Source organism: Myotis yumanensis, unplaced genomic scaffold (genome assembly GCF_028538775.1).
Source record: "Myotis yumanensis isolate MYYU_CA2020_CCGP unplaced genomic scaffold, mMyoYum1.0.hap1 SCAF_16, whole genome shotgun sequence".
In the NCBI taxonomy this organism is placed as follows: domain Eukaryota; kingdom Metazoa; phylum Chordata; class Mammalia; order Chiroptera; family Vespertilionidae; genus Myotis; species Myotis yumanensis.
Window position 1 is genome coordinate 41,221,820 of NW_027223767.1, and position 108,119 is coordinate 41,329,938.

Genomic DNA, 108,119 nt, shown 5'->3' on the forward strand with positions numbered 1-108,119 from the left:
CCTTGACCGGAATCGAACCTGGGGCCCTTGAGTCCGCAGGCTGATGCTCTATCCACTGAGCCAAACCGGTTAGGGCACACTACTCTTTCATATGTGGTCCTTTGTGAGTAGTTTGTTACTTAGCATAATATTTTCAAGGTTCATACATATTGTAGCATGTACATCATTTCTTCTTATTGTTGAATAATAAATATTCCATTACATGCATAAACTGTATTTTATTTATCTGTTCAACAGTTGATGGGTATTTGGCTGAACTTTTATTTTTGTAATGATTTTAGAGAGGGAGAAAGGGGATGGGAGAGAGAAACATCAATGTGAGAAGCTGATTGGCTACCTCCTAAACTGCCCCGACCAGGATCAAACTGCAACTTAGGTATGTGCCCTGACTGGGAATAGTAGCCACAAACTTCTGTGCACAGGATGACACTCCAAACAACTGAGCCACACCAGCCAGGGCTGAATTTTATTTTAAAACAAATGTGCTCTGCATGACTGGTGTTGCTCAGTGGTTGAGCGTCAACCCATGAACCAAGAGAGCACAGTTCAATTCCTGCCAGGGCACATGCCTGGGTTGCCAGTTCCATCCCCAGTAAGAGGCAACCCATTGATGATTCTCTCTCATCATTGATGTTTTAATTTCTCTCTTGCTTCCTCTCTCTGAAATCAAAAACATAAAAAGAAGAAACGTGATCTCTGATAGCCAGCAGGAGCTTAAAATCTAGATATAAGTGTATGTCTCATATCTTTCTATATTGAATTTATACTAAAAGAAGCATAGTTAGTACGACGATCTATAATAATAAAAGGGTAATATGCTAATTAGGCTGGACATCCTTCTGGGAAGCCGCTGCGGCAGGGCTGAGGCAGAGGCCCCCAGCCGCCACTGCGGGCAGGGGCACGAACCCCGTGCACAAATTTCGTGCATTGGGCATTTCTTTTCTCTAAATTTTCTGATGTGTATGATAACATTATGAAAAGACAAGTAAAGTCTTGCCCTGTTTTCCTGCTCCTCTGACTCCCAGGAAAATAGAGGCTATGTAGACGGCATGGGCGACAACCCTCTGGAAGAGAAAAAAAGACTAAAGATCCAGAGCAAGACTGTTTGTTTCTGGTTTCAAATGGGAGATTTAAAGAAAAAGGGCATTTGGGGCTCACACCCAGCAATCTGATCAGCCTTACTAAGACCCAAACATAGAAATAATATATGATGTGGGTGAAGGTGAGAAAGGCGGACAGTACAGACCACAAGTTCAGTCCAGTCTGACCTCATAAGGTTTAGTATGTTCGTCTTTGTCCTGTGTTTAGAGATTGGCCCTCGTTTAACCTCCATATGTTTTTGTGGGTCTCCAGAAGAGTGCAGACTGAGAGACTTTGGGGGACTAGGGCGTGCTTGGTAGGAAGAACTTGAATTTGTAAATACCAAGTTGAGGATATTTATGATCCTGGGAGGTGGATGCTTCCCCCACTAAACCCTTGTTTATCCAAGTCCTGCCTCTCCCAGCCCCCGTTGTAATTACAGTCGGACCGGACCGCAGGGCTCCTGAGTCACCTGCTTGGAGAGGAGGGGTTTTGGGAGTGCCTTCCGTTCCATTTGCAGGAACTAAAGAACACCAGGAAGCGACCCTTGACTCAGCCCGCCTGAGGCTTGAGTGTTGTGTCATTCCCCACACGTGACGCTCTCCCAGGCGATGGAGACTCGCTATCATGGGACTTTTTCACCCCAGTGACTCCCCCCCTTTTCTTTACCCGCAACCCTCGCACTTCCCCGCCCCGCCCCCTCTTGAGACTAGAGGAAGGGAGGGTAGCTGGAGCCAGGAAATGCCACTCTCCCAAGTTGGCCAGGAGAAGCAAGAAACTCAGTGTTTGGGAAAGTGCCAAGACGTGACGTTACGCTCTGACCCTTCTCCAGAATGCTGTGCCCTTCCTCCGTTCTGGGCTATCCTTGCTCTCATTCCCCATATGGGACCTCTTATTGATCTCTCCTGTTCGAGACCCCCTATCACTCAGACCGCGTCCCGCTTAAGGTTGCGTTCCCTCTCCCTCCGTCTCCCACTTTCCTGAGCCTGGAATTCTCCACCAGAACTGGTTTGAGTCTCCGATCAGCCTCCTTCCCGATCTCGCTGCGTGACCTTGAGTGAACCACAACTTTTCTGGGCCTATTTTCCTTGCCTGGAAAACGGGGGCGAAACGTCTACCTCGCCACGCCGGTGGTGAGGAGCAAACGAGAAAGCCTTCGGAGCGTGAGGAGCAACAGGAATGTCAGCTATGCGGACTCTGGAGCGCCAGTGGCTTCAGGACCCCTCCCTTCCCTCGGGGACCGCCCCGCCAACCCCGCCCGCGCGGACAGACCGCCCCGCCTCCTCCCGCAGGCCGCCCTATTGGCGAACGCACGGCCGCGCGGCGCCGGGTGCTGACGCCTGGCCCCGCCCCCCCGGCGCACGAGGACGCAGAGCCCCGCCCCGGCCTCCCACGGGGCCCCGCCCTGCGGGCCGTCGGCTTGGGTCCCGCCGCCCGGGCAGTTGGTGCAGCGGCGGCTGGGATGAGGGTGCTCACCGCCCGCATCCCCTGCTCCGGCCCGGGTCCCCGGCCTGCCCGACCCAGTCCCAGTCCCAGTCCTAGCCCGGCCGGTCCCGTGCGGGGCCGCACCGACCACCCCGCGGGCGACGCCCGCCCCCGCCCCGGCACGAAGACGCAGAGGCCCCGCCCCTGGCCGCGCCCGGCTCCCGCGGGGCCCCGCCCTTTCAGGCCGACGCGGCGCCGGTTCCGCCCCGCGGGTGACGTGTGGTGCGCGCGGCCCCGCCGCTCAGGCAGTTGGTGCAGCGGCGGTTGGACTGAGTGCGCTCACCCCACCCCTCCGGCCCGGGCCCCCACCCCGCCGGGCCCAGCCCCAGCCCCAGCCCCAGCCCTCGCCCGCGCCCGGCCGGAGTGCGGGCCCTGCCGGCCCCCAGTCCGCGACGCCGGGCCGCCCGCCCGCCCGCCACCATGGAACTGGAGGACGGGGTGGTGTACCAGGAGGAGCCCGGCGGCTCGGGCGCCGTCATGTCGGAGCGGGTGTCCGGCCTGGCCGGCTCCATCTACCGCGAGTTCGAGCGGCTGATCGGGCGCTACGACGAGGAGGTGGTGAAGGAGCTGATGCCGCTGGTGGTGGCGGTGCTGGAGAACCTGGACTCGGTGTTCGCGCAGGACCAGGAGCACCAGGTGGAGCTGGAGCTGCTGCGGGACGACAACGAGCAGCTCATCACCCAGTACGAGCGGGAGAAGGCGCTGCGCAAGCACGCCGAGGAGGTGAGGCCGCCGGCGGGAGGGCGGGGCGGGCCGGGCCGCCGGGGGTCGCCGCCCGGCCCGGTAGCGTGGGCGCCGCGTCCGGCCTCGTGGGGGCGGGTCTGAGGCCGAGGCTCCGGGACCCAGCCCGGTGGCGCGAGGTCCCCGGGACCCCCGCAGGCGAGGGAAACCGAGACAGGCCAGGCCCGGGAGGAAGCGCCGCAGGCTGAGGGCACCTGGGGTGGCGGAGGGCGGAGATGTAGGGCGTCGGGCGGCGGCCTTCTGCACTTTGGGGAAGTTTCCGACCACGGTGGGCAGTCAGGTGGCGGCGCAGACATTCGCCACGGGGGCGGGTGCCTGTCAGCACTTCCCTCCTGCAGGTGTACCTCGCTGGTGCCAGTGCCTTTCCAGGGGGGACAGCTCGGGAAGTTCGAGGTCTCCCTCTTTCGGCCAGTTTCTTTTTGACGTTCTGAGCCTGTTGAGGAAGAGGCTTCATTTTCTGTTTTACGTGCTTTGGTGGCACTTTGTCAGCACCGGGCTATTGCATGGCAGTGCTCTGTCAGTGTAGAGTGTGCAGTTCTCTGTCACCGGAACCCCACACCAGAGCAGTCCTCCCCAGCAGGTGGTAACCTTGGACAGTTCCCTCTGAAAACCCTCCGTTTGTAGAGGACTGGGGGGCGGGGCTGAGGGGGTGTGAGCGCTGACAACCTCAGACTGCAGTTTCCAGGTGCGCCAGGTGATTGCTAACCACGCTCACACCGCCCGGTGACCTCAGCACCTCGCCAGGCTCTGGACCCTGTGGAGGTCGGAGTGCAAGTGCTGGGTCTGTGCTTTCTGAGACAGGCAAGGATTTTAGCTTTCGGGCTGGGGCTGTGTTGGCGTTGTTTCTGTGGGACTAATGCAGGCTAAGTGTCCTATTCATCTTTGTCCCCTGAGGGTCTAGCAACACCTGGCCAAATACGTGGTGATTGAAGGAAGCTAAAGAACTCATTATTGAAGGAATCTCATGTTATCTTTCAAAAAATACTTGAAAAGTTTTTAGGATATGAGATTGGTTTAAAGTAGTACCACGATTTAAACTTTTGTTTTGTCATGGATACCTTGGTACCAGATCAAATAGTTCTTTTTCTTTGTTAAGCTTGACTTTAGTGATGATTTTTAGTTCTGATACTGTGGTCCATTTGCCTCAAAGGAAGGCCATTAAATTTGCCAAACAAAATTGACTTTATTTCAGGAGAAAGCTTATAGGGAAGGGGGGTTGCAAAAAATCTGAGGATGGGATCACAACTTCCACTAGTTTATTAGCGCTGTTCATAGAACAGAGGTCATGTACTACTTCTGAGATGGCATGCTCTGTCTTCATGCTCAGACAGGCCATTGCCTGTGTGTGGATGTACTGGGAAGAGACTGGGAAATTAACTACATATACACAGGTGAGGAGCAGGCTCAGCATGACCTAAAACCTTGGATGAAAGAAATGCTTTCTTCAGCCTTCAACTCTTGTCAGTCCATGCAAACATGGACGAAATGCCAGGATCACACCGGCCAAGAAAACCATCTGCCACAGGTTGCAAAATCAGAAAATAAAACGAACTGTTAGGCTCTAGATTGTGTTTTATTTTTTAAAAGTAAATGGCTTTGAAAAAATTGCTTATTCAGTGACTCTTGTAATTTATACTTTTTCAAACACATCTGTAAATTCTCTATGAAACCTTTGGGCAAAGGGCCATGACCTGAGAATAGAGAACATTGATGAAATGCTAGATGAGCCAACTCCCAGACCACAAACATAAAACCACCTTGTTATCAGTCTCTATAAGACCATAAATCAAGTATTACTGTGTACCCAGAAATTCAGTCTCTTTTAGGTCAGTATGCAGAAGAGAATTCTGTGTTTAATTTTCTGTGAGTGCTATGTTTGTGGCCTCAACATGGAGACTAAGAGACTGCTATTATAGCAAAAGTGCCTCAGGGTATTTACAGCAAAAGTATTTGAAAACATGGAAATTGTCCATCACCAGAAAGTGTCAAGTAAATTCTGAGCACCTATGTGAAAATGTAGGAGGGTATGTAAATGGTGAGAATGTCTTAGGGGGTATGAAGTGCTGTAATCATCTTTTGTTTGCAGGAATTCCATCAAGGAGTCAGAAATTTCATCTTTATCATATTGATATTACTTAATTTGAACATCTTCTATCTTTTTCTTTGCATTTTTTTGTGTGGACTTAGCTGCTGTTTTTGTGAGTCTTTAAAAACAACGTAAAGGAGGGTTGATATTTTGTGTGTGTGACCAGTTTCAAATATGAATCAAGAAATCTACCTTAGCCAAAACCGGTTTGGCTCGGTGGATAGATGTCGGCCTGCGGACTGAAGGGTCCCAGGTTCCATTCCTGTCAGGGGCATGTACCTTGGTTACGGGCACATCCCCAGTGGGAGGTGTGCAGGAGGCAGCTGGTTGATGTTTCTCTCTCATCGATGTTTCTAACTCTCTATCCCTCTCTCTTCCTCTCTGTAAAAAATCAATAAAATATATTTAAAAAAAAAATCAATAAAAATATATTTTAAAAAAGAAAAAAGAAATCTTCCTTATTTCTCATCACTTGCCCCTTTGGGTTTCCTGTTCATGCCTTAACCAAGTCCTGTCTGATGCCTTCGCCCATACTGTTCCCTCAGAGCTCAGCTTAAATTTCACTTGCCCTGGCAGGTAGCTCAGCTGTTAGACCATTGGCCCCATACACCAAGGTTGCAGGATAGATCCCTGGTCAGGGCACATACAAGAATCAACCGATGAATGCATAAATTAATGGAACAACAAATTGATGTCTCTCACCGTCTCTCTCTTTTTCTGTCTCTCTCCCTCCCTTGTCTCTCCCCGTCCTTCTCTCCCTCAATCTTCCTTCCTGTGTCTAAAACCAATAATTAAAGAAATTAAAAAATATAATCTAAAAATTTGTTTTCACTTCAGTTAGAACTTGCTTGTCTATCTAGAGTAAGCCTTGTGAATCTATGAACAACTTATTGGTAAATCGGTGATTTTTGTTTTATTGATTCTTTTAGAGAGACAGGGTAAGGGAGAGGGAGAGATTGAACACCAATTTCTTTAGTAACTTTTTTTTCAGTCTTATATATTTTCCAGGATGTCTTATTTCTGACTGCTTCACTTGCTCCACTAGGGTGATAGAGCCTGAAAACATTTTTAACTTGTAATCTGAGGTCCTACTGATTGGATTCCCTATCAGGGATAGGTCTAGGATTTTTATGATTTTGGATTCTGTTATTGTCCTTTAAAATGTTTTTTCACTTGCTTTTTCTGCAGTTATTTTTTTTAAGGGCTAGAAGGAAACTCCATGATCTTTTACCTAGTTCTACCCCATTACTATAGGTTGATAGAAAGATAGGAAGACCATAGATGATTAGAAGAAACAAATATTTATTGAGCCAGGCACTGCTCTAGGCTTTGGGAATGTAGCCACAAGCAAAACAGATGAGGAAGGTAGCCCATGTTTTATTGACATGTGTATTGTAATAAAGAATAAATAAACCAGTTAATTATAGATTGTGATAGATGATATACATATAAAAAAGATAGTGTGATAGAGGGGGAGGTACTTTAGATGGAACAAACAAGTTTATAAAAGGGTGAGCTGCCCATGAAGGAAATAATTCTTCTCATAAGAGTAGTTACTTAGACCTAAACTTTAGGCACATGTAGTCAGAGTTTCTCCTCCTTGTTCTTGAAAATTCCAAAGCGTAACTAGCTCTCATAAATGCATGTCTTCTATTTTCTGTTTTATTCCTTCTCATACTTGAATTCTCAGCAACATTTGACTCTTTCAGTAACTGCTTCTTTAAGAAACATTATATTCTGGTTCTGTGACTTTGGCATCTCTTGGTTTTCCTTTTACTTTTCTGACTTCTCTGGATTCCTCTTACATTACTTTTGGTGTTACTTGGCATTCTTTCTAAGATCCACTTTAGTTCTCATTCTGCACACTGCCTAGCTTATATTATCCATTCCAGTGAGTTCAGTTACCATTTGTTGACTGTTCCAAAATGTATATCTCATTCATTCAACAGATATTTATTTAAAATGTTTTTTTGTTGATTTCAGAGAGGGGAAGGAGAGGGAGAGAAAGAACCCGGGCATGTGTCCTGACCGGGACTTGAACTATGATCTCCTGGTTCATAGGTCAAGGCTCAGCCACTTAGCCGCACAGGCTGGTTGGTATTTATTGTCAACTATGTCCTGTGTCTGTTGAGGATATAGTGTTGAGTAAAACACACAAGATTCTTTCTTCATGGAGCTGATTGACAGCTTAAGAACTTTATTAGCCCTAACCAGTTTGGCTCAGTGGATAGAGCATCAGCCTGTGGACTGAAGGGTCCCAGGTTCAATTCCGGTCAAGGGCATGTACCTTGGTTGCGGGCACATCCCCAGTAGGGGGTGTGCAGGAGGCAGCTGATGGATGTTTCTCTCTCATCGATGCTTCTAACTCTCTATCCCTCTCCCTCTCTGTAAAATATCAATAAAATATATATTTTTAAAAAAACAACTTTAAGATTAGATCTCTTTCTGGAGTTTCTGATCCATATTGTTTATTGGAAATGAAAGTCTGAGAGTGAACTTATCTCCCAAGCCTGCTCCTCCTCTGTTGTCTATCTTCCTGAGGGATGATACCACTATCCACCTGGCTAGATACCTGGTCACCATCCTTAACTCTTTTTTTTTTTTTCAGATAAAAAAGATTTTTATTCAGAATATATAAAGAACTTTCAAAACTAAGAAGAAAACAGACACCCAACAAGAAAATGGGAAAAATATTTGAATAGACACTTCATTAAAGGAAATAATACAAATGGCAAACAAATACATGAAAAGATGCTTAACACTATGATCATTAGGAGAGGTAAATCAAAACCACAGTGTAGTACATTACATACCATTAGAATGGCTAACAGTGAAAACAAAAACAAAAGCCGATAACACCAAGTGTTAGCAAGGGATGTGGGGCTTCTGGAAGTCTCATGCATTGCCCATGGCAAAACAATGTGTCAGTTTCTTAAGAAGTTAAGCATAGCCTTACCATACAATTTAGCAATCTCACTCCTAGATGTCTATTCAAGTGAAATAAAATATAAAGACCTCCAGGGAACCTGCATGCAACATTTATAGCTGCGTTACTTTAATTCAGCGGTTCTCAACCTGTGGGTCGCGACCCCTTTGGGGGTCGCCTAAGACCATCGGGAAACACATTATTGTTTTTGTGATTAATCACTATGCTTTAATTATGTTCAATTTGTAACATTTGAAAATACATCCTGCATATCAGATATTTACATTACGATTCATAACAGTAGCAAAATTACAGTTATGAAGTAGCAACGAAAATAATTTTATGGCCCTGACCGGTTTTGCTTAGTGGATAGAGCATCTGCCTGCAGACTGAAGGGTCCCAGGTTCGATTCCGATCAAGGGCATGTACCTTGGTTGCGGGCACATCCCCAATAGGGAGTGTGCAAGAGGCAGCTGAATCGATGTTTCTCTCTCATCAATGTTTCTAACTCTCTATCTCCTTCTCTCTTCCTCTCTATAAAAAATCAATAACATTTATTTTTAAAAAAAGAAAAGAAAATAATTTTATGGTTGGGGGGTCACCACAACATGAGGAGCCTGTATTAAAGGGTTGCGGCATTAGGAAGGTTGAGAACCACCGCTTTATTTTATTTTTTTCATCCTTAACTCTTTTTTTCTCCTTCATCCCTATTGTGCTTTCTTTTGTTTCCATCTTTTAAATATTTTTGGAATCTCTATCTTTCCAAATCCATTTCTTCTACTCTGTTTCAGGCCACCCACATCTCCTGCCCAGAATTCAAGAAGTTTGTGTCATTCTGACTGTGTATCAATGTCTGGCACGTAGGAAGTACCTAATGAATATTTCTGAATAAATGAATGGACAACTAAAACTGTCCCATAACTGATCTATCTGCTTTCAGTATTGCCAACCTATAAATTGGCCATCACACTGTAGCCACATCTCTCCAAAATGGAAATCTGATCAGATCATTTCCATACTTAAAGCCTTTAGAGGCTCTATCTAAAGTTCTTAAAGTGACTGAAGTACCTAACACACAAGGCCTTGTAATCAGCTGCTCCTTTTCTTACAAGCCTCACCTTTTCCTTTTTGAGCCATACTGAACGCTGCGTTTGTTTTGCGAAACGTACTCTTTCCAGGCCTTCTTACAAGCTGCCTTATGCTTGGCGCTCTTTCTCTTCTGCTGCCTTGCTAACATCATTCATCTTTCAGGTTTTAATTCTGGGGTGCTTTTTATGAGCACCAGGTGTGGGTTGTGTCCATCTTCTATTTTCCCACAGCATACTGTTCTTTCCCTCTCATAGAACTCCAGTGTTACATCAAACTAACCTATTGCTTTAATTCCCCTACTAAACTACTGGGATCCAGTAGATACTATTTTTTTGGTTTGTTGGATGAATGGATAATTATACTAAAGGTCAAATTGCTAAGCCTAACTATTTAAAGTTCTCTTTTGTGCACTCAAGATATTGTCCTTACTGTTGGTGCCAAGTTATGCAAAAACTTCCAAAAAGTTCTTCGATCAGTAAGTCCTTTGACTTTTACATATACAGAAAAACCATGACTTCTCCTGAGTATAGTTAGTGCAGACACTTCACCTACATTGTCCTATGCATAGTAGATATTCTATAAATATGTATGCATTATAAAAACTGAAATATGGCCCAGCCGCGTGTGGCTGAGTGGTTGAGCATTGACCTATGAACCAGGAGGTCACGGTTTGATTCCTGATCAGGGCATATGCCCAGGTTTCGGGCTCGATCCCTGGTGTGGGGCATGCAGGAGGCAGCCAATCGATGATTCTCTCTCATCATTGATGTTTCTATCTCCCTCCCTTCCTCTCCCTCTCCCTCTCTGAAATCAATAAAAATATATACATATAAAAAATGAAATAAAAACTGAAATATGAAGATCATTGGAACTACTGTCATAAGTATTATAGGGATTACTTCTCATTTGCAAAGGTTGGGCTAGGTCAGCGGTTGGCAAACTGCGGCTCGCGAGCCACATGTGGCTCTTTGGCCCCTTGAGTGTGGCTCTTCCACAAAATACCACGTGCGGGTGTGCATGTACAGCGCGATTGAAACTTCTTGGCCCGTGTGCAGAAGTCGGTATTTTATGGAAGAGCCACACTCAAGGGGCCAAAGAGCCGCATGTGCCTTGCAAGCCGCAGTTTGCCGACCACTGGTAGGTGATCTAGCACCATGATTCTTATAATATTTTAAACGTAATTGTGGCTTTCTGTTGTATTCTTATTCCTTTTAGCCACAGATATTTGCTTCTAAGTTACTGGATGAGAAAGAAGTTGGTCTGTCTGAATAAATTTTTCATACAAATGAAGATTAAGTGCCAAAACGTAATTTTAACTATTTGCTTATAATCTTTTTTTAAAATATATTTTTATTGATTTCAGAGAGGAAGGGAGAGGGAGAGAGAGATAGAAACATCAATGATGAGAGAGAATCATTGATCAGCTGCCTCCTGCACGCCTCCCACTGAGGATTGAGACTGCAACCTGGGCATGTGCCCTTGACCAGAATTGAACCCAGGACCCTTCAGTCCCCAGGCCAACGCTCTATCCACTGAACAAAACCAGCTAGGGCCTTACAATATTTTTTAATATATATTTTTATTGATTGGAGAGAGAGAAAGGGAGAAGAAGGGAGAAACATGGATTGGTCACTTCCCCCATGCACCACAACCGGGGACCAAACCTGAAACCTGGGCATGTGCCCTGACGGAATCAAACTGGCTACCTTTCGGTGCATGGGATGACGCTCAACCAACTGAGCCACACCAGCCAGGGCTGTTTAGAATCTTTTGACAGGGATTTCTAATTGGATACAAAAGTAGAACCCTATAGTAACAAATAAAATAGTTATTAAAACAGCATTTATATTTGAAGAAAAATTTCCTCTGAAGAATAATAAACTTTTATTTCTTGGGCACTGAAATCTATATTGGTTAAAAGCCTCTGCTAGGCTATTATGGTATAATTTTTATTGATTGATTTATAGAGAGAGAGAAGAAGGGGGGGGAGAGAGAGAGAGAAAGAAACATTGATTTGTTGTTCCATTTATTTATGCATTCATTGGATGATTCTTATCTGTGCCCTGACCAGGGGTTGAAGCCCCAACCTTGGTGTATGTATCCAGATGATGCTCTAACCAACAGAGTTACCCAGCCAGGGCTAAAATTTCTTATTTTTAAAAATATATATATTTTATTGATTTTTTTTACAGAGAGGAAGGGAGAGGGATAGAGAGAAACATCGATGAGAGAGAAATATCCATCAGCTGCCTCCTGCACACCCCCTACTGGGGATGTGCCTGCAACCAAGGTACATGCTCTTGACCGAAATCGAACCTGGGACCCTTCAAGTCTGCAGGCCGATGCTCTATCTCCACTGAGCCAAACCAGTTAGGGCTAAAATTTCTAATGTTAATGATCAAATTCTCAATTTAAATTTAATTTTAGTTACCTGTTGTCCTATCATTATCATTATTGTTATTGTTATTATTATTTGGTTATTGCTGCCTATTCAAAAACAAATACCTTTGAAAAAGTTAAACAGTTTACTCGGAAGTGTGGAGTCAAACAGGCTTTTGTAAAACCAGAAGGGTGTAATTTCTTTCTGAGGAAGGAAGAGGGAGAGAGAGAAACATCAATGATGGGAATCATAGATTGGCTGCCTCCTGCACTCCCCCTACTGGGGATGGAGCCCACAGGCCTGGCAACCTCTTGTTTTAATTTCCTTTCTCAGATCACTGGTATGATTGAGCATATGATGATTCTACTTTCCTTTTCTGTGAATTGCCTGTTGAGTTTCATTTACTCATAACAAGCAACAACCTGTATCTGGCTCGATCTAAATTATATTTTTACAATGGCTTTATAGTATTCCCTAATGATCATCAATGGCTGCTACAACCTCTCTGTGAAAAGGACTTGGGAATCTGTAGTTTAAAAGAGACCTGAGAGATGTATCATCTAAATGCAACATATGGACTTTGTTTGGAACCTGACTATAAAAGCGTTTATGAGACAGCCAGGAAAATCTGAACAGTGACTGGATATTCCCTGCTATTTCATTAAGGATTGGGGGAAATGGCACTAGTCTAACTCAGTCCTTCAGCATTGATTAGCTAAATTTTCTTATAAAGGAGAGCTTCCTTTATAAACTGTTTGGTTTACCCCCAAAGTATAGTTTGTACAAGAAAAACAGAATAAGTGCTAGATTCTTTAATTTTCATACTTTTATGTTCCAAGCGCTCTTCCTTGTTCTTACTCGCCCTCCAAATCCCCAGTTTTAAAAAATAGCATACTGTTCTGGTTTCATGGATGAAATGACTTTTCTTTGGTCTCTGAGTATATTAATTATAGTTTTCATTTGTTTCCTGTTTTATCTGTTTCCTCAGAGTCCCTTTCTGGTCTCTCTCTTCCAGGTTGGAGCTTCAAATACCAGACCACCCTTAATTATCCCTTCATGTTTTTGTAGGCGTGAGGTACTAAAAAAAGAAGGCGGAAGCTTTGTGTGGCTGGATGCAGCTTATTGCCTATTGGGAGCCCAGATTTTGTACCCCAGACATTTGAGTTTTTCCAAATAAAGATAGTCTTTTTGGAGGTGGAGGAGGGAGTGGTAGATAGGCCTAGTTATCAGAGGAATCTGGGTGAGGGACGGAAGGGAAAGAGGGCTGTCAGAATTACTGTTTGGTGTGTAGATTTTCACTTCATTCTCTCTATTTGGCTGTGCCTGGTATCCGCTAGTGTAGAGTCTCTCTTCGTGTCTTCAGGAAACACACTTCCTACCTTTTGTGTGGGTAGGCAACGAGGGCTACCTGGCTGCTCTGGGATGGCTCTGGGGACCTGTTAGGGAGATGACTAACTAGTGCATTTAGACTTCCATTCAGCCTACCCTCACCCCAATTCCCTAATTAATTAAGTAGTTTTCAAGATACGGATTAATCGTATTTACTTATTCACTATCTATTGATGGACATTTAAGTTATCTTCCAGTATAAACTGTTACAAATAGCCCTTCAATGAATATCCTTGTACATGTATATTTGTGCATGTATATTTGACTTTTAATGATAGGTAAATTGTATTACAATATTTTGTCATTTTATTTTTTTAAAATATCTTTTTATTGATTTTTTTTAAAAGAGAGAGAGGAAGGGAAAGGGAAAGGTAAAAACATTGATATGGGAGAGACACATCTATCGGCTGCCTCCTGTATACCTCCCGATAGAGGATTGAGCCAGAAACCCAGTCATGTGCCTGACCAGGAATCTAACCAGTGACCTTATGGTGCATGGGATTTGTCATTTTATTTTAAACTAGTGGCCTTGTGCACGGATTTGTGCACATTGAAAGGAAATTAATTAGAAGTATTTTAATATCGCTATTCGCCCTTTCTCTATAATAGAAGTGTTAGAGATGAAAGAAAATTAGTAAAATGTATATGAAAATAATATATAAATTGATTGATAAACAATAACAACAACAAAGACATGATATAAAGACAAACAACAAAAACATGATATAAAAACATTGATAAAAACAATGACTGATAAATTGATTAAACTTACTGTATTCTAATATCTCCCTGTATACCACATTAAGAGTAAAAACACTTTGAGTGCTTGACAAGTTTCCCTTGTGATGAAGTATTTACAACTTTTACTTTAATGTCACACGCTCTTCGAACTCGAGAAAGCAACATATAACTGACCATGTCCGAAAATGGGTTCAGGTAGGAATATTCCTACTCTGTCTAGAGTTTGTCCTTGTGATTTATTAATAGTCATCGCAAATGCTGGCATCACGGAAAACTGGTCAATGTCATCTTCCGTTCGTAATTTGGATTCACTGCAGCGGTTCTCAACCTGTGGGTCGAGACCCCTTTGGCAGTCGAACAACCCTTTCACAGGGGTCGCCTAAGACCATCCTGCATATCAGATATTTACATTACAATTCATAACAGTAGCGACATTACAGTTATGAAGTAGCAACGAAAATAATTTTATGGTTGGGTCACAACATGAGGAGCTGTATTTAAAGGGCCAGAAGGTTGAGAACCACTGGTAATATCAATAGTATGTGAGCGTGAGGCAGTCCGTGTTTCTGAAATTCAATGACATACATGAATTTTAGCTGTTACTTTGCCAAATTGAATTTACATATATAATTTAAAAGTATTCATCTTAATATTAAAAACCTTGGCTATCGCCCTGACTGGTTTGGCTCAGTGGATAGAGCGTCGGCCTGCGGACTGAAGGGTCCCAGGTTCGATTCCAGTCAAGGGCATGTACCTTGGTTGCGGGCACATCCCCAGTGGGGAGTGTGCAGGAGGCAGCTGATCGATGTTTCTAACTCTCTCTCCCTCTCCCTTCTTCTCTGTAAAAAATCAATAAAATATATTTTAAAAAAACCAAAAAACCTTGGCTATCAAGTCAGGTCTGTTTTCAACTTATTGCCAGCGTTTTAAATTATTTACAATATCTGCCCATTTTGGGTTGCACATCGTGGTTACAAATAAATCGGGCTTGCGATACTTCGTTACAATTGCTGTAGCATCTTGATATCACTGCTGCATATTTCTGGGACTACCCTCAAAAGACAATGGAAATATTATCATTTTACCAATCGGCACATTGTCACTTTCAGATCTAGATGTGAGATAATCCATCAAACCACTATATTTTTAACTCTCAACTTAGACTGGTTTGCTTTAATGAAATTTATCCAGTTGGCTTCCATTTTTTAATATGAATCAACAATATACTGTTGAATTAATTTTCCTGCATTTAAAATAGGATTGAATGTGTCCCGGACAGAGAGATGAAATCCATAATACTGCATTTGGGTGACTTGCGTCCTTACATTTTGTCTAGTGTTATTGTCGATTACACTGTTGTCTCTGAGTCTTAATGCAATATCCGTTCCCCAGCCTTTTTCACCATGTGGAAAAAGAATAGGATATGTCATTGGTATCTAAAGTAGGAAGCAGGATACTAATTTGTTTCATTTTAGTGGCATTTGGATTCTTGGGATCTGGTTTACAATGAATGAGCAAGTCCCTTTCAAAAGGAGGTTCTCCTTCTTCATTTCTGAATATGACGGCAACTTTAGTTACACGGGATATCTACCCGGATCACTATTACGATCATATTTAATCGCCATTGTTACTTCCGTGGGAGCAATACCTTTCACTGCTGCTTCAGATTGGGCTTCCTTTTCTACCTAATGTAGCATCTTGTATGATTTTGTTAATTCGTTTATTTCATTCATGGTTTTGATATTGATTATGAGTCTTTCTGAGCAGCCCTGGTTTTCTGGCCTTGCTAATCTTTTACTCGCCACTTCAGCCATGCCTAAAATGTAGCGTTGAGCAAACTTCCGAGAAACACCATCCGAAGGATGTAAAGTTCCAGTACGGTGATAAACTTGACCGTGTATTCTAAAACAGTATGGCCCATATCCTGGTGGTAATGTGATATTTGCACTCATTGATGCAAAAGCAAAAGAACTATTTATAGAACGAATATTTTCCATGAAATTTTTACTGTCAGAAGCTTCATTTATCATGAATTTAAAAAAAATATACCGGGTATTCTGGAAAATTTATATCATTTGGACAAACTTTGCCTTTGCTAAAACATCGAGTAAATTTTCCATCAGATGGTTTTTCATCGGAGAAATTTAGTGATAGGTAAAATTGACATGTAACAATCATTCCACCACAACTACGTTCGATAATTGCATCCTCATTTACTTCATTTTCACTATGAAGGCAGTTCCTACCAGCATTGGTAGTACTTGTCGATGACTGTTCTTCAGACATGTTCTGTCGAAGATGCCGCTTTCTTTCAGCTTCAGAATGTCAACAAAAACAACCAAATTCACGATTGACAATGACAGATCGAAACATACGCATATGATTGGCGCCAGCGAGAGCTTTATCATGCACAAGCCAACATTTTTTATTTTATTTATTTATTTATTTATTTTTATTTTTTTTTTAAAGTTTTTATTTTTATTTTTATTTTATTTTATTTTTTTTATATATTTTATTGATTTTTTACAGAGAGGAAGGGACAGAGATAGAGAGCTAGAAACATCGATGAGAGAGAAACATCGACCAGCTGCCTCCTGCACATCTCCCACTGGGGATGTGCCCGCAACCCAGGCACACGCCCTTGACCGGAATCGAACCTGGGACCCCTCAGTCCGCAGGCCGACGCTCTATCCATTGAGCCAAACCGGTTTCGGCCATTTTTTATTTTTTAAAGTTAACTATATTATATATATATATTTAAATACAAAGCTTTTTCTTTTTAAAAAAATATATTTTATTGATTTTTTACAGAGAGGAGGGGAGAGGGATAGAGAGTCAGAAACATAGATGAGAGAGAAATTTAGTTTTGAAGAAACAATCATTTGTATTAGGAATTTTTCCAGATTTTGGATTTGGAGGTATGGGGAAACCACATCCCTTGGGCATGATTAATATGGTCTGTCCTTTAGTTTCTTAAAAGATGCTACACTGATAAACAATTAAATTGAACTGAACTTAACTAAATTGAACAATAATTGTTAAATATTTTCCTTCTCCAACTCTGCAGAGGAACTGAGAGGAGGATACTATCTTGGTGGTTACATAGCAATAAATCAGCCATTTATTTGGTGGTATTACTTTTTAGACAGCTACTGTAGTCAAATTTTCTACTTTGAAGGGCTTTTCTTCTTTTTTTGTCTCTTGCATCTTACCACAATAAGCAACAACCTCTAGGGATCTTTTTGTTAAACTTCGGGAGCTTGCCTTTTCAAAGTATTCATTTGTTTTTCTCCAGAACAGTGGGGCAAAGCAGTCCCTATAAGCCATCTGGACTTGAAACCATTTTGCTTCATCACAAAGCTTATTCTTTTTAGATCCTGACATAAATCTGCATTGTCTCCTGCCTTTTTTTTTTTTTTTTTAATAGTGTCTGGTTGCTCCCAGGAGAGTTCTATCTGAAGTTACCTCAATGTTGTTGTTGGCTGATTAGTTATTAAGAGGAAAAAGGGGTATCTAGTTAAAATCTGTTTATCATACATGCTAATAAGTCCATTGATGGGCTCACCCCCTGCCCAATACTTTTTTAAAAAGTGTGTGTGTGTGAGAGAGACATAAAGACAGAGAGAAAGAGACAGAGGGCTGGAGGCTGGGAAGAGATGTGCACCTTACACCCACATACCAGAGGGATCTGACAAACTCGCATGCTGGGGGGCAGTAACCAGAAATTTCCAGGGGAAGGATGGTTTTATAGTTTGAAAAACCTTGATTTTTATAGTACACTAATATCATCATTTGCCAAATGTAATAGAGGGTGTCCAACTTTATAAAGTTAAGCTACTAGCCAGAAGTTAAGACACATTAAGCAATTATGAATAGGCTGCTTATCGGTATTCATTTACTTTTTTTCTTATTCATCATGTCTCTGGCTAGGGCAAAGCCTCCAAAATCCTATTCCCTTTGCCTAAAAATACTGTTATATGCAAATTATAGTAACCAAAAGAAACCTCATTGTACTGAAAACTCTTTTGTAAGTACCTTTAAAATATAGTGTAAAATGAACCTATTTTTTTAAAAATATGTTTTATTGATTTTTTACAGAGAGGAAGGGAGAGGGATAGAGAGTTAGAAACAGCCATGAGAGAGAAACATCCATCAGCTGCCTCCTGCACACCCCCTACTGGGGATGTGCCCGCAACCAAGGTACATGCCCTTGACCGGAATCAAACCTGGGACTCTTCAGTCCACAGGCCGACGCTCTAGCCACTGAGCCAGACTGGTCAGGGCTGAACCTATTTTTTAAAATAAGATATGTTTTTATTGATTTCAGAGAGGAAGGGAGAGGGAAAGAGAGATAGAAACATTAATGATGAGAGAGAATCAGTGATCGGCTGCTTCCTGCACACTCTCTACTGGGGGTTGAGCCCACAATCTGGGCATGTGCCCTTGACCGGAATTGAACCCGGGACCCTTTAGTCTGCAGGCTAACACTCTATCCACTGAGGCAAACCAGCTAGGGCACTATGTGGTTTTTAAAAGTCTTATTTCGTATTCAGAGTTTAAAATGCTAACTCCTTATTTCATAATGTCTTGCAAGAATCATGTCATGTACTAGCCTGAGACTGAGTCATAAACCAAGGTTGTGCTGTTATCCCAGTTGGTGTCATTAGGCAATAATAGAAATACTAGCCATCCTGTATTAGTTTTAACCTCAAATTAGGTGACAAATTGTTTGAGATCTTTGCAAATCCATCTTTTGTCAATCACCCATATTTAATGTTTGTTTTCTTCTGCTAAATCTCAAGCAATGAAACACAGGACCAAGGCTGTTTTGTAACTTACTACCTTCCCACCACCTTAGGGTACTTAGAACAGTAGGGACTTAAGTTGTGTGCAGAAAGGATGGATGAATAGAATCTTATTTCCCCACTTAACTCCCTTTGTGAATCAGAGGAGAGATTCCCAAGATTCCCAACTTATTCTTGAGCTAATGATTTACCCTTTGCATCAACTATGAAAATTTTAATCTTGAATTATATTTACCCCTGCATACCATGACCTTTATGCCTCTGTCCCTTTGCTTACACTGTTACCTCTTCCTGAAATGGCTTCTTCTTTTTTAAAAAATTCTCATTTGAGGATATTTTTCCATTGATTTTTAGTGAGAGGGAACTGAGGAATATTTATTTTTGTTGTGCAATAGTGATTAGCTCGCAGCTGTACATTTTAAAACCAAGATGTAGTACACATTTAAAATTGGGATTTTTAAGAGCAGAGAGAATTTTAAAATTATATTGGAAAAAAAACAACATTTACAGTTTTTATAAATGGGAGGGAATATTGCACGCACTCTGACCAAGGCCTGGGCCAGGGAGGAGCCTGCAACTGAGGCACATGTCCTTGATGGGAATCGAACCCGGGATTTTTCAGTCTGCAGGGAGACACGCTATCCACTGAGCCAGACTGGTTAGGGCCTGGCTTCTGTTCTTAAAAGTAGATTTAGTCACTTATTCTGTTTCTGTTGCCTCTTATACTTGCTTCCATTATAGTACTTTTAGCCTGGTGTATTGTTGACTGTTTACTGTGTTTTTTAATGGCTATCATGAAGTAAGTGCTTGGATTAGATGGTGGATAAAGAGTTTTAGTTTTATATTTAATATGTTATTTAACTTAACAGTAAATCTGTGAATGCTATTCCTTAGTAGTTTGTAATAAATGTCTTTATATATTGCCTAACTGCCTGTTCTGTACTTCCGCTGACATCTGGAGAACAGTCATTGTGAATAGGTATGTGGCTTTATTTAATTGTGACAACAATTTTTTCTTTGAGTAGAAAGTGACAGAATGGGATATGTTCCTATTTTTATGTTATATCAGTTTGTATGTTAAAGTGGAATTACAGGAGCAGAAAGCAGATGTGTTTCTTTGAGGTAAATTAAGAAGACTTTAAAACGAGTCGCTCATGTTTGTCGTCTACAAAGCTAGTAATGAGGTTCAGCAGTACTCACACATGCTACTAGCCCATCTGCGATCTCTCAGCATAGAAGTGGAAAGCCTTGTTGGAGAAATTTTTTAGTGTAACCATTGACACCTATTGTCTAATTATTTTATCTGTAATTATAAGGGAGTTAGGTATAGAAAAAAGAAGCAGCCCTGCCGGTGTGGCTCAGTTGGTTGGAGTGCCCTGTACACCAAAAGGTGGTGGGTTTGGTTTCCGGTCAGGGCACATACCTAAGCTTGGGGTTCAAGCCTTTGTCAGGGTGCGTCTGAGAGGCAGCCAATCAATGTTTCTCTTTCACATCAATGTTTCTCTTTTTCCCTTCCACTCTCTAAAAAACATCAATAATAATTTAAAATATTTTTTAAATCATTAAAAGAAAAGAGCAAGGCAAATTAACTTTTTCATTTGTGCAATAAACATATCTCTGAAAAGTTTCATATAAACTCATTTTTGTATACCAACCATACTTTAAAGGCACCACAGGAATTTTTCATTCAAATCGATCTTATAGGAACCTTCCCTTTAAAAAGAATCATATTTAGAAAGTAAATAACCTATTAATCTGTCTTCTGTGTAAACTTGCATTCTTACGTACTTAAGCAAGGTTCATATGTTTCATAAAAGATCATCTGACAAAGGCCAGCATAGTACTATGAGTTTATTTACCCTGAAGGTCTAATTACATTTCCCATGAACAGATACTTCTGCTATAAATCTCCTCAAAATAATAATATAAATATTCCAAAGTACTGGAAAAAGCACAGGACTCAGAACAATAATAAAATAATAACTCATTTAAAAAAAGAAAAAGAAAAGGAAAAACAGTTCTCGTTATTTCCCTTATAGTCTGTCCCCGGCCCCACCCAGGAAAAGGGACTCTCCTTTTAGGGCCATGGATCCAAACCTTTTTCTGCCAAGAGCCCTATTTTGGTGTCTGATTGAATTTCATGGCACCTTCTCTATTTTTATTTTTATTTTTTCCCTAAATTCTTATATCAGTGTTTTTTACTTTCACATTATTGTTAAGTACCATATAAAGCTAGGTCATTTTCTGAAGTTTTTTGTAGTTATCATCAGTGTTCTGTTTCCTGAGCTGTTCTATCCTATAGCAACTTCTGTTCCCAAGGTGATTATATTATCAGGGATATTTCTCAAAACCATGCCCCTGAACTAGTCTTCTTGATAGGTATTTTTCTTGGGTAACAATTTAGAAAATTTCAGTTACTTGTTACTTTTTCTTGGTTATTCTTTGAAAGTTATAAGGAGTGTTCATTTAACTAGGCTTCCAATGCCCTATAAGATCTATTAACATGCCTTATCAGAACTGAGGAATGTTTATTTTTGTTGTGTAATAGTGATTAGCTCGCAGCAGTACATTTTTAAACCAAGATGTAGTACACATTTAAAATTGGGATTTTTATGAGCAGAGAGAATTTAAAAAATACATTGGAAAAAACACAACATTTACAGTTTTTATAAATGGGGGGAATTATTCTTGATTTCTTGTAGAACTTGAAGATGCATTGAAATGGAATGCTTATGCCTGGTAAAAGAATGATTCTCAAAGGAGTTTATGATGCCAAAGAAAACCTGAAAATCCACCACTTAGAATAAGAAAGGAAAAAACATATCCTTATGAGAATAGCAATTTGTTTTATAGTCTCTAAGTTTATGTTTTAATTTGCTGGAAGGAAAGTCCTGGGATTATGCATTTGCTATGGAATACTTTTGTTATTGATAGTCCTTTCCTGTGAAGGGTAACTGCAGAAGCAAGAGATTTCCATTTGGTGATAAATAGCTCTGCCTGTCCAAGAACTATCACACAATTTTGAAAAAAAGAAATCTCTCTTCCTTTTGCCATATATACTTAAGGTAATCAATATAGATATGAGGCCTCGATAGTCATAATAAAATACAAAAATTTTTGAAGCCTGAATCATCTAGATAGGCCTAAGTCATTCTTGTAGAGTAAATGTATAGTAGTGACCGCTCCACAGTTATGGATTATTCATGACCTTCTGTAGCCAAACTGGGTCGCCAAGAAACAAAGCAGATACGAAACTGTGACCGTGTGATATTTCTTCACTCCGTCAGAAAAGTCTGAATAGGCAGAATAGTGGTAAAATTGTTTTTCCCCCAGCTTTATTGAGAAATAATTGACTATAACATTGTGTAAATTTAGGGTATACAGTGTACAATGTAATAATTTGGTTACATATATAGTAAAATGATTACCACATAAGGTTAGTTAACACATTTATCACTTCCCATAGTTACAGATCTTTTTGTGTGGTGAGAACTTTTATGTCTACTTTCTTAGCAACTTTAACATATACAATATAGTCGTATTGTTAATTATAGTCTTGGTGCCGCTATACGTTACATCCCAGACCTACTCATATTCTAACTGGAAATTTGTGCCCTTTGACCACATTTACCCATTCCTCCCACCCCAACTCCCTACCCCTATTAGTGGTCAAGTTTTTTTTTTTATCAGGAGTTTAGTAGCACAGCATTTTAAGTGTTACTTGTAAACATCTCTATGTTCTTTAAAACAACATTTTATTAATAGCACAAAAGAAACCTAAAATAAGAATTTCTAGTTACCCAGATGAAGCAGTTTAGTTAGTTTAAGGGAGCATCCTTTTCAAAGCATGCCAAGAATAATTACATTTTCTTTTTTTAATATATTTTATTGATTTTTTACAGAGAGGAAGGTAGAGAGATAGAGAGTTAGAAACATCGATCAGCCGCCTCCTGTACATCTCCTACTGGGGATGTGCCCGCAACCCAGGTACATGCCCTTGACCGGAATCGAACCTGGGACCTTTCAGTCCGCAGGCCGACGCTCTATCCACTGAGCCAAACCGGTTTCGGCACATTTTCTTATTAATACTTTATCTTTGCTTATATTCCCAGGTAAAAGTGTTGAAATAACTTACTCATACTTTATTAGTAGCATATAGTTGCTGCTTTTCTGTTCATATACCTTTTTTATTGATTTCAGAGAGGAAGAGAGACAGACAGAGAGAGAGAAACATCAATGATGAGAGAGAATCATTGATTGGCTGCTTCCTGCACACCCCCTCTGGGGAACACATGGGAGCCATGACCTCCTGGTTCATAGTTGGACGCTTAGCCACTGAGTAACACCAGCCGGGCCATCTGGTGTACTTTAGAGAGAAAGGAAGGGAGAGGGAGTGAGAGAGAGAAACTGTGGTTGGATCTAAAGGTAGATTTGCTGATGGATTAGATATTAAGGTATTAGAGAAAGAGAAAAGTCAAAGCTGACTGCAAAGAGTAAACAGCAAAGAGAAAAAGTTGAGCAAGACTGAGCTTGCCAATGTCAAGAAGTTGGGGAGAAGAGGAAGAACCAACAAAGAAAATCAAGAATGACAGCCAGTGCCCTAACTGGTTTGGCTCAGTGGTTAGAGCGTCGGCCTGCAGACTTGAAGGGTCCCAGGTTTGATTCCAGTCAAGGGCATGTACCTTAGTTGCGGGCACATCCCCAGTAGGGGGTGTGCAGGAGGCAGCTGATCCATGTTTCTAACTCTCTATCCCTCTCCCTTCCTCTCTGTAAAAAAATCAATAAAATATATCTTTAAAAAATAAAATAAAAAAGAATGGCAGCCAGTAAAGTAGAGGAAAAGTCCTGGAAGTCAAATTTTAAAAAAGTATTTTAAAGAGGAATCAGTGATGAGCTGTCAAATGATGCTGGTTAAGATGAGGATTGAGATTTGATTCTTATATTCTGTGATAATCTCCTGATGAGAACAGTTTTAGTAAATTAAATTTGGTAGAGATATTTCTAGAACATGCTCTTTTTCTTAGGAATTTAAATTTCATGGTTCAGCCCTGGCCAGTGTGGCTCAGTTGGTTGAACATTGTCTCATGCTCCAAGAGGTCTCCAGTTCAATTCCCTGTCAAGGCACATGCCCGAGTTGCCAGCTCCATCCACAGTAGGGGGTGTGCAGGAGGCAGCCAATCAGTGTTACTCTCCCTTCCTCTTTCTCTAAAGTCAATAAAAAACTCCCTCTGGCCCAGCTGGTGTGGCTCAGTGGTTGAGCGTTCACAGTTCGTTCACAGTTCGATTCCCGGTCAGGGCACATGCCCAGTGTGGGGCGTGCAGGAGGCAGCCAATCAACAATTCTCGCTTATCATTGATGTTTCTATCTCTCTCTCCCTCTCCCTTCCTCTCTGAAATCAATAAAAATATATTAAAACAAAACAAAACAAAAACACCTGCCATAAAAACAAACAAAAAAAACCTGCCTCTCCCTCTCTCTCTCTATTTAAAAAATATAAATTCTATGGTTCAGGAATCTAGAAGACTGTCAATTAATCAAATTAGCATTTAACAAATATTTATTGCTATTTCGTCATCCTTTGGTTCTCTGCTTGTACATGTTATGTGCAAAATTATGTAAAAATTGTTTCTTGAACTGAGATGAATATGCAAATATACTAGTAAAGCCATTTATATATGTGGGGGGTAGGATATATGTATTTCCTTTTGAATGTCTATTCTATAATGTGAAAACAATCATAAACAGATTATTTTGTCAGCTTTTCTATATTTGGAGGTTTTAAAACTTATTTTTTTTATAGAGAATCTAAAAAAAATCAACTTAAGTTCATGATTCTGGTATCTTTTTGAGTAGCTAATGCCTAATTGTGCTACTTGATATCAAGAAACACAGGAGTTGAAAATGTTAAAAAATTTTTCATTTCTCTAATGAAAATATTTCTTTTATTAGAAATTCATTGAATTTGAAGACTCTCAAGAACAGGAAAAAAAGGATTTACAGACCCGAGTGGAATCTTTAGAATCTCAAACAAGACAACTTGAACTCAAAGCAAAAAACTATGCTGACCAGAGTAAGTAAAAATACCTCTCTTCATAAGTGCACTTCAAAGAGCGGATTGCAATAGGGCCGTGACTCATCCTGACATTTGACGAAGGTTCCAGATACATGCTTGGGATTGTTATCCCAGACTCAAGAGTGAGACCTGGGAGCTAGGTTTTAGTTCTCTTTTGTTCACATTTTCATGTGGCACCCATGTCTGCAGAAATGACTAAATAAAAAATACCTACAAGACTCTCTTCTTCAATTTATCTCTCAGCCTTTGTTGTAGTTAATATTATGCTAGATCCACTATCCAGGATTCTGTGGTGTGTGCTTGCAGATCTTCTAATAATCAACTACACAAAGTTTCATTGTTTTCTGTATTGTTTTGGGATTTATAAATGTAAGAGAAACTCTAGCTTTGAAGTATGTATAAAAAATTACTGAATTCTTTTTTTTGTTCCTTTGTAGTGGAAAACTGAGGGCAGTTAGAGGGACAGATAGTCATTTTTCACAATCATTTTATTTTTAATGTAATTTTATATTTTATTATTTTTTAAAATATATTTTTATTGATTTTCAGAGAGGAAGGGAGAGGGAAAGAGATAGAAACATCAATGATTAGAGAGAATCATTGATCAGCTGCCTCCAGCATGCCCCCTACTGGGGATCGAGCCAGCAACCTGGGCATGTACCTTTGACCGGAATCGAACCCTGGTTCACTCTGCAGGCCGATGCTCTATCCGCTGAGCCAAACTGGCTAGGGCAGTGGTTGGCAAACCGCGGCTCGCGAGCCACATGTGGCTCTTTGGCCCCTTGAGTGTGGCTCTTTCACAAAATACCACGTGCGGGTGCGCACGTACAGTGCGATTGAAACTTCGTGGCCCATGCGCAGAAGTCGGTATTTTGTGAAAGAGCCACACTTAAGGGGCCAAAGAGCGAGCCGCAGTTTGCCGACCACTGGGCTAGGGCTATATATTATTCTTGATTTTAAAATAATTACTGTTTCAAATCCCAAGGATGATTTCCCTTTTTTTTTTTTTTTAATATATTTTATTGATTTTTTACAGAGAGGAAGGGAGAGAGATAGAGAGTTAGAAACATCGATGAGAGAGAAACATCGATCAGCTGCCTCCTGCACATCTCCCACTGGGGATGTGCCCGCAACCCAGGCACACGCCCTTGACCGGAATCGAACCTGGGACCTTTCAGTCTGCAGGCTGACACTCTATCCACTGAGCCAAACCGGTTTGGCTGATTTCCCTTTTTGGCTAATCAAAGTGGTCCTAGTTGAGACAAAATTAGAAAGAAATGGAGAGAGGCTTCATGGCCTGTTTTCAGGTTTGATTCAGGCAGGCAGAGTGCTCTCCAGTTTTCCCTCAACAAGAGATGGCCAGCAGTGACCCTTCCCACATCACCCATTGAAGATGCACAGTGACACCTGCTGTTAAGGGCCTGGCATTCAGGAGGGGTGATCCTCACTACAGGCTTGGATAACAGTGATAACTGAGGGCTCCCTAGGACTCTGGAAGAGCCTCGTAGGTAATCGGAGAATCCCTGGGAATCCGGAGTTCAGGCAGTGTAGAAGTCAAGGAGAACGCACATGGCTGTTGAGCAAATGTCATAGAAGGGAGCCAAAGGATATTTGGTAACAGAAGCCAACTAGAGTGATAGAGAACAAGCCATGTGTCATGTCTTTGTATTTTTAGGCTTATAGATTCCTAGACTGCTGTACCCTTCCTTTGTTAACACTGAATACATCGAATGACTTCTGTGATTTTACTATAGAAATTTGAGGTGGTAGAGAGCTGTATGATGGACTGCACAGTGCACACACTAACAAATACTCTCCTGGAGTCACATTACTGTGAGTACCACTCATCTAGTGGCAATTAGAAGCTTTTGGTATATTTTAAGAATTGAGCATTTTCTAGTCAAAGAAGAAGAAAAATTAGCTATTGGAGATATTTTAATCCTACCTTGATTGTATTTTCATAGTAGGTATTATGTAGTATTTTAGAACCAAACACTACTGGCACAGTTGATAGAACCAACCTCTCATTAGTGGACCTATTACATTTTCCTCTTGGTTTCTGAAGATTACCAAGTTTTGGATAAGGAACTGTTTAGTTAGAAAGGAAGGCACCCCTAGTCTAGAATTCTTTTATAGTTTAATTAATCAGATTCTATGATTAGGGAGTTACTAAAGAATTACTTTACATTTGAAATTCTGATTTTGATGAAAGTATGTTAAAATATCTCTCTTCTATTCAAAGGAAGTGCTGCTTTTTTCACAAAAGGAACCTAATGAAATGAGCTAGTAATTTTTTTCACATATACTTTATCTTTTTTATTACTAAACATTTAAAAACCTACTTCCTGTTCCTTTCTAGTAAATGTAAACAAAATGTAGTAGTCTCAATTAAGATGTGTTATCCATTGCAGTGAATCATATCTACCTTTTCTGGAACTGTCATGTTCTGTGGTATCCAGTCTCTCATTTCTCTCTCAAAAGTACGGATCCCTGGCCCTAACCGGTTTGTCTCAGTGGATAGAGCGTCAGCCCGCAGACTGAAGGGTCCCAGGTTAGATTTCGGTCAAGGGCATGTACCTTGGTTGCGGGCACATTCCCAGTAGGAGGCAGCTGATCGATGTTTCTAACTCTCTGTCCCTCTCCCTTCCTCTCTGTAAAAAATCAATAAAATATATTTTTTAAAAAAGTATGGATCCCTGTTTTTTTTTAAAGATTGATTTCTTCTGAAGATACCTTTTTTTAAAAATATGTTTTATTGACTTTTTACAGAGAGAAAGGGAGAGGGCTAGAGAGTTGGTTAGAAACATCGATGAGAGAGAACCATCGATCAGCTGCCTCCTGCACACCTCCTACTGAGGGTGTGCCCGCAACCAAGGTACATGCCTTTGACCAGAATCGAACCTGGGACCCTTCAGTCCACAGGCCGACGCTCACTGAGCCAAATGGGTTAGGACCAGATCCCTGTTTTTTATTTTAATTCAAAATAATTTTTAAAAATAAGATACCTTTTAAAATTAGTTGATAGTTTTCTAGGGAAGGGGTGAGGAAATTCTTCGTCAAGTATTGGATATGGTCTTGAACTAAATTTTTCTGAAAACATTATTTTTGTTTTTTTTTTTTTTTTTGATGATTAGAATGACCATTTTATTTTTTTTATTTTTTTTATTTTTTTTTTTATTGCTTAAAGCATTACAAAGGGTATTACATATGTGTCCTTTTTTCCCCCCCACCCTTATTTTTGTTATTAGTATATCCCCCTGGGAGTCGGATATCTCATTTTGAAGTAAATTTTGGTGTCTAAATAACAGTTAAAGAACTTAAAACTGTGGTTAATAAAAACAGACCATTCAGCTGCCCAAAATTGACAACACTAAATTTCTTGGTTCATGAGCTGAAGCTATAAGGAGCCTTCTTTTATGACTGCTTTGGGATTTATTCCCTTCTCCTTTGATACCTTGGAGTCTGCACGCATCCTGACCTGGTGGGGCCAGGTTGGAGCCTGCAACCAAGGTACATACCCTTGACCGGAATCGAACCCAAGACTTTTCGGTCTGAAGGCCAACACTCTATCCACTGAGCCAAACCGGCAAGGGCTAAATGTATTTTTTAGTGTGCCTAACGTGGTTTTATTTTTTCATACTCTTTTTTAAATTCTTTATTGTTGAAAGTATTATACATGTCCCCTTTTCCCTCCCATTGACCTCTTCCAGCCCAAGCACCCCCCTCCCCACCCCTCACCCTCTAATCCCGCTCCTCACCCACGCCTTCACCACCCTATTGTCTGTGTCCATGGGTTATGCATATATGCATACAAGGTCTTTGGTTGATTACCTCCCTAATTAAATAAGCACTTATTTGCCCTGGTCCATGTAGCTCAGTTGGTTGGGCTTTGTCCCATTGGGCTTTGTTCCATGGACTCAAAGGTTGTCGGTTCAATTCTGGTCAAGGGCATGTGTTCAGATTTTGGGCTCGATCCCTGGTTGGGGGCGTGCAGGAGGCAGCTGATCCATATTGCGCTCGCACAACAGGGTTTCTCCCTCTCCCTCTCCCCCACTCTTCCCCTTCCCTTCCCCCTTCCTCTCTGTTAAAAATCAATAAAAACTATTCTTTAAAAAAGAAAGAAATAAAAATAAATAAGCTTTTTAAGGCTACAGAAATAACTGATGATGATACCTGTAGTAAAGGAGGAATAGATTTTTCTGATTAGTGCCATATTTTTAGTACCATATAATGGTATCTTATCCAAGTTCCATGTTTATCCTATATAATAAAAGGCTAATATACTAAGTCTCTGATCGTTCGACCATTTGACCAGTCACTATGATGTGCATTGACCACCAGGGGGCAGATGCTCCAGCCATAGGTTAGCTTGCTGCTGGGGTCCACCCTCTCGCAATCCGGGACCCCTCGGGGGATGTCAGAGAGCCGGTTTCAACTGATACCTCCAGGCCAGGCCGAGAGACCCCACTGGTGCACGAATCCATGCACTGGGCCTCTAGTATTTATATAACATGGTAGAGTCTTGAGTTTTAAAAGACTGTCAATTCTGGCTTATGTGTGTTAGGGTACATATCCCTTTTAAAAAATAGCCACAATAAAAGTCCAAGTTCTGCTTTGAAGACCACTTCCTATAGTAACAGGGGAAATTTGGTTGTAGTTACTTGCTATTTGAGAAGCAAGAAAATGTCAAAAAATAGGAACTGAATTAAAGGATACACTTTATAGCCTGTGATAATATGGAATCTGTCATATCGGGTTGTCATGATTTCACAGTGTTGAGAAGTTGAGTCCATAAAGTTTTTGTGGTCACATTTGATTTCGGAGATTTCTGATTGCTGTCTTTTCAAAATTTGAACTACGTAAGAAATATTTTTGTTTTTTCCAAAAAATGCTGTGTATTATTTCTTATCTGAGAGTATCAGTAACATTTTTTGGTAGTTAATATCTTGTTAGCCTTGAGGAAAAATCTGAACTATATATGGAATAGAATAAGGAAGTTGTGGATTGAGAAAGACCTGTTGGTACTTTTCAACTCTGTAAGGAGCCTACATTCAGCCTTGCCATTCACAGTGTGACAGTAATGAGTTGTTCATCAGAAACTACTTTATGTTCATTAGTTCTGTTGTATATTGAGTATTTCTGTCTTATAAGCCAAATTTCTTAAATGAATCAAGTAAATATAGACATTTTGATACATCAAAAAATATTAAACTACTGCTGTATGCCTGATATTCAGCCTAGGTATGGTTGTGGTATAGAAGAATATGATATGATCATTGCAGTCAAATAATTATAGTTTTTGTGTGTTTTTTTTTGGCGGGGAGGGCGGGGAATGTTTATGACCTTCTAGTCTTTTTTCCAAATGCACCATGCTTTTATATCACTGCAGTTGGAGTGAATGTACATATAATTTTGTATCTTTTCCTTAACATTATCGTATTTTCTTTGTTGTATAATCTTTATTACTATTATTTTTTAAATTTACTTTTCAATTACAGTTGACATACAATATTATATTAGTTATAGGTGTTTAACATAGTAGACATTTATATAACTTAAGAAGTGATTGCACCAATAAGTCTAGTACCCATCTGACACCATTTATAGTTATTACAGTATAATGACTATGTAGTCAATAATTAATTTTTTTAAATGTCTGTTTATACCTATCATTTAGAAGCTGTGCCATCTATTAACAATTCTGTTTTCCCTGAGAGACTATGTTTTCTTCTTTCCTCTAATGAGAATTACTTAATGGCCACTTTGTTTTGTTTTGTTCTTGGCTACTCATAAACCCAGAACAGACTTAGAAGTGCAGCCATAATGTCTGGTGTGGATCTTACCCAATTCGTGTATTTAATTGTTTTTTCCTTGATCCACATTTTATAAATGTATGATGAATTGTTATATGTTCTTGAAAGCTATCTCAAAGTCTTTGTGGATTGGAGGAATGAGTCAGAGTAAAAATAAATATTAGTAAATTAAAAACATACAAAAAACTTCTGTTGGTGTTTGGACATTTTTCCAGTGTAGTGAATCATATTTTTCACACCTATAGATTTCCCTCTCTCACTAATTTTCGTAGAATATATTTAAGGAAGTAGGTCAAGGAATTACGGAATAGTTTAGTGGTTCTTGGTATATAATAGTGTATGGTCATTTTTAACGTGAACAGAATTGGAGAAGTAAAATTTGGTAGCATATTTTATTTCTTTATTGTAACATGAATTTAAATCATTATTTATAACATTAGCACTCAGAGCTGATATAAAACCACTTATTATTGATTCCTTTGGGAAAAATATTTTTCCCTCAAGCTTCTTGAGTTTCTATTAGATGTCTTTTCCCTTGAATTGTGGGAGAAGATGACAACATTTAGATGGCAGTGATTTTAAGCTATTTATAGATTCTTCTCTGATTCTGTCCTTCCTTTGAATGAAAAATCCCATTTAAAAAAATTAAATGGAAAAATGTTTTTGACAGCTAAAGATATTTGGGATAGAGCCTTGTATTCTGATCTTTCTACCCTTTACGTTTCCCATGCAACATCCATTTGCTTTTTAAATTTGGTGTTAGATCTTAGTCTAATAAGATAACGTCAAGCCTTTACCTTGAAACTTATTATTGTAAGGGAGACACTTCTTATTTCTTGGTTATAAGAACTTATACACTACTAGATGGACAGTATGGGGAAGTCATATAATCAACATTTTTTTATTTTAAAGGAATAAATGGCTTAAAATAGACTGCACATTTGGGAATTATTTACAAGCAAGTTCTGTCTGTTAATGATGTGACTGGTACATTGAGACCTTTCACAACACAGAAGAAAATCCATTTTTAGGTATACTTTATATTAAAGTTAATAGTTGAGAGGGCTTAAATATTTCTGTCACTAATTTTCAAATCACTTTAAAAAAAACCAAAAAACCCACCAAAACCTCCAGACCAGTAAAATGCCTTATCAGCCTCTTTACTATGCTTTGTAGTTGACAATTCATGTTAATATTCTCAAAATTTGAGAGTTTTAAATTTTATATTGCTAATAGGCAGTCTATATTATTTTTGGATGATCAAAGTAGATAACTGATTCTATTCTCATTGAAAGGCAGCTTTAAGGCAGCTTTAGGAGTTTTAGATTTATATCTTCTGATTTAAAAAAAATAAAATTCATTATATAGAAACTTGCTTTTTTAGTCCATTTAACTTAAATCTAGTTCTTTGCAATATATAAAGAATATTTTTATATTTAAAACACTTAATTTAAGTGTTGTTGTTTTTTTTTAGAGTCTATATATGAGAGGGAAAACAGAAAATTAGGCACAAGATAATTTATACAAACCCTAACATTTTATTACTATTTCATTAGGTAATATTCCATGTGGCCTTCAGATGTGCTTTATGTTTTATAATCTGTATTTAGATTCTTTTCTGTAGTCTTGTGCTATTTATTAAGAATCTTAAGGTTGTAATTTATAATATCTAGAACTAAAGATTTCATAGAAAGTGATTTTCTAAGTAAGGGTTAAAGAACTTATGCTGATTTAACTTAGAGAACAGAATAAATATGATTTGACTAACCCTGCAAACATGTAAAGGAATAGATAAGGAAGATACCAAGTTGTTTTTCTGTAATCTTGGCAGATTAAGTTAGAGAAAATGGTTGGTTTTGGTTGATCATAAAGAAGTATTTTTTGACCATGGAAGTGATACAGAGGAATCTGTGTTGAGGGATTCGCCTTACACAGAGATTAGGAGAGAAGTCACCTTTTTGTCATGTATGGCAAGGTAGCATCTTCAAGACAGTGACCAGATCAGATTGCTAGAAACCCCTACCACTGGGATTCTTTGAAGTTATCCTACTCTCTTTTGATTCATGAGGATACTGTAGCATTTCACATTGTGCCATTGGTTAATAACATAATATCCGTGGGAAAATCTCTTGAAGTTTAGAGACACCGTGAAGGACTTAGTTGGCAGAGGAGAGGGTTTTATTACTGTTCTTTTGTGGTTGTCTGAGATCTGTTTGCTTGTAAGTCAGCACTTGATTCTTGCTTACCTGTTGAGACTTTTGATGCTAAATTCTTCAAGGAAAAGCTTCTGAAAGACCAATGTCAGTCTCCTGAGGCCAAGTAACAGCTGGATTATCTGCCTTCCATGACTAGTAAGAACTGAAGATGCCTTTTGAGAAGGCAAATCATGAGTTGGATATGGCAATCTAGCAGGTCTGTTTCTCTTTCTTCCCCCCGTAGGCCTATCAGCAGTCTGATGGGGCAGAAGACATCAGAGATGGAAGGTGTTCCAAACTTGGCAAAGGCCATCATTCTAAGGAGGTAAGCTCTGATTTTGAGCAGGTAGAGCAGGCAGCTCTTCCTGCCTTAATCATATCCTCTTGCTCTTTGGAAAGAGGGATAGAGAGAAAGAGCATTTAAAATGAGGCTGAAGTATCTCCATTAGCTATTTTAGGGGAACATTTTTATTAGTCTTTTGATTCTTATTTTTTCTTAGTCCCTCCCCCCTTTTTAAGATTCCTTGATTTTTAAAAAATTTTCTCCACAGAATATTTGCAGTTTAAAAATATGGCCGATTAGTTATCTGTTGTTTTGGGATAGAAAGGATGAAGAGAATTTTGTTTATTTCTAGTTAATCTCATGTTGTGGCTATTTTGATGAGTAAAATGATAAAGGTTTTTTGGATTTGTCCTGAGATGATTTTGAGGTTTGGGTTCACATGGGAACTATTAAACAAGAAACTGTCTCCTACTGCACTTCAGATGCAATGCAACAGTGTAGGCAGAGGTGAATTTTATAGTGCTTGAGGTTTTTAGGGATGTGCACCATTCTTGCTCAGATGGGATGTCTTTCCCTCTTTTTCCTCCTTTCTTCTTTCCTTCGCTTTTCTATTTACTTAGTGGCATTCAGGACTTTGAAGGTATTTCTCATAGCGGTAAACACTATAACATCTCATGTGAGCTAGGCCTTGAGAAAATGAAGTCCTTTGACTATGTTGTTGTGCTGAGTTATGTAAGTATTGTCAGAAATACTTACAAGACCACAATGATCTTGGTGGTTAACTCATAGTTTAAAGGATTAAATACTAGTGTTTAGAACCACAGAACAGATAAAGAAAACATGAAATATGTTATATCATAGACAGTTTTTTGACAAGGTACTTGCTGGAGGGGTTAGGTTGCAGAGAAAAATAATAGTCAGAAAAACATTCAGAAAATCATCTAGAATAACAGACACAAACTAAACTACAAAAAACATATATAATGACTCAAATGTTATGTTACTTTTTGTTCATGTGATGTTTAGAATGGATGTTTCCCATAGATGAGTGGCTCCTTTGGAGACACAGGTTCTTTTCAACTTACATCTGCAAAAGTTGGAGGAAAGGGGAAAGGAAATGGAGGATTCTATGTGGATGGTTTTCCTGGGCCAGGCCCAGGAGTGGTGCCTATAGATTGATCTATCTATCTATCTATCTGTCTATCTATCTATCTATCTATATCATTGTAAGGATTTCTTTTAATGTGACAGGGTTTTGTGCAATCACTATCTGACTTTACTCAGGTTACTATTCTGAGAATATAAAGGAACAAAGGCTAGAGCAGAGACACTGGTCAGGAGGTAATTGTAATAATTCAGACAAGAGATGGATGTGATGGGGGTGGTAAAAAGTGGTCAGATTTTAGGTTTATTTTGAAGGTAAAACAGACAGTTTGCTGATAGACTGGATATGTTATGTGAGGGAAAGAGAAGAGCTAAAGGATAGCTGAAGATTTTTGCCTGAGTAAGAAGATTGTGGGAAAGAACAGGTTTGGGAGAGACAATCAGTTCAGTTTCGGCTTTGTTGACGTGTTAGCAGCATCACATTGTAAGTGCTTTTGTATTTTCTATTTTCAGATACAGCAATATTTAGCACCCTTCCATTCAGTTCCAGGCACCATCCCATGTCAGTATATAGATATAATGCATTCCTTTTAACATTACCTTTTGTGGTTGTATTTGAAAAACGTGTGTTCAGGTACTATTTTATACTCTTTACAAGTAATAACTCATTTAATCCTAATATCATCTCTGATATGCTGCCATTATTTGTCAGTTATAAATAAGTAAATTGAGGCCCAGAGAGGTTACTATACCTGAGGTAATATAACTTGGATGTAACAAAGTCACTGCATTGTGGTCCATTGTATGACTATCATAATTCACTTCACCAACCAACTATTGACAAATTTGGGGCTAGTTCCAATTTGGGAGTTATTATATAAGAACATCCATTTTCATGTCTTTGGGCATTGGTGTGTTTCTGTAGGATAAATAAGAATGGTAGTATTGAGTCAAAGGATATATACATTGCTTATTTTAACAGATATCACCAACATGACCTTCATAAGAGTATCAATTTATCCTCCCAGGATGCCTATCTTTTTTTTCTTATTTTAAATCTCTAATCTAGTAACATTTTTGCTCATCTCCCTGTACATTTTAATGATGAATCAGTACACCTTGTTTGTAATAGTTCTAAGTAGTTTGATTAAATCCTGTGCTATATATTGAACTTATAGCAGTTGCCAGAGGACATAAAGAGTAATGAGTATTCAAGCCAAGGAAAGTGCCTATGTGAATGGGAACACATTGTGTTTGGACTGGGGTGGAGTGGGATTGTGCACACAGTAAATTCAGGTCACTGACTTCTCCCCAAAGCTAACCAATATCCTGACTTCTAACACATTAGTTTTAGATTTGCTTTTTTTTGCTTGTTTCTTTCCCTTAATATCCTGTTTGTGAGATTAGTCCATGATGTTGTGTATAGCAATAATTTGTTCATCTCTGTTGTGTAGTCGTCTAGTACATGAGTATTTATCCATTCTGCTGTTGATGGGTTGTTTCCAGGTTTGGATTATTACAAATAGTACTACTTTGAGCATTGTTTTAAATGTCCTTTGGTGGACACATGTGTGCACTTCTTAGCAATGAACTTGTTGTCAGAGGGTTTGCACACATTTAAGTTTATGAAATCTTGCCAGTTTTCAAATTGGGTGTACCCGTTTATGCTCCCACCAGCAGTATATTCGTGTCCCAATTGCCCCACATCCTTATCTGATGTATTGTGTTTTTCATTTAAGCTATTCGGATGGGTATGTAATGGTGTTACATTTGGTTTTAAAATGCATTTCCATGATGAATAAAGTTGGGTACATATTTTATTTGGCATTTTGATACCTTTGAGTTGAAGTAACTGTCTGTGACTAGGTTCTTTCCATAAGTAGTCTATATATCTGTTTGTTTGTTTGTTTCACATGTAAAAATTTAAGTTATACTCCAGTATATAAAACAGATTAAAAAGAGTATTTCTTGAGAGTCAGTATTATCACCTGGTAAATAAAAACAGAGTCTGGACCCAGACTCCTCCATTAGGAATCCTAGTTTTGCCACTTATTAGCTGTGTGACTTTAGACAAGTTACTTAACTCCTGTTTGCTTCAGTTACCTCATTTCTAAAATGAATGTAATAATACTTTCATCATAAGATTAATGTCAGGCTCAAATAAGTTAGTTAATATAAAATACATAGAACAGTGCATGGCACATAATATAATGAGTACTAATAATGTTAGCTGTTAGTGATGACAAATTTATTTTATGAATTGATATGAAGTTAAATGACAAGAACAATGAAGGTTTACTGTAGGACACAAATTTGAAATTGAGGGTTTTAGGTGATAGTTGTGGTTTTATTTTAGCCTCAGCCTCCAGGGTTTTTTTGTTTGTTGTTTTTGTTGTTGCTGCATAATACCAAGAAAATCTTAAATATGCTCAATTAAAAATAGATAAGGTTTACCCGGTAGTTTTAGGATTAAGCTTTCAGATAAATTTAATTGACAAGTAGTAGAAAATATTTATTTTGAAATTGTTAGTGAATATCTCAATTTGTTGGATTTCCTGTTTTTAAATAAAAAGCGGAGAAGTTGTACTAAAAATAATGGATTCAGTACATATTGTGCTATCACAGCACATCTGCATTACAAGTTTGCTTTTTATTGCTTGCAGCCGCAGGATGAGTAGCACATGTTCTCAACCCTTGCCTGGCACAATAAAGTGTGCACCATGGGAACTAAAGTGTGTGTTTATTCGCAGGTGTAAATTTAATGAGCCAACATAGAGGCTTCATTAGAAACAAAAGTCAGAGCTACAGTTTTCCAAATTAGTGACATATTTTCAAAATATTCAAACAAAGGTGGCAAGTAAAGCCATACAAACCAACACGAGTTTAGCGACAGCACACACTATGTGTTGTTTGGTCTCTGATGTGTTAACATTAGGCATATGAAAACATCTGTATGTGTGCTGTGATAGTTCACAGTAGTTAATTCTACAACCCTCTGATGCAGCCTTGCCTGTTTGTAGGTGGCCGACCCTTACACGAAGAGAGCATGTCCAATTAATATCAGGCTTTCAAACAGACTTAAATGAGTATCTACCTTTTTAAAAAATACATTTTTATTGCTTTCAGAGAGGAAGGGGAAGAGAGAGAGAGAGAGAGAGTTAGAAACATCAATGATGAGAGAGAATCATTGATCGGCTGCCTCCTGCACGCCCCCTCCTGAGGATCTAGCCCACAACCTGGGCATGTGCCCTTGACTGGAATCAAACCCGGGACCCTTCAGTCCCCAGGCCAACGTTGTATCTACTGAGCCAAACCAGCTAGGACTGAGTATCTACCTTTACAAGCTCTGTTAGCACCAGTTTTATTTCTCCCAGCAGACTATCTCCCACTGCTTCTTAGTCAGTGTGGCCTCCACCAGGCTGGCCAGTCTCCCCTCTGTCTTACCACCAGCACGATTCGTGTTCCCGTCTCTGTGGTAACAGTGCCCAGTACTCTCCTCACCATCTGTCTTTAGTGCTGTAGTTTCTTTGTGGTCCTGCCTGAGCTCCACCTCCTATCAGAATCAGTCCTCTCTGTTACCACCCTTTCCTGTGAAATCCTGTCCCAACATTCTAAAACTTTTTCAAAGACTTTTTTTCTAGTAAAAAATGTAAATATATACATACATACGTATGTATGTATGTATGTATATGTATGTATATGTATATCATAAAGTTATACTCTGTGAGTACTACTCCAAATCAGTGCCACTCACAAACTCCATCAGCAGAGGGAGCTAAGTAAAAGAAGATAAGTCCCTGAAATTAAGACCTGAAGGAGAAAAAGTGCTTACAAACAATGACTTTTTCACATATGGCTCAGTAGGGAAAAAGAGCTTGAATAATGTTAGAAATCAATGATTTGGGCCCTGATCCTGGGTTAAAACTTCTTTGAGATGATTTGTAAAGTGTTGTTGAAAGACTTAATTTTATATCATATTAAAAACCTATTTAGGGCGATGACTTGATAAACATGGATATTAGGAAAAGCAATCTGGTGTTTAATTTTTTAAAATCCAATTTATCCCCCCCTCTGAAAGTTCTGTTTGTTAGGGATGATAAAATGAGGTTACTAGCTTTGTGAAGAATTTCATATGGAACACTGAGCCCTAAAGTTGCTAAGGATTATAGATAACCCATTCCAAGATTTTAAGATGGAATTTTCAAGCGAATTTTTTCTATTTTGTTTTGATTAAGTGTATGTATCTTAATTTCAGTTAGCAGACTTGAAGAAAGAGAAGCAGAACTGAAGAAGGAATATAATGCATTACATCAAAGACACACTGAGGTGGGTTTCTGGGTTGTTCTTATATGCTAATATTGAGATTAAAAACATAACCTTAAAATTATGTCTTAATTTTTCTTTGAAAATCAGTTAGTATATTTCTTGGAGATTTATTTTAAGAACACATTAAATTTCATATAACATTTGCCTAATTACCAAATGTTGACTTCTAACATATTTTTTATTTGAAATTACCTTTTCATTTGATGAATTAGTGTGCCTCTAATAGTTGTTTTTTTGGCTAACCAAGTAAAAGCTTCTGTGTGCATATTAAAAAGTATACACACTGCTAGTATGAGAGAATTGATTTAATTTATTCTGTTAACAGTTGAGAAATGATGGATTGGTAAATTACGTGTAGGAGTCTTTATAGTTATAATCCAGTATAAAGGACTTATTTGCATTAAGCTTATAACAACATAAACACAAATTATAATGTATTAAATGGAAATGACTCTAAAACAGGTTTTCTGGATGAAATATAGCACTTATATATTTAAAGTTACAGTTTTAATAATTTTTAGTATTTTAAAGTAACAACCCCAGCACATAATCTCTCCAAAGCAAATTAGGAAATGTACTTGAGGGTTTTTTTTAACCTTCTTTTTATGATTGTCAGCCTTTTATTTGTTGCTTTTGTTTGTATCTCCTTAATGTGAAAATCATTTCTGGTGTATCATGATCAGTCTGAGGGTCACATATCTAAACATACAGAATTTTCATATTTGTTTAAGGAAAAAATGAGAATTTCTCTTTTTCCCTTTCTAGTCCAACCTCTCCCATGATTGGGATGGTTCCAGTCTTCTGCTTCCATTTTCTTTCACCCGTTTGTGTAATCTCTTATCTTACCTCTGGTAGAGACCTATAGATTGTCGCTTTAGGAAGATAAAACCCACTGCACCCAGTTTCATTTACTTTGGAATAATGTGCTTAATGCTTTCTTGGAGAGAGGTTTGAATTTCTTCCTGGCACATAAGGTTCGATTATTACTATCTTAGCTTATATAGCCACACACGAAGCATGAAGTGTCACAGAATTGGAATTCAGTGGCAGAGGGAAAAGACTGGCCACAAGAGGCTGGAACCATAGCGCTCTGGGAAGGCAGGAACAGCTTCCCAGCAGCCTTTTCGGTATGAGAACAATGTCCACATTTTAATGAGATGGCACTTGATGGATATCAAGACTGTTAAAAAATGATTGGTAAAGGCCTATTGTTGGTTCTTTTTAAATTTTATTTTGTTAAACCTCACCTGAGGATATTTTTTCATTGATTTTTAGAGAGAGTGGAAGGCGGGGGGAGAGACAGAGAGAGAGAAACATCGATGTGAGAGAGAGAGAGACACATGGATTGGTTGCCTCCCACATGCCCCAACCAGAGCCTAGATGGAGCCTACAAATGAGGTATATGCCCTTGACCTGAATTGAACCTGGGACCTTTCAGTCTGTGGGCTGACACTCTGTTCACTGAGCCAAACTGGCTAGGGCTCTTGGTTCTTTTTACATCATTCATTTCAGTGACTGAACAATGCCCTGTATGTAGTGCTTATCAATGCCATAATTATAAGCAGGAATATGTTTATGTACCAGAAATAATTGATAGTGATGAATAATCCTTTTGGTTTTTTTCATTGAAGTTCTAACCTTTGTAATAATGGATGATTACTAAATTAGGATGTGTTAAATTGAAGCATGCTTAAAATACATGCATTCTTGAAAAATCACTGTAAAGTGAAATTTCATATTTTTTCTCACATATTTATTTAATAAAAGTGATGTTGCTACAGAAAAACCTGACACCTTGAAGTAAAAAGCTGTAATAATTTTTCTGTCCTGTTCCTTCAGAGAAGGACAGTCCAAGAAGAAAAAAAGATCTCAGGAGAAATCTTAAATACCAATTCAGAGAGCTGGGCCTGGGCAGTAAATTTCACATGAAGCAAGGCAGCTCTTTTCATCCGGCCCCTCCCTCTGGCACAAGCAGCTTCTGTCCTCTGCCCTGATACTAGTAGGCTCTCTTTATTTTGCTCTGCCTCTAGGAAGATTTATGTAACACAGAGGTAGCTGCTTTGAAATGTGGGGTGTTCCACTCTAGTCCCCATTTTTCTGTAGGAGAAATATCATTTAATTAGCAATTATAAATAGCTATCCAATATTAATGAACCAGGTGTTCTTTAAAGGTAAATTCTGGAAACCTTCAGAGAAAGGACTCAACCTTCATTTTTTTCATGATTACTACCAACTCAGGTAAGCTTATAAAATAGGCACAAAAATGTTTAAATATCACTTTTTACTGCTTAGGGGGAATCTATGGCTTCTTTGGTGAGTGAATAACTTGTTCTCTAGTCAAATCCAAGATTTTGTACACATTACTGAATTTGTTTAAAAGAACACGTGCTTAAAGAAGAGGGCTGCCCTAACGGGTTTGGCTCAGTGGATGGAGCGTCGGCCTGCGGATTGAAAGGTCCCGGGTTCGATTCCGGTCAAGGGCATGTACCAATGGTTGCGGGCACATTCCCAGTGGGAGGTGTGCAGGAGGCAGCTGATCGATGTTTATAACTCTCTAACCCTCTCTCTTCCTCTCTGTAAAAAATCAATAAAATATGTTAAAAAAAAAAAAAAGAAGAAGAAGAGGGCAGTGTAGGAAATATAAACATCAAGTAATTGTGAGGCACTTGGCCACATATGTACATACTCCTAATATTACTCACCGAAAACTTGAACCCTGGTCTTACATCAGGGAGTGTTTAAATGCATTCTCATTTTATCCTCTGACCAAACCATTTTACACATTGAAGTTTTGAAAGAGAATATGATTTGTCCCAAATCCCATGCTAGGATGTGACTGGATTTGAACCTAGGCTGTCTGATTCCATTGCCTGAATTTTCAATAACGCTTTTAGGTTGTGGAATACATGGATGTTAAATGCACTAGAAGTTTTTCTGTGCCTCTTTGCTTTATGCTCTCTCAACAACTTTAAGAAGAGAAACTCTGCAGATATAGATATATGATTCTTGGGCTGCATATGGAAAGATTCAAGGTCAGATGACGAAAGAGATCCATGCCTCACTATTGCCTTGCTTTTCCATTTTAGTCAAAGCTGTGAAGATTTTTCCAGGTGGGAGGGGATTGGGATTTTCCAGACAGTGTGCTTGGAATCCTTCTTCATGACTCTAGCTTTGGGTTTTGGAATTGACACCTGACTCTGTGTGAATAAATGAGCATACCTGAGATCAGGAGGGATGGGGCTGGTGGACCCAGTAGTAGCTTGCCTAATCATATCCCATTTTCCTCTTACCTCTCTCTTCTATCTAGCACCACTGATCCTGCCCTCCCAATCATGATTTTTAAAGACCAGAGCTACATTGTGAAGCCCTGTAGTTAAAATTTATTTTTTTATTGTATAATTTATTTTTCTACTCTTTTGTGCATTTATAGAATTAGTGCATGTTTTATTTCAGGCGTCAGTAAATGCTTGAGGGTGGGGTTGTGGGTGTGAGGAAGAAAGGACAATGAGCTTATTGCCTACAGAATAGACTAAAAGGCAAGCTATAATGCTTACCTGCTCAGTTGACTGAATCAGAGGGGCCTGAATTCTGGCCCCAAAGCCAATCAGCTAATGGCAGTTAGAACATAGTTGACCATAGCTAGCAATTCATCTGAATTGCTTAATGAAACTTAGATTCTTCCATTTGAATTAATCAATTTTATATGATTACTATCCAGTATAAAAGAATTCAACTTAGGCTTTTAAAAACCATTTGAAGATGTAAATTGATATCTATTTGGCCCAACATCACTTTGTTATATTAGTCTCACTTAAATTTTTTCCCTTAAAGTTCTTCCAGATACAAGAAGAAAACAGCTCATTATTTCTGGCTTGCTGACACAAAGACAAAGACAAAACCTGTATTTTTGCAAAACTGTTAAGTGGTGGTAAAGAGAAAATCTGTAAATTTAAAATAAGTATATAAATTTAAAAGTTAAAAAATACTTTCACATACCATATTCATGCAATTTTATATTAATATTTCTTTGCCTGACCGATTTCTTGTTTGGGTTAGTCTTAGTGGGGAAAAACTTGATTAATTACTTATTTTATGTTTGATTCAATAGAATTACTCATCTTAATTCATGCACCAGAGTTTACTGTTTTGTTTACTTTATATTAATAACTTTCAAATTGATTTATATATAATGATGGTACATGAACACCAAGTAAACAACAAAAGCAGGTTTTAAAATTAAAAAACAAATTTTTGTTAAATTTTTTTTCTGTCAATAGTTTTCTTTAGATTACAATAATATTTAAATTATTAAATACCACTAAAGTTTAGAAATTTCCAAAGATATTTCAAGCTACAGTTTTAAGAATTCAGGCAATATTCCCAAGAAAGATATCAACCTTTTTTTTTTTATGTCCTACTCTTAATATTTACATCCCTTTAAATTGCTGACATATCTTTTGTTATTTTTTTTAATCTTTAATTTCTTTATTGGTTAAGGTATTACAAGTGTGTCCTCATCCCCCCCCCCCCCCCATTAACGCCCAACCTCCCCCCCGCCCCCCACTCATGCTCTCATCCCCCTGTTGTCCATGTCCATTGGTTTGGCCTTTTGTTATTTTTTAAAATTCATTTTTCTTATTTATATCATGTTAGTATCTAGAATAGCCTTTTTGATTTTATGATTGAAACTTGTTGCATTTTACATATGCTAATGCCAGATTTAGGTTTCTTAAAAATGGAACTATAGATTATTAAGAATTAAATAGGACTGTAGCATTTCTTGGCAGTTTATGTACTTGATATTCTTGAAGCTTTCACTTCCATATTCAGCCTGTGTATCCAAGACACAAATTCAGTGCTCTGATTTTTTTTTTTCAGTGCTCTGATTTTTTTATTTGTTTTAATGTGCTGTTGTTATAGATCATTACATTAAGTAATTATACCAGTAAATTAGCAATCAAAGGAGAAAATATATTAGCATTTTTTCAACTAAATATGTAGAAATAAGAAATAAAAACATTGGCATTTAATTTAATTACTTAATTGAGTGATCCATACTCTGAATCCTTTGTAAAATAGAATCACCACATAAGGGTATGGTTTTTTTTTTTTGTTTTTTTTTTTATTATTTTAATAATTTTTATTTCTTAAAGTATTACAAAGAGTATTACATATGTCTCCTTTATTCTGGTTTTGTTAAATAAAAAACTTTCACAGCTAAAAGCTCTTCTGAGGACACCTCAGATTTTCTCCTTGTCAATTTCTTCTCAAGTGTTAATTTCTTTGTTGTTTTCCATTTTGCTGAATGGACTTCTCAGATGCCCTCTATTATTTATTTTACCACTTATCTCATATCACCTCCTCCCCAGTGTCTATATCCTAATTTCTGCTATTTATGTCAAAATTATATCATTTAATAGCATCACAATGTGAAAAATAGCTTTTTGCAGTGCTAAGCAATATGTTGGCTACTTTTATGGCTACCAGCGTCCTTAAATGTAGCATTTGCATATTCCTTTGCCATTCAAAAAAATTTTATTGAGGTGACATTGGTTAACCACACCATACAGGTTTCAAGTGCACAAGTCAAACATCTGCATACTGCATTGTGCGCCCATCACCAAAGTCGTCTCTCTTCCTTCCCATTTACTCCCCATTTGCCCTCTTCCACCTCCTTCATGACCCCCCCCCATTTTTTCGCCCCAATATTCTCTTATATGGAATTATGGATAATCTGATAAATAAGAAATGTGTAAAAAAAAGTGTTCTTTTTGTTTTATTCCAGGTATTATTTTTAAATTTTTGTGTATTTTTTTTCTTCAAAACAGATGATCCATAATTATATGGAACACTTAGAAAGGACAAAACTTCATCAGCTCTCAGGGAGTGAACAACTAGAATCTGCAGTTCATAGTAGAATTAGGTAAGCTGTGTTATACGTTTGCCTTGAGAACAAAGCGAAATAACCTGTCTATGTCTGTTTCTCTCTGCTCTTTAATCCTGGAACAATAGTTAGGCTGTTTCAAAAGCTCTCCACTGTGGTTGGAATGCTATAGTAAAGAATAGCATAGAAAAACAGAAACAGCTTTCATTATTTCAGATGTAAATTGTGAGCCATTCCATATAAGCAGCATTATCGAGATATTTTGATTGCTTTCTAATAATGTATATTACAGTAGGCTTAAATTCTGATTTGTGGGAATGCTGAAAATTTTCCAATCCTCCTGGTTTAAAGTCCTTTTTGTTAGAGAGAGGCACGTTTGAAAGGGTTAGCTAGTGAGACTTCTGTTTGATGTAGGAGTGTGAATAAATTATGTAGATCTCCAAGCATTGTAGCCAATGAGCTAAGGCCAGGACTCTTGGTGGAGAGGAACGTAGTTAATAAGCTGCCTGTCGCTCAGGATAGCTGCATAAATGCTAGGAGCAGCAGCTCTCTGGCTTTGAGGTGGGGAGAACGGGGTGACGTCATCGCTTCGGAGCTGCTGCAGGATGGAGTGGAAAGCTGCTGCTGATGGCATTGTTTTCGTGGCAGCAGCTGAATGACAGCTCCTCACTACAAAGATACTCCTCCGGCCCCCGTGTAGGCCTCCTGGTTCGGGTGGTTCACCATGCCCGCACAGCGCCATGAGTCCCGGATGCATGCTGCTGTTGGTGTTTGGCTTTGTTGGCGGGGCGGTGGTCATTAATTCTGCGATCTTAGTATCTCTCTCTGTTTTGCTGCTTGTGCACTTTTCTATTTCTACCGGTGTGCCAGCTCTGACGCAGAACCTACCAAGGATACTCAGGTACTCCAGTCTCTCTTAACAGTCCCTGTTTAGTTGGTTTTTCTCAATTTTTTTAGCTTCATGGGTCTGCTTTGCAACCATTTCTGTTGCAGATTGAAACAATGGAAAATGGCCTGAAGCTAGGATTTCTATTTTTACTTGTATTCATTTGGAGGCCATCACTTAGGGATGCTGCTTTGTGTTTGGAAACGTTGGACTTAGGAAAAGGGTTTTCATATCGTACTTAACCTACAAGTGCAAGGTCAATGTGGTTTTGCTTTAAGCAGAGTGTTGAAAGAGCGAGGGGAGAGCAGAAGTGGAGTTCCAGCCCAAGTTTATACAACCTCTGGTTAGCATCTGAGCATTTAGGGGCAAATATCTTTCATGCTGGGACTTGCAGTCTATTAGACACAGGCCGTAGGTGTTTATTTTATTTCAGTTATCCTTTGACTGATAGAGGTTCAGTCATTATTTTTACAAATTTTGATAGCAACTAATGAGAACTGACAATTTAAATTAATTTTCCTTCTAAATTGTATTTAAGTGAAAGGATATAAACCTTTCAGGGCAAGAAATGCATTTTCCTCCATTATCTACACATCAAAGTTGTGAAAGCTTTACAAAGCCTATTCACTATTGTTTAGTCAGATGTTGCCCTTTCTTTGTAGACTTGGGTGACAAATATTCATGCCTGCTTGTGGGGGTAGTCATTAATCTCTGTAGTTTTTCTGCTGCTCACTCTGCTTTCACCCTATAAGAACCATCTTCTACGTTTTAGAGAGGTAAGGTCTTGGTTTCTTTTGTTTCTAACTCATCAAATTAAAGCTATCTGACTTGTTCAGCTTTCTACTTTGCCTATGGTTTTAAATGAAGGTACATAGTGCATAGCTTTTATTATTTAAATGTTTAAAATACTTAACTCCTAATTGTGGATTTAGATAAATAAAAAAGAATTAAAGTAGTAAATTCTTTCTATGTGTTCTTTTTATTTCACAGGTCAATTCATGTTCAACATTAGCTTAAGACCCAGAAATTAAATTTTATGGTTGGTCATTTATTTCCTTTCCTGATTTTATAAAAATCAGGAGAAATCTCATTACTTGTGTATATTTTAGGATATAAAAGATTTGTGTGTGTGTGTGTGTGTGTGTGTATGTATACCTGGGCTTTTAGGAAATTAAATATACCTTAACTCAAGAACATGTAGAATATTAAAATGAGATTGATTTTAAAGGCTGTCTTAGGTTTCCATTCTGTCTGAGAAGTCAGTGCTATGCTGTGCGGAGGGCAAGAGGCTTTGGAGTTAGATACACATGTCCTGTCACGTGTTGTTAGCTGGTAGACCTTTGGCAAATTGCTTAGTTTCTTTGTTCCAGAGTTTCCGCCCTGGAGGTTTTTACCCCACTAGGGTAGTTTCAAAAATCAGGTGAAATAATTATTTTATACTTGATCAGTTGCAAGATATATAATTAAACAAGTAAATAATATTTTACTTACTAGTATATGTTCCCCCTTATTAGCAGAACTATTTTAGCTCCAGCTATCTTACTGATCAAATAACATGATTAAATTGAAAAGTTCCTTGACACAAAAGTCTTCAATATGAAGATTAAATTGTCAAGAAGCAGGTAGTTCCAAGGAAAGTACATGGGCCTCGGAGTCAAACAGGTCTGACTTTGAAACCTATCGCTGCCAATTACTAGTGTCTATAGTCTTTGAGCATCACTTTTCCTAATCTGAAAACTGGGAAAACAATCTCTATTTCCTTGTGAGGATTAATCAATAATGTAAATAAATTATTCGTTTCAGTGCTTATCACATTGTACTGAACAAATGTAATCTTTTTTTTACAGTCCTTTATATATATAGTAGATTTTATTAATGATTATTTATTTTAAATGTTAATATAATTGAAGAATATTTGTGAAGTGATTTATGCATGTACGGTAACATTTCAATAAACAACTAAAAATGGATATATTGAACTGAGTCAGTTTAAAAAGAATGTAATGGGTTGATGATAACTTCGTTTTTAGATAATAATGGCATTGAAACATCTTAAGTTTAAATCTGCCACGTTGATACTTTCCCACATGTGTTCCATTCTATAGTTTCTTCTGTGAGTTTTACTGAAGCATTCAATACATAGAGTACTAAACATGCATGCCAACATAGTACCGAACTAATGTTCACCTTTTGGGGTTTCTTCTCAAAAGTAGGACTCTAACTGACTTGCATAATTAATTACATGCCTTCTCCCTCCCCTAACTCTTATGTAATTTATCAGTAAAAGGAGGAGAGAAGATATATGTAGTCAGGTTATTTTTCAAGAGTTGGCACAGTGTAACCCAGAGCACCATTGGCCCTCTTGACAGATAGTGACAGATAGCTGCCGATCTCTGAAGGAAGTTCCCTCCCTGTAGAAGAGTATCTGAATGATTAATAAAATCAAGATAAAGAGGTGTGAATAATTCTTGTAATTAACAGGAGTAGGAAAGTAACATTTGGATGCACAGCAGACTCCTTCCCCCGTAGTTTTACACTTTTCAGTAGTATTTGATGTGGGAAAATGAATATGCTGTCATTCATATAGAAGATCATTCTGATGACTGGCCTGTATTTTGATATCTGTTAGCAGTTTGATGGATTCACATGATGTCTGTAATATCTTCCTGGTTGTCTTTGCATTTTGGGTCAGAGAGCTTTCTATTAAATTACATCTATTATTGCCGAAACCGGTTTGGCTCAGTGGATAGAGCGTCGGCCTGCGGACTGAAGGGTCCCAGGTTTGATTCCGGTCAAGGGCAGCTGGTCGATGTTTCTCTCTCATCGATGTTTCTAACTCTCTATCTCTCTCCCTTCCTCTCTGTAAAAAATCAATAAAATATATTTTAAAAATAAATAAATAAATAAATAAATAAATAAATAAATAAATAAATCACATCTATTAAATTCCCGGTCAGCTTTTTGTTTATGTCATTAGGATATGATTAAAAAAGATAAAAAAAAGAAGTCATCTAGTAGCTGTTAGAACTTTAAATTATCCCTCAACTTGATGTTGAGGGATAAACATCAAGTCAACTTTTGGCAAATATGGACATTAAAAAAAAATCACTTTCCAATTACTGTCATTATCATTTGATGAAAGAAAGAGCATTTTAAAATCAAAGAAGCAGAGATGTAGAAAAGGGTCATTCTCAAGAAAGAATCGTTCTATGATATACGGAAATGAATATGTGTAAAGTATGTTCTGTGTTATCCGTTAAGGAAATAAATAATGCCTGTTTTTGCAGTGAAATTATGAAAACTTTGTTGCTGAACCAGCATTTGGGAGTAATTGGTATAAATAGAATAGTAGACAAGTTACTTTAATTTTTGTCATTTGGTTATTTTGGTGGCTCATTGTCACAAACTTGGGTTTGGCATTAATTATTATCTAGTACTTTATTGTGTACTACCTGCATTCAAATTTTCCTCCTAAATTAAACAGGAAAAGTAGCCTGAGTGTGAAGAAGTGATGAATAATTAGCTCTAATTGATAAAGTCCTATTTTATTTTCTTGTGCATACAACCTTAATAAAATGCAGTCTCTAACCCTAACTGGTTTGGCTCAGTGGATAGAGCATCAGCCTGCGGACTAAAGGGTCCCAGGTTCGATTCCCGTCAGGGCCATGTACCTTGGTTGCGGGCACATCCTCAGTAGGGGGTGTGCAGGAGGCAGCTGATCAATGTTTCTAACTATCTCTCTCCCTCCCTCTCTGTAAAAAAATCAGTAAAATATATATATTTTTAAAAATGCAGTCTCTGGACCCCTTTGTTTCACCTAATCTTTCTTAAAAGTTTCTTAAAGTTTTCTGACAGTTTTATAAATCTTTTTCTGATTGTCATTAGCGAAACCCTTTGTGTTAATTGAGGGCACATTTCAAAAGTGGCTTAAGTTGTATAGAAATGAATTTACAGAATAAAATACTTATTTAGCAAAACCAAATATTTTGCCACTTTTATTTATAACCTCAGTGTTTCTATTCTAAGTTATATTCAGTCTTAGTAGTAGGGGTAGAGCTCCAAACTTTTAGTGTCTCATTTCTTGCCAGTTTCCACACTTCTGCGTTAGTGACCTAGGATAACCTTGCAGTAGCTTGTTTTCAAATCCCTTTGATTTTGAATCTTCTCTGCATCAGCAAAGGACAAGTTTCTTGTTGCAATTCTATTATTATTGAAATTGTAACTCTTGTTAATTGAAATTTCCCACAAAGCAATGGAAACTCTACAGTCTCTCATAGAATTTTTGGCCTCCTTGTTTGGAAAAACTGACAATGGTTTTTTTCATATGTACTGTGATTGAAAGAAACTCATACATGGCTTCTGTTCTTGCTTTATGGGATAGAACTCTGTTGAGCTCTTTTTGCTGTTTAATCAGTAGCCCTGATTTAGATCATATGTTGATTTTCCTGCAGGCTGAAAAGGAATACCCTGAAGAAGGTTGGGTAAACACCTTGGGGTTAGTGTGAGGACTTGGGAAGTCTAGAGGCAGAGGTTGGGACCACTTCCAAAGGAGAGGTTATGAGTTTCACTAGGGCTAACCTAAGCATGAGTGAAAACTTGGCACTTATTCTCTCTGTGAAAGCAGACCCCAGGCTGCTTTCTGGGCAAGGAACTCATCAGTACTTTGTAACATTTCCTAAATTATTTCTTACTGCTTTTCTTAGTTGATTTCTTCTCTTCGGGCTAATTTAAACTTCTGTGGACCTATATTTTTTCTTGGTAAGTCTGCTTGTTCAGATAGGCAGACAATATTATTTAAGAGTAATGATTCTAAAATAATAACCACCCAGGAGTATTGCTTATAGTCATGATGAATAAAGAATTTTAAAAAATGAATGAATGCTTAATTTTTCCTCCCCTCTCCATATAGAAAAGAACGCCCTATTTCACTAGGGCTTTTCCCTCTACCTGCGGGAGACGGATTGCTTACACCTGACACTCAGAAAGGTGGAGAGACCCCTGGATCAGAGCAATGGAAATTTCAGGAATTAAGTCAGCCACGTTCTCATACCAGCCTGAAGGTAAGCTTTATTCTGCTGAAAACTTCAGTTTATATTTTATGAGCAAAAATCGAAGTACTGGACAACCAAAACATAATAAAATGAAATAGTTTATACATTTTAGTTGTAAAACTAATGTCTTTTCTTCTTTTGGAAATGAGCTCTTCCCAAAGAGTTTTAGTTTTTACTATTCTTTTTCAAGTTGTTAATGATACTAATGACCAACATTTCTATTTGATTTAGGCTACATTATATGAATTTAGGGTGGAGTGACTAGTGAACTTAATTTTGTTTTTTAGAATTGAAAGTCATTGCCACCTGAAATCTTTGGTTTACAATTCAGTAGGGTTTCACTTTTTTAAAAACCGGCTCCTTCCTCAAAACCCTTCATAAAGAAATATCCAAAAGTACATTGTGATTCACTTAAAAGACCTGGTGTTAATTTATCCTAGATTATATTCTTGACCAAGAACTTGTCATCAATAAGTTATATATATTATATGTATAGTATATATTATATAGCAGGGGTCCTCAAACTTTTTAAACAGGGGGCCAGTTCACTGTCCCTCAGACCATTGGAGGGCCGGACTATAGTTTAAAAAAAAACTATGAACAAATTCCTATGCACACTGCACATATCTTATTTTGAAGTAAAAAAACAAAACGGGAACAAATACAATATTTGTATTTGCATGTGTCCCGCGGGCCGTAGTTTGAGGACCCCTGTTATATAATATAATATACAAATAATGTACTTTAGGAGTGGAGATATACTAATAATTGGTTTTTAAAACTATTAAAGCTGTAATCTATAACATGGAATATTTATATACCTATGAATGTTAGTTATAAAAGAATATTGTTACATTATAAAATCTACTCTGTCATAACAATGAACACAAATGAGTTATTTACATCTTATCTCCTTTTCCTGCTCTCTTTTTTCCCCAAATTATTTACAATACTCTTAAGTACTTGAGGTTGGCTTTAGGGTACTTCTAATACAAAGTCATTTAGTTATTGACTTTGTTTCTCTCCACTAAGAACATAAAATCCATGCAGTTTATTTACTGCTGTATTCCTACCACTTAGAAAAGTGCCGGGCCTATAGTGACCACTCAGAACACGTTTGTTGAATGAATTATTTGTTTTAGTTGCTAGAAAGACATGTAGGATAATATAAATGGCCTGTTTCTCAGTTCTAGAAGGTGGAGGCATTTCGAATCATATCCTTGACCTTTGAAATATGCTCAAAACACTTAAGCAGCCAATCAATATTTAATAGCTTTTCTTCCCCTGAAAAATATTTTTAACATTGACTCACCACACCTTTTCCCTCTTTTGCTTGTTGCTCATTTTATTAGAATTTGATCATGCAGCTGCTCAGTATCAGTCCACTTGTTTGATACCAGTCCACAGTGATGCCAGCAGGAAACTCATTCTTACTCCTACGGTCATACTGACTTTTTTAGCCTGCCTGTAGGATTAATAGATCTTCCAAAACACCCATCCCTCCATCGCCTACTTGCTGTGTCCCTTTCCTAAAACAAAATTAAGTAGGAGGGATACTTTTCATACATAAAAAATGTATGCCACATGGTAGCAATATTCTAATTACTATCAAAATGGCACCTTAAGAGAGGATTGTTATAATTCTCTTGTTTTAATCCAGTGACAGGCCGTAACAGAACTTTACTGGCAAGTTATAAACTGATTAACAGAATATTAATATGGATTTAAGCATATGTGTTTTGTGTGTGTCCTCCCAGAGATACTAAGGCACAAGTACTCCCCAAAGAGTTTTTAAAGTCCCGTCTCACTCTCCTCTGAGACACTAAACGAGATAAAGCCTCAACAGATAGGTATTTCCAGGAATATAGTGATGCATTAAAAAATGGCAGAAGTCTAGTTTGTCGCCGGTGTGGCTCAGTGGTTGTGTGTCAACCCCTGAACCAAGAGGTCACTGGTTCGATTCCTGGTCAGGGCACATGCCTGAGTTGTGGGATCGATTCCCAGTAGGGGGCTTGCAGGAGGCAGCTGGTCAATGATTCTCTCTCATCATTGATGTTTATATATCTCTCTCCCTTCCTCTCTCTCTAAAAATCAACAAAGTCATATATATATATAGTTTGTCAAGTATGTCTATTAGGACATATTATATTATTTACCCAAGCCCTGTTATTAACCAGATGTCTTTTTCTCTAACTTTGTGAAAGGCTGGGAGTTAGTTTAGAGTTCACCTGTGGTCTGTGTTGCATGTACCCACTAGTCTTGGTTCCTGTGCATGACGGAAACTAGACTAGACTATCTCTAAAGTAATTGCCGACTTTCATTTCCCCCTGAGAACTTGGGAAATGACTTAGGTATATTTAAGGCATGCAGGTAAGAATTAATATTAATTTTACCAGCAGTTTTTTTCTGTGAATTGAAGTTAACATGAAAATGCTCTGTGAGAAAACCACATGATGGGTTATAACTAAAAAAACAGAACTGTGGGAAACCTTGTGGCAGAAGAATGGCAGTCAAAGGGTCTTGCCAGTGATTGTAAAGTGATAGACCTTATTTGTTGCTATATCGAAAATTTCTCACTGTAAGAGATTTGTAGTCAATAAGGTTATATCTTCAGGTATTGGAAAATCTGCCAGGAATGATACACCTAGAGAAATGTCCACATTGTCCTTAAAAAGAAGTATTTCTACATACTATTCCTTCATTTATCATATACAAACAAGTAAATAAATGAAATAATAGGATTTCAAGTATTTTTAGATATTATTAAAAGAAAGCAAGATAAGGGAATAGAGAGTAATTAGTAGGGAGGGTGCTTATTTTAGGATGGCGAGGGAAGGCCTCTCGGAGGAGGTGACTGGTACATTGACCTGAGGGATGTGTACGTACATGGAAATGTCTGGATGAATGAGTGTTTCTGGATAATCAAATAGCATCTATGAGGGCTCTGTGGTGGGACAGACTTTGGCACATTTGAGGAACAATTGGTTTATCTTCACCCTACTTCTGAGACTGCCAGTCTTACCTAGTGCACTGACATCCCTTTTCTCAGGGCTCCCCAAAACATCACCTTTATAAATCTAATGAAAAGTTTAAAATTCTTGCAGGGCCATTAACTAGAGTGAATGTTGTAGCAGCATTTGACACATTTGAATACTCTGCTTTTTGAAATGTTTTTATTGACTCTGCTCACATGACACTACTCCTTCCTGCTCCTTCCCCATTGCTGGTTTGAGACCTCTAAACGTTAGAATTCCCAGGGCTTACAGCTCAGCCTTCTTCTCTACCAAATCTGGGTCGCTCAAGTTCCATATCTATAAATGCCACCCACACGTTCATGTTCAAAAAGTTGAATCTCCAATCTTGACTCCTTCCGTGAACTTGCTTTTCTTTTATGGGTTGCCCACATAAATATTTGTATCCTGCTTAGGTTACCACCAGTCTAGAAATACCCCCTTTCAAGACCATTCTAAATGCCACAGCTTACATGAAGCCTCCTCTGATACCCTGTTGATGGAACTAGAACTTCAAGTCTCGTTCAGAAGTCAGCTCAAGGCAGAAAGCAGAGGAGTTTTATATTGCATCATTAACAGAAAATGTTTTGGTGGGGGCTTCTTGTGAAATTGGTAAAAAAGCAGTTTCTTATGTAAAATGACCAAAACTGTGCTGTTTAGAATGTATTATGAAAGTTAAGGCTGGGAAACACCAATCAGAAAGGATATGTGCACCCATATGTTCATAGCAGCACAATTCACCATAGCTAAGATCTGGAAACAGCCTAAGTGCCCATCAGTAGATGAATGGATTAGAAACCTGTGGTACATCTACACGATGGAATACTATGCTGCTGTAAAAAAGAAGGAACTCTTACCATTTGCAACAGCATGGATGGAACTGGAGAGCATTATGCTAAGTGAAATAAGCCAGTCAATGAAGGAAAAATACCACATGATCTCACTCATTCATGGATAATAAAGACCATTACAAACTTTTGAACAATAATAGATACAGAGGCAGAGCTGCCTCAAACTGATTGTCAAACTGCAGTGGGAAGGCCAGGGAGGGTTGGGGGGGCAGGAGGGAAGAGGGTAAGAGATCAACCGAAGGACTTGTATGCATGCATATAAGCATAACTAATGGACATAAGACACTGGGGGGTAAGGGAGGCCAGGGGATTGTCAAGGGCGGGGGTGGGTGGGTGGGAAGGACACATATGTAATACCCTTTGTAATACTTTTAGCAATAAAAATAAATAAATAAATTTTTTTAAAAAAGAAGAGAAACAATAAGTTAGATTTTATCTATTTTATTCTTATAAAGTAATGATTTACTAAAGATTTCAAAATTTTTTTAAAAACTAGATAATAAAAAAAAAGTTAAGGCTGGGGATGAGCAAAAATGTTAAGGTAAGGTTGTTCATCCACTTGAATTATATTTATGAGCAAGATGAAAATAAAGGAATTGGAGAACAAAAGGCCAAGAATAACCCACAACAGTCTTGAAGAAGAGCAATAACCGCAAGAATTTGCCCTTGTAGATATCATGACGTATTATAAGACTGTAGTTATTAAGGTGGTGTAGTATTGCATTAGCTGCCTTTCTTCTCTTTCTGCACATTTCATTCCTAAAATTACCAGGTAGGGTAAGGTAGGTGCCATAACCCAAGCAGGGTTAGGAGGGTACCCATGTCTGGATAGCCTGCTGTAGACAGGACGTCGGCAGTGTGAAGGACATCCTTGCCCAGGGACAGCCTGTCTAGAGGGGTGTCAGATCCTGAACCTAGGCTCTAGCCATAGGGTGTCAGTCTGAGCAGGTGAGGAAGCCTGATTCTTCCTCATGCAGCATCGTCCAGGGGTGTGGGTGGGGGCAGTCTAGACTGAAGAGACAGAAGATGTACAGGGGGAGAGAGAAAGGCATTGGCAGGGGCGGGGGTTTTGTAGTGCCAGCGAGGAGAAGCCACAGAGACAGCACCCCTGGAAGTCAAGGGACAATAAGAGTTTTAGAATGGAAGGGTTATTAGCAGAGTCGGCTGTCTGGAGAAGTCAAGTAGAGTGAGGACTGAATTTGTAGGTGTAGGTTTGAGCATTTTGAGTTGCAGGGCCATTAACTAGAGTGAATGTGAATTATGAAAGAAGGAAATAATAGAAAGCATAGATTACTCATGAAAAGTGTTGCAGTGGGAGGAGAGGAAAGGGATAACTTGAGTTGGCAGGGTGGAGAAAAAGGACTCTTAATATGGGAGAGTCTGGGTGGTTTGTAGGCTTAGAAGAAGAGTCCAATAGATAGAGAAATTTAAAACAAGTGTGTGGGGGAAGATGCTACATCAGAATAGTAGAGGAGGGGCAGGTGGATGGGATCACATATTCCAACTACAATTAATATCTGCCCTATTAATGTGACACCTCAGTTTTTCCTAGTCTTTTGCTATTACTCACAATGCTGCAGTAGATAATTGTGTACATAATTTTGTACTTGTATTTATAATCCCCATAGGTGGGATTGCTGGGTAGAAGCATGTATTTAAGATCTTGGTAGATATTGCCAAATTACCTGCCAAAGGAATTGTAGCCATTTGTACTTTCACTGGCAATGCTGTATAAATTCTTTATTGCTTTATAAGTTTAGAGTTCACATATCCCTCCCTTATGCCCAAATATGGAAAGAGAGAATGAAGTGTTTTAAGTATCATTTTAAATATATGCTTTTTCTAGACCTTGTTTGGTATCAGTTTGGCAATGATTTCACAGGTTTCAGATATACACATCTGTGTGAATATGTACCTATACATATATATGCTCCTACACATGCCTAAAGACACGTGTGTGAGTGTATGCATGTGTGTATATACTCTAAAAATGTATATTGTTTCCTTTGAAGAGTCTCCTGGGTTGTTAATTGTTATTAGAATGTGACTTTAAAAAATGTTTTTATTGATTTTTAAAGCGTGGGGAAGGGAGAGAGAGAGATAGATAAAAACGTGGATGAGAGAGAATCATTGTTTGGCTGTCTCGTGCATGGCCCCACGGGGATCAATCCTGCAACCCAGGCATGTGCCCTGACCAGCAATCAAACCAGTGACCTTTTGGTGCATGGGTCAGTGTTCGACCACTGAGTCACACTGGCCAGGCTAGAATGTGACTTTTAGAACTGAGAAAAGCAATTTTAACTAAAAAACAATTGTATTTGGTACCTACTTGTGAAACTTTTAAAGAATTCATTTAAACCACATGACTTGAAGTACTTTAGTGGAACTGTGTGAGGAGCTCTGGTTAGCAGGGTTTGGTATGTAAAGCCAGTAGTCAGTGGGTGCTGCCTTCTTCAGGGGATGTGCTTAGCATGCAGAACAGGAATGTCTGAGCAGAGCCAGCATTCTTGTTCGGAAGAATTTTTCCATCCTCCTCCACTTGTGGTTAAGTTCTTAAATTGTTCCTATTTCTTTAGTCTTCCCAAACTTGATACTCTATAGCAATTGAACCTTATTCCTGTATATTTTATAATTAAATATTCCTCTTATAAAATGCATCTTTAATTTTAAATTCTCAAACAGTTAAAGCTTCCAGGTTTTAAAAATGTTTTGTTTTGAAATATTTTAGACTTACAGCAAAATGGCAGAAATAGTCCAGAGTTCTCATCTATCCATCACCCAGCACACACCAATGTTAACTGACCATTGTACAGTTATCCACACTAAGAAATTAACATTGGTACAATACCATTAGCTAAACTAAAACTGCACACTTTATTTGGAGTTCGTTGGTTTTCCCACGACTTTCCTTTTCGTGGTCCAGTATCCCACATTGGGTTATGTTTTTTCAGTCTCTTCCACTGTGTGATATTTCCGCAGTCTTTCATGTCCTTAAGGCTTGAAGGGCACTGGTTAGTTATATTATAGAATGTCTCTCAATTTGGGCTTTTCTGTTTTTTTTTTTCTCTTCATGATTAGATCAAAGTTATAGATTTTTGGCAAGAATACTGCAAAGGCAATATGCCTTAGGGGTGATGTTAACCTTGGTCACTTACTTCAGCTGGGGCATGTCGGATCTCTCCATTGTAAAGTTACTATTTTTCCCTTTATAATTATTCATGGTGGATATACTTGAGGATTGTGCAAATGTCCTATTTGTCAAACTTTCACCCACTGATTTTAGGATCCATCCGTGGATCTTATCTACAGTTATTACTGTGGTGTTCCAACAGTAATTTTTCTATGTTCTCCATCTTCTACATTTATTAACCAAAATTCTTCTGTAAGGGAGAGCTGTGTTCCTTCCCTCCCCCCTCCCTCCCTCCCTTCCTTCTTTTGTTTGTTCCTTCCTTCCTATTTGTACTCATGGCATTTATTTTATTATGTAGGTTAGCTAATACAGTCATTTCTTTTGTTGCTTAAATTGTTCCAACTTTGGACATCAGGAGCTCTTTCAGGTTGACTCCTGAACCTTTTTGACATGCCCCACCCTATTTTTTTTTTTTTTTTTTTTTTTTTTTAGTCAGTCCTCCCTTCCTCCCACCTCCCCCGTAAGATGCTCCAAGCTCTTATATTTTCTCTGTCCCAGCCCCACAATGGACTGCTGCTCCAAGGAGCCCTTGTTCCGTCTATTGGAGAATGGTATTTAGGAATCAAGATCGAGGCACTAAGTGTGCTTGTTGCTTGGAAAGTGGTTACTTGTAGGCACTTTTTTTGATGCCTAAGTTTGGTTTTTCATTTGTTTATATATTATGCATTACCTCCTTTTGGATTTTTGCATTAGTGTTTAAGGTAGGGTAAAATAGAAATACAATTTTAAGAAAAATGGATTATATGTTGTAATATTTCATGTTGCTTTTGCTTGTTATAGAGGATAAGAAATTTCTTCTATAACATCAATTTTTATATATAAACTTCTTTCCTCACATATATCTTTATTTGATAACTTTAGAAACCAAACACAGATGACTGTTAGGCTTTGAAAGGAAAAAAAGGGTGAAGATTTACTCCTTTTAATTTTTTGTGCTTTCTTCCTATTCATTCATTCACTCATTCATTCACTCGTTCATTCATTCAGTTTTATTGAGGTATAATTGACAAATAAAACGGTAAGATATATACTTTCTCTCCCTTTAAGCTCATGCTTAGAGAAGGGGAAATGGAATTAGTTCTTCCTTAGTTGGTGTTTATAAGTGAGTTTTTCCTTTTGGCAAGACTTTATTGGGTTGTATATGTTGATAAAGATGCTATTGTCTGTTGAGAATGAAAATTGGTAAAACTAAAAAATATATTCAGATATGATGGTGTTTAAAGTTTTATATATATCGAATGTGGCTTCTTTTGAAGCAAATTGGCACGTAATTTTATTATATACTTATTGACACTTAATGTTTAAACAGGCTTTTAGAATAGGGAAAAATAGCTTTAAATATCTCCTGTTGAAGAAAAATTACCTTGCTTTTTGCATTTAAAAATATTTGTTGATGCCCACTGTGTCAGGCAAAATGCCAAATACTAGAAATGCTGCTAAGGTAACCAGAGTCCAAATAGTTTATAAAAACAGATTGAATAATTTTTAAAATTATATTAACAATTTCACAATTTTAAATAGTACTGAAGAATCTAAAGCAGTGGTTCTCAACCTTCTGGCCCTTTAAATACAGTTCCTCATGTTGTGACCCAACCATAGAATTATTTTCGTTGCTACTTCATAACTGTAATGTTGCTACTGTTATGAATCATAATGTAAATATCTGATATGCAGGATGGTCTTAGGCGACCCCTGTGAAAGGGTCGTTCGACCGCCAAAGGGGTCGCGACCCACAGGTTGAGAACCACTGATCTAAAGTAAAAACGGTAAGTTTCTTCAACCCTAAATTCACCCTTCCTCCCCAGTCATTGGTGTATCCTCCAGACCTTTTTCTTTATATATGCACAAAGATGATAATAATGTCTTTGAAAGATGAATGGGTTTATGCTCTATGTATTTTTCTGCAGCTTGCGTTTCATTTAAAAATGAATGTTCATAATCTTTTCATTTTTATATATAGAGAGCCATCTAGATATTGATTAGTTGAATAGTTGAGAGGGTTAAGGATGATGAGAATCCAGAATCAAAGATCACTTGAACAAACATTAAGGGAGAGGCAATCTGGTCTCTGTAAAGTGAATCGTGTCTTACTAATCTATGGCTTTTTGAGGGAATTACCAAAAAATCTTAGTTGAGCCCAGCGTGGCTCAGTGGCTAAGTGTTGACCTATAAACCAGAAGGTCACAGGTTTGATTCCTGGTCAGGGCACATGTCTGGTTGTGGGCTCAGTCCCATGTCCCCAGTGTGGGGCATGCAGAAGGCAGCCAATCAGTGATTTTCTCTCATCATTGATGTTTTTATCTCTCTCCCTCTCTCTCTCCCTTCCTCTCTGAAATCAATAAAAATATATTTTTTAAAAAGTCTTTGATGAATTTCCAGACCAAGAATATCTAAAACTTGCTTTGTGTTTCAGAGAAATACTTTTGTCTCATAAAGGGCAAGTATACAGATAGAAATAAAGACTAGGCACAAATCTGGGTCGCCCTTTGATTATTTGTGTTTATTTAGGAGTTTCAGAAACAATGTGGAGGAGAAAGGTAAATGCAGTAAACATTTCCATATATGCTAAACTGGAATATTTAGTATGTTAAAAAGGATGATTAGAATAAATTTCAGGAAGATTTCATACAGTTGTGCGAATAGAAAAAAGGGTTAAGTGATGAGCTGCTTATTGATAAAATATAAGGTAAGACATAATTCACGTGGTGACTTCTGAACCATATTGCTTAAACTAGAGGCTTAAAAGGAAGTGTGATTTTAAGTCAAAATAAAACAAAGCCCCAATCCCTCACTTTAACATGGTAGGTGATGGAAAGATGGGTCTTGTCATCCTGAGGTAGTATAAGTCAGAGATACTTAGAAATATGCTAACATTTAGTAAATACATGACATGATACTTTTCTCTTATAATCTTTCCCTCTTAGCAGATCAGCATGAGTCCTGAACCTGGAGGTGAGAATGGAGTTTTAGAACATTTTGTAAAAAGTAAACAAAAGTGATTGACCATTTGGTTACTCCTCAGCTAATCTCAGAACCTCAAGTTCTCAGTTTGGAAGACTACTGATGCTATTCACTGAAACATAAAAGAAAGTTGTTTCCTCACAGTGGTTGCCAGGGCCTTAACTATAATCTATAATTTACTACTCCTCTGAAGACAGCATTTTGAAATAAGGGAGAGAAAAATATAGTAAATCATGTAGAAATGCAGCTAATTTACACTTACACAGTGCTAGGTAAGAGAGCTAGCATGCTTTGTACAAACAGCTTCCTCAGGACAGAATGTGCATGACCTGCATGTATCCTGGAGACAGCTCAGTGTGTCATTTCACCAGGGGCTGCCTCCTCCCTGAACAGATTTCTTCAGCCTCAGTCAGGGCCCCATTCAGCTTCAGACAGCAAACATCTGTTGAGAGCCTACTTCATCTTATGCTCAATATGCTGGGCACTTGGGATAGAAAGACAAATAAGACATCTCCTACCCACTAGGTCACGGTTAACCCAGTCCCTGGAAGCCCTTCAGCAGGCAGACTGTGAGGTGAAAGAGTGTCCTCTTTCTTCAGAAATATCCTCAGGGTCAGGACATTCATATTTCCTTTAATAATCTGGATTTTCTTGAATCTATAACATAATTTACATCTAGATTTATTTTGTCTAGCTGTGTCTAGAGTTATGGTCCTCATTTTTTCTTTGGATCACAGACTCCTGCTAGGAATCAAACTGAAGCTATGAAATTCCACAAAATACATGTACACAGAATTTTGTGATTCTGTTATGCTGTAGAGTTGTAAATCAAAAGAGGTTTATAACTACTGCTTTAGACATTTAACTTTTTCTTGGGGAGAAAGAAATGTCAACATAAAATTTAAAGTATAAGGTAATAAGTGTTATGGTGGGATCCATGAGACTAAGGTACCTTTTGTAATTTTGTCTTTACTTTCTTTGGGCCTAAAATTGTTGAGTCTAAAAGACAAACTGCCTGGCTGGTGTTGCTCAGTGGTTGTGCATCAATCTATGAATCAGGAGTCATGGTTCGATTTCTAGTCAGGGCACATTCACCCCTAGTCAGGGGTGAATACATGCTTTCTGATTGGTGCTTTGGGTTTCTTAGGATATATTCCTAGAAGTGGGATCACTGGGTCAAATGGCAGTCCATATTTAATTTTTTGAGGAAACTCCATGCTGTTTTCCATAATGGTTGCACCAGTCTGCATTCCTACCAGTAGTGCACTAGGGTTCCCTTTTCTCTACATCCTTGCCAGCACTTGTCTGTTGATTTGTTGATGGTAGCCATTCTGACAGGTGTGAGGTGATGCCTCATTGTTGTTTTAATTTGCATCTCTCTAATGACCAGTGACTTTGAGCATTTTTTCATGTCTCTTGGCCATCTGTATGTCCTCTTTGGAGAAGTGTCTATTCAGGTCCTTTCCCCCTTTTTAAATTGGATTGTTTGTCTTTCTTGATAAGTTTGTCTTCCTTATATATTTTGGATATTAACCCTTTATCAGGTGTATCATTGCCAAATATGTCTTCCCATACAGTGGGCTCTCTTTTCGTTTTGTTGATGGTTTCTTTTGCTGTGCAGAAGCTTTTCATTTTGATGTAGTCCCATTTGCTTATTTTCTCCTTAGTTTCCTTTGCCTTAGGAGATGTATCTGTAAACATACTGCTACAAGAGATATCTGATATTTTGCTGCCTATGGTTTCTTCTAGGATTTTTATGGTTTCACAACTTACATTTAAGTCTTTTATCCATTTTGAGTTTATCCTTGCGTATGCTATAAGTGGTCTAGTTTCACTTTATTTCATGTATCTGTCCAATTTTCCCAGCACCATTTATTGAATCGAGACTGTTTTAACTCCATTGTATGCTCTTGCCTCCTTTCTCAAATATTGAGTGTAATGGCTTGGGTCGATTTCTGGGTTCTCTGTTCTGTTCCATTGATCTATATGCCTGTTCTTGTGCTAGTACCAGGCTGTTTGGATTACGGTGGCTTTGTAGTATTACTTGAAATCTGGTATTGTGATTCTTCATATAGAATAACAATAATTCTGTGAATTAGGTACTATTATTCCTATTTTACAGATGAGAAAATGTAGGTATGGAAAGAATACATAACTTACCTAAAGTCATACATTTAGTGAATGGTAAATTTACCTTAGTCATTATTATTGTTACTACTACTAAACTTTTTTCAAAGACCTGGCTACTTTGCTTTATTTTTATTATTATTTTAAAAATTCTCACCCAAGGGTATGTACGGGATGACACTCCAACCAACTGAATCATCTGGCCAGGGCTCTGGCTACTTTGCTTAAAAAGAACTGCCTTATTATTGTTAGTCATTGGACAACTGTTTTTAAATTATTTTGAAGTCACAAACCTCTCTGAGAATCTGAGAAAAGTTGTAGATTCTTTTCCCAGAAAAATGCAGGGCCCACAAATTTTTGTATAAAATCTTAATCTGGGCATGTAGCGTTTGAAAGCTATCTGTGGATTCTAGAATAATAGTTATCAAATTTTAGCGAGTATATAAATCACCTGAGTTGCTTGTTAAAGTGCAAATTACCTGATTTCACAAATACTCCCTTTAATAAGCACTTCAGATGGTACACTGTGTGTGCGGGATGTTTTAACAGCACTGTCTACAAAGCTCTTCCCTGAGATCGGAGAGTCTTGTTATCCCACTGCTATTTCAAAGTAGCTACTACCCAGGACCTAAGTGTTGTGAAGCAGGTCTTTGCTATCAAATGATTGTTCATTATCACAACTGCCATTAAAAACTCTGAGGTTGATGTTAAGGTATAATGTTATTGCTAATACTGCCAATCTTTTATCTTCCAATTTTCTGTTTAAAAGAATATCATATATGCCTGAACAAATATGATTTATTTCCCAATTATTTGAATAGTCTGGAGATTATTGGTTTCCTTTGATAATTAGCAACTCTTTATTACTGTATTTTTTAAATAGACTTTTCTCTCAGCAAGTTTATTTCTTAACCTATTTAAACAATGGTTTAAATTACTTATTTAAATTTTTTTGTAATTATTTTTATTCGTAGGATGAACTTTCTGATGTTAGCCAAGGAGGATCTAAAGCTACCACTCCAGCATCAACAGCTGCTTCAGATGTGCCAGCACTTCCTGCTGACACGCCCTTAAAGGAAGACAGTGAAGGATTTGTAAAGGTTGCAGATGCACCAAATAAGGCAGACATAGGCAAGCATATTGAAATTCAAGTAGCCCAAGAAACTAGAAATGTGTCAACAGGTACGTGACCCTAGTTCTTTTTTTCTTCTTTAAGAGAGGGGAAGTAGAGGAAAGAGAAAGAGAAGAAACATTGATATGAGAAACATCAATTGGTTTCCTCTCACTCATGCCCAGATCGGGGATCAAACCCACAACCTGGGTATATGCCCTGACCTTTTGGTGTATGGGACGATGCTCTAACCAACTGAGCCACCCTAGTTCTTTACTTACTGGCAAAGTTTTCAATAAATCCAGATGATGTGGGTATGAGAAAATTCATCATTGTGTTGTTGATGCTTTGCATTTATAAAATAAAGCAGTGGTTGCCAACCGGTGGTCCTAAAGGTTGGCGACCGCTGAAACAGATAAATGATTCATTGTAATCAATTATACGTAAGCTTAAAGAGGTGATGATTAAATAAAGTTTTGGAGAGAAAAATGTTAGGAGCTGGAGGGTTGGAGAGCCTGAAAGGTAGGAGGACACTGTTTTTCTCTCCCTGCCTCAGATAATTAGTCTGAGTTCTGGCCTAGGATACACTGCACTGTGTCTCAAGAAATACAAATGAAAACTTTCTTTGGTTACTTATTAGTTTCTGATATTAACTGTTAATTGAATATATGACATATTGTCTAACCCTGTGTTTCCTAGAATATACTCTTTAACAAAATTTTTTATGATCAAATGATGTATTTACAGCCATAGAAACGACAAGATTTTTATATAAGGGCTATATTCATTAATTAAGTCATCTTGTCCTTTTGTAAGGCTCGGCGGAAAATGAAGAGAAGTCAGAGGTTCAAGCGATCATCGAATCCACTCCCGAGTTGGATATGGACAAAGATCTCAGTGGATATAAAGGCTCAAGGTGCTGTAAATGTCAGATTAGGACATTTTATCCCTCTTTTCCTCTCTCTCAGAAGTATGCTGTTGTTTTCTGGTCTCTGACCAGACTGAATGCATTCACATGTTTTGCTGAAGAAATGTTGGTATTATATTTCAGTTTCTGTTTTTTGAAACTGACATTGTATATGGATTAAATGTTTCATGAACTATGGCCTTTACAGAATTAGGTATTAGAGCATGTAGAAGGTCAGGGAGAAAAGACAGCCAAAGGATATCCCTACATATGGGAACTTAAGGAAGCATAGAAGCAGGTGTGGGGGAAATAACAATTTGAGCAAAATTTATTCCTCTCTCAGATCAGGAAGAAGAGACTGCTCCCTTCAGAACTGAAAGTGTCTCATTTCACATGGGGAGATGCTTAGTGGTGAAAATTGTTAGATAGCATCTTAACCAAGGTCATCTGAAATAGATTGATGTTCAAGAATGTCAAACAGGAGCTGCTACCTTTTCATTTCTTCTGTAAATTTTATCCTTTAATTAATTAATAATTACCATTAAAAATACATGCCATTTATTGGTCACTTCTAGCATTGTGCAGTGTGCAGTAGTGGTTAAAAGCAAAAACCTAGGGTAAGACTGTGGGTTCAAATCCTGACTTGGATTTGAATTTGAGGTAAGTTTCCTCATCCATAAAAGGAGTTTATAATACTTCAGATAGTTGTGAGAAGTGAATGAGTCAGTACATGTTAAATCACTGGCAAAGTGCCCAGTTCAATAAATGTTAGCTAATATCATTATTATTTTATATCATTTGTTCTTAATTACCTATATGAGATAGAGGTCTTCATCTCCATTTTACAAATAAGGAAACTCAGAATGTTCAAGATTGCTAAGCCAGCAAGAGGTAGAGCTGAGTTCAGTCCAGGACTGTGAAAACTTAGTGTATAAAAAGCAATTTGCTTCTGGTCCAGTCTCTCCTAAGCCTAGGAGATGCAGCTCCTTATTAACAGTTGTGCGTTTCTGTCATTCCAAATCTCTCTTAAAAATTTAAAAAATTATTTTTATTAGACGAATGCGTGTATGTAGTATAGGGTTAAATGGTCATGCGCAATATGAAGGGCAGTGGTAGTCCCTTGCCCTCCCCACTGTTCATTCCCACTCCCCAGAGGTAATCTCTGTTACTTCTTAGCTCCCTTTGGCTCTTTATCTTCAGGTCACATCCTTATTTAGGTCTTCCTTGGTCCCTCTTTCGCAGCTGAGATTCTGTAGGAAAATTGTCCTAATGCCCTAAGGCATCTATTGTATTTAATGGATGTGTTAACACTCCTGTGCATCTAGAATAGTAATAGCTACCGTATGTGCTTTCTTTGGAAGGATTGAGAACATGGCGATGTTCTTGGTATAGGGGTCTTCTTTCTTGTATCTTGTATATAGTAAATTTTTCATCTGTAAAAATCATATCTCCCAGTTCTGAGAAATTTTCTCTTTATTTCTTCTTACTGTTTTCTCTTCCTCTTTCTTTCTGGAACACCTGTTAGTGGACACTGAACATCTTGGCCTGACCCTCATTTTTCTGTTCTCTCCTATTAATGTTCTAATTTCTGGATGATTTATTCCAACTTTACCTTTCAACCCTCATTGATATTTTTTCTCCCTAAAAATTTTTTGTTTTCAATATTTATTTTGGCATGGTGCAGGTGCTCGCTAGCAGGGCTAAATTGTGGGGAGGGAGGGGGATGAAGAGGGAGGACATCCGTAATACTTTCAACAGTAAATATTTTAAAAATATATTTATCCTGGAAAAAAAAATATTTGTTTTCAAGTTCCTGTTGCTGCCTGCATTGTCTCCTTTTGCTCTGAGTGCCTCTGTCATAACCCATTTATTTTGGTTCTTTTATATAGAGAGGCCTTTATATGTCTGCTCTGTGGCTATTTTGCTCAGACTGAAGTAAATGACTTATTCTCCGGTGTCCTGCCTATAACATTTAAACTTGGTTTCCATTATTCAGGGAGCTATGTTGCAAGAAGGGAGGTCTGAGGATTGGATCTAGACCTCATACTGTTTCTTGTGTCATCTTTCAGCCCATATTTCTGTTATATGTCCCCCATGGATGCTCTTCTCCAAAGATTGCTGTTTCCTTCCATTCCTGGGCCTTTCAGGGGTTCTGGCAGCATACTGACTTCCTCCCTAACCCCATTGGTGTAGGTGTCAGCTTTCTCTTGTCTGTTAAGTCAGTTTCTACTCCTTGTCAGTCTTGTTTTCCATCTTACAGAATTTTGTTCACATTTCATCTGCCCTAGTTTCTTTTTCTATTCCTTATGTCCTTGTGGGTTCTTTCTAATTCCTTTCCTGTCATTTTAATTGATTTTTTAATTATTGGGTGATAAATGACTATGTTCAGTTCACCATGTTTAATTGGAAATTCTGCAAAAATTTATTTTCCTATTACTATAACATTAATGTATAAACATACTAGTACATGTACGGTATTTCCCCACTTCCCTCCACTCCTGCAAAAACGGTTACATTATACTTAATGTTTTGCGGTTAGCTTTTAAAATATTTTTTTTAAATTGACTTCAGAGAGTAAGGGAGAAAGAGAAAAAAACATTAATGATGAGAATCATCAATCGGCTGCCTCCTTCACGGCCCCTACTGGGGATGGAGCCCGAAACCTGGGCATATGCCCTGACCAGGTATCAAACCAACAACCTCTTGGTACATGGGTCGATGCTCAACCACTGGGCCATACCAGCCAGGCAAGAAATGTTTAAAAAATCGCATTTTGTATTATTTGTAAATGATAGGTAAAAAAAAAAAATGCCTATGTAACTTAGCCTATTGTATTCATTTAGACTGTTAAAGTCCTTATGATATTTGTTGATTTGGTTTTGTTGTTTTTATTGCATAGCACTCCCACCAAAGGCATAGAGAACAAAGCTTTTGATCGCAACACGGAATCGCTCTTTGAAGAACTGTCCTCAGCTGGCTCAGGCCTAATTGGAGATGTGGATGAAGGAGCAGATTTACTAGGTATGATGGCTTATCTGAAGACATAGCATACTGTTTTAAAAATATATTTTTTAAAATAAGAAATTTTAACACTTGATTTTTCTGAGATTTCTCTGAGTATTCTGTTTCAACTCTATGGGAAATGTGATCATTTTAGAATTTGTCATTGAAGAACACCTGGCTTGAAAAGAATATAGGGCATTTGGCTCTTTTACTCTTTTTTTTTTTTAAATATATTTTATTGATTTTTTTACAGAGAGGAAGGGAGAGGGATAGAGAGTTAGAAACATCGATGAGAGAGAAACATTGATCAGCCGCCTCCTGCACACTCCCCACTGGGGATATGCCCGCAACCAAGGTACATGCCCCTGACCGGAATCGAATCCGGGACCCTTGAGTCCGCAGGCCGACTCTCTATCCACTGAGCCAAACCGGTCAGGGTGGCTCTTTTACTCTTTATTGGTGACCTTTGCCAAATAGATCAACCACTCTGGGCCTTAGTTTCTTTGGGTGTTAAAGGAGGAGGTTGGACTCCGTTTCAGGGGTTGGGCAAACGCAGCTCATGGGCCAAATCCAGCTCATCTTTGTGTGTGAAGAGAGTTTTCTTGGAACACCTTCACACTCATATGTTTATTCATTGTCTGTAGTTGCCTTTGCACTACAATAGGGGACCTAAGTAGTCTGCAACAAAGATCATATGGCTTAAAAGCCTACAGTATTCACCATCTGGCCTGTACAGAAAAAGTTTGCCAACTCCTGCTCTAGGTGATCTCTAAAGTCCCTTCCAATAATAGTTACATGACTATAACTCATGTGAAGTAGTTTTGGTGTATAACTTCAAACCTTACAGAAATTGAAAACCTCATAGTATTAAAAATCTGTGCCTCTGTGTTAAATTATTGGTTACCAGTTATGTCCTTGAAAGTTTGAAGTATTTTCTGAAGGAAACATAAATTCTGTATAAACAGAGCTCTCAATCTATCTATCTAGTAAGAGAGATTGAAAGTATATAAATAAAAGTGTTCTGTGTTAGACATAGACTCCCATTGTTAAAATCTAAGGAAAACATTGCAAGTAATTGAATGAGTTTGCATTTCTCAAGGGAGAACTAAAGGATTAATTCATAAAAAATACTCCATTTTTACATTAAATTTATGGTTTAATTTTAGTTAACATTAAATTATGCATGAAAAGTTCTTTAAGATTTGATTGGTTTAAGAAACTGACTCCTTGGCAAAATTGAGGGGCTGATGTAAAAAATGCTAGAAAGAAGAATTTTGAAATGTTTAAATTTAGATTCAAATTTATATACAGTAAAATTCACTCTTTTTGGTGAATACTTTTAGTTTTGACAAATGCATAGATTTATGTAATGACCACCAGAATCATAAAAATCACCCAAAAAATTTCCTTCTGCCCCATTGAATTTAATCAGAATAAGTACTTTTTTTGTTGTTTTTAGTTGATTTCAGAGAAGAAGGGAGAGAGAGAGATAGAAACATCAATGATGAGAGAGAATAATTGATCAGCTATCTCCTGCACACTCCCTACTGGTGACAGAGCTGCATCCCAGGCATGTGCCCTGATCGGGAATTGAGCCATAACCTCTTGGTTCATGGGCTGATGCTCAACCATTGAGCCACACTGGCCGGGCCAGAATGAGTACTTTTTTTTTTTTAATATACTTTATTGATTTTTTTACAGAGAGAAAGGGAGAAGGATAGAGAGTTAGAAACATCGATGAGAGAGAAACATCGATCAGCTGCCTCCTGCACACCCTCCACTGCGGATGTGCCCGCAACCAAGGTACATGCCCTTGACCAGAATCGAACCTGGGACCCTTGAGTCTGCAGGCCGCCACTCTATCCACTGAGCCAAACCGGTCAGGGCAGAATGAGTACTTTTTAATGTAGTTTTGTACACTTTGCTGCCTCATAGTCCAATATTGAATAATATAATGTTTGAAGATGGAAGCCCACACTTTTCTTTTAAAGAGTTAAGAAGCCACATAATATTAGAAATAATTATGGTCTTTTAAATCAAATATTTTCTGAAAGCTTTCATCTTTAAGTCAGAAAATTAAACATAATAGGTTAAAAGCAAAATCCTGACACCGTGGCTTCCTTTCCACTTTGAAAAGAATAAATAGTTTTATATTTTCCCTTTTGCAGATATTGGTATATTTATTTCTAGAAAGTTTCAGATTAGGAGATTTAAAAATACTATCGTAAGTGTAGCAACTTGTGCCTACTTTTTGGTCAGTGATGAGAAATGAAATTTCCAAGGCACATATTTGTTCTTGGCTTCTCTTCTGTACAGTTCAGTGACAGCTACTGAGGTCTAATACTTGCTAAAGGGAATATAGCTAAACTAACAAAATTGTTTCCCAACGTTCGTTAATGGGCCTGTTAACGAACTCATTATTCATTTTTCTTGTTACCGTATTATTATAAAACTCTCTTCTCTAGTTTGAGGATATAAAGTTTTTTATAATCATATATGTGCTTAGTTTACTTTTTTCTGGTTTTAATAATTTAAAAGAGATGACTATCCCTAACAGTTTGTCTTTTATCTTGATTGGTATCTCATCCCTTGACTTTATTTTCATTGATCCCTTTCTCCATTCACTCTAGTCACTTATTCCCAATAGCCACACTCTAGAAATTGGAAATTACACATTCATACATCCTTCTGTTGGGATTTTCTTTCTCTTGATTACATTCTGTATTTTCTACTTCTCCATCTTTACTAACTTCTTTATATTATTACTGACCCTCTAGCTTCAGTTGCTACCCCCACTGCCACTCTCCGCCCATTTTTAGTCACGCTTTTATGCAGCAGTATCAATGAAGTGTCTGTTATGGGACAGTTCTAGTGCCATGAAACAGCAGTGAACAAAACAGACTTCTTAGAAGTGTGGCTTCTTTTAACCAGTACACTTTCCCAGTCCCACTTGCATCTCAGCCGGCTGCAGTCTGAGTGGTTTTCTCCCCGACCCTTGCCTTGCCTTAGACAGCCTCTTGTTTGCTGTGTCCAATGGTTCCTTCTCAGTTATTTCACATGACTTCTCAGATAGCATTTGTCTTTAAAACTGTCTTTGCTGCGTTTCTGGAATATCAGACTTACCAGACTGCCCTGCATTCTTTTCAGTCTTCTCCTCTGCAGGCTCTCATTCTCTGCCCATCTTTCAGCTGTCAGTGTTCCTGTCCCAACGCTGCTGCTCTGTTTGGGAAATCTTATTTGCTGTTGTTGTTTCTTGGCTTTCATGGCTGATTATTCCAAAGTTTTCATTGCCATCTAAGATCTTTTTCTAGAGGCCCAGGCTATTACTTTCAAACAGCCCATAGACAGCTCTGAGATGATTTGTAGGGCTTTACACTTGATATGCCTAAAGCTCAGTTCATCATCTTTATTGTCCTGTCCTCCAAGGCTCTTCTTTTTTTTCTTTCATTAAATTAAATCTTTATTGTTCAGATTATTACAGTTGTTCCTCTTTTTTCCCCTCATAGCTCCCCTCCACCCGGTTCCCACCCCACCCTCTGCCCTTACCTTCACCACTGTCCTCATCCATAGGTGTATGATTTTTGTCCAGTCTCTTCCAGCACCCCCCACACCCCTTTCCCCCCTGAGAATAGTCAGTCCACTCCCTTTCTATGCCCCTGATTCTATTATATTCACCAGTTTATTCTGTTCATCAGATTATTTATTCACTTGATTTTTAGATTCACTTGTTGATAGATGTGTATTTGTTGTTCATAATTTGTATCTTTACCTTTTTCTTCTTCTTCCTCTTCTTAAAGGATACCTTTCAGCATTTCATATAATACTGGTTTGGTGGTGATGAACTCCTTTAGCTTTTCCTTATCTGTGAAGCTCTTTATCTGACCTTCAATTCTGAATGATAGCTTTGCTGGGTAAAGTAATCTTGGTTGTAGGTTCTTGCTATTCATCCCTTTGAATATTTCTTGCCACTCCCTTCTGGCCTGCATAGTTTCTGTTGAAAAATCAGCTGACTGTCATCTGGGTACTCCCTTGTAGGTAACTGACTTTTTTTTCTCTTGCTGCTTTTAAGATTCTCTCTTTGTCTTTTGCTCTTGGCATTTTAATTATGATGTGCCTTGGTGTGGTCCTCTTTGGATTCCTTTTGTTTGGGGTTCTCTGCGCTTCCTGGACTTGTAAGTCTATTTCTTTCACCAGGTAGGGGAAGTGTTCTGTCATTATTTCTTCAAATCGGTTTTCAATATCTTGCTCTCTCTCTCCTTCTGGCACCCCCATAATTCGGATGTTGGTACACTTGAAGTTGTCCCAGAGGCTCCTTACACTATCTTTATATTTGTGGATTCTTTTTTTTTTTGTTTTTCCAGTTGGGTGTTTTTTGCTTCTTCGTATTTCAAATCTTTGACTTGATTCTTGCGATCCTCTGGTCTGCTGTTGGGAGTCTGTATAATATTCTTTATTTCAGTCAGTGTATGCTTAATTTCTAGTTGGTCCTTTTTCATATCCTCGAGGGTCTCACTAGATTTATGGAGAGTCTCACTAAATTTGTCGACGGTTTCTAGAAAATTCTTGAAAAACCTTATAAGTGTGGTTTTGAACTCTATATCCAGTAGTTTGCTTTCCTCCATTTCTGTCATTTGTGACCTGTTTCTTTGTCTCCGCATTTTTTATGCTTCCCTGTGTTGATAGAGTGGCTTTCTGTGCTAGGTGTCCTATAGGGCCCAGTGGCTCAGCCTCCCCAATTACCTGAGGAGGACACTCTTGGTGCACCCCTTTGTGGGCTGTGTGCACAGTCTTGTTGTAGTTAAGCCTTGATTGTTGTAGGTATCACTGGGAGGAATTGACCTCCAGGCCAATTGGCTGTGAGAATCAGTTGTGTCTACAGTGGGAGAACTTCTGTGCTGGAGACACCCTTCTGGGGCAAGACTTGCTTCAGTGGGGCTTTGGTGCTCACTGAGTCTGCCCCCTGAATGTGTTCCTTATGGATCTGAGGAGTTGTAATCTGGATGGTCCCACTCTGACCACTGGGTACACTGGCTCTTGGATCTCTAAGGAGGTGCTAATTTAGCCTCTGCCTGAGGCTACCCAGCAGGAGCAATGGAGAGATCTGCAGATTCCTCTTCTTTGTTTGGGGTTTGGAGATGCTCAGATGAGGCCCAGCTGTGAAGCAATGCAAGCTGCTGTGGGACCTTGGGCCTTCTTTTGGAAGTTCTGGGTCTCTCTGACCCAGCTGCAGTTTGTTAGGTAATTTTCAGATTGCAAAGGGCCAGGCCTTTCATATGCAAAAGCCTCTGCGCACAGCTTGGGTGGGGTGGGGTCTCAGGGAATCAACAGGGTGGAGCAAACAGCTATGGCAGATCCTCCGTCCTACCCTAAGAGGCCCCGAGTCTCAGTGTCCTGGTAATCGCTGCAAGCACCTCTGAGAGAAAGCCGCCCTCTATTTCCGCCCAATGCCAGACAGTCCAGTTTCTCCCCGTATGAGTCTGGGTCCCCAGAGACTTGCCTGGAACTGGAGTTCAGAGCAGTCGGGAGCTTGAGACCCCCCTCCCGATTAAAAAAGACAACCGTGTCCTCAGTTGCCAGCCCTTTCCACGTGCGCCTCCGTACCTCTGCACTTTACTTCTGCTCCTCCTCTGAGTCTCAGTGTGCTTTCCTCTTTCCTTCTAGTTGTAGAATTTCTACTCAGCCAGCCTTCCTGTGGTTCTGGATGATGTCCGTTTTGTCTTTTAGTTGTAGTTTTGAAGTGGTTGTGCAAGGCAGCAATTTCTGGTGTTTACCTATGCCGCCATCTTGGTTTCTCCTCCAAGGCTCTTCTTATACCAACTTGTACTAACTCACTGAATGAATGACCTCATCAGCCACTCAGGTCTCCATTCTAGATCTCTCCTTATTTTACAACCAATTGCAAATAATTGTTCATTCCCTTTCTTTAAAAAACACACAACTGTTATCTGCCTCGGTTTGGGCTCTGCTTAAATGGCACACCCTCCTCTAGGAATTCTATCTTGATCCCATAGTTAAAGCTTAGTTGTCACTGAAATACATTTTCATAGCACTGCATTTTATTTATTATGCCACTCTTCATTCTTTACTATAATTTTTATATACCTTTCTTCTTGAATAGACAATTAGCTCAATGTGGCCAATACAGCTATGTCTTTTGCTCATTTCTGAGTCTTCACTACTTTGCACAGCAGCTAAGTGAATGAATTCCTAAATAGTTCTAACAGTTTGCTCTAAATCTATGATTCTTCATCTTTTGGTGTCAAAACTCTTTTCCTGAAGAGATCAGTGTACTTTTGGGGAAATGCCTGTACAGAACTAGATAAAATTGTGTGTACTTTCTCAAGAGGTTAACAGATAAATTGGAAGCCCATCTATGGACCCAACTTGAGAATCCAAGGTAAAATCAAATGTCTATGATTTTGAAAACTACCAGGGAGTTTTTTGCTTGTTTTAGTAAGTAAAGTTTCCAAATACGCTAGACCTAAGTTTATGTTTAGTTGAAGTCTTGAATAGAAATGGGGCCATTTCCAGTTATGTTTTCCTTTTGGTTATGAGTTACTGTTTATTGATATATTTCAAAATGAAAATTTTGAACAATTCTTTTGATGATATATTAAATTTATACACTAGATTTTAAGAGAATTCTTCATTAGGAATGTGTAAACTTGAGCAACTACATTATAGGACATGATTCTCATATAATACATATTTTGATTTTTCATATTTATAATATTTAAACTTTATTGTGTTTTGTTAATGGTTTCTACACATCTTTCCAATTTTATTGTCTCCTCTCATTTTGAAGTAAATGAGTGTAGATCTTGCTTTCTGAAAACAATCTAATTGAGGTTCTCTTTCATTTTTCTCTTGGGCTGCTTACCCAGGAGAATATTCTGGTGTGTATGCTTTTAAATACTTTAATATACTGCTTTTTAAGCAAGGTGTTCTTGGCTGCTGTTCTCATTTAATGCTTTCTCATCATTTTTTTCCTGCTCCGCTATTTTTTGTGCCCTACACATATTTTCAGCTTTTATGCTTATCTCCCTGTATGCTTGAGAATTTATAGCAAACAAGGTCATTATATAAACTTCTTAAAACAAGTCTAAACTTTATTTCTCCTGACTCTATAGCTTTATTGAAAAGTTAACATTAGTGTTTAAATATTTTCACATATCTTGCCAAAATTCATTTTGAATTGGAATGTGAAACTTTTTTAGGTTTTCTTTATTTTCAGTTTTTGGAAAATACATAGATAATTAAACAAACACTATTTCTGATATTTAATTCTTCATGGTAGTAGTATTCTGATCTTTGAGAATATTTGAGATAATTATAATACAGACAAAATAGAGTCCATATATAAGCATTGAATTTCTAGCATTGCTAGGTTGGTTTTATGTTAAATTATCTTTAAGTCATTTGAAGTATTTCCTTTTTAAAAAAAAAAAAATAAGGGACATGCTAACTCTGTTACATAGTTTTCTTTAGATATATTCTCTTCCTCTTTAGCTGTGTTATGAATATTGCTTCTCCCATTGTATATAATTTCCCAACGTTAGCTTAGGGTAAGTGAGCAATGAGTTTGGGTTTTTCTTCGCTTTTTTAATTTGTTTATTTTTGTGACTTTTTGAGATACATTCCCTACTGTGTTCTTTTATTTCTTCTGTTTCTTCTGAGTAATAAATTAGTTTTCTTTACTTAAAGATCACTATTTGGATCTTGCATTGAGTGCTCTACCTGCCTACCTTAGAGGACTTAGCAAATTACTAAACATGGTTCTGTAAAGTGACAACTGAACGTTCTCATTAACATTAACACTTTGAAGGAAACTTATGTTATTGATCTGGGGTTTTCAATGTAATTATATTCAATTTTATTATGCAATAGAATTGGTAAAGCATTTATTTTTTAGATCTGACCTATCTGAGCATCTTTATGAATGAAGGAAATCATTGTAATTTCTGTCTTTTGCACATCATTATGCATTAAATCATAGCATTGTGATTCTAGATGTTTTTCATATCATGCATAAAACTTTACAGATTAACGACCTATTTTCATGTTGTTTCTTATACAAAACATTTCTTGTTCTTTGTTTTTGCTTTACATGGAATGCATGGGCTTTAAGAACATAATTTCTTTGGTAAGGTTTCATCTGCATTGGGGTTTCGTCTTTCGTTGGCCTTGTTCCTGCCTGTTCTCTATGAATAAGGTCTAATTTTTTGGCAAAAGGCTAAAATACCAGCCTATGATTTGGAAAGATTTCTGATCCATATTAATGCTGTTCCTTTTCCTCCCCCCAAATGCTGCTATATTTTATGTTTGGCAGAAAAGTCTTGATCTTTTTGAAATATTTTGAGAAAATACAGACTAATGTTTATAAAGAATTGACTAGCGAAATCTTTAGCATTGTTTTGCGATGGAAAATTATAATTTTATAACCCACTCAGGTAGATATATCAATTTAAATTATAGACAAAATGAGATTACTAAAGATAAAATTTATAAAATTTGGAACGATAGCTTATAAGTCATGTAATTTTTGATAAATTTATTTTCAAAGTTTTTATCCTTTTTTTTTTTTTTTTTAGGAATGGGTCGTGAAGTTGAGAATCTTATATTAGAAAATACACAACTGTTGGAAACCAAGTAAGTATATATAGACTTTTAATAAGGGAAAGATGCTGAATTTTCTTCTTGTCTAAGTCAATGACATTTCTCCATTTCAACACAGCACTAATGCAGTCTTATTACCCCCATCTTATTCTCCTTCTCTGTGTATGCGTTTGTGTACACACACACACAGGTCATGGGACCTAATTTCACGGATGAGTAGTTTTCATTGCTCAGTTTGTTTGCAGAGATTTTTATCTTTCCACTATACAGTTATCCTGGCTTTCTGTTAATATTTCTGCAAAAATGTTTTGCTCTATACCCAGCCCACCTATTTAGAGTTCCCACTATAGTTGTAGGTTCTCAGGTACAGTTTGTGGGTCTTAGGCTCTCAAACACATTGGCATCTGGTTTAGTGGGGTGGGTCCTGAGTCATGTGGAAAACATCAGGCCACATTGTTAATTTGTGTGTCAGAACAACGTTGGAACATTTGTGTATGTCCAAAACAGACTGAATCTGTAATGACTCCTATGCCCGCTGTACCCAAAAGGAAAATAGATCGTAGATTTTTTTTTCTAGTTCAGACTTTTTTCTCATGAATTATTAAAGGCAAATATAAGAATTAATTTTACTTTATTGACTAGGTAATATCTTCAGAACTTATTAACAACAATACCCTTATGGATGCTACATTTATCCACAAACGACCTCAGGTAGAATGCCTTTGAAGTACTCAGTTATTCAGCTTTATGATTGTATATATTTGAGTCTGCAGAAGAATAAGCTGAAAGATGGAAAGGATATGTATTTGTAATGATGCACTTGAAATATGTGTTTCTTAGAAATGCTTTGAATGTAGTGAAGAACGATTTGATAGCAAAAGTGGATGAACTGACCTGTGAGAAAGATGTGCTGCAAGGGGAGTTGGAGGCTGTGAAACAAGCCAAATTGAAGCTGGAGGAAAAGAACAAAGAACTGGAGGAAGAGCTGAGGAAGTAAGTGTTCACTGTGTTGCTCTAAACCTGGCAGTCTTGGCCAGTGAGCCTGCACCGCTTATAAGGAGAGCCCTGAGACTGGTGCCGTCGCCCTTCTCAAACCAGGAAGGGCCAGGAGCTGCCTGGCACAGGGTCAAGTGCCAGCTGATCGCCTCTGCTGTGAGCAGGTCCCCATTTACTGGATATTAGCATTATTGTGTTTGTCACGATATGAAAAAAAGTTAGAAGAACTATTGAAATACTGTTAATAAGGAAATTAGAAACACTCTTTTCTTTCACCCAACCTTTTTTAATATGTGGGTCCCCCACCCCCCTTGTACAGTGCTGTGGTAATGTCCTAAATAAAGGCAGCTAAATAAAGACTGTTTGGAAACAAAAATAATAATTTGGTGGTGGTTAAAACTTGTTACCTACTCTTTCATTCTTTGAAAAGGTGAACTCAACTCACGTAACATGTTTTGTGTGTTTTTCCCGCTAGAGCTCGTGCAGAAGCTGAAGATGCAAGGCAAAAAGCAAAAGATGACGATGATGTAGGTTTGCATTTTTGGGGCTTTTTTTCTTACCACAATTTTGTATTGGGGGGAAGTCTCACTAATTAAACTTTGGGTAGAGTATTTTAAAGTTTTTTAAAAAGCCAGAGGCATGTCTGTGGTCAGGAGTTGGGTAGCTTCTGCGCCCGGGTGCTGTCCAGATACACTTTTCTAGCTGCATGTGATGTGCTTATTTTCCTCTGGCTCTATGCTCTGACCTGCATGTTGAAGCTCATGGACCAACAGGGACATTTTGAGTTTTGGGTTTTTGTTTGGCTACAAATTTTCACTTAGAAATATGAAAAATTAATAAAAATTGTTTAATAGCATTAAACATTAAAAAGATGAAGGGAAGAGAGTGGGTGGGGATGGAGAAGGGTACAGGTGGGGGTGATAAATGGTGATAAGAAAAATAAAGTCTAGCATTTAATACTAGGTCACTAGCCCATAATGTTATCAACATATTTCAATACAAAAATATAAATATGAGCTTCTTCCCAATATTATTAGCATACTAGGCTATTCTGTTGGTAACTATTTTATCATTCCTATAACAGGTGCTTGCTACTTGAGCTTCAGACTTGAGCTATATGAGTGTCCTGGACAGAATAATTAGTTGGTGACCCTTCAATCTCATATTTGTTTTTTAATACAATATTTGATACATAAAATATATATGTAACATAACTAAGTTATGGATAGTAACTTAACATTAGAATTAACATTATGAACCCAACCGACACTCTAACCAACTGAGCTACCCAGCCAGGGCCAGCAATTAACTTTTTTGGTTAGAGTTTAAAATCTGCATTATTCTTTGTATTTGTTTTATGTTCAAATATCTGTATTTATATTTGGAAATTAAATTGTCTACCTCTTTTTGTTAATAAGTAAGTATATCTCTTTATTGGTTTTATTTTTATAAGGTCATTTTAAGTGATCCATTAGATTAGAAGTTAAGGAATGTTTAAAAGCTTGAAGATTTCCTTAAGTCTGAAATAATACCAAAACAGGTTTAGGCTCTCAGAGTGATCTGTAGTCTTCTTTTCATTACAGAGTGATATTCCCACTGCCCAGAGGAAGCGGTTTACTAGAGTAGAAATGGCCCGAGTTCTAATGGAGAGAAACCAGTATAAAGAGAGATTGATGGAGCTTCAGGAAGCTGTTCGATGGACAGAGATGATTCGGTTTGTATGAGAAGTATCTCTGGTGTTTTTCTAGTATTGTTTTTAGTTTTTCTGGAAATGCCTTCATTCAGAATTAAGAGCTCTTCCTTTGGGGTTCCAAGCCCCTTGCTCTCTTTACTAGGAGAGACTTTCAAAAGTAATCCTTGGAATTGGCAACAGAATGTGATTAAAATGGGCGTCTTTTGGGCCAGTAAAGGGCTCTTGGAGAATGTTCCCATAACCTCTTAAGCACAATTGTTATTACTTAGGAATGGTGTTCATTTCTCAGAAGAATATAGAAATTGACGCTACTTTTGCAGTAATGTCAGGAAAATACAAGCATTTCATAGGCCAATAGGAAACAGTCATTTTTACTCAGTGTCTTCCTGTACAATGGTCTTGCTGAATTTTATCTCCCTTTCCACTTCATGCAAAATACTACTTCTGTTGAGATCTTTGTCAGTTGGATCTTAAATCTCACTTCTAGTGCTGCCATCTAATGGTCAGATTCTCAGTAACAGTATTCCTTTAATTTAGGAAGAGCTCATGAAAAGTTTGTAGTCACACCCTAATTTGCCCACATTTTTGAGTTTGGACTATTATATCAGATTTACCAGTAATAGTACACACATACACATTCTTTTAAAGTTTATGAACATATTTTCTAGTCTCCAACTTTTACTGTCTTATGATTACATCATGTATTTAGTAGTTTATATATCCTCTACCAATGTTGTACTAGAATTCTTCTGTATAGCATATTTACAGTTTGCTAAAATTTTAATTGTGTATAGCTACCAAGAAGGAAGGAGATTAGTATTCTAATCTGTATTTATTGTACAAGTCCTAAGAAATGTGTTCGTAACTCCAGCATTTAATGGATATTAAATAATTGAATAAATATTTTAAAAACCGAGCCATATAGGTAGGCTCCATTTTTGTTCTTGTTAATCTTCACCCAAGGATATTTTTTCCATTGATTTTTTTTTTTTTTTTTTTTGAGAGAGAGAGTGGAAGGGAGCTAGGGCATGGGGGTCAGGGGGAGAGAGAAATGTCAATGTGAGAGAGACACATCAATTGATTGCTTCCTGCATGCACCCCAACTGGGGCTGGAGATCAAACCTGAACAGCCAAGGTCTGTGCCCTTTACCAGGAATCTCACCTGAGACCCTCCAGTGCGCAGGGTGGCGCTCTAGCCACTGGATCCACTGGCCAGGACTATAGGCTCCACTCTCATTGTTCTTCTTAATTCTAGCAAGTGGCAGTCAACAGGTGGAGATCAATGGTATCTGGTATCTTAATACATTTTTTAAGTTCTTTTTTAAATTATTGATTTCAGAGGGGAAGGGAGAGAGAGATAGAAACATCAATGATGAGAGAGAATCATTGATCGGCTGCCTCCTGCACACCCCCTCCTGGGGATCGAGCCTGCAACCCAGGCATGTGCCCTTGGCTGGAATCGAACCTGGGACCCTTCAGTCCACAGTCTGACACTCTATCCACTGAGCCAAGCCAGCTAGGGCTGATATCTTACTTTTAACTTTTTTTTATTGAATTACGATGTTTTTAATTTAGCCTTTTACAAAAAGGAAAAGGAGAGTTTCTCATCCTTACCATCCTACTGAATCACTCTGAAATGCCTTATTTTCTAAAATTTTGTTGAATTACCTATCAATCTAGTTAATCCCTTTCTTTGGTCATCTTTTCAGTGATGGAAAAGTTTTAGTCCTGTGAAAACTAACCTATCGAAACAGTAAAATTACAAGCTATTCTGAGAGCTGGGTTTCTTTTTTCTTTTTTCATGTAGAGCATCAAGAGAAAATCCAGCCATGCAGGAAAAAAAAAGGTCAAGCATCTGGCAGTTGTAAGTATCTAAAAAACACATAAAGACAGTAGATAGCACTTTGAGACAAGATTACAGTCAAAATTTATTTTCAAGAATGCTTTGGTGTCTCCTCCCTTCCTCAGTTCTTCCCTCCCTTCCTTCCTGCCTACATTTCTTAAATCTGGGATATGTAGCTAAACTGAACTTTTTCTTTTTGATATGTAGTGTGCCAGCTCGGTAAGGCTGTTCTTGAGGACAAAAATATTGCTGTCGTAAGCCGCATCATTTTGGTTATGCATTTGATGGAATCCTCTACTAAGTTAAATAAAATAACAGGGAGCTATTCAGAGTTGATAATTACCTGGATCCCCATTAATAAAGGGCTGCTTCACTGGTGCTTCACTGGTTGTGTGATTGTAAAAATCTTTACAAAGCGAAGATTAGAAATTCAGTGTTTGTGGGGTTTGAGTAGTGTATGTCGGTTTTGGACTTGAGTTACTGGTATGTTCATGCTAGAAGTACTGTGTGTTTAGTGAGCTTAATACTTACCCCTTTTTGGTGAATCTCCTATTTAATAGAAGTATTGGTCTTTTTGAGTGGGTGTGAAAATAGTTATTTAGGTTGAGTTTAATAAGAAAATGTATAAGCTGTGTGTTAAAATGGTAATGTGTGTTCTAGTACTTTATTGTAACTATTTTTAGAACTGGTTACTAGGCTTCTGTTCAAGCCATGAAGCCATAACCTTGCTTTCTAACAGCCACTGTCAGATGGCACCAAGTAGGAGCTGGCTAAAGGGGCCATCTTCTTTTATGTCTTCATTACGAGCAGTTCCTGGTACTTCAGAGCGTCTCCCTTTCGTTAGGGGAATTGCTAATTAAAGAACAGGGATCTGCCAGGCTCAGCATAGTTTCTCTTTCCTGAATGTCTGCATTTGGCTGTGAGTTACTGCTAAGGCTGCACTGTGTGACCACAAATTTTTTTTTTGCCAGTTTTTAACTCATTGCCTTGTAAAAGCACTCTGGAATTTGTGGAAAATTATGGATTGTTTTTTACAGTGCATGTAATACATATATAGACATATACATACTCACTTTTTTCTTTTTAGTTTTAGCCGACTTTTTAGCTCCTCAAGTAATACTACTAAGAAACCCGAACCACCTGTTAATCTGAAGTATAACGCACCCACCTCTCATGTTACTCCTTCTGTCAAGAAAAGAAGCAGCACCTTATGTCAGCTCCCTGGAGATAAGTCCAAAGCCTTTGACTTCCTTAGCGAAGAGTAAGTATTTTCCAGACTAGTTGTTATGCCCTCAATAAGTTAGCAGTTCTGAATATTCTCACCACTTAACAGTTCAGCTGTAAAGTTTCAGATAAATCTATATATAAACTATGTCTGCAACTTGGCTATTGTAAATAAATTATTTATAGCCAATACATTTTAGGAAAATTGCATCTGTTTTCATAAAGAGAAGGAAATTTTTAATGTCTCCTTTTTCTGGTATGACAACATTGATAAATACTAATAGAAATGCTAAAGGCTTATATTACTTTTTTTAGTGTCAGAAGGACTTGGTTTTTCAGTCTGACTCTGCTTCTCATAAGGTGTACAGAAACTTGGTTCATAAACCTCTTAGAGCCCCAGTTTCTCGGCCAGTGAAATGAGTATGATAATCTATCTCAGACGTGTTAGGATTAAATTATATAGGTTATAGTATCTGTAAAGTGTCTGACACACAGGTAGATTTGTTAACTATAAGATACCAAGCAAGTCACCTCACAAAAATTTAAATGGCCTAGAGAAAGACAAATTATTTTCATGGTATTTTACTGCACAGCTCTAAAGCTTACCAAGTCAGTTTGCATATTTGTCTTCTGGAACAAGTAAATGGGATCCAGAAGTTAACCTGTTATCTTCCTAAGAAGATATTGATTTATTGGTCTTCAGTCACTCCTATCTAGCACATTCCCTGCATTAGAAAATTCTCAGTATATATTTGCTGAATGAACCAAAAAAATGAGGAAGCAAAAATATTTAAGGATTTTCCCTTTCATATAGGTAAAATTTAAAACCTGATAGAAATTTGATTCAATATAATAGGCTGTTTACTAACCTGTTAAAACTTGGACACTGTATTCACTGCATAACTTGGAAAGACCAGCTATGGTATAACACTTTTTAAGGAGGAATCTTAGTCTGAAGTAAACCAATCTGAAATCATGTAAATTTTGTGTTGTTATTTTTACTCTTTTTAGAAGGAGAGTTGTTGTAATCACTTAATTTTAAAAGGAATGTTTTTTCCTTTTAGAACTGAAGCTAGTTTAGCCTCACGCAGAGAACAAAAGAGAGAACAGTATCGGCAGGTGAAGGCCCATGTTCAGAAGGAGGATGGAAGAGTGCAGGCTTTTGGCTGGAGCCTGCCTCAGAAGTACAAACAGGTACCGTGTGAGCATCGTAAGAGCATCCAGTGCAGCGGTTCTCAACCTGTGGGTCGTGACCCCTTTGGCGGTCGAACGACCCTTTCACAGGAGTTGCCTAAGACCATCCTGCATAATAGATATTTACATTACGATTCATAACAGTAGCAACATTACAGGTATGAAGTAGCAACGAAAATAATTTTATGGTTGGGTCACAACATGAGGAACTGTATTTAAAGGACCAGAAGGTTGAGAACCACTGAGCTAGTGGAAAATGCCAGGGACAGGAGTGTGGCTGGGCATGAAGGAATCAAAAACCACACCCCGAACCCGCTCATTTCAAGCTGCTTGCACGTGGCATCCATTGAGAGAGGTGCTGGAGGTAGTGGTTTTCAGGCTGTTTTCCACCCTAGAGTTCAAAAGAAATGCCTCTGAGTCTAAGGAGGGAGACAGGTCAACAGAGGTGGCCGAGTGCATGAACTTACATATCCAGCTCTGTTTTAATATTTGAAGATTTAATTTTTTGAAAAGCAGCATCTATTGTTTATACGTTTTAAGAAGCCGTTGGCATGGAGCCTTTCAAACACTTGTCTTAAAACTCAGTTCAGGTGTTCAGGAACTTCACCTGTCTACTCCATATTGCCTATTCCCAAATGACTCAGCTCATGCTTACACACACACACACACATTCACTCTCTCTTTCTCTCCCTCCCTCCCTCTCTCTCCCACTCCCCCACATACATGAATTAGTCTGTCTTCTGATATTTCATAGCATCTTGTTTATTTTGCCCAATTGCCACTTGATTTTTTTTCATTTTTCAAATAAGAATAACAAGGCTAACTCCTCTTTCTCTCCCCTCCCAAATGATTAGGTAACCAATGGTCAAGGGGAAAATAAGATGAAAAATTTACCTATGCCTGTCTGTCTAAGGCCTCTAGATGAAAAAGATACATCCATGAAGGTAAATAAATTTTGAAGGTAAAGAAGCTACTTCTTAAAATCTGGGTGGACATTTTTCTAAACAAAATTGTTAAATCCTACTTTTGTGGATCAGATTTTTTATTTTGTAATTTTAGACTGGGATACTTTGAATATTAAAGACCTATATTTATAATCATTAGAATTTTAAAGAAAATGTGAAAAATTCTAAACATTTTTAGATAAAAATTGACTTAATACTTTTTATTTTTTAACTCTAAAAGCTGTGGTGTGCTGTTGGAGTCAATTTATCTGGTGGGAAGACCAGAGATGGCGGTTCTGTGGTTGGAGCTAGTGTGTTTTACAAGGATGTTGCTGGTTTGGATGCAGAAGGCAGTCAGCAGCGGAGTGCATCTCAGAGCAGTTTAGACAAGCTCGATCAGGAACTGAAGGTAAGCGTGTGCACCAATGCTTGTCTCCTGGTGCCTGAGACTGTTAGTTAGCTCTTTGGTCCAAAACTTACTTCTGGGTTTAACTTCTAGTTGGGATTACTGTGCCCTTGCTTCTTCCTCACTCTTTCTCTTTTTTCAAAATCAGTTTTATTGAGGTATATTTTACACTCAGTAAAGTGTATACTTGAAATGTTTATTATAGTCCAGAGTTTGGACAGATGTGTGCAAGTATGTAACAACTGTCACAGCTGAGATACAGACCATTTTTGTCACTGATCTGTTTTAACTGCTAGTTCTTATGTGCTGGTTAATGTGGAAAGACAGCAGTATTTTCAGCCTTCCAAATAATCTGGAAATAAACTTGAAATAGTGTTGCCCTTGACTGTAGTAGCACAGCTTTTTTACTGTTTGTACATATCATTTCTAATATTCATTTCTTTACTTTGCAGGAACAGCAGAAGGAGTTAAAAAATCAAGAAGAATTATCTAGTCTAGTCTGGATCTGTACTAGCACTCATGCAGCTACAAAAGTGATTATTATTGATGCTGTTCAACCAGGCAACATCCTAGACAGTTTCACGGTTTGCAATTCGCACGTCCTGTGTATAGCAAGTGTACCAGGTAAGAGTGAGCCGTGCCCCTGTCTTCCCACCTTCAGCACCTCCTTTGCAGGCCCTAATTTGGTTACTGGAGATATAGTCATGCACCACTTCTAGGAGTTGTGTTCTACTTGGGAAGACCAAAAATAAGCTGGGAACAAATGACTAAACCTGATATTTTCAGACGGTGTGAAGAAAATAAAATAGTGCTAATATTAGATGATGACTGGAAGGCAGAGCACAAGGGATTATTTAGATTTATTAGTAAGGGAAAGCTTTCTAAACTTTTAGATTAAGTCTTATATGATAAATACATTGGTTTAAAAATGAAATAAGTTTGTGATATATCTATAAGTGGAATATTATATAAAAAGGAATGAAATTCTCATACATGCTACAACATGGATTAACCTTAGAAACATTATGCTAAGTAAAATAAATTGGACACAGAGGACAAATATTATGATTCCACTTAGGTGAGCTATCTGGACAAGGCAATTCACGAAGACAGAAGTCGATTACCAGGGGCAGGCAGGGGTGGGGCTGGGGAACCGAATTATTATTTAATTGGTACAGATTTTCTGTTTGGGGTGATGTGAGAGTTTTAGACATGCATAGTTTTGATGACTGTACAGCATTATAAATGCCATTTGAATTATACATTTAAAAATGGTTAAAATGGTCCTAGCCGGTATGGCAGCCAATCAATGATTCCCTCTCATCATGGATGTTTCTATCTCTCCCTCTCCCTTCCTCTCTAAAATCAATAAAAATATTTACAAAAGGTTAAGATGGCAAATTTTGTGTGTATGTGTGTATATGTCTGTATTTGACTACAATAAAAATTTTTAATGCAATACGAATAAAAACAGCTTTCTAAATTAAAAAAAACAAGAGGTTTATCTTTATACTGCAAATGCTTAGTTTTTAAATGTGTTACTAATGCTTAAGGCACTGTGTACATTTAGGGTGACTAATTTTTAATAGTGGTAGGCAGAAGTCCATATTTCAAATAGCAAATATAATTTACATATATTTAGATTTCATTGGTTTTAACCTCATTAGGTGGCTGCCTAGGAGCTCATATTAAGAGCAGAAGCATAATTTCTGACATTTTCATGTTTTCTTTTGCTTGCATTACTAGAAGTATTATCTTAAATTTTTAAGCTGCTTTCCATTTTGTGAAGGTTAGTTTAAAAAAATGTTAAAGCTATCTTTGGCAGTATATTCAAATAACTATTTGCCTTTACCCATACACTCTTATTTAAAACCCATAGTTGCTTTTATGGAGAAAAAGCTAGTTATATAAGTTTACTTAGCATTAAAAGAAGGTTTATCTTGTGTTTTTAGGAGCACGAGAAACAGACTACCCTGCAGGAGAAGAGCTTTCAGAATCTGGACAGGTAGACAAAGCATCTTTATCTGGAAGCATGACAAGCAATAGCTCAGCAGAGACAGACAGCTTGTTGGGAGGCATTACAGTGGTTGGCTGTTCCGCAGAAGGTGTGACAGCAGGTGCCACTCCTCCTAGTACCAACGGTGCTTCTCCAGTGACAGAAAAACCACCAGGTACAGCCATCCTCCTTACATACCATCTGTATAGCACCAGAGCCTGTTCCAGATGCCTCACAATGGACTTAATCTGGATCTTAAAGTAACAAGAATGAAAGAACATAAAAGAAGATGCTGTAATGATTGTTAAATGAAATTATGAATTCTCAATGTCATGATATAGTGCAGAGGTGGGAGAGGGTAGGTGGAGTGGAATTCTGTAGTAAGGGTTTGTACAAGGAAGTTATTGATAGAAAAGTTCAAATTCAGAATGGTTAGCATGTTTTATTTACTTTTTAGAAAAGGAAGCAGAAAGTAGTGAGATTGATGAAAATGTTCCGACGGCAGAAGAAGCAACTGAAGCCACAGAAGGCAATGCAGGGTCAGCTGAAGACAACGCGGACGTCTCCCAAACGGGCGTGTACACAGAGCACGTCTTCACAGACCCTTTGGGAGTTCAGATCCCAGAAGACCTCTCTCCAGTGTATCAGTCAAGGTATCCAAATGGGTCAATAACTTAGGAAACCACATCAGTACACACACAAAAGGAACCAAAATAACCTCAGTCAGCCAAAATATTCCCACTAGTTCAGTGGTTCCCAGCCTTCTGGCCTTTTAAATACAGATCCTCATGTTGTGACCCAACCATAAAATTGTTTTCGTTGCTACCTCATAACTGTAATGTTGCTACTGTTATGAATCATAATGTAAATATCTGATATGCAGGATGGTCTTAGGCGACCCCTGTGAAAGGTTCGTTCGACCGCCAAAGGGGTCTCGACCCACAGGTTGAGAACCGCTGCACTAGTTGGTATTGTTGTGGCAGACTTAGATGCCATTACTTATTCCCACTATGCTATTCCTTCCTCTTCATTGTCTCTGGTTATCCCCCCCTCCCCCATTTGCTCTCTTTCCTTCTAATTTATGAAAAAAGTCTTGTCTATAAAATACATTAGTCAAAATTTTTCTGGTCATTTTTTCCTCTAGAATTATTATTTTTTTAATTGTATTCACTGTCTTCCATTCTATTAATAATTCTTGCTATTTTAATCCCCACCCCTACTCTCACTCCCACTCTAGTCAGCAGTGAAATTGGCCATTGTTTCAATTTCCTATGTGGGCTTGGATGACCTTTTTGAATTTAGCTCCCTGGCAAACATTTTATTAAAAGACAATTTGTTTTAGGCTCTTTCTTTAAAAGGTTGGTTAATCTAGGTCCATTTCATGAATTCTTTAATGTTCTTTCTTGCCTACTCTAGGTCTTGCAGATAGGGGTTTATCTAAACTGGATTTTTTTTTTAATTTAATATTTTTCCTCTTAGTATATAGAACAACCAAATATCTTAACATTTAATTGTCAATTTAAGAATAAAGTCATGCCCTGGCTGGTGGCCCAGTTGGTTGGGCATCAACCTCCACCAAAAGGTTGCCAGTTTGATTTCCAGGCAGAACACATGCCGGGTTGTGGGCGATCCCTGGTAGGGGGTCTCGGGGAGACAGCAGGTCGATGTTTTGCTCTTACATCAATGTTTCTCTCTCTCCCTCTCCTTCCCTCTCTCTAAAAGTAAATTTAAAAAGAAAATAGTCATTTTTTTATTAGAATTAGTACATTTGTCTGTTGAATTTGATAACTCAGTTATATCTCTATTATATGTGGCAATCTAAAAGAAAGAAGGCTGTGAGTGAATGCAAGCTTATTAATTTATTTTAGAAAATTCTTTATATTTTACCCTCCTTTCTGTGTATGTGTGTGGTTTTTAAAACAAACCATCCCTTCCTCTTTTCTCCTTTAAGAAGAAACTGATAAAATTCAAAGTAACTGTAACGGAGAGGCATAATTATAGTCTGGATAGTAACTGCTATATTTCATTACCATTTCTTAACTCCATGTTTGCAACTTGGTCCTCCTAGTATGTTAATTTTCTTCTGGTACAATTGTTTAAATATTTAACGTAAGCATTTAACTTTGGCTTTTCTGGAATTTTAGAGTTTGATTTTTTTTTTTCTTAAACTGTACACTAAAGTATAGAAATGACCAATCCCTGAAAACTAACTGAGCACACTCAGCTTTTTTTCCTTTTGTCCCACCTTTCCCAGTAATGACTCAGATGCATATAAAGATCAAATATCAGTGTTGCCAAATGAACAAGACCTGGTGAGAGAAGAAGCCCAGAAAATGAGTAGCCTTTTACCAACTATGTGGCTTGGAGCTCAGAATGGCTGGTAGGTGCCAACTCGTTTAATATTAGAGTATCTTTAGTCTTTACCTTTGCTTTAGAAACCAAAGATACGTAAAATGTGGTACACATAAGTATAAACAAAGAGTACACATTAAAGCAAAGAATTTTATATACACATAAGTTTTAATGTTATATTACAACAGTCTCATAAACAGGACTTGCATTGGTTCTGAATGCTAAACCACACGTTTCTCTGTCATGGTGTCCCCTTCATATAATATTCTTGGAAGAAGAGGTTGATAACATTTTAAAATTTGAATGATCCAGAAATAGAAGATCCTGAATAGCACACAAATGGAGAATTATTGATGCATATACAGGAGGCTTATGTAGGATTAAACTAATGTATTTGGCTGCAGGAAGACCCAAATCCAAACATAACTTTTCAGTAGAGTTACTAGGAAAACCAGGACAGATCAGGCTGAAAGCTTACCAGGTGATAACAAACATTGTTACCTGGTCTGTTCACTTTCTAGTGGTGTGGGGGGTCTTACAAAATTATCCTTTTCCTGAAGTTAAGCAAGGTCACTAGTGTATCTTTTCCATAGTGGTCTAATACTATACAATGAAGGATGGGCAGACTTTTTCCACGGAGGGTCAGATAACAAATATGTTAGGCTTTGTAGCCATATGATCTCTGTTGCAACTTCACAGCTATGCTGTGTGATGCAAAAGCAGCCATTACTTTGACAATATGTAAGTGGGTTAGTGGGACTGTGTTCCAATAAAACTTTATTTATGTTTACAGAAGTGTGAGTTGCATAAAAAACTCATGTCATGAAGTACTCTTTGATTTTTCCCAACCATGTAAAACTATTTTAGCTTATGAACTGTACTAAGGTGGGTGGCGGGCTGGATGTGTCCTGCAGGCCTTGGAGTGCCTCTGCCTGATGTAAACCACTGTCTTCACAAAGTTGTAGTTCAGTCGAGTAAAAGGATGATCGTTTTTTAAAACAGGATTTTGCCCAGGATTCTGAAGTGTGGGGTAGCCTGCAGTTGACCCTGCATTCTAGTTCTGGCTTTTATTCTTCGTATGTTTCTGTTTGCTTAGGCAGCTTATTTCTCTGCCTTAGGCCTACCCATACTCTCATTTTTTCCCTAAAATGTATATGTTACTCCTCTTTCCTCCTGAAGGAACTTTGTGGTCATTAGTAGACATAAGCAATGACTTGATGTTCTCGATGCCTTACCAGTCTTGATTTTGTTCTTGCAGTTTGTATGTCCATTCATCTGTAGCCCAGTGGAGGAAATGTCTCCATTCTATTAAACTTAAAGATTCGATTCTCAGTATTGTGTAAGTTTTATTTTAGAAATTCTTTCTTTTAAAAATACTGTATCTTGGTTTAAACTAGATTTTAAGACTATTAAAGCTAACATGTATGTCATGACTAAATCAGTATCCATATCATTTTTACCTTCTTTATAGAATTAGAGAAGTTGAGTGAGATGAAACTAGAAAGTAAAATAGAAAAACTTGCCAGGTTGGTACCTCACCATGCTATGAGTTCTCTAGTGCTCTGTGGGAGACAACCAGTTAATACCTGTGAATATACATTTGTTCCAGAATATTCTTTACACTCTGTGAATATGTTGACTAAGGCTTTTACTAGTCCTTTCCATGTGCTGACTATCAAAAACCAGTGTGTCTCTTAAGTGACAGAGCTGCCTCTGCTAGTTCTACTCGAGGTGTGTGTCTCTGGTCTGTGGACCTTTTGTCAACAGTCTGTGATGAGGAGTTTGTGCCCCACCGTGAACATCTGGGTCACCACACACGCTGTTTATCTAGTTCAGCTGACATTTTTATAGCACAGCTCTCTCAATGAAGAAAAGGGTGTGTTCATTTAGATGTGAGCTCCTCATCTTTCATGTACTGGCCCTCTGAGAGCCTCTGAACTAGTTCAGTATTATGTGGTCCCTTCTGTATTCCTAATGGAGAGTTCTGAAATCCTCTTTCCTGTTTGCAGACACGTGAAAGGAATTGTGTTAGTGGCCCTGGCTGATGGCACCCTTGCTATCTTTCACAGAGGAGTTGGTGAGTTGTTTTGAATAGATAACAAGTGCACTCACTTGTTGCATTGCAAAAGCATTTTTAAACAGATTGGTTTTTTATGCTTTAAAGAAATGATGCTTAATAGGAGATAGAATAAAGGTTTAAACCGAATACTAACAATGTGTGATAGCAGTAAATATGTGAGTGCCTTCTTGGAGGTATACATTTATAGTATACCTCAGTGAAAGCATATTTACCATACTGAGCAAGCAGTTTAACATTTCATGGTCCTCTTATATAATGTGATACGGAGGTGCTGGTTTTTCATTCATACACTTATTCAATTGGGAGAAATTTTTCTTTGTCCAGTATTTAAAAAATAATTTGCATCTACTTATATTTGGTAAGTATATAATAAAAGCCTAAGTGACCATTACGGCAGAATGACCAGAACAGCCGGTCTCTGTGATGCGCAGTGACCACCAGGGGGCAGGCGCTCAACGCAGGAGCTGCCCCCATAGGGGGCAGTGTGCTCCCATAGGGGGAGCACCGCTCAGCCAGAAGCCGGGCTCACCGCTGGTGTGCATAGCGGTGGTGGCGGGAGCCTCTCCCACCTCCGTGGCAGTGCTAAAGAAGGAGCAGTAAGCAGGCAGGTGGTCAGGAGTGAGGGGTCCCGGACTCCGAGAGGGCACAGGCCAGGTAAAGGGGACACCCCCCACCACCACCAGTGCACAAATTTCGTGCACCGGGCCTCTAGTTTAAAATAATTTTTAATTGGATAAGGTTTAATGATTTTCATGTTATGTTATTTACATTCTTCCCCTTTAAAACAGTTTTTCCACCATCTTTTGGAGAAATGTGGGGTCTGTGAGATACTTGGGTGGCTTTATAACTGACTGGCACCTAGAGATAGCTGGTTGATGACTACATAACAAAAAGAAGGAAAGGCCTCTATTTTACCTTGTTCAGGTTCTTTACAGACTGAGTGCAATCATCACCAGAACTTATGAGGAAGATTCTGTTGTCACCCTCATTTTATAGATGAGGAAACTGAGGCAGAGTGTTTTAGTCACTCAGTAAGTGGAAGAGCCTAGGAAAAACAGTAAATGTTTTAGTGTACTGGGTCCAAAATTATATTGACAGAGCAACACAAGCAAAGTACATTTAATAAAGAAATGCCAAGTTCTGCATTTGGGTTCAGAAGAGTAAGATGGAGGAGGCCTGCTGAAGAGTGAGAATTCCTTAAAGGTTGACTACAAATTCAGTCTGAGTTAGCTAACGTCATAAATCTCATAGGTAGTAGAATAGGGTTCCACTCTGGTAGCTAGACAGCATGAAATGCACATGGATGGACAAAGAGGAACTAGGCTGAAGGGCCCAAAGACATGTGCCAAGGATGCTTGATTTTGAAAGGAGAAGATATGGGGCAGTAACAGAAGCTGCTTCCATTGGGCAAAACTATAAACTAATGGGAGACGACATATGAGGAGGCAGACTTCAGCCAGGTGTGGGGAGTATTTTGCTGACAGTTACAGGTTCCTGAAAATGGAACAGCTGTTTTGTGAGGCATTGTGTTTTCTTTCACTGAAATTGTTGAAGCAGAGCAAGCTACCAGCATTGGCTCTCATTTGTATTCTGTCATCGCTAAAATTATAGGACACATGATTCCTAATGTTGCCCTTGACTTCTACCCAAGAAAATATATCAGAATGCAAGTGAGTGAGAGATGTCATCCCCCAAATAATTTTAATCCTTGCTCATTCTTAAATATTATTATAAACAGGTAACTTATAACTGATTTATCATATCACTACTGTTGAGAGCATGGTGGTCCAGGTATTGAGTGGCAGGTTGGACCAGATGAGCTTTGAGGTCTCTTGCAACTTTGTAGTTTATAAAATAAGAGAACCCAGTTTCTGCAAATAAAGGATATACTGAATACATGGTATTTGTGGGTGTTTCATGAATAGAATTAATTATATACCCTGATAGAATGTTTCTTGTGTTAAAATTTAGTAAAAGCTGGTATACATTAACTAGTAATCTATTTCTTATTTTAAAGATGGGCAGTGGGATTTGTCAAACTATCACCTGTTAGATCTCGGGCGGCCTCACCATTCCATTCGATGCATGACTGTGGTACATGACAAAGTCTGGTGTGGCTATCGGAACAAAATCTATGTGGTTCAGCCAAAGGCCATGAAAATCGAGGCAAGTTAACCCATGTTTTCTCTGCTTACTGAATTTCTATTTCCTGAAGATTCTAAGACTAATTATTTTCAGCTTCTTTAGAAACTATTTTCTGAATCTGTGTTTTAATGATACATTGATGACATCTTGCCACTTTTGACTATGAGAATGGGAAGTGTTGAGTTTTTTTGAAGGAAGATTAACACAAATGTTGAAATGTGTCTGAGTATCCATAGGTGCATATGTGTTTGAATATATGGTTCTGGATTTGTTTACTTATGTATGGGTAGAGGGGAAGGAGGATTCCCAAGTCTTTGCCACCCCACGTGTGTTTACACAAATCCATATGTGTCAAAGACTGAGATATAAGATTGCAGTGAGCAATCCTCTTAGTATTGCTTTCTTTAAAAAATTTTTGCAACCAGATGTAATTTTTTTAAGACAACCTAAAGCTGGAAATTTTAAGGTGGAAGGTCTCCTTCTCCCTTTGTCCTAAATCTCATTCCTTTATGTAAAAGTCCTAAAGTTAACCATTTGGTGTTTATTTTTCAAATCTGTTTCTTACATGCAGATACACACACACAACACACACACGCAGCAATGCAGGCTCCTTTTTGTTTAGTTATAAATAGAATCTTCATGTAATTTCTCTTCAATCCAACAAAATCTTGAGATCAAATTCAGTCTTATTGTTGAACACTGACACATAACATGGATGTGCCAGTATTACTTCCATAAGTCGATGACCTGTACAGTGTTAAAATCCAGCATCCTTTAGTTCTTTGTTTTTCTTTTTATTTTGAAGCCTGGGATAAAAGCTATGATCATGTTTAGTGAACACTGTTTAGGCTCCTCTTTTAACATATATTCTTCCAAATTTTTGTGCAAATTAGCACAGTTTTTAAACACAAACTCCTGCATATTAAAAGTAACATTGTGATTGAACAATCTTTCCTAGAAATCATTTGATGCACACCCCAGGAAGGAGAGCCAGGTGCGGCAGCTTGCGTGGGTAGGTGACGGCGTGTGGGTCTCCATTCGTTTGGATTCCACCCTCCGTCTCTATCATGCGCACACTTACCAACATCTACAGGATGTGGACATTGAGCCTTATGTAAGCAAAATGTTAGGTAAGTTCCAAAGCGTTTTATTTCTGTCAATTAAATAAAGTGTTTTATTTTTAAATGTTCTCACATGCTGGATAGAACCAGTGAATAAGTTGCCTGAGGATTAGTGAGCTCTTATCACTGAAGGTGTCAGGCAGACACTCCATCTACCCTGTGGGAACTGTCAAGTCTGCCCCAAAAATATCTTTAAGCAATGACTTCCGTATCTCTACCTCTGTCCCGTGTCCATCCTTTCCTGCCTGGATAACCTGAGCCTCCTCACTGGCTCCCTCCTTCCACTCCAGTCTGTGCTCTGCATAGTAGCCAGGATGCATTCTCCCCACGCCCACTTCCTGCCTTTAGCTGAGGTGGCAGGAGCAGAGGAATTGAAGTGGCCTGGACCACTCTCCTCACTCACAGTTCTACCCGCACTGACTCAAACTCAGCAAGTTCCTTTCCATGTCAGGGCCTCACATGTACTGTATCCTCTGTATGAGAAGTCCTTCGTGGTCCCTTTTTACTTGGCCTCCAGACCATAGCTACGTGTCACATCCAGAAGAGACCTTTTCTTGTCTCCCACTTGGATTTAGGTCATCTTATACTTTTTCTTCACGGGCTCATCATTATTGTGGTTGCACTGGTGTTACGTGATTCCTACTTCCTGCCTCTCTCCCCCACGGACCCTAAACGCCATGAAGGGCAGGGACCACCCCTGCTGTATCCTCAGCTCCTAATGCAGAGCTGTGTGACCATTAGAGATGCCGTTCACTAAGGATTCCTTTATGAAGAGAGGTTGAGCTGCACCAGCGGTTTTTAACCTTTTTAGGGCCTTTGCCCTCAGAAAACCTGATGATAGCTGGGTACCCTCCCTGGAATCAGGCATATGTACACATAGACACAGACTAATTTCGGGGGTGGACTTTGACCATAGGTTTAGACTATGAAGATTCTAAGACTATTTCTGAATAGAGTAAGGTTCCTAACACTGATTCTGTGATCATGCTCTTCAGCTCTTACAAGTAGAATATGAGTAACTAAATGCTGTTTGTTTTAAATGCATTATCTGTTTAATAATTTTGCCCCTTAAGTCCCAGAAAATAGTCAGTTGAAAAAACTCTCTTGAAATAACAAAGTGCATTGATTCTCCCTAAATTATATGCCTGTGGTTTCCTAAAATTTCTAAACTGCCATTGAATAAGAAGAGTGTAGGTTTTGTTCGCAAAAGTTGTTTTCATCTACACAAAGAAATTTAAGGCACGCCAGAACTCTTTCAGCTTATAAATTTGAAGGACATTTAATTTCCCAATTTAGTAAACACTGTTTTTATTGAGGGTTTTTTGTTCTGGTTTGGTTTTGCAGCTCCCTAATTAAATCCTGTGTCATATTTCCTGAGCCATAGTATCTTCCTTCTAAATGATAATGTGATGGCAGCCACTGCCGGAAGCCGGTCCATCCTTGCTGCTTGACACAGTCGCTGCAGGAAAGAAACATCTGCACAGCATATGTTTCAAGGGACCTGGCATATATAGCATATCGGATAGGACTCCACCAGGGTGCTACAGACCCCCCTATAGAGGATAAGTAGGGTAAGAAGGTGGATAGTACAGAACTTAGATTGAGAAGATGTGCCATACTGAGTCCAAAGAAAGAAGACTCTGTATTGATCTTTAGATTGAGAAGATGTGCCATACTGAGTATAAAGAAAAAAGACTCCATATTGATCTTTTAACACATATGCTTGCTAGCAGAGGAGTTAAGGTTACTCCCAGTCAGATGGAATGTTTTATACAAGAAGTATGTCCATGCTTTTCTGAGGAAGGAAAGGTGCCGGAAAGGTAAATGTAGAGGCATGGGAGAAGGTAGGCCCAAGGAGCCTTATCCTTAACCCCTCTGCAGCTTTTCCACCCTGGAAAAGTGCAGGATTGGAAAGCTCTCCCTGGGGTGATAGATCAGGACTCAGGTAATAGCGGAAAGCGCCAATCCTACTCTTAAAATGGATACAAGAGAGCATTTGGGGTTTTTCTTTTTAATTCCTGCTTTGGATTGAGTAAATGCATTACGTGCGTCACCACAATGGACCCAGAGAAGCTCCTTGTCTCGTCGTTCCAAAGACTTAGAGTTGCCCCAATGACAGAAAAACGGAAAAAGGAAGAAAAGAAAGGCTATGCAAGGGACTGAGTTGCCAACATGGGGTCAGCTGAAGAAGTGAACAACTGAGGCCCAACAGATGGTAGAAAAGCAAGAAGTGGAAGCTACTCTCTCAGCCAAGTCCGAGGACTCTGAGTAAATCAGCAAAAGAAACTTTCATTTAGCAGAAACTCACTTATTTCTTCAAATGGAAAGACTTACTTACAGCAGCCTAGTCAGGACCTCTAGCCAGGATCTCCAGCGAAGTTCTGGTTAGGATCTGATGTTTATTGTCTTGTTACATCTGTATTTATACCAGTCGATTTTAATCCTGTCAATTTCTATTGCAAAGGTTAGGGCATTTCTTATCTCCATTCCAGGGAGTAAAGATTATGTAGCTTAAGAGTGATTGTTTGTAGTTAAAGTGATTAACTACCCGCCTGGCACTTAGTTAAGGGGTTGTATCCCCTTCCTAACCTCAGGGAAAAATCCCCACCTGGGGAAAAAACCTTTCTCGGAGAGGTGACCTTGGTTAAAACACATGGTGCTAAGGAGAGCAAACATATTAAGAACAATATGCTATATATGCCAGGTCCCTTGAAACATATGCTGTGCAGATGTTTCTTTCCTGCAGCGACTGTGTCAAGCAGCAAGGATGGACCGGCTTCCGGCAAGCCACGTTTAGAATTTTCTGTTCCCATTAAGCATGAGTTGTGAGCTAGGTGGTACAGCCAAAGAAGAGTTTTCTCATATTAACCCACTACTCTGAGGGACCTAGAATCTCAGACATCATCTGCTCCAGTTTCTTAATGAAATGTGTCCCCCCACCCCACCCCCCGCTGTGCAGGTACTGGAAAACTGGGCTTCTCTTTTGTGAGGATCACAGCTCTGATGGTGTCCTGCAATCGTTTGTGGGTGGGGACAGGAAACGGTGTCATTATCTCCATCCCACTGACAGAAAGTAAGTACATTTTCACTCACCAAACTGTCACAATGCAGATCAGAGAGTTGCAGGGAATGGTCATGTCCAGACTTCAGGCAGAAGGAATTGCTCTGGTATTGGCAACTCGGTGGTAATTTAGAAAATCAATCTGGTGGCAAAGATCTAACTATTGTCCCTTCATTCTTTCCATGGAAACTTATGAACTGCAGCAAGTAACAGTTCATTCTGAGAGGCACTTTTTCTCAATTCAGGAATAACAGTCCTGTTTCCTCTTTTTTTTTTTTCCCTTTAGAGAGAGAGAGAGGAAGGGGGAGAGACAGAAACATTGATGTGAGAGAGACATCGATTGGCTGCCTCCTGCATGAGCCCTGACTGGGGACAGGCATCAAACCTGCAACCCAGGTATATGCCCTTGACTGGGAATTGAGCCCGCGACCCTTTGTGTGTGAGCCGATGCTCCAACCACTGAACCACACTAGCCAGCACCTGTTTCTTCTTTTAAATAAAGGTCAAAGTCCATTTTTCTTTCTGCTTTTTATACCAGTATCCAGAAACACTACTAGTACTCATTCTAGTTTTTCATGTCTCCCTTGCAGTTAGTTTAGGAGATTCTCTTTGGTTTAGAAAAAGTCACAGGAGAAGTTTCTCAGGAGGTCAGCAAGCCCTTCCTTATGCTGGAAACAAGTCATCTGTCCTGTATTTGAAAAGAATGTGAACAAAATGTACATTGTATGTTTTTTATATTATGTTCCTTTATTATTTTTGTGAACAAAATATACATTGTGTGTTCTCTCACTATGTTCCATTACATTGATCATTCATTAAATAAGTGTTTTTGTTGCAAAATTCACAGGCAGGGAATGGTTTGGAAACAAGTGTCATAAGTACATAAGATAAGTTAATAAGGAAATATCTCAGAATAGTCCTATCTTTTTTCAGGGGAAGGAAGGAGGGCTGGAAGGTGGTATATCTGGAGCCTTAAAGAACCTAAGTTCTTAATCAGTTACTACTTATAAATCTACATGCTTAGACCACTTATATCCTAAGAGATCCTAGGGTATCCCAGAGTTCATTTCAACTCTTTATAAAAGAGAGTTCCACTTTGGCACTGTTACTTTGAACAGGTTTTTTTTTAATGAAAAAGGGGAAATATTAGCATTTAGGAAATGCTCCCCATTGATTATGTTCTTATGAAATTATGAATCACTGCAATTGCTTTATGATGGAGAAAAAAAATCACAGTGAATCAAATTGTATTTTTTGGGCAGAGAAATTGTAGAGAGAGGCTTTGGTTAAGAACTTTTGAGTGTTACTTGGTATTATACCAAGTTGGATTTGGTTAGGCGCTTTGGGTGCCAAGTCACCAGATAGGAGACTCCAAGAGTGGTGGCTCATAGTAATTCTTCTCCCCCCTGTCATGCACCTCTCCATGTCCCCTTTCCTCCTCTCGCTGTAGCTGTAATCCTCCACCAGGGACGTTTACTGGGGCTGAGGGGTAAGTGCAGATCCTGATCCCACTCTTCCTCCGGCTTCCGATAGCCACTGTGAGGCTGTCTCACGTCTCTAGATGCCTCCTGAATGTTCTCAATGTCACCCACTTGCAGTCACTGCATCGCAGCAGGTGTTTTTGTTTTTGACGTCTGTTACATGGCCACCAAACTACTGCTCAGCAGCTTAGTCTGTTTATCACCTTTTGTTGCAGCTGAACTTTCTTTTCAGACTTTTTTCCTTTCCAATAAAAACACGAAACATCTCTTAAAACTGTCATTAATCCACATTGTTTACTCTTTATTATCAGTTATGTTTCTTTCATTCACTTACTGGCCCATGGAATGGGGATGTTTTGTGAGTCTGGTCATTCTAAAACATTGGTCGGGTGTCAGTGAAAGTGACTGTATTGTAGTGGCTGCGTCCTTTAGCACAGCTTTTCACCACTCCCCTCAAGAGGGATATTCTTACCACAGGGGAGAAAAATTAAAAGATAAACTATAAAAATTTTATTTTAAAATATGCCCATTGACCTTTAACTATGTACTGGTTAGTTTTCTAAAAATGAGGATTAAAAACAAAACAAAACAGATATTCCTAAGATTCAAATCTGTTTTCTTTTGTTAACTAAAATGATTTTTAAAAATTACTAAATGTGTTGAAAAAGTGAGCTTAGTTATTGCTAGACTGGCAAAATCCCCTACTCCATTTACTGAGGTACTTAAAAATAACTAGCATGCTATCTCTCCTCTTCCAGCTTTGTCTTGATTTGGCATTGCTGCCTTTGTTTTATCTCAGCTGGCTGTAGCTTTTAGATAATACCTATCATAAGGATTAACCAGTAACCTCTTGCATCATTACAATTTTCTAGGGGAAAATAGTTGATATTTGGTTTTTCTGTTGCAGCAAATAAAACCTCAGGAGCACCAGGAAATCGCCCTGGAAGTGTGATCCGTGTGTATGGTGATGAAAACAGCGATAAAGTGACTCCAGGGACGTTTATACCCTATTGTTCCATGGCACATGCTCAGCTTTGCTTCCACGGGCATCGGGATGCTGTGAAATTCTTCGTGGCAGTCCCAGGTGAGGTGGATTATCCTGGTGAGAAGATGCATGTCATTGTCTCTCTCTCGTCCCTTAGTTCCACTCCCCGCTCAGATGCTAAGTACTAGAATTACAGATCCTTTCACTAATATATATGAGAAGTTCTACAATGGCGGTAAGAATAAAGCACTGTAGGGCTATGTAGATGAAATTGTTATGGAATCTCCGCCACCCCTCCAAAAGAGACTTCTTGATTTTTATGTAAGTAACAAACCTGCTTACTTTTTAAAGCAGTTGCATTATTTTATCACCACAGAATACCAGAAATGGTCTTGGCCTGATAAAGGAGATGGTTAGAAAGAAGCCCTGTCATCAAGGCTTCCTGCAGGAGGACAGGGGATGTGCTCGTACCTTTATCAGTCTGCGGCCAAGAGCAGTGGGCGAGGGCCTCGGGAGTCTGGGCCCTCCGCCTCGCCACTTGCCTGTTACTTTGAGCAAGTTGCCTAACCGCTGAGACTCGTTTCCTTGTCTTCTTACATGGACATGATTTTAATATCTGCTCCCTGCCGGCCTCATTGATTGTGAAAATTAATGGAAGTGCTTTGGGAACTAAAGTACCATCTAGATATGAAAGGTAGTAGCGTGATGTCCAATGGGAAGTGTTCTGCCCGTTGAGAATACTAAATGATGTTGCTGCCACCTGTAAGCAGGATCCACGTTTTGAATTTTGTCCCCATAAGAGGCTAGTTTAAGAGTTAGACAAATTTCAAATATGACTTTACCACACCAGCTCACTGTGTCACGTTGGACAGTGTTTTAGCGTATTAGGGTTCTTCAGAGAAACAGAACCAACAGGGGGTGTGTGAGAGAGAAAGAGGAGGACGGGGGAGAGAGAGATGGGGAAGTGGAGATGTTTTGATTTATTTATTTTAAGAAATTGGCCCATGCGATTATGAAGGCTGATATATTTATAATCTGCAGGGTAGCTGGCATACTGGAGACCCAGAAAAGCGTTAATATTACAGCTTGAGAATAAAAGCATGCTGGAGGCAGAGTTCCCTCTTCCTTGGGGGACTGTCTTTTCCTCTTAAGATCAGCAACTTAAGAGATGAGGCCCATCAGCCTTATGGAGACTAATCTGCTCTATTCAGAGTCCGCTGACTTAAATGTTAACTATGCTTTCACAGCAATATCTAGACTGGAGTTTGACCAAATATCTTGGCACCATAGCATAGCCAGGTTGACAGATAAAATTAACCATCACACTTTTTCCCCCAAGGTGTTCCAAAGATGAGGTGATTAGGGAACATAGCGCAGGGCTCGCACATGGCACTCTGGTTACTCAGTGTTCTTAGCAACATAGTAATGAGCTTCCTGAAACATCTTGTATTTATATAGTTATTTCCTTAGGATAAGTTCCTAGAAATGCTGGTAATAGTGTTTTGCTTTCTCAAAGAAAGAAAAAAATATGTCTTAGAGTCCCCTTCGAGTCTCTTTTATATTTCTCATTTTGAGATTTATTAAGTTTATGCATAAAAATCTAGTTTATTCAATTAACTATGGTTCTTATATCTGAATAAATGTGCTCCATTCTCCTATTGATGGACCTCTAGATCTTTGCTGCCTTCCTCCCCGCCCCCCAAGTATTAAAAATAGTACTGCAGCAGACCTTCTCCTGTATATGGGAAAGACTTTCCTGTTGGGTATAAATCTGGAAGTAGAATTGGCAACATTGTTGACCAGTTGGCCCTAAGGATTAAACCTTCAGGTTGGCCCTATTATCACACCTCTGTGCTCTTGCTCCTGTGTCGGAACTAACCAGTCTGGAGGAGTTTTCTCTAGCAGGCCTGATTTCTTCCAGAGCATCATTGAGTAATGCATGAGTGAGACACTGCGGGAATAAAGCAAACTGTCCTATCCACCTTCAGCATACATCACTTTCTAAAAGTGTGTTGCACCACAGGATTGTGTCCTGCTGTGTCCTGGAGGCATGGTCTGTGCAGCTTGACCAAAGGACAGCAGATTGATTCTCCAAGAAGAAAACATACCCCACAGTCAAAGCTTTCTAAGAGGGATGTCATAGAGATTATAGTGTGAATAATTTTTAAGGTTTCTCTCTATACCATTTCATGCTCCAGGATTCTACCTTAGAACACATTTACCAATCATTTTATTTGCATAATCTAAAATATAAGATATACTTAAGTATGAAAGGAAAACTGTGGATTTGAAATAAATATAAATATTAGTTAGGAATACCCAAACTCATAAGGCTTAAGGTAAAGACTTTCTTTAGTCTTTTACACAAAAGCACATGTCCCCTCTCAAAAGAGAGACCTTTCCACTGTCCCTCAGATCAAGAGATGTAGATTGTAAAAGTCTGAAGCAGGCAGCTAAGACCAGCCTGGCTATACACAGATTTTATGCTGAATTTTGGACCTATGTCTGGTTTGGTACAAAATGGCTTCATTTCGATTTTTAGATTGGGCTCTTAGGCCCTCTCTAGATGTTTTCTGATCATGCAGAGGCTTCTAGCATCCCCAGTACTTTGGTTTCTGAAAATATTTTCCAAGTTTCTGAAAATATTCAGAAAAAAATGTTTCCCCACTCCAATCTATGCTAAGTAATATTCACTTGTTCCTGTATAAATAGGTCAGGTTGTCAGCCCACAAAGTGGCAGTAGTGGCACAGATGTCACAGGTGACAAAGCAGGGCCATCCGCACAGGAGCCTGGCAGCCAGACGCCCTTGAAGTCTATGCTTGTCATCAGTGGAGGAGAGGGCTACATCGACTTCCGAATGGGTAAGTAGGTGGTCCTGGGAGCTCAGATCCACTGGGTTCTGTGACTTGGATTTTCATAGTAAACCAGAAACCACTCTGATAAATGATTTCTAAGAGCTTTTCTTTGAATTCTTTACTTGGAAAAGCACTTCATATAACTTTGCTTCTATACATCCTTCCTTCCTTCCTTTTTGGATTTCTTTTTATATCAAAGTGCATTTGTTTTGAACTACCTGATTATATTTCAGTTCAGAAATTGAATTGTGTCTTTTATTTTATTTTATAATATATTTTTATTTCAGCCAAAACCGGTTTGGCTCAGTGGATAGAGCGTCGGCCTGCGGATTGAAGGGTCCCGGGTTCGATTCCGGTCAAGGGCATGTATCTGGGTTGTGGGCACACCCCCCGGTGGGGGATGTGCAGGAGGCGGCTGATCGATGTTTCTCTCTCATCGATGTTTCTGACTCTCTATCTCTCTCCCTTCCTCTCTGTAAAAAAAAAAAAAAAAATCAATAAAATATATTTTTAAAAAATATATATTTTTTTATTTCAGAGAGGAAGGGAGAGAGAAAGAGAGACAGAAACATCAATGAGGAGAGAGAATCATTGATTGGCTGCCTCCTGCACGCCCCCTACTGGGGATCAAGCCCACAACCCAAGCATGTGCCCTTGACCAGAATCAAAACCGGGACCCTTCAGTCTGCAGGCTGACACTCTATCCACTGAGCCAAACCAGCTAGGGCTGGATTGTGTCTTGAGCCTTTTGAAGAATGCTCCTCTCCACAGTTGGACGTTGCTTTGAAAAGGCCACAAGGGGTTGGTAAAGGAGAGCTTGGCCTACAGAGAGGAATGCGCGTTTTTAGGGGTCTTTCTTTCCCACTGTGTCTCGTTGACAGTATCAGTGTTTCCTTTTGCCGGCTGAAGTGCAGGTGAGACACATTGCAGACTTCTAGGAGATGAGTGTTACAGCTTTGTCCCTGTGTGAGTGTAGGTTCTGCTGAAGAATCTGGCCCACGAGGCGCGTTGTCCCTGGCTGTGCCAGAATAACCCACTCGGCAGCAGCAAAACCGCTGGATGTTTGCCTATGCAGTGTCTGGTCGGGGCCTCAATTGTCAACCTCACTGAGCTACTCCTGGAAACACCCCTCGTCTGTCTGTCCCTCGGCCTCATTTCTTCATCTCCACCAGGCACTGTCAATTCCTTACCCATCCTGAACCTGAAAATCCTGGGAAGGAACACCCAGCATGTTAGGTGGTGAATCTGCCGTCTCTCGTGCCGCAAGGAGGTGACATCAGTGTCCGTGTGCTGGTGTCAGTTACCATTGACCGACAACTTCCCTGTCTGACAGGAAGGTGTTTGGGTTTAGTTTGTGGGGTCTATCCCCACACTTGCACATTTATAATTCTACTAGAGGCCCAGCACACGAAATTGTGCGTGGGTAGAGTCCCTAGGCCTAGCCTGCGATCAGGGCCACCTTCCGCCCTCTTGCCAGTCCCCAGTCCTGTCCCGCCACCACCCATCCTGGTTCCCCGTGGTTCCCCCTTTGCCATCCTGTGATCGGAGCCTGTGGGCCAGGGAGGGGGAGGGGAGGACCGAGAGGTGGTCAGTGCACCTCATAGTGACTGGTCGTTACGCCATTATGGTTGCTGGGCTTTTATTATATAGGTTCTAGTCTCAGTTCTTAGTTTGAAATAGACAAATGTAGACTGGCCATTTTGGATAAACACAGAATTGGACAGCTTTGCCTTCTTCGCTCCCATTTCTGTAAACTGCCATATGCAGACCTATCGGGATGAGTCTCCAACATGGTACAGAGAACTCATGGTTAAGATGTGGTCTGGAAAGTGAATTACCCTTTTCAGAGTCAGGCAGGCAAGAGTCCTATTTGTGGCATTGCTCTCACTGTGTTCTCTGCGACGGGAGTCAGACAGGTTGTGTGCACACTGTTGATGCACTGACCACGAGCATCATGTGTGATGTACAGCGGCCTGCACATTCCATGCTCAACCTAACTTGAGTCTCCTTATCCTCCACCCACCAGGTGATGAAGGTGGAGAATCAGAGCTGCTGGGAGAGGATCTTCCACTTGAACCTTCTGTTGCCAGAGCGGAAAGGAGTCACTTGATAGTGTGGCAAGTGATGTATGGCAGTGAGTGAGCCCATGGGACACAGGTGGAGACGGGCATGCCGTCTCTTCTGCATGGTTCTTTCCCTTCCTCTTTATTTAATGCTCTCTTTGTGAAAAAGATGCACCACATACTGTGTGAGCATTTCCCCCCTGTTAACTTTACATTATAAAATCTGTCCCACTGTCATAATACAGGAACTAGCTGTTTTACTGCACCAGTGTTATAGGCAATTTCAGTGTGTTATGAACAAATCAAAGAATGTTTACTTTCTACAAACTGGTGAATTCTAGAAAGCAATCCAGATGTGGTTTATTCTGCCGCAGCGAATATCACTCACTTCATTTGATGGGGTCACTTTTTAGCTGTCACTAATAATGGAATCAATGGAAACACTTGATAAGTGAAACTGTACCATTAAGGACAGTCGTAAAGTTTCCCCCAATGTATTATAAACTGACACAAATTAATACCGGGTGGATCATCAGGATTTATCTAATGTCCCAAGAGGGCTAAGAGCTAACTGTAAATTACTTAACTTTCACTTTCAAGTCTGAAAAATCTTGTTTATATGGTATATAAAAACTTTGTTTTCATCAGATGGGGGGGTTTTATATTAAAGAAATTAAGACTACACTATTTAAATAAATGTTTCCTATTTCTGACTTACTAGAGCTCTAAAGTTTATGAGGCCTGCTTCTCTGAATATGCTAAATTTTTTTTGAGGCTAGTTTCACTCATTTTCATACTAATATGTCTGAAAGTTTGTACTTAGAAGGCTTAGAAGATAGGCATCAGCAGTGAGAGGATTTTTTAAAAAGGAAATTGTTTTGGATTCTTTGTATCAGAGGATGGTGGTGGTTGGTTGAGTTTTTTTTCATGTACAAAAATTAACTGTTTACTAATTGTTCTTGGGCTGCCCTAACCAGTTAATAGGAGTAAAGCTGTGTTGTTGATGGAACATGGCCTAATGGACTGAGAGAGAGACTTGATTAGAAACGGTCGTTTCTCTTGTTCTGTATAAAACTACAGAACCGCTTGCACTTGATATTTTGTATGTAAATGACTCGTTAGAGCTTTTATGCCCTTGCAAGATTAAAATGCCATCGTCAAAGAGGAAAACTATGAAGGGCAAGACAACAAACCAAGATACCATGGAGTGAATGTTGACACATCTTTTCACCCTCAATGCCCATTTAAAAAGTAGAGTCTACCCCGTTTAATACGTTTTTTAAGAACCATTATGCTGCGGTTTTTTCCCTCTCAAGCTTCTTGAAAATGTGTGATTTATCATTTTTTACTCATTACGTTAAGCAAAGCTAAATATGAATGTAAGTGCTATTTTTAAAATATAAACCTGTTGGATAACGACCCCTTATCAGGACTATCAAAGAGAAGAAAGCAGACACAGGCCCGTCTCAGTAGTCTGCCAGGAATTGTTTTTCTAAACTGTCGTGTAAAGGTAGTTGTAAAAAGTACACCTTGTCTTTGCTTCATACACATGATGAGGGTAGATTATAAAATACATGAGCTCTAAGGAGCGGGAGGGGCCCTTTGGGTCCTTGGCCACATGTGTCTATGAGCACATCGTGTGACAGTAAAAGTGTGGCTGCTGTAGACGACTAGAAGAAAAACCTCTTCTTAAAAGGATCATGTTCTTGCTTAAGCTGCGTACTTTTCTTCAGGCCACCTTTCCAGGACCCCCCATAACAGGCTTATATTCTTGTAGCGTTCACTTTGGTCAAGGTGGTAACAGGGAGAAAATGCTAACAAGTAAGCTGCTTGCAAGCAGCATAGCAGTTGGCGTGAACTGCCTGTAGCTTGCATGTCAAGGGCAGAAAAGAAGTACCTGGGGTTGGTCTATGTGTAAAAAAAAAGAAAAATTACCCTATGGGAAGAAATAAGGGATTCCGAGAATTTCCTCATTTTATTACGCTTCGGTTCTATGTGAGGCTGAGCCACGTGACACTGCGGTCATCGCCCCTTGCTGCTCTGCAAGAATGGCCGTGTGGTACCCATCAGCCTGGCACTTACGTGACTGTAAAGGCAGGCTGAACTCCCTGAGCAAAGGGAGGCTATTCTCTAGGAACTCAGTTTTGAGAGCATTTTTCTCGAATTCTTGTAGATCTAAAATTTTAAAATAGGAATGAATATCTTAATAACTGCAGATTATTGAGAGTATACAAGGTTTTGAGCACAACATATGCAGCACATAACTTTCCCAGTTAGTGCGTTTGCACAGAAGAGGTTAAAATGCCTTCTCTCGGTTGCTGTAGTGTTCCTTTCTTGTGAAGGTCTTCCCGCATTGAGAACAGACCCTCTACAGTGGCTGCCTTAGAAACACAACAAAACAAAACAGTTGTCATACAATGTTAACTGTACTGAAGAACGCGTGTCTTGCAAATGCTGTGGAATTGAATATTTATTTCCTTGTGAGTATTATGACCGTTACCAAAGGACTCAACCAGATTTAGGGCTCTTCTTCATTGATCATGTTTGTAACATGGGAAGAGCAGAGAGAATTAAATGTGGAAATCATAAATGCTTTTCTAACAGGGTTATGCTGTTTTATAACACAAAATGTCTTTTTCTTTCTCTTTAAAAAATTAAGTTGTTATTAATGTCATACATTTCTCAATATTTGAATATATATTTTAACCATTTTATGTTCTGACTTCGGTTTTTGTCCTAGACATTTTATCCAGCATATTACTTGCCTCTGTAATCTGAAAAATGGGTTCTAGATCGTCCTACTTTCCGTCTCTTGGAGGCTGAGGCTTCATTTCTATGAGCAAAACGCTCATTTAGCAACGTAGTTATTTCAGTATTTATTTCTATTATGGAATCCCTGGGGTTCGGAATGTAACTTTGTACATGAAATATATATAAATATGTATATGAAACATGTATGAGGTCCCGTGTATTTTGTTTGTTTTTGCCTTTCCTAGGAGTCTGACCTTGGTTTTTATTTGAAAGTCCGATAATCTTCCCCGATCCAACATGTCGTTTCTGGGGGACTGCCGCCATTTGGCTCTAGCTGGAAGTGAGCCATGGGGAATACACAAAGGACACGCCTGCTGGCTCACGTGTTCACATGAGACGTGAGTAATAGACACTAGGGCTTTCTAGAAATGTGGGTGTGCTGAGTAACACCCCACACGTGACACTATGGCATGCCATTTGCCGGATCACTCAGTAGTAAGAAGCAGGTGCAATGCAGACGGGAGTGAGCGGTGTGCTCATACGGGGCCCATCGGCCTGGGAGAGGCTCCCGCAGGAAGGATGATTATAAGACAAATCACGTGGTAGCACAATGTGACCCCCTGTGCCGTGCGGTGGTATTGAGAGTAATCCAGTGTATTTTGTGTACAGGAAATGGGAGTTTCTGACGTGATGGTAAAGGTAGCCCTGATGGGCATGTGAAGAGGACAGTTCGCTAGACAAATGCACAGCCGTCTACCCAGTGAGGTTGGATGCTCTAGAACAGTGGTTCTCAACCTGTGGGTCGCAACCCCT

The 108,119-nt window shown here is 38.7% G+C and overlaps 1 protein-coding gene across 4 annotated transcripts; it reads left to right on the plus strand.

The window, feature by feature from the left end:
- Nucleotides 1-2,893: 2,893 nt before the first annotated feature.
- On the plus strand, nucleotides 2,894-107,510 carry SPAG9 (sperm associated antigen 9). Of its 4 annotated transcripts, XM_070394416.1 has the most exons (30): nucleotides 2,894-3,288; nucleotides 24,673-24,793; nucleotides 38,447-38,517; nucleotides 44,346-44,440; nucleotides 50,197-50,347; nucleotides 63,453-63,660; nucleotides 64,406-64,505; nucleotides 67,396-67,517; nucleotides 76,091-76,148; nucleotides 76,956-77,108; nucleotides 77,587-77,638; nucleotides 78,695-78,825; nucleotides 80,612-80,668; nucleotides 81,735-81,908; nucleotides 82,936-83,065; nucleotides 83,920-84,009; nucleotides 84,251-84,418; nucleotides 84,868-85,039; nucleotides 86,368-86,586; nucleotides 86,869-87,064; nucleotides 88,666-88,791; nucleotides 90,022-90,102; nucleotides 90,773-90,840; nucleotides 92,861-93,009; nucleotides 93,947-94,118; nucleotides 97,069-97,182; nucleotides 98,621-98,659; nucleotides 99,559-99,735; nucleotides 102,349-102,498; nucleotides 104,519-107,510. In XM_070394416.1, the coding sequence occupies exons 1-30, from the start codon at nucleotides 2,986-2,988 to the stop codon at nucleotides 104,632-104,634; spliced, it is 3,963 nt and encodes a 1,320-aa protein (XP_070250517.1). In that variant the 5' UTR covers nucleotides 2,894-2,985; the 3' UTR covers nucleotides 104,635-107,510. The 4 variants fall into 4 exon arrangements, with proteins under 4 accessions (XP_070250517.1, XP_070250518.1, XP_070250519.1 ...); XM_070394417.1 differs by lacking the exon at nucleotides 98,621-98,659; XM_070394418.1 differs by lacking the exons at nucleotides 2,894-3,288; nucleotides 24,673-24,793; nucleotides 38,447-38,517; nucleotides 44,346-44,440 and adding an exon at nucleotides 44,950-45,302.
- The last annotated feature ends 609 nt before the right edge of the window (nucleotides 107,511-108,119 follow it).

Excerpts from the sequence above, each read along its gene's own strand:
- SPAG9 (XM_070394416.1), top strand. The coding sequence starts at position 2,986 with ATGGAACTGGAGGACGGGGTGGTGTACCAGGAGGAGCCCGGCGGCTCG. Across the intron at positions 50,348-63,452 it reads GTTCTCATACCAGCCTGAAG|GATGAACTTTCTGATGTTAG; the intron begins GTAAGCTTTATT and ends TTTTATTCGTAG. Across the intron at positions 67,518-76,090 it reads TGAAGGAGCAGATTTACTAG|GAATGGGTCGTGAAGTTGAG; the intron begins GTATGATGGCTT and ends TTTTTTTTTTAG.